Below are 133,253 nucleotides of genomic sequence, written 5' to 3'. Positions count from 1 at the left end.
ACTCTTCTTCCAGGGAGAGGATAGTGGTTAAAGCTCGAGCTGGATGGATGGGTATGGGGAGAGGGGCAGGATCCACAGCCCTGGGACTTTTCCAAATCCTCCCTGTCTTTCTCTGCATCTTCCCTTCAGGTAAGGAACAGCCTCTTGTTTTGAAGATTTTTTTTCCCCCTGTATTYCTCGCAGCCGCTGGATAGCAGTCTGTTACCCCTGTCTGTGGGCCTCTTTCTCTCTCCCTCTCTTTGCAGCAGCTTGCCACATGTTTAAAATAAGCAAGGGGGACTCCGTTTTGGTGTTCCCCCCCTTTCCCTCGCTTTTCCCCAAGCAGTTGCGGCGGGGGGCGGAGGGGGGGGTGCCTTGACCTCATATTCTTTGTCTCCCCGGTGCGCACGAAAGGTGGAAAGAACAGCAATCCCCGCTTATAGGGCGGGCTGAGGCTCGCTACTGACAGCAGCCGTCAGGCAGGTTCCGTCGTCCTCCCTTTCCCGAGGACGAAATGCCCCACAGATGCCCACGGGGACGCCCGGGGGCCGCGCTGCCGCGGGGCGGTGTCGCGCGTGGGGGCCGCGGCTCTGCCCGGGGGCTCGGGGGGGGCCGCGGCCGCCGCCGGCTTTCGCTGCGTTTTCTTTTTTTCTTTTCTTTTCTTTTTTCCTTTTTTTTTTTCCCCACCGTCTGCTTTGCACCATTGTTTAGTTGGAAAACTTGCACGAGCCGGGCTGGGAGATGTTCTGCTGTCAGAGGGTGTAAGCAAATGGCTAGATGGCAACCAAATGGTCCTGCGAGCATCTGATCCCCCGGCCAAAACCCCTCGCCGCCCGGCCCCCCTTCCCCTTCCCCTTCCCCGCACACACACACACACACGGCCGCTTGCACCGATTGCTAATCTTTCTGCCCGATAACATTTCTGGGCCGGCCCCCCTGGCCGTCTCCCCCCCCCGCCGTCGTGTGCCCGGTTTGTTTGTATTGTGTCAGAAAAGGAGAGAATTTCAGAATTACAGCTGAAAACGCCATCTGTTTCCAATGAATCCCCCATAGTTTTTCACAATGTTTTTGGCAGATCTCTGCCTGCAAATTCCTTCAAGCCCTGAGTGCTTGTTTTTGTTGGGGGAGGGGAAACCAAGTCCACAGAGGCGGATTTGTTCCTTCCAAAACTCTCCAGTTTCTTTACCTCCTTTTTTTTTTTCATTTGCAAGGGGGAAAAAAAAAAAGAGAAAAAGAGGGAGAAAGCAGGAGGGAGAAAGAAAAGCCCTAACAGTTAAGATCCCGATTTATCCTTTTATTTCAGTAAAGCATGCCTTTCCTTTTTTTTTTTTTTTAAATTGCCTCTGCATTTCTTTTGCATAACCGTAGGTGAAGCAGTCTTGCACACACATGCAATAAATAAATAAATAAATAAATGCCTTACGCCCTTCCTCCCCCTTCACCCAAACGCAGTAAAGGGAGCCTTTTCGGTGCTGTTCAGGACTAAGGTGTCCCTCCAGCTCTCCCTGCGCAGCGGTGATTTCTCAGCGCCCAGGCAGGCTGGATGCAGAGAAACCCATTTGTGTTTGTTTTTCCCTTGTTCTGGGAACTTTTGATCCGATCCAGTAYATGTTGCTTAACTCCCTTTATGGAGCGTTTGAGTTGAAGCATTGAGGCTTTGAGATTTACGGTGCAAGAAAGAACTTGATACAGGATCCGGTTGGCTGGTTTGTCTGACTCTGCCTTCAGCAGTCAAATAAGGTGCAAAGAACTGGCAAAACGAGGTGATCCGGAGCCAGCGGGAGCGGGGCGCCGGCGGAGCCCGGGCTCCCCGTGGGGGCGGCTTGGCTCACGGACCTGCGCCTCGCCGAGCCCTGCCCTGCGTACTGATGGGCTCAACCCCTCCGCGCGCCCGCCCCGGCGCCGGCTCCCTCTCGCGCCGCTGTCACGCGACGGGGCTTCGGCCCCGGGACGGACCCGGCCTTCGACGCCTTCGAGGCCGCGGCCGGCGCTGCCCCCGGCGCGCTCGCGGGACTGTGTCCGGCGGCACGGCGAAGGCCCTGGGACGGTCCCCGGGCTGTGCTGAATTATCCTGAAAATCCTTTTGTATCCAACCAGCAGTGGAAAATCCTTGGTGTTTTCCGCAAGATTTCGGGCGCTGCCCCCCTCCCCGCGCACACTGGCGTGCTCTGGCTCTCCCGGCTCGCGAGCCCTTTGCCGCCTCAGCCCTGCCACGCTTCTGCCCCCAAAGAGCRGCATTTTCTGCCCCGATCCGTGCAGGCAGTGTGGTTTATTCCGGAGAAGGATCCAGCCCTATTGGAGGTGTATGGGATTGGTTGGGGAATGGCTTCTCTCTCAGCGGCAGGGAGGGATGCGAGCCCAGCGTTGAGCCGAAACTGGGAAGAGGGGCTTGGAGGCTGTTCAAGCACCTTCCGGACACTTAAAACGGCAGCCCGGGGAGCGCTTCCAGTGCTGGGGGGACGCAGGGCAAGGTGGCGGCAGGGGGGACTCGCTCCAGCGCGGGGTGTTGTTCGGGCAGGGAAGGAGGCAGGGATTCAAACGTAAACCTGGAAATATTTTGGCTGCCCTGTTTTGTTGCTCGCTTGAAGCTGGGCTCCGGCTTGGAAGAGGGACTCCTCTGCCGCTGCCAGCAGGACCGTGCGGGGCTGAGAGGAGGCGCCTTTTCCAACGCGGCTGGGGCGGATGTGTTGCTTGCTTTCCTCCAGAATTGCCTTCTGCAGATTCCAGGCCCTTGGTTACTAGGAATGGGGGGGGGGGGGATATTGAGGGCGACGGAGGGTTTATAATGCCGGCGGCTGAGGTGTCCTTCTCGGTGGCCTGCGCGGCTGCACCCCGCCAGCCGGGCGCAGGAAAGCGCTCACGGAGCGGTGCGGCCCGAACAGCTTCCTAACCTGGGGGCTTTGCTCGGTTTCCGCACCAACCTGCTGTTTCCGGAGACCCGGCTGCAGCGCCGGCTCAGGCCACAGCGGCAATGAGTTTTGCGGTCTCTCTTCCGGCTCCCTAACGGGCATAGCCCAGAAACCACCGCAGGCTTTGGCAGGGATGCGCGGGGGGAAGGGGGCTTAGGAGCAGCGGAGGGGGGATGCTCAGAGATGCAGCGGTGAGGAAGGAGCTTGGCCTTTTTCTGTGCATCCCGGCAAATCCGGTCGCGATGCTGCAGGTCGTGCGGGCAGAGCCCTGCCTGGCTGCGCGCAGTACCAGGAGGGCACTTCTAAGGGCAGCGCTCCTGAAGGCCTTCAGAAAGCTTGGTAGCCTGCAGTTGGCAACGACCGGCATTAAAAGAAGAGCTCCCATCACGGGGATATTTATTTCCTCGTCCCTGAGCTCTAAGAATAACCGGGCGTTCGATTGCAGCCCGCAGATTGCTTTGCACTCAAGTGCAGCCCGGCTTACTAAATCACTGCTCCGCCAGCTGAAATTCCTGCAGCGAGGGGCAGAATTGAATTATGTCCACCGGCAAAACCAGATGCCACCCCCTTGATGAAGTCACTGGGCTCTCGCTGCAGCAGCACGAGCCGGCTGCTACGCGCACGCAGCCCTTGCGCGCGCCCGCTGCGCGGCTGTCTCGCGGCCCGGCCGGGGCCGTGCTTGGGCAGGCGAAGGCTGCCTTCCCTGCGGATGCGGGAACAGCAAGTCCTTCTGGGCGGGTCGTCAGAAGGGTTGTTGAGTCCCATTTTGCACCCTATGAGAGCGGAGGGGAGTTTTGGCATTTAATTCCAGGCAAGGAAAACTCTCCCTGCGTATTATGGGGGGGTTTCAGGGGTCAGACAGAGCCCAAGCTTCCCTTGAGTCCCAGGTGTTTCCTCGGTCCTCGGTTTCCTGCCCTTTCTGCACAGCTGTTGACTTGGGTCCCCAAAGCCCCTAATGATGCTCAAGGGCGTTCTGGTTTTCTTGCTAGCTGCCTCTTTTCTGGCCATGTGACGCACTCCAGCCAGCCCCTTCTGAGGTGACAAGGACACGTGGTGGGATGTCCCCGGGGCAGACCCTGCCTCTGCGCTTTGCTGCCCGCGGGGCCTGGAGAGCGCCGCCTTCGCCCACCTTGAGGGCCCAAGGCAACGCGCGCCTCCTCGCCGGGATGGATGAGGCCGGGTGGGCCGCGGGGCGCAGCGGGAGACGCCAGGCTTGGGCGTCTTTCAGTCAGCAAGTGACTTAGTCTCTTAAAATTAAAACCTGAGCCCGGGGGCCCTAGCAATGAGATACATTTAAAAATAAATAAACTTGTGGCTTTGAAGGAGGGACAGGTACTGTCTTCTGCTCCCACGGGAGCTCAAGCCGTGGGGAGCGAGTTTGGTGTCTGCTGGGTGTGTGCGTGCGGTACAAGGGTCTGTGTCGGGTGCGCGCGAGGGACAGGGTTGCTCTCCATAATCGACGTAAGCGGTTTGGTCCCCGAATCCAGGACAGGCCAGGAAGACGTGAGGTTGTGCACGCATTTGTGCGAGCTGTCCATAGGTTGCGTGGGGCTGAAGGACATCTGTGAAAGTCGAGCGGCCGCCGCTCCCCCCCCACCCCGCGCTCAAATCAACGCCTCCGATTGAGATGCCGCAATTTTTTTGGCAGGCGTTTAATTGTATAAATTTGCCTCATCCAGATTTATGTGCTCCGGGCTTTTCTCCATCTCCTCATTTTGTGTCTCATTTAGCTCAGCGTTTGAAGGGCTGCAATTTCACAAGAGCACGGTTGGGATGGTTATTCCTAGAGGGAATACACACCTGTAAGCATAAAGCACTTTTCCCTCCCCAGCCTCTGCCGCCTGCCTGGGCCCGGCGAGGAGGAGGAGGGGGTGGAGGAGGAGGAGGGAGAAGGACCCRCTGCCACACCTGGAGGGGCCCCAGGGTGGTGCCTTCAAACGCTTCGCAGAGGCAGTCTGGGGAAAAGACTCCGGTGCGGAAAGCGTGATGCCTCTGCTGGAAACCCAAAGCGCTGGGATCCAGGGCTGCCGATCCCAAAGCCTCGCTCGAGGCTGCCCTGGCCGGTGACTGCAGGATCCTTGTACATCATCGGAGATGTTGGCTGGGGCGCAGGCCGAGTGCAATGCGTCGCGCCGGGCACGAGGAGGGAGAAAAGCCACCGCCGCTTTGCTCTGCTTGTGGGTAAATGCCGTCACCGCTCCACGACGCTCGCGGCGGCAGGGACCCGGCTGGCTTCCCTCGCTCCTCTTCCTCAGCTCTCGCAGCGTACCCATGGCATGATGGGGAGCACATCCCGTGTCCTCCCAGCCCTCCACCAGCGCCGGCGAGGTCGGGCTGCTCCCGTGGAGCAGGTAAATGCACCGGCAGTTGTTGCAAAAGCGACATCGAACCCTGAATGCCAGGATTCAGTTTTAAGAGCAAAGAAGGGGTCAATCAGTAATTCCTGTTGCTGCTTTGGGTGTAAATGCCTTGTTCCGCCTTTGAGCCTGTCTCGCTTTCGTTCCAGACTTCCCAAGCGCTGACTGCAGCTCTCAGAGCAGCATCTTCAGCGGTTCAGGGCCTCCGGCTGAGAGCCGAGTGACGCGTGGTCGTCGCTCGCCCTGCGAGTACCAGCCCTCCCCTCTCCCGGCAAGGGTATGGCTAGGTGAGCCCGGAGCAGCGATCCCGGCCCGGCTCGCCTAGGACGGCGGGGGGGCTGCGGAGAGACGCGGTCGCCTCTGCAAAGCATGCCGGGGCCGCGGTGAGCTGATCCGCAGAGCCGAAAGAGCTGACTAAGTGACACGGGCAATCAAGGGCTCTCTTGCAGCATCCGCCGGCTCGTGCCCTAGCCGCCAAGACACTGACTCCGCTTTTTTTCCTGCCCGTGCTTGCCCCGTGTTTCCGTGACACCGGGCAAGGAGAGATGGGGGGGCCACAAACTCCGCGCTGAGGACAAAGGGGAGGCGTCCGTGGCGGGTCCCCCGGACGCTTTAGTGGTTGGCGCAGGTTGAAATGAGAACGCTCCCTCTGTGTCCCTCTTTTGACATAAAGAAACTGGAGAAAGCCTTTCCCCGGCATCCTCTCGAGCAGGACAAGGACTGGGTTAAAAGAGAGAGGCTGCCTGGATTGAAGTGTGCTCTCAGATACGCCGCCGTGCATCTAGCGTAACTCTATCGGCCTGCCCTTCGCCCGGACTTAATGCATCTGCTGCTTTTGCCAGCAGAAGAGAGTGCAAAATCCAGCCCAGGGGACGGAGGGTGGCCCCTTCGGAGTGAACCTCTCCATGCACACCCTTGCAAAATATGAGCTCCAGCGCTTTAAGAGCGTCAGGTTTATTTTTCCCCTTCGGTTCCCTCCTCCTGGTCCTCCTCCCCCCACTTCAGTGCAACTGAAACCTGATCTAATCCCTTTGCACATGGGTAATTTATTGGTCTATTGGGCTTTTCTTGATGGCAAATTGCATTGTCTTTCTTCCTGGGTTGAGGCTTTGGAGCAGTTTGCTGCATTCCTGCAGCTCTTTTCTCAGGGCTGATCTTTCACACCCCCTCTGAGCCCAGTCAAATCAGTTTTATTGGGCCTCTTTGTTATGCAAACAAGGCAATAATAATCAGGCTATTATTCTGCAAGATTGTGCTTGATTAACAGTTCAAAGGAGGTCGCTGGAGGAGCCCAGCGCTTGCCATGGTGCACAAATCCTTTCACGCTGCCTGGGTCAGATGGCCACTGGGCTCTTCCTCGCTGCGTGGTTCCCTCGGCCTCCTCCTGCCGAAACGTAGCCGGCCGCCGCTCGGGAGACACCATCCATCAGCGTTGGTGGCACTGCGGGGGCTGCTTTCTCACCCCGCGCCACAGAACGGGCAGTTACGGGTTTAATTTCTCTCCGCAGCATGCCAAGACGCCAGCTGACCCGTGCAAAACTCACACCCGACCTAGGCACCAAAGCGTGCATCTGCCGGAGCCCTGCTCCAGGGGCACCCGCAGCGCGCACCCGGCACGCGCCCTGCAGCCTGCGCCGCGCTCACGGGGCGCCGGGGCCTGCCAGCGCCGTCACAGCGTGAATGCATTATATCGGGTGTTAAAGCAGTGCATTATTTATGTGTTGCTATGTATTTCAGCCAGCTCTTCCCTCCTAGGTTAAGCGTGCGTGTGCGCACACGCAAATTGTTCCTCCCCCTCCTGCCACTTTCCTACCACTAACGCTGCTTTTCTCGTTTAAACTTCCCTGCTGCGATGGGGGCTCGCTGCAGAACGGCAGCGCTGGAGGTTGATGCAAAGGTTGATGTAATTAATCCACTCTATTTTTACTTTGGACTCCTGAAAATCTTGGTGGAATGGATGCCATCGGGGAATTTTTCAGGGAGCAGTATGATTTTTAACTCTTTTCCGGTCATTCTTGCACTAGTGGTGACTGCTGTCCACCCAGGAGCTGAGCAGCCCACATTTCCTTGAAGCTGGTTGAAGTTGTTGGTATTTAGCACCTCGGAGAATTGTGCCTTTCCTATTGAGGTGTCAGCATAAATATGTTTATTTAGATTACTTAAATAAATATGTGTTTAGGAGCCTAAGTCTAGGTGCTCAGATCTGAGGCCAAAGGTAATTACATTTTACTGGGTTCTCAAAAAAAGTTTTTTACTGCGTGTGTAAGACTTGCACATCTATACTTCAGTCCATATATTTGGAAAGACGCAGGATGATGTATTTGCATCACATGTGGGTGATGAAATACTTTCCAGCCCGTTAGTAACCAAGAGGATATTAAACAACATCTTTTAGTAGTGAACATGTTAAAATTAGCAAGTCTGGTTAACATGCACCCAAGAGTTAAAAAAATTGGCTGAGGGGATCTTTGGCTCACTGAAACTAATTTCCAGTAATTCTTATTACTGGAGAAATTACAGAGGAACAGAAGAATCGTTGATTCTATGCTAGTTTGCTGAAAGAACATGATTTAGGTAAAAGTAATCCAGGTAACCTGACACCAGTCCAGAGGAAAATAGGGTGCACTGATAAGGAATTAAAAGGCTAGTAGTATATAATTAAAAGCAATCAACATAGCTGAAAAGTAAGTCTTGTCACACAGACTTGATTTCATTATTTGAGGTTAGCCTTTTGGCTGTTAAAGTTCGACGCACTCATGTAATACGTCTGAACGTTCAGTTTAACGGTGCGTAATAAAAAAAGTGTCGGAATATCAGGGATCTGAACGCACAAAATGGTCAAAGGGTTAAGAAGGTTGTGACTGACCGATCGCAAAAAGTGACTGTCCGGCGGGGATGTTTTAAGTGAGGTTTCACGGGGAATGGAAGTAAACTTAATGCACTTAGTCGCGTGGTGAAATCAGTGCTGATAAAACGCACAGCTAACGCGCGAGCTGGTGGGTCGGCGCGGGCTGCCGATGACGAGGGCAGAGCCGGGAGACCCAGGTCCGCTGTATGCCCCAAGCGTGGCTTTAATGTGGCCAAGTGCGAACTGATGCGTGGAGGCAGGAGGCATGCAGCCCCCGGGAGGTCGGTTGGATGGAGGAATGCTCTTCTGGAGATCGGGAACTCTTGAAAAGGTTGTTGCAGGAAAAACCAGCTTGGTGCAAGCGCTCCGGTGCCACGCCGCAACGAAAGGTGTGATCTCCAAGGGTGTAAAACAGGCGGGCAGTGAGCACGGCGCGGCGACCAGCGCTGGCAGGGCCCAGGGAGACTGTGGCCGCCCGTCCGGGTACGGGATTTTGCAAGGGAGGCTGAAAAACTGAAGCGGGGGGAAGGGAGGCAGCAGCATTGATTGCAGGGCTGGGCAAACACCTTCCAGTGAGAACTTAAAAGTGCAAACCGTTTAGCTTATCTAAAGGATTGACAAGTGACTTGATTGCAGTGTGTAAATATCTTTGAGGGAAACGTACTGGTCACTAACAGACTTTTTACTGCTTTGGAGAAAATCACTGGTTCTTTTTATGCCCTTGTGATGAAGTCAGATAAAATCCAGGCAGAATCAAGACACACGTTTTGCAAAGGTGATAAGCCCTCCAAACAGTCTACCGAAGGAAGTGGTGACTTTTCAGTGCGTACGCAGCTTGGGCTCGAGATGTCCTATTGGGATATGCACTTAAACCAACACAGGTCACTAGGTTAAATGCTGGGGTGACTGTCCGCCGGCCAGGCAAATTAATGCTTTCTTCTGGCCTTAAACTTTCCGAAACCGTTGGTCTCGAGAAAGCAGTGCGGGCAGTTGAAGTGCAGGACGGCAGCTGCGGGCCGGGTGCAGGTTCGCTCTCTGTCCCAGCCTGTCCCTCTCTTAGGTCTGTCCACACTGTGACAGGACCCGAGGTGGCTTGAAAGCGGAAGGTGAAGACAAGGAGGAGGCTGGGAGTGGCAGGACTAGCCGGAGGTGAAGCCACCAGCGTGAGATACGGGTTTGTCCCCAGGGCAAGGGGCCGTTTGCTACAGACAAGGGTGATGGTGGCACCCAGGGCCAAGGTGGTTGCCCAGCTCCTGGGAGACACTTGCTGGCTTTGCGTTGGAGAGGGGTTTGTTGCCGTGCTAGGTCATCTGTGGTTGAAAACCAGATCCACTGTGAGTAGATGGAAAATAGATTACGTGGAATTGAATAAACATAGTCCCCTGGCACGGGTACAAACGAGCGTGTGCTGCAGTGCCACAGCTGCTGCCAGAGGGGACGAGAGGAGAAGGCGAGGAGCGCTGGCGGGGTGGGGGGAGAGGGTCCTGCGTGTGCCCTTCCCGGCTCGGAGCGCTTCCCGGCTCCTCCGGGCCCGGCAGAGCCGTTGCGCCGTGCAGGTTCCCGCCGGGGCCACGTGGCTCGTGAGTCACGCAGGTGTTCGCGGGAGCCCGGCCGTCGCACAATCGCCGCATTGAGCGGCTTGGCGCGGCCGGCACCCGAAGAGCCGGCCCGTGCCAGCAGATTAAAGGAGCGAGGGCACGCGGAGCCCTGCCGGCAAAACCCACGGGTATTTCGTCCCCCGGGAGATGGGGCTGACCTCGGCGCCTGCCTCGGCGAGGGGGAGGTTAGGAGGCGACGGCACCTCTTGYGAGCGCAGAGCAAGGTGTCGGCGTTTTTCCGAACCCGTTGGAAAACGGTGGGGAAGGCAAAGGCGAGTGGCCGGGAAGCGGCACGTGCACGCGCGCACCCGCGCGCGCTCCCGCTCCCGCTCGCGCACAGCCGCTGTGCGTGCTGCAACTTCGGCACCTGGCTTTTGAAATCTGGCCTTATATGGGGCCGTGGGCGAAACGGCACAAGGGGACGCGTGCCAAAACTGGAGCCATAACGTCTTTAAGAAGAACGCTCCCCCTTCAGGCCTAGGAGGGAAGGAGATGGGCTTTCCTGCCTTCGTTTTTTTAAGTTAGTACCTTATAAAGTCATGAGTTACCCACTGGCCGTGCGGCCGCGCGCTACGCTCAGCAGTGGGCTGCGTTCAGCGTTGAGCGCTAGCGATCGGTTTTGCAGAAGCAGCAGCCTGGAGGCTCGCTGCCCGCTGCGTCCCCGTGTCCTTGCCTTTCTCCATGGTCGTTCCGCAAAGACGCATAGTTTGATGTCGCACCAGGAATGCTGTCGCTCGGAGGCAGCAGGAAAATCTTCCTCCCCAGCAGCTTGAAACAGAGCCCGCTCTGTCCGGAGCGAACGCTGCCCCAGCCCATGGCGTACGTCTCCTGATCCAAACGAATGAAGCGTGCCCTTAAAGAGCAACATGCTACAGCTTTTTTCCTCCTCAAAACTCAAATCCTACAACACAGCCGTCAGGGCATGCAACCCCAGAGCACCCTCGAGCTTTGTTTTAGGCATAAGTACTAAGAGAGCAAGGATCCTGTTGCCTGATATCACGGTCATAGGGGATAGCCGGCAATAGTGGCATTTGGGTTGCTTTTGCATGCTTCCTTGACTTCTTTCCTCCACCAGGAGGGTTTTGGAGAGTTCACAGAGTTGTGCTTATGCAGTTTGTCATCAGCGGGCGTGAGATGGCATTTCCTTATTTTCCACCCCGGTGAACCCACACCCACACCTCGAGCGTCTCGCCCTGAAACGCTGCCTGCCTGCCTGCCCCGTGCCAGCAAACGCGCTTGCTCCTATCGCTCCAACGGTGTTATCGATACTGGGGCAGGTGTGCGATAGCCTGATGCGACCGTTTCTCAGAAGAGCTGGCTCGAGTAGCACCTTGCCTTCACCCTCTCCGAGTTCTGGCACTGCTCTAGCTGCAGCGTATCGGGACAGCTCCCTCTGAGCGTGTATGATCCTCCCGGAGCAAGGGGGTGAACGTCAGGGAGCCAGGCTTTTCTGTTTGTCGCTAACAGGACATTCACAGTGGTATCGCTCGTGCGGGAGAAACACGGAGCAATGCCCTGCCATTGCAAATCCGCTGCCTGCGATGGGAAGCCCACTGTTAAGCRAAGTGTCTTTGGCAGAAATCCACCATCTTGGGGCTGAAAAGGGAGGCAGAAGACGTAACAAGTATTGTAAACCTGACCCGCAAATGTAGAAGGCCTAGCAGATATCAGAGCCCAGGTACCAGGTCAACAACTGTTATCCAGTTACCTCTGGCTAACGACCAGTTAAAGAACACGAAGGCTTTCCACAGAGTTTCTTGCAGGTTTAGTTTGGACGCTGCCGGGACAAAACAAGCCCTGTGCTCTCTGTGCTGTTGCTAGCATCTGAGTTTCTTAAACATGAAATTTCAAACCGTGAAGAACCTGTCACCGTTTCCTATTTGCACTTCACTCCTTTTGGAAAGAGTGGAGACAGGCTGTTTCTTGAAGCAGAACTGCGTAGTGTTTTATAGTCTCGTTCCCCCTTCCTGGTTTTCCAGCACCGGCTATGTTTAGGTTTCCAGCACTACAAGGGAATGTTTAAAACTAAAACATACTGTTGTCCCTGAAACAATACTGGGGTTTGTAACTTTCTTTTTAAACAAATCCGAAATGATTTTGGCACAAACGCATTGCCAGCCTCCTGCTAAACAAACCCCGAGACAGGAATAATACGTGTCCGCCTGCGAGAGGCACCGCAAAAGCATCTGGAAATGGTGGGGCTTTTTTTGCTCTTGTCACGTTTGGTGTCTGATCCCATCCAGTTTCCAAGCACTCTGAGGGGGTTGATTAAGAGGAGAGGAAGGAAAACACCATGAATTTTAAGTGGTGTGAGCCTGGGTTCACCCAGCAGGGCTCCAAATTGGCAGAGGCAGAGCCGCGGCTGCGTGATGCTCAATGAAGGCCATGTGCTTTCGCACAGCTGCTTTCAAGTCTGCTCCGGGGAAGCCACACTGCCCTGGGGAATAGGCATTGGGGAAGGGAAAAAAAAATAAAGGATCCAAAATTTTCTTTGCCTTCCTCCGGCTTGCCAGCACGCCACAGGGCCCCCGCCGAGTCGAGGCTGAGCGTGGTAGAAGCCCTGCCGGCTCTGCCTGCCGCCTCCGCCGGGAGCGCGCGCGGGTGGGCAAGGCGGCGCGGCGGCTGCAGGCACGGGYCCTGGCAAGGGACATCCCCTGCCCGAGCAGCGCCTGGCTCCGGTGCCGGCTCCCCTGCTCCCAACCGAGGTCGCTGCGGAGGGCAGAGGCACCCGCTCCCATCCAGCCCCCCAGACCGCGGCAGTTGCCGCTGTTTCCGTGGGCAGATCGCCTGCCTGCTCCCGGGGCTGGGCGAAGCGCGCGGCAGGCAAAGCAAGAGCTTCGCAGATCCGGCCTCTTCCTCCGCCCTTGGCCCTGCTGGTGCCCTGAGCACTTGCAGGAYGCAGCCGTAGTGCTGGGGTGCATCTTTGGGGAGACGCATGCAGAGCCATAAGCAGTCTGGCAAACCGGTTTGTGAAAGCTTCCCGGCTGGGCAGCAAACCCTTCGGTGCAATAGCCCCTGGGGAGCCCCGGAAAACTACTGACCTGCCCAGCAGGCTCTGTGAAAAAGCAGTATTTTTCCAAGCTCTCAGGATCGCTCCTGCCCTTTCAGTCTGGCATTTAAGCTGCAAGAGACATTTAAGCCCTTCGCAGGAGCATCAGCACGTCAGAGCTGCCCTGCACAGTGTCTTGCCCTTGTAAGTCCCAGCACGCTGGGAGTCTTCTCCTTGCTGATTTAGGCATCTCCAGCTTGCAGCTGATCTGTCACCTACACAGCTGAGGCTGGGGGCTGATTAGGGTTTTGCCTGTTTCTTTTCACACATTTCCCTTTGATACCCGTATCTCCACCCAGCTTTCCAAAGTGCGGAGGTGAGGGCACGGAGGCTGCCGTTRGGCACGCACCGTTCCTGGCGCTAATGAGGCTGCAGGAGCACCCGCTGTGTCAAGGTGCTTGGCGCAGATCGGGTGCCCGATAGCTCTCRGGGAAGACTCCTTTGTCCTGTGTCTGTCCTTCCATGTGCTGTGCTTCCCACCCGGCTCTYGGCCGCGCATTGGAAGTGGCTGACCTTGATGGCAACTGCAGCACTTGAAGGAGGGTTTTGTCCTGGGGCTTTGCAAGGGGGAGTCAGGGCAGAGGTGTCTTGAGCCAGTAGTGAGAGAAGAAGGGTTTGTACGAGGGGGAACAAACAGCTATAGGAGAGAAATGGGGTCAAGCTCATGACCTGGAGTCCTTATTCATCAAGCTGAGGGTGGCACCTTCTTTGGGATTTGTTGGACCAGCATGGGGCTGCCTTGGTGGCGTCAGATCTACCAGATTGGGTGCTTTCCAGCACCTGCAAAAAGCTCTCAGCTGTGCGTGTGCAAGGCACTGGTGCTGGCACAGAGCCTGCTCGAACATATGCTGTAGCTCTGTGCATCACGGTGTGCCTGGAGCATGGCGGCAGTGCCAGGGTTGGGCTTCCCCATGCTTGTGGATGGATAAAAGGGAGGGCACACACATTTTTGCCATGGTAGAAGTCAGTCTGAACACAGTGCACAGTAGTTCACGCAGGGTTTTTTTGGGCAACATAGCGTTATGAATGTCAAGCCTGCAAAAGGCATTAAAAACCCCAATTCATCTCCCCCCACATTAATGATCCTGCCTTATGCCAGCTAATGAATACATCCCATTCTTCCCCATCCTGGTTTTCCCTCAGGAGGATTCATCTAAAGGCTGGATGCTCTTTCCCTTCTTGGCTTAAAGTGGGGCAGGTCTTGCCGATTTCTTTAGCTTTGATGCATGAGAGTTGGGTCATGTGAGTGGGTCACATCTGGTGACTGAGGCCCCATCACGTGGTGGAGTCAATGTCATAAGCTTGGATCGAGGGAGGAAGACATGGCTTTTGCTGAGCCTAGAGCTGGATCCCCTATGTGCAGGGGGATACTAGCCAGGAGCAGGGATCCGAGTATTGATCACCTTGTGTTTTCTCTTCCCTCCTCCTCTCCCTTCCCTCAGTGACGTCTCCATGCAAGATCCTCAAGTGCAACTCTGAGTTCTTGGCAGCCACATCTGGCTCTCACCCCCCGGGCACGGAGGAGGCGCCCGAGTTCTGCACGGCGCTGCGCGCCTACGCGCACTGCACCCGCCGCACAGCCCGCACCTGCAGGGGTGACCTGGCCTACCACTCCGCCGTTCATGGCATAGACGATCTCATGGTGCAGCACAACTGCTCTAAGGATGGCCCCACTTCCCAGCCCCGGCTCCGGACGTTGCCCCCTGGGGATAGCCAGGAGCGCTCCGACAGCCCCGAAATCTGCCACTATGAGAAGAGCTTTCACAAACACTCGGCCACTCCGAACTATACTCACTGTGGGCTCTTTGGGGACCCCCACCTCAGGACTTTCACAGACAGCTTCCAGACCTGCAAGGTGCAAGGGGCTTGGCCGCTCATAGACAATAACTACCTGAACGTCCAAGTCACCAACACGCCGGTGCTGCCTGGCTCCACAGCCACCGCGACGAGCAAGGTGAGGGTCTGTGAGCAGAGGTGATCAGGGGAGGAGGCGCTTTTGAATGGCCTTGCCTTCCACCATCTTTCTCTTCCACGGTTTGTACATCTCCTTGAGGAAGATAAGACGGGGTGGGAGCCCCTCTGAATTCGTGAGTGGCCCTAAGTCTCAGATGCCTGCCCTGACTCTCTCCCCTTCCTCCGCTCCCAGCTTTGTTCTTCCTTTAAATGACCCATGCTTTCTTCCTGAGGCCTCTTCATGGTTAGCAGGCTGAGATGGTGCAGTTCAGAGGACGGTCATGGCCAAAGGGGTGGAGGGCTCCCATCTGGGGGACTCTAGGTAGCTGTGAACAGATAGACCAGGAATGAGGGCAGCAACTTCTGGGGGACAAACCCCAGTCTCGCTTCTCGTATCCCTTTCTTTCCATGCAGGGGCCAAAAGGGGACCTTCCCTGCACTTGTTGTCTCCCACTATCACCCGATCTCACTGTCCCTGTCCCTTACTGTCTCTGTTGTGCCACCCCTCTGCTGGGTGGTGGGTGCTGCCCTCCGAGCCCTTCAAAGCAGGAGAGCCCCATCTGGGAGCAAAGTGGGCGAGAGAGTGCAACAGGCCAACGCAAGGAACAGGTTGTAGCCTGCTGCAGGTTGCTGGTGGTTTAAAAGAGGTGTGGCTGCACCTTGGCTTTGGAGAGCAACATTTGGGGAGAAAAGCTTCAGCTCCCACACAAGCAGATACAGTCATTGCCAGCACAGGGACAGTGGTGGCTGTTGGCAGCCTTGGCCCATTGCCTAACATCTCCCACAGGCCCAACACTGCTCTGTGGTACCGTTACAGCTGTAACCAGTACTACACCCCTCAGATGTGCCGTTAATAAGCCCAGGGTGCCAGGATTTGKCTTCAGGGCATGCACATCAGCTGGGGCAGTGTGAGATGCTGGGCTTCCCTGCCAGGCCCCTCTTCTGATAGAGTTTTGCATCTTACCTAGAAATGCTGTGAAACAGGGAGCCCCAAAATATCCTGGCAACCGTGAGGTCCGGGGACGAATTCAAAGCAACTCTTTTCAGTTCTAGGTGTGACCTTCTCAGCGCAAGGTGGGAATAGCATTTTGGTTTTGATCTGTCCCTAATAAACCTCCTTAAGGAATACTTAATGTAGCTCTCAACATCTTTTCAGCTTCCAAATGGCATTAAAACCTGCTGAAGCCTTGCAAAGAAGTCTAGCTTGAGGGGGGGGGGGGGCTGAGGATCCCAGGGACCAGGGATTTCTACGTTAGATCCCAGGATGACCACTATCTTATGTGAATCTCTTTCCTCCTTATCTGCCTCATGGCTTGTGGTGAGGAGGGATGCAGCATGAGCTATGTAAAAAATTACTGGGTAATTCTTTGGCCAGAGGACCATGTGCTGTTGGAAAGGACAAGAGCCTCTTGGTCCATGGGGCTCCTTGTGGTTTTGCACGGCAGCCTCTGATCTACCCTTTTAATTTCCAGCAAGACACAGGGCTGTACATCAGAGGAAGTAGCAGAAGGACAGTTCAAGTGACAGGTCAAGTGACAGTGCAGCCTGAAAGCCAGGGAAAATTGGTGTCTCAGGAAATGGCTGAGGTGGGGATATGAGGGCTGCTGCAGGGTTGGGAGCATCTGGGACCTTGGGAGAAGAGTGCATGGGAGAGTGACATCTCCACGGCCCTGCACACAGCTGCTCTGGGCCCCTTGCGAGGGCATTGGGAGCAGAGGTTGTGGGAGCAACCAGCATGTTCAGCCCAGTCCTAGGGGAGTCTCATTTTTTCACTTCATATCCAGCCTTTGGGCATATCTGCCATGTGGCTGTTGGACTGTGGAGCTCACGGCTTACGTGTGGATATTGGAGTCATCTCTTTTCTGGCCCTGCCCCTTCCACAGAGCTCCAGCTGGTCTCATTCTGCCCCTTCTTGTGAGTCCACATGCAGGGAGGGGGCTCCCTTTTTTAACTTCTCCCTCAGGGAAAGAGGTGCAAGAGGAAGAACAAACTTGCTTTCCCCTCCAAGCAAACTCTGGTCTTCCTCTTCTTCATCAAGCCTCCCCCCAGCACAGCCTGCAGGAGCCAAGTAAGTGAGGGAGGAACAAGTGCAGTGAGGTCCCCCACTCCTGGAAGCAACCCAAGTTTGAGCCTAGGTTGCGGGTGGGGAATTGTCTTGGGCTCAGCCTTTGCTAGCGTCCCTCCACAGGGAGGCATCCGCACTTGAGCGTGAGGAATGCATGCATGTCTGCGTGGTTAAGATGGAGCATGGCATCTCCTCAGATCTAGAGGAACAGACCCTGTTTGTCTGCAAGTGGGCTGGGGAAGGGAGGAGGCCAGGCCCTTCAGGTCTAAATGCCATGAGAGCCAATGGATAATCTTCACCACCTCCAGGAGAGTCAGGACTCGTCTTCCCCTGCCAGCTGCCAAGCCCTGGAGGCGAGACGATCATATGTGCACAGGCATGCCATGACAAGCTTGTAATTCATGATACTCCACACAAGCCCCAGCTACAAGAGAGCTCTTGTGCTAGGCCAGGAGATAAGAGCTCAGATTCAGACTGTAGGTTTAGGTTCAATCCCACCTCTGGTTCTTGCCTCTATGCAACTTGCCTGCATGGTGTCCTTGCTTCTGTGCTGAGGCAGGATGACCTTGTTTGGGGGCCTAAAAGTGGGGGCACATCTTAGGAGGAGCTCCCTGCCATCTGCTGAAACCCCTGCTCCTGAAGAGTCTGAGCAGGCTGATTCTCCACTCCCGTACTCCTTCCTGTGGTGGCTGTATATTCCTTGGGTTGTCGGCACTGGTTGTAACGCTGTTCCTTTCTTTCCTCCTCCCCAGCTCACCATCATTTTCAAGAGCTTCCAGGAATGCGTGGACCAGAAAGTGTACCAGGCAGAGATGGATGAGCTGCCTGCTGCCTTTGCCGACGGCTCCAAGAATGGCGGAGACAAACATGGAGCCAACAGCCTGAAGATCACTGAGAAGGTCTCGGGCCAGCACATTGAGATCCAGGCGAAGTACATTGGCACCACCATCGTGGTGAGGCAGGTGGGCCGGTACCTCACCTTCGCCGTGCGCATGCCGGAGGAGGTGGTGAATGCTGTGGAGGATAGGGACAATCAGGGCCTGTACCTGTGTCTCCGCGGTTGCCCGCTCAACCAACAGATTGACTTCCAGACCTTCCGCTCCGCTCAGGCCACAGAGGGCCGCACTCGTAGGAAGGGGCCCAGCCTCCCCGCCTCCCCCGAGGCCTTCACGTACGAAACAGCCACGGCCAAGTGCAGGGAAAAGCTGCCCGTAGAGGACCTCTACTTCCAGTCCTGCGTCTTCGACCTCCTCACCACGGGGGATGTCAACTTCATGCTGGCTGCTTATTACGCCTTTGAGGACGTGAAGGTGCTTCACTCCAACAAGGACAAACTGCACCTCTATGAAAGGACACGGGACCTAGCCCCTGGCAACGCAGCTCCCTCAGGGCGTCCTCGGGCCCTCGCTGCCCTCTGGGCAGCACTGCTGTGTTTGAGTTGGTGTTGGTCAGTGTCGTTGTAGATGTTTACTCCCACGTGCCACATAGAGTGGGGAAAGGGGAGCAGGAAGGGATGACGCGACGGCGGTGCTGGACAATGAGAGGTTGGATAGCGGATCCAGCTGGGAGCTAAAGGATCGTCCTCAAATCTCAGCCCCTCTCTTCAGTGCTAGCCCTTCCCCTTCCCAGGTCTTGCCTGGGAGGAACGTGCTGCCCCCGGGACCGGTTAGGAGTTTTTGCTGGACCATACCTCACGTGGCGCTTCCTCACCTCCCCCTCTCCTCCTCCTCCTCCTCCTCCCAGTAGTATGGATGTCGGGGAGCCCCTGCCTCCTCTTAGTGCTCCCTCGTGGTACTGAAAATGCTCGTGGTGACTGTGATGTTGGCGTTTGTGACCGTGGCTTTGTGTTAGGGGAGCCGTGCCCACGAGGAGGCAGGACGGGGCTGGGCTTTCCACTCGCCGGGTGCTGCGCTCCAGTTTTCCTGCTGCGCTGTTAAAGCGCTCAGCCCCTTCCGCGGCCCATTTTGCACGCCCGTCTCTCGACGTAACATTGCTCCTTTGCAAGCACCGTTACGAAGCGGCAGATAGGGGCAGGGACAGCAGGCAGCAGAGAGAAACGGCACGGCGCTTTGCCAGTGCTGGGCTGTCCTGCTCTGGTGGCTGGTGGGCGCAAGGCAGCTTCTGGGTGCGGGGGGGGGGGACGTGCTCCTCAAGTCCTGGCTGGTGTTTGCTGTGGTTCGAAGGGCATCTCCTGTTTTAGCCTGTTCACTTGGCTGATTCGCTCAGTAGGTTTTATTCCTGGCTGCCTGGTGTCTGTGCCCAGACCCGCTGAGGACTCTTGATTGCAACAGGAGAAACCTGGCCAGTATTCAAGTAGCTTCTTTAACTTTTGCCCAGCACTGGAGGAGTTCCTTGTGCTGTTTGCTCTTCGCTCCCCTAAAATGGGCAGCAGGGAGGCTGGTCAGCGGGGAGACCCGATCTGCCCGTCTCCCAAGCCCCATGCCAACGGTGGGGCCTGCACCCCCTCCCGAGCGCTCGCAAGGGAAGCCCACGAGCCAGCCGGGCCCCGGGAGCGGAGTGGGAGCTTCGCTCCCTGTTTGTTTGCTGCTAGGTCTCTGCTCCTCTCCTAGTCCTGGGGCCTGACTTGCTACCCCATTTCAGACCAGTTGCACCTTAAGCCCTGCTGGGCTTGAATCTGAAATGGGGCAATGTTAGAAATCCAGCCAGGAGATGGGATGCAGCAGAGGACCCCCCCCCTCAAAAGCCCCTAAATGTCCATTCCCTGGCTCGAAACCATCAGTAATCTCCTTCCCCCCGCAGTGTAGGCTGCCCGTCTCTTCTTCTCATGCTCCTCCGTGGTTCACCTCAACACTCACTGAACAAATGGCGAGACCACCGTTGGTCTGCATCTTGGAGACCTCTTTATGGATTTTCCCTCCTTTCCTCAGTGGGAAATTCCCAGAAATCAGGCCCAAACCAAGCATCACTCACGGGGGCAGCACCTGTTCTCAAGGGTGGTCTCTGGGCATGATGAGACAAGCTATCACCAAAAGAGGGGGGGACAGGCTACACGCTTGGCAGTCTGAACTGGTGCCAAGAGGCAGCCTGATGTACATACTCAAAGTGACTATTCAGTGTGTCCTAACAGCTCTAGAGCTCCATTTGTAAAGCAGCAGAGAAATGCAAAATTGTGTCAATGGATGTAATTTATATTGTCTCTTTAATATATAGAGCCCTGGCATTGATCTCGTGTGACTGTACAGATGAAGAGATGTAATTGGTTTTTAAATGTTTAAGGAAAGAAAAGAAACAAAAAGATGTGTTTACTACTTTGCTCCTTGCTTTGTTTGCTGATGCCCCAGGTAGTCTGTTTAGGGAGATTTTAAAATAAGGATATCACAGTTTGGAGGCACTGAGGAGACCAACCACTGGACCGTGGCACTGGACGGTTTAATGCCGCACTGGGCAGCAGCTTCCCAATGCACTAACTGCTTGGCTGAGGCCAGGCCTTTTTGTTTCCTTTCCTAAATAAAGAGTCAAGTTTTTATCTCCCCTGGAAATTGAAGATGCAAGTTTTGAAAGCCAAAATTTGTCACTGGATAAAAGGAGACATTTGCTTCTCGACCTGTTACCCCATAAATGACCCCGCTAGGCAAAGCATCCCTCTGAGGAGACCTCCTCAAAGCAGGCTGAGCCGGGCAGCAGCATACTAATGGGTCAGTACTTCCCGTACGACCTCTGATTCCTAAAAAGCGGTCATGCTAAGGCGTGTTGCGCTGTGGTTTGGGGCTAATTTCCAGCCCAGAAAAGTCTATCATTATCTCATGGCCCAGTGCCCCTCTCCAGGTGAGCGCTCCAGTGGTGGCTGGCTGTAGTACAGCAGCTGGGGTATCCCTATTTTAGAAGCAAACAGTGAAGCACTTTATTTTGGTTGTGTTTGACCCGGTTCTGGTTAAAGGTGAAGTGTGGCCAACAAAGACCCGATACTTGGAAACAAAAAAAAATACGTAGGCAAGGGGGAGGGGGGGTGTTACGAGAAGAAGGTTCCCCACCTCCTCCCTGTGTTCAGACCCACGGGAGTGTCACCGCCTGTATATACTGTAAATTATTTATTGAGAGAAATGCAAGTAAAGTTTGAGTTTTTTTGACAATAAATTAGTGGGTCTCTTTTGTTCCCTGTGTGTTGCATTGTGCTGTCTGTCACCGAGGAGGTGAATGCTACTATCACCTTTTCTGCGTTCTCTCTAAAGCGGCTTTCTACAGTCTGCGACCCATGGACCCTCGGCTGCTCGTCTAAGCCCTAAAGTCTCATCATGAGAACTGCGGTCTGGGGTTTCATTTATCTACAGCCAAATGAGGAAAATAAAAAGGTGTGTGTGGGGGGAGGAGGCGAAGGTAACTAATGAGCCCTCAGAACTGAGCTTAGAAAGAGAGCACACTTGCAGCAACACTGCACAAGGCGGTCAGGTCTCCCTCCCCTCCTCACCCCAGAGGTCGAGAAGTGCAGATCCTGGCTGCCTTGGGCACCGCTCTCCAGAGCTGTCTCGCTCCCGCCGACTTCCGTCCCCGGCAGCACGGGCTCCTGGGACTGAGCACCTTCGGTCCCAACTCAGCTCTTGGCCCAAATTGGGTCTGTTACTGCCCTCTAAAGAGGGAAACCAAAACTACTTTTCTTTTTGTCTTGGCGCGCAATTTCCTTTTTAAAAAAAGCTCAAGGACTCCCAGCAGCGGGGGCCAGGAGGCTGTTACGGCCAAACAAGACATCGGTACGGCCAGAAGACACGCTGTTTTGACAAATTCAGGCAGAGATGTATGAAAGCGAAGCCCTGCCCGGGGCTCAGCCACCGTGCAGCGCCCCGACGCTGTGCCCAGGCTGCTCCCCGAGCAGGCCTGTAACGGGGACCTCTATTTCRGCAGAGCACGGGCTGGCCGCAGCTCTGCACTGCCGGCAGGCAGAGCTGGGGTGGGCAGAAGCCCTGACGTGGTGCYTGCGCACCATCCCCGTGCTGCACCCGCCGGGAGCACCCCGCTGCCGAGGGCCCCGCGCTCCCCTCGAAGGGGGCCGCCAGCCCTTCCTCGCGGGACAGAGCAGCTCAGGGCCTCCCGGCAGCTCCGCGATGGAGAAACCCTCCCGGCCCCTAGCAATAAGCTCGGCAAGGAGGAGAGAGCGAGCGCCGGCCCCTCGGCACTGGCGCGTTGCTTGCTTGCAGCCCGAATCACCCCAGCCTCCCTGCCGCTCGGCTCCAGAGACGCGGGACAGAAATGCAGCCCGCTGCGCTTCGGCAGCCCCGGACAGCGCAGTTTACGTTTCGGCAGGAGGTCAGCAGGTTTCAGAAAGAGCATTCAGCTTCGGAGAGAGCGTTAGAGCGCGGAGGAGCAGAGCACGGAGCCAACCCCCATCTCTGCCGTCGCCTCCTCCCCACAGCTCTGCTCTCTATCCCTTGGCACCCCCTTCCCGTTAGCGCCCCGCTAGTCCCTGCCGGCCTCTGCGCCCCCCCCCCGGCAGGCACTGCCGGCCCTCTCCCTTGCCGCTCGCAGGCCGCGGGGCCGGGGCCGTGGGGCTGGCCAGGGAGCAGCGCTGCGGTCCGACACCCGCTCGCAAGAGCCAAAGCTGCGAAGTCCCGTGAAAGCCGCAAGGCCGGCAGAGGGGCCTGGGGTTTGCCTCCCCCTGCTCGCCCGCAGGAGGTTGCCAGCGGCCTSCCGCCTGCTCCCTGGTGCCCGGGGTGACGAGCGGAGGCGGGAGCACACCTGCGCTTCCCGGCAAGGCCGGGTCTTGAGCCCAGCCGGGTGCACTGAGCCCAGGGCAGGGTGCACGGAGCTGGCCGCGGCCGCTCACCTGCTGTCGGGAGACGCTTGGTGCCGTTGCAAGGGGATGCTGAACCTCCTGGGCGAGCGGACGCTACCGTCTTAGCTAGCGCAGAGGGCCTCGCAGCTGCCCCGGGAAGCCGCCCCATGGCTGGGCCACCAGCCCTCGGGCAGCTGCTGGCAGGGAGCGTGCAGGAGCTCCGCGTGGGACCGCAGGCAGCTCCGGTCGAGCAGGGACGGCCAGGGCTGCCAGCCGGCTGCGGTGGCTCTTCGCACCCAGGTGTCTGGGACTGGGCAGGACTGCGGGCTACGGTTCACCCAAAAACGGCTTTTTGCTGGGAACTGGCTGCCCTCTAGAGGGTCAGCTCTGGCATGGCGTCAACTGAAGAGCGGGGTCTTCTCGGCCACCCCGTTGCCTGCAAGAGGCAGAGCTGGAGGGCTCCTGTCCTCGGTGGCTTTGCCCTCACCTCGGGGGCGACGGGACCCCTCGCTGTGCATCTGCCCCCTCGTTGCATCCAGCCAACGGCAGCGAGCTGGACGGGGCTCGGAGGGCTCCAGCGTGTGCTACRACGCACAGCGCCGATGCAGCCTCAACGTGGCCGCTGGCCACCCTGGCGCTCGGGACGGCTACCGCGCTGTGAGCCGCCTGTCCTTGCGGAGGGGATGTGCTCACCCGGTGCAGAGCGGGACCTCCTGGACCTGCTCGCCTGGAGGATGCGGCAGGTTACTTCAGGCCAAGGGATAATTTTTCCCCATGGGGTCCCTGCAGGAGCTCAGGGTTTAATTTGACCGGTTCCACCATGTCCGGCTGGTGTTTCTCCAGCTGTCCCATGGGTAGCAGATGATGTCCACACTGCATTAGAGAGATCACCTGCCTCAGGTGGACCCATAAAGCCGCGTGCCCTGGGCACGGCCGCCTCGGCCAGCTCTCCCGAGCCTCCGCGGTCAGGCGGGGCTGAGCTGGGCGAGCGTGCGGTCGCCCTGGAAATGCACAGAAACAGCCACGCTGCTGCCCGTAATTAATAGGAGCGCGCTCGGTGCCAGGGTGGCGGGACCTCGGCCCGGCAGGCTGGGCAGGTTGCTTCCAGTAAAAGGCACGGCCCGCTCCTGCCGCCAACTTGGAGAGGTCGCCACTACTGTAAATCATCAACACTCAGTTATTGCAGCACTTGCTCTTAAAATAAAATCCCCTCGAGCGGCCCTGGCTGTTTGGGGACATGAGGGCTGTCGGCCACGCTCGCCTCGCGGGGCGCAAACACCGGGAAGAGGCTGGAGCACCCCAGGTCACCCCGCAAACAGCTCCTGTTCCACGYGTTAAATCTCAGAGCAGGGTTTTTTCCCCTTCCTCTCCCAAGTTTGCCTGGGAAAGACCCCCCGAGCATCGCCAGACACCCTGACGGTGGGAGAGCCGGTGCTGGCCGGGCAGTCCCAGCACCATCCGCCGGGGCTGACTCGGAGGCGTAAAAAGCAACGGGTGCTCCCGCGGCAGGGGAACGCAGAGCCCCACGCGACAGCCTCCCCTCCGCGGGGACACGCGCGGCCGGGCGCTCGGCTYGGCTCGGCTCGCYCCCCRCGCCGCCCGCCTGGGCCTCTCGCGAGCGGAGACGCCGCTCCCTGCCAAAGCGCTGGAGCGAGCGGCTGGGTCAGTCTTTCCATTAGGAAATCCATTTGTCAGGGGCACATAACTCAGCTGCGAAATCTCACTCCTGGCTGAAACTTGGCTCCGCTCAGAAGCAGGGGAGGTTGGAAAGGCCTGAATCCAGTGGCTACAGGTGTGAAAAGTAAAAGCCCTTTTTACAAAGAGCTCTTATAACTTAGGAGGAACAGCTTCAATCCCTGCACCGGGTCCTGGCRGGGCCCAGGCTGCATGTGTCTCAGATTAAACAGGAGGACGAAGCTGCTGGAGACCAAAGCGAAGCAGCTCGCAGGCTGCTGTGCTGGGCACGTAGGATGCGTTCGCTCCTCGTCTAACAGCCCGCGAAGCTCCGAGMTGATGTGCTGCTCTTGCCCAGGCGCAGGGAGAGAGGAGAGAGGCATACCCTGCCCCAAAGAGGCTGGGGACCGTGCAGAGAATTCCACTGATACGTGGGGAACGCCAGTCCTCGCAGAGAAGAGGGAATTCTCTGAAGAAAGTGTCAAAAAGTTTAAGCAACCCCAGGGATCCAGAAGATGGGTGTTGGATAAACATATTATAAAAGTCAGTCCCATCCTGGTGAAATCTTGGTTGCAATCAAGGAGGAAACGCATGGCTTCTCCCACTCAGGTGAAAATTCTTCTCTGAAGCAGTTCTCAAGTCTGTATTAGCCCTTTATCACTGTAGGCTGTGTAATTATATAAAACAGCTGAGAAGAACTTGAGTTGAGACCTTGAACTGCAYGGTGAAAATACCCATCCTCGGTGGGTATATATACTCATCCTACGGAGATGGGTCCTGAGATCCCATGACATCTCCAGTTTTAAGCACTCACTCTGTGGTTACAATACATGCACCGAGTTTCCAACCTGGCTGCAGCTTATCAAAGGGCTATAGGACACCACCAGGCACATCAAGCTGGCGAGGTTCTGAAAATCTCAGTAACACTTTTTAATATACAAGAATCAAAAGTACAGCAGTTTTACAATGTAGGAAAATTTAATACATACTATATAAACAACATATTTACATCAGAAATCACTAGGACAGTGGCATTTTTTCACAAATATAAATTAATATTAATTACTGTTTTTAGTCAACAGGTTTAAAAGTCCACAATTTTACAGTAAGAGTCCTTCTCTCCCCGGTGGGGAGGTGGAGGTCAGGAGGAAATGGGTGAAAGCAGAATAGTACTTTTGTGTGGATCACTTAAACTGTTCATAAGGACTTCAAAGAGCTGTTAAGCATCCACTTCAATTGGGCATCACATCGCCTGTCTGCAGCAGCTTTTAGTCTGCAGGACTTCCATCATGTGAATTCATAACTTTACACCATTTCCAAAAGGGCTAAGCTGAAAAAAAAATTTTTTTAAACAAAACAAAACAAAMMMMCCCCCAGAAAGTTGCTACTTGCAACTTTTCCTGCAAAGAGGCTAGAGGAATCCTGCAGCTGGTTTGGAAAGAACAGCTGTACCAGATGTTGCCACAAACACTGTAGTGAAGGTTATAGCTGTGGATCTGTTCCCTCCAATCCCATTCACATCCAAGTGACTACATCTGGTTATGGTCCCTATTTTGAGGGGACATAAAACACAGGTGTGTGCTTGGGAAGGACTCTTTCTCCCCTGTCTAGTTTTCCAGGTTAAGGCCAAACCCAGTGAAGATCCGCTCACCATGAGAGAACAGAACTATGTGACTGGTTAGTATCAAGCTAACGTGACAGCAGGGGCAGCTCTTCACCGGATATGGATAAAGCTTTTGGTGTTGCCCTGGTTTCTAGAAGGAAGCCCCAAACAATTTCATGCCTGGAACCCAGGATAAGTAGAACCCCTCAAATCTAGACATAGAAAATACCTCTTGCTGGGGTTCAARGTCTTCCTGCACCAACCATAACACTGGTCTGGCCAGTATTGCCTTTTGCTGCAACTGTATGGCACAAACTTTCCATCACGATAGCACCGCTTTGTGAATGTGAATGAAAAGAGCAATTCCTCTTTGCCCCTCTGGGTGAGGAGGTTTCTTCCATGTTCACATTAAAAGCTAATACCGCTGAAAAGAAAGGACCTCTTTGTTGAACACCGCAGCAGGTGTGCCTGTCAACACACCTTAGTGAAAAACACAGCGGAAACTCATTATCTCAACTCCTCCTATCACCCTTCAACTCCAGTGGAGACCATGGAAGACTTGCCTTCTCCTACTACTGCACAAATGCATGTATAACACTTTTTCAGGGCAGTGCACTGCTGCCTGCATGCTTTCACCTCTACAGAAGCAAAACTGCCCTGCTTCTGGTAAGTTTGGTGGAAAGCTCAGAAAAGAAGAAAAAAAAAGAAAAAAAAGGGAGCAGAACACTTCCTTGCCTCCCAGAGCCATGATTTGATGTCTCTCTACATCTACCTTGAGATTGGCCCCAAGAGGCCTCCTGCTTGTCAAAATTCTCATTGATGGGACATATGAGTATCACAGCAGGGGGTTAAGCAAACCCCAGCTAGAGAGAGCAAAATGCAAACATGCAGCCAGGCGTAGGTCTTCTTGTGGCACAATGATGGGCAATCGTGCAACTGCTCCGTTGTGCAGCAAATCATGGATGCTCTCTTGAAGGGTTTAATGGGACATGTGCCCAGTTAAACCAGTCGGCTCAGAATGGAGTGAGCATACCATGATCACAAGGGATTTCAAGGAACGTAACTCCTTCAGCACCAAGCAGATGGGAGACGCAGGGGTTATTAGTGTTGATTTGTGTGCGGCCTTCCAAAGTACTAGCTGCAGTAGGCACAACAGCTGCAAGACAGGCAAGCCAGCCCTGAACACCCATCTCCTCTCTGTCTTTCAGGGAAAGGACATCACAGCTTATTAGGGTCATATACTGGCATCTTTGAAGGAGGCCCAACATTTGCCCCCTACCAAAAGGAGCAGTGTGGAACCAGCCTGATCTTTAATACTGAGCTCCAGGAGATGAGACGCATCCCCAGACACCATGCTCTGAGCAGCCCGGCTGCTTTTTAGTCTCCAGGGATATGACTTTATTAATGAAGAGCTACAGCCTAAAAAATCACCCAGTCTACTTCTGGACAGCAATCGGTGCTGTAACCACTATCACCGTATTACAGTCTCTAGGCTGGACATTATTCTTCATAATATACTGTGATTCTAATACTTGGATGAATATTTGCTCTGAAGTCCATTCAGCTGGACTGCAAACCATTCTTCTCCCTCTGCCTGTACTGGGTTCCTAAGACATTTGCTCCAGGAATTTTTAAGTACCAAGAGTCCTGAACTCCTCCCTCTCCCTCTCTTCACTTAGGTGTTAGGCCCTCAGGCACATTTCCAGTTTAGAGAGTCAGATCTTTCAGTGCAGCTACCTTTACCAACTCAGAGTTACTGCTGCTTGCTGAAACGGTGGCAGGGAGGTAACCATTCACTGGACAGTGATCAGTCCACTGGATTCCTATTTAACTCTGCTCTACCCTCCCTTAGGTTGCAGTAAAGGTTTGTGATCACTGTTTTGTGAAGTACAGAGAGAAATGGCTTGCACAAAGACTGGGGCATTTCAGTGGCAGGGAGGTTAGGAGCATCAGGATCCCCAAATGCCTAGAGCCATCTTTTGCCCTGGTACCTTGCTGCTTCCAGCCAGCATGGTCTGTATTAGTTCCTGGACCATCCAAGCTGCCAGTGTCAGGAGAGGAGTTTTGTTATGAATTCCTGAGCCTTATCCACTGGGAAATACTGTTCTCACCCCAGTTCCTTTCCTACTGCTTAGAAGTGAGCTAAGCCTTGACTAAGGAAGCCTGTCTCTTCTTCACCTATCTCAAGCCCCCTGGAGCCAAGATTCACCCAGTTCCAGCCCTGGAGGTGGGTGGAGGACTCCCTGCACCTCTTCTGTTGCAGGGGACGCAATGGCACTCAAAGCAGAGCCAGTTTCTTGAAATGGATAAAGACATGAGAAATGCTAATGTGGCCAGGAAAGCAATGGATTGTCACCAGCATGGGTCCAACTCCTTTGGAGTCACTCTGCAGAGATGTTGAGCCCCCCTTTCAGCCAAACCCTGTAACAGGAAAAGCTTGTCTCTTGAAGGACTCTCCTGTCTCTCCTTGGAAATATCCTCCCATTGCCCTGTGCTGGTTACATGCAAAGCCCAGCCCAACCAGTTTATCCCCAATTCCAAAGCAGCATCTGTCACGTAACATCAAGTCAGAGCAGGCATACAGCCATCTGCACAATCTAAGCAGCATCAATCCGCCTTCTTTGTTCTGGGGAAACTCTGCGGCTGGGAAAAATTCACTCGGGTCCATCAGACCAGGGAAAACAAAACCAAAGCAAAGGATGTCACCCGTTCCTCCCAGCAGGCAGCAAGCCTGGTTCCAACGTTCAACTGGAGAAGGGGGGAAATGAAACCGGAATCCAGACCAGAACTGAGAGCTAGGGAGAACCCTCCTCCACCTGCTCCCCCAAAATCCTCCTTGACCCGCCAAGATGATAGCAGCATGTTCAGAGTTTCTGATTACTGGTTTGAGAAACCAGTCGCTGTTGCATCAGACCAAATATTTCGGACGTACACTTCCCCCTCTTGGTCACTTTATGTTTTCCGTACATTCCAGTTATAATCTGGATTATTTTTCTGTTCTAACGACCTATCCAGGGGTGACCGGTGATCGAGGGGTGACTTGGAATCRTGAGGGGATTTCTGAGATGGGGGCGAGCGAGGGTCCGACACTGCAGGGTGAGGTGGAGGGAGAGGCTGTTTATAGTCTCCCGATTTGTCTGTGTGGAAGGACCGGTAATGGTCCGAAGGTCCTTGGCCATGGTATCCCATGGGTGGCCTGTGATCAGACATCCGTCGGAAATCCGGCTGGTGGTAATTCTGAGGCCTGAACTCATCGGATCGTCGACGCTTGGAATCATGATGGTGCCTGGAGAGAGAAAATGAACGAATGGAGATCGGTTCCCCGTAGTGCTCATATAGTCCTTCCCGTTCCGAGGGAGCAAAGGATGGCTATTTCTGTCCCTGGACAATGCAGTTAAGCAAGTTCATAGCCTTAGAAAAGGCTGACAAACTACTAGTAAACCAAACCTCCCTGTTTACCTCTCTATCAGGCTAATCTAGCTGCTTGCATACCACTTTATCCATTGCTGGGTGGCATGCATAAGTGCCTTCCAGCAGAGTAGCTGGCATACAGCACAAAGGAGGGAACACGAAGTCATGGTGCCTGGCTGGGACTGCAAGGAAAGGAGAACATCATCACCTAGCTGAGATCTACCAGAAGGACATGGGATCTTGCTGCAGCCCAAGCCTGAAACAATGAGATGCTACAGCAAAATGAAAGCCTTGCCCAGTGACAGTCAATGACAGCCCAAAAGAACAAACTCAGCTCAGCAAGCAAACTCAGCTGACCTTGCCTTTAATGGCAAGCCCAAATGGTACCGTTACTACCAATAATCCTACGTATCACTGAACTGCTACTCACAAGGGTCAAAGGGTCTAAGATCAGGCAGGCCACTAGCCTAACATGGCTAAGACAGGCCAGTTCCTGCACCCCTGGGCTGCTTATGTTGGCCTCACACAACAAATGAACTTTTGTTTTTCGCTGTGTGACTCTGGGCTGAGACTCAAACTCCCAATGCTGAATCCACAGCCTATCTCCCTCTGCCACCTGCCTGCCCCAAGGAAAGCCTGTCCACTGTGGCTGGGGGCATTGCTGCAAACTCCTCCCAGGCTTTTTGAGATAAACGAAGAATTACCTGTCATAATAATCTCGGTGGCCTCTGTGGTCTCGGTCACTGTTGTACTGTTCATAGGGCCTCTTGCGGGAGAGGTTATTTGGTCTGTAGTTCCCAGAGCTTCGATGGGGCTCTCCGCGAGATCGCCGATCCCCATAGTGGTGGTCTTTGTACCAGTGCTGTTCATACTGGTGATGCCGCTCCCCACCCCACACCTGGTTGCTGTTGCCGCCATAGTTGAACTTTCGATCCCTCTGCCAGTCTCCTCGGTCTGCAATGAGGAAAGCAGATGACAGTCTTTTGTACTTCATTTAAGTCCGTTACTTCTTTGCTGAACTCTCAAAGAAATAAGAGCAGTTTACCATCTYCCTGTCTGCAGCACCTTTTACAAATTTCACGACTATTACTGCGTCCCTTTAGCTTTCTCCTCCCTTAACTATGTGGACCCAATTTTATTCTTTCAATTTCTTTATCATTATTCTAGCCAATCTTTTTCTGTCCTGTTCTTATACTCTTTCATCGCTGCATCATCATGTTTTCCAGTCCAGCAATAAGTAAAGTGAAAATACATGTTCTGTCCCATTATCTTGTTATACTCCATCCTCTCCAACAAGAGACCTATGTTTTTAAACCTGACCAGACCCAAGTCCTGGAAGATTTGTGTCCAGAAGCAAACAGCCATTAGGTTAGGAGGGATAGTTTTCTCCAGTTTCCCAGTGCAGGACTCACCTGTGTTGCTGAAATGTCTCTTGTTGGGATGGCCGTAGTTGTCACGCGGGTGCCCGTGCATTTGCTGCTGGGCATGGGAAGGGGGCATGTGGAGCTTCTGGGAATGAGGATTGTGAGGCACGTGAGACTGAGACATCACAGAATCGCGGCTGGAGCCTGATGGCTCTGGGCGGAASGGCTTCTTCATGCCAGACATGTCCTCCTTCTTCTTCTGCTCCTGCTAGGYGCAAGGGAGAGGGTTACAGCTCGACCGCTTTTCCAGCAAAAGATTCAGACTATGTGAGCAATGGCCTYGTCTCTCAGGCTCTGGATTTGTCTGGACATTCCCTGCACTGTGGGCCACCTGCTTCTTCATGAAAGTTTTGTGAATTAACTCTGCCCAAGTGTGAAACCAATGGCCATGGTGCAAGTGTGTAGGGGAGGACAAGCAGAATTTTGCCCCCACAGGTCTACCTCTATATCCTATCTCTACAGGGCAGCACCCCCAGCCTTTTCACTCTCGTGGTCARCTCAACATGATGTGTCACACCAAGCAATGCTTTTTCTTGGTCAAAATAGCCAGGGCAAARTAACAAAGGTGACCAGTGTCTTTAGGTGAGAGAGGAGAAATTCCACRTAAAAGAAGAGGTAAAAACAACCAGGGTTGTTTGGATTTTAAGACAATTACAGTGTGCCAATGACAATAAAGAAAACCCATGATAAAGAGACGGTAGGTATTGACATTTCAAGTGTAACAAGTTTTAAAGAGAGCATTAAAATCTGCCCTGCAAAGCATAGGGTCAGAGCAGTGCTAATGAACTTTTCAGGGGAAAATAGGTCTTTACAAGTAGGTTGTCAAATTCACAGAGTCCTTTTGGGACCAGAGCAAGGAGCAACTGCAATAACACAGATCCCACCAGCAAAGATAGGGCAGAGAAGAGCAGAAAAAACTCTGCTGTTCATGATTTCTACCTCACTAAGGGAACATGCATCACATCTCACCTCCTCTTCCTGCGATCTTTTCTTATGAGCCATCTTGTAGAGTTTGTGCAGTTTTCTGGCATCAAATTCTGTGAACTTTGACACAAATATCCATAGGTTCCTGGAAGGACATTAACATTTTCTGTTAATTGCTAAATGAGCATTTTAACTGCCATCTTCCTCACTGGTCTTCTAAAAACARTTGGTAAAGTTCCTCCAGCAGATGACCTAGCTGTACCTACCCAAACCACTGTGTTGCCACTCCTTGGGCGGAAGCAGAACTTCCCATGGTTAGATTCCTACCCAGAGGTCCCTCCCATTCCAACACAGAGCACAAGAGAGTCCCAGCCCTGAAATGCTCAGACCATACAGATAAGACCAAGGAYGGGAAAAAGGAAATTATCCCCTATACTTTACTGACTGGAACCAACGGAYAGAAACAGTACATAAGGTCTCACAGTCAGTCTCTGACCGAGCTGAGAATCAAGCCCAGGACTCTTATGTACAGTTTGGCAGCTCAACTAGAAAGTTGCCTTTTCTCTAAAACATTCTGAGGCTTTACACTATGACGACTCCTAAGTGCTTGCAAAACAGTAGGGGCTGTAAAGAGGAGAGTGGAGGAGATGGACCCCCTTCATCCCATATGGGAAACTGTCAAGATAAAAAAACAACAGCATGCTAAAGAGAAAGGGCCTGCAGCTAACTCAACCTTTGATTGTTACACTGGGAAGACTTAAAATCCAATAGCCTCTTCACCACTGACACGTTTTCTTACTTTGTCTAATCACTAAGCAGGGCAGCTTTCAGCTTCCCATCTCCGCTTGCTYTCCCGCACGATGTGCAGGATCATGCCAATGGCTAGTCCATGGTTCAGAGATCTCTTCCCAGCTCTGAACACGCAGAAGTGCCCAGTACTTTGTCTACACAGGGGCTGAACCATTTAAAGGCCTGCTTTCCAACCAACATCAAATCAGTTCTACCCTCAGTGGAAAACTTTCTCCTTCCAGTTCAGGAGAGGATGTTCCAGGATCTTTTGAACCGAGCTTATCAGAGTAAAATAAAGGGTTTTGCGCTGGTTRAACTAAACTAATTGAAATGAATTTAAGCGAAATCAGCACAACATGCTGATGCAGACAAAGCCCTTGTCTGAGACTGGTCAAGGATTGAGTGGGCTAGGGAGTGCAACACTACTTGCACAAGAACATGTTAATAAGAGCAAAATAGSACACTTACCACATAAAACCCAGCAGCCTTTGAGTACAATTTTAAAATATCACAAACCAGTCAAAGAAAACAAAATAATCCCTCACCTTCTCCATAGCTTGATATGATCCTGGTCAGTGTAAGCTTTAAGGCACTCAGAGATGCGGTCCCCAATTTTTAGGAGGCAGTTGCGTGTGTGCTCCAGCTGTTCTTGAACCGTCAGTCCCTTATCAGGCTTATCTAGTTGCTTCAATGCTTTCTTCACCGGTCTCATCCTTTCCTTGCACTTGAACAAGCAACAGAGAGCAGAAGGTGATTCATYTGGCAAAGGGCTCTACACTCTGTTCTCTTATTAACCAGACAGAGCTTGAAAAAGCTCATTAGCACGAGGTATTAGCTTTATCTGACTGCTAGGCAAGGAGAAATCAGCTGTGAAAACAGCAATTTGTTAGACATGGTACATAAAACTCAGAAGAGATGAGAGTCTCCCCATCTCCCCTGCCCTCTTTTTAGAGGTGAATGATTTGCTTCACAAATAGTAAACGCACACAGCCTGCTTGCCATAGCAGGCAGGGAAGCGTAACTGAGCATTTACATGCTGAACAGCCCCAGCTGAATGAGTGGTCACTCAATAACCTCCCTGTCCATCCAAACCTGTGTTTGTTTTAATCTACTGCTTTTACTGAAACTGGGAGACATGAGATGAAAGCACCATCTTTTTCTATGTGCATCAACACTTCACACAGACAGTAAATCAGACGTGTCTACTGCCTGACTAGGTCTTTCATACGCCCCAGAGGGAAAATTAAAGAAAAAAAGCAGACAGAGATAACACAGAACATGTAGGTCCTAAATTTCAAATTACAGTACTGTTTTTTAAAACTGACGAGATTGAGCCTTCTGTCCTTCCCTCTGCAAGTCAGGCTGAGAAGAGTCTATCGTGACAACTTCTACTAAAAGGCTATTTTCACAACAAGCCGTGCAGAAATGTTTGTTGCAGGAGCATTTACACAGCTAGGGAAGTTCTTACAACTCCATAACAACTACAGCCATACAAGGTCACCCTCAGGAATCCTCCTGTGTTCCCTTGCCTAGCATGGTCCCAGTAGCTCCATGGCTGCTGTGGGAGAGAGACTCCCACAAAAGGGTACAGGGTCATCTTTAACACAGGGTTGTCAAATGAGCAGTAGGAAATTATCAGCTCAAGGCAGAGAGCCCTTCAGCATGTTGTGTTGGCATGCTGCCCTCCCCTGCATCCCYGGCAGAGGGAGGGGATGAATGTGTGCTCTAACGCAAGGCAAAATTTTGAAGAGAGTTATTCAAACCCTTTAACAGTGCAATTGATTTGTGAAATTAGGGGCTGGAAGAGCTTTGATATTTTTTCCAGTTGAGGTGCCATTGACAGTAGCCAGCTGGTTGACACAGAGGAGTCTGGTGAGCAACTCTTGTGTAGGGTTTTTTTGTGATGATCTTTGACTGGCCAGAGGGAATCACAGCAGGGCACTAGGAAGGGCTCTCTCCCTGCCAGAAGGGGATGCATGGATTAGTGCTGTGCACTTACACATGGCCTCGAATAATGTGCAAGTAAACTCTGGCTACCTTGCTGGGGTTCTCTGCTACTATCTCCCTGCCTCCCCAGGGAAATACTCACTATGCTGAATGTTTCTTGGTCCAGATCATCATCCTCATCTTCTCCAATGGGGATCGGTTCACTCCCTGCTGTAATGTGGACGGGACCTTGAGATCTCTTCCCTTTACTTCCAGATTTGGTTTCACCACCTTTAGGCTTTAAAAGGACAAATTATACGCATCACAGGATGAGCCAGACTACAGGATACCAAGTGATCCAATAACCTTCACACTATTGTTACTGGCAGTTGTTAAATCCTGGGCACTGCTTCTGCAGCTTTCCTCCCAAGATCTCAAACTGTTTTGCTGTAATGCCTCTGTTTAGCTTTATGTCATCCCCGAGGGAACACAGAGAAGTCAGAGCCAACATTTTGGACATTAATATGATTCTTGTACTTACACAGAGAAAAAACAACTTTGAGGACTTGGAAGAGGATTTAGGCTAAAGAATATATGTCCCTTGCAAAGGACAGCACTCAGAGCACCTGCAACTGCATGTGACATCACTAGTCTTCAGACCCTCTGGAAAGCAACCTCAAATCATGGCCTGATAAGTGTAAATTTTGACCTATATGACTTATCTATGGTCAAAGTCCTTTAGAGTCAGGGCAAAAATCATTGGAAAGCAATCTTTCCCCTACATATGAAATAAAGCTTGGTTTGTACTTCTGACCTCAATGTCAAAAYGCACTGGGCATACAGTATATACCTGTTCTTTGGACAGGTACTTCAGGTAATTATTATAGAGCCTTCTGCCTCTCTCCCAGTTTGAACCCAGCCTAAGGGCAACTGTACCCAAAATTCAAGGGGCATTTTAGTCCATAACATAGTACTGGTGTTGAAACATTCATTCTGCTGAGTCCTCAATGGCCACAATGACAACTCATAGTCCGAATAGTTTAGGTAGTTGGGTTATTCTAGGTGAATTTAAATTAGAGGGGAACACAGACAAGCAGCTGCCAACTCCATAATGAATCACAGCTGAACATCACTTTGAACTGAGCACTCCAGGCTCTTCTCCCTTTCTTCCTTAATATCAGCTATTCTGTCATATTACTGCCACAGGGACAGCTGTATTTTAAAGGCAGTCTGATAAATCTCCTAATCCTCTCTTCTCTCATTCCACAAGCTTTAAGACACATTGCCTTTTCTTCACACTAAGAAATTCTAGAGACCTGGAAAAGGGATAATACCTCACCCCATAGTGCTTCACTGCTGCCTCTTCTCACAGGGCCTTTAATAAATCACAAGTCTCCTGGCTTGCCCCTCTGATCAGAGACTTTCCTATGTCTCAGACTACTTATGAGAATATCACATACCTTTTCTTTCTTGTCTTTTGTCTTCTTTTTCTCTTTATCACTTTCCTTTTCTTTCTTAGTGGTTGTCTGTTTTTCCTTGTTCTCTTTGTTCTCTTTCTTCTTCTGTTTCTTTTTCACTGGGCTCTTTTCCAAGCCATCCTCCTAGAAAAGCAGTCACAGCACAAAGTTGGAGTCTCTCTCCTCACATACACCTTCTCCCATAAAACTTGCATCCATGAAAAGCAGATGATTTTTGAGGTCCATCCAAATTTGTCTGCACACCTATTGATCAGACAGCAAGCCCATCCACCCAACCCTTAACAGAAGGGCATAAAAATTAGAGCAGCCCCAATCCRTAACTAACTGGCAAACTCCAGATAAGCACTGCTTTCCTATTCCAGCTGCACTGGAGAATGCTCAGTAACTACCCGTAAGGTAGATACTGATCAGAGCATGAACAAAAAGCCTTAGTCTATAAGCCAAACCACTCAGAGAGAGAAGCTTTTCTAAGCAACAGCATGACCTTGGTAAACTCCAGCTTCACCACTGGCYGACGTACTGAAAAGGAGAGGGAAACAATTCTTTCTCTCCTTTATAAGGCCAAAAGACTTTACCCTAAGACAATCTTTTCTCCAAGCCAATATACAGATGTGTGTGGCTATTCTAGGATCCACCAAAAACATTTAAGGCGCTAACTCAAAAGAGTGGGTGAAGAAGGTCCCTCTCAGCCCAACAGCTGAATATATGCTCCTGTGAGTTTGCCRAGCTCTTGTGGGAATGTACTCTGTAGCTCCTCCTGAATCTGCAGGGCATTTGCAACAGATGCTTTTCAAGCTGAGTTTCTGTAGCAACAACGTAGCCCAAAGAAACCCCCCAAAGTCGCTATCCACCAAGTCTACTCACCTTGACTTCACCCTCTTCTGACTGGTTGTCTGAATGCCGAGGAGAGGAGAGTTCGTTCCCATGCTCATCTTTGACTTTGGGAGCCTTGTTCTCTTTCTTTACCCGTGGTTTCCTCTTCTTCAGCTTGCCCTGAAGAAAACACAGAACAAGTCAGAGCAAGCAAAGAGCTGTAGCTGCTTCCTGGAGATGTACCCCATCTCATCAACACTTCATGAACAGCTGCAGGTCCTGCAGGGTGGCAGGAAGCCTGAAGAGCCCCAGGGAAGCCTAGTGGGTCACACATGAAATTAGATTATCAAATTTCAGCCAGAAAGAGGACCTGCCTGTGAGATATGAGGGGCCAAGGGAATATCCCAAACATTTACAAACTGGTGCATACAAAATGACGACACTGAGGTGACAGGGCAGAAAGCTACCYGATTCCCACTGTCACCAGGTATTTCATGGATATTTAACAGAACRCATAATGGGGCAACTTCCAAGTGGGAGAAACAGAAGATAGAATATATTCAAAAATACATTCCAGGTCAAGTTATGCCCTGTCTCTAGAGCTCGAAGTKCCCCTTGTTGGGGATTGAGAGAGTAGTCAGCACCCAGCTTTGTTTATTCCATCATTTTTTAAAACCTTTTTAAAATTGCGGTGGTAGCCACTGCTCAAAAATAGCTTGATAAACAGGCACGACCATCCCCTGTTTTCCCGCAGTGGTTTGTACATAAAGCACACTGAGCTCGCACAGTCTTAGTTTCTGAGTGTCAAAGCAGAAAATTTAATTTAAGATTAGAGAGTAACGCTGAATTCCATCAATTAGTGTAGTGATTATCTGTCCTCTACCAATTATCAMTTCAGTATCACAGTGTGATCAGACAACAGACAAATCCATAGTCTTTCATGCAGAAGTTATTCAATGAGCTGCGAATACAGCCTGTCCCACCTYCCACCATCAACCAACCACTCATCCTGAAATCCCCAGAATCAAGTAGCCATGTCCTCACCTCTTCCCCATCTTTCATGTTTTCTTTCTTGTCCAGATCTTTCTTCAGCAGTTTCAGTAGATAATCAACCCGGGTCTGGAGCTGCTTTCCCTGAGGTTTCTTATCTGTCTCAACAGGTAGGATCTTTGATAAAGAAAAAAAAAAAATACACCTACATGCACCTATCAAACCTCAACAGGAGGAGATACACATTAACAGCAGTCCTTCCAGGCCAGCAAAGGGCTGGAGATGCTGCACCTTCTGGGGAAACAGGAAGGCTTAAGCATTTCTTCCAGGCCTGAGGAGATCCCACAGAGACTCTGCTTGTCTTAGCCATAAGGAAAGCTCCTAGCAACTGCAAGGATCCCTACCCTTGGGCTTTTGTAGAAGTGAAAGGACCCCATGGCTTCTAGTAAGCATGCAAAAAGAAAAAAAAAATTGCTAAATATTGGGAGCTYGCATTGCAAAACTGAGTTCACTCTCCATCTTGACATACCAGATTTGTTTGACAGCCTTGTCACAGCAGGCTGGTCTCCTCTGGTAGTCTGAGACATTGCTACAGTAATGATACAGCCAGAGAACGTTTATCGGAAAACAAGGCTGCAAGGCTGCCATTCTGTGAAGGGTTTCTCAGCTTGTCACCTACGGGTACCTTCATACTTTATTGGAAACTTGGTGGTGTGTCTCAGGCAACTGTTTCCATTGTAAAAGGCCTTTCTGAATTTCATGTCGGAAGGCTCTCAGCCACAGTCCGATCTTTTCTAAAAACACTAGAGGGGATGTCATGGGAATGCAGTGTGTCGGCAGCAAAGCTGATTTTTAAAGAGCCACGATGTTCCCCAACCTATGCTGCAAGTCCACTGTCCTTCCACTGTGCTGACACAACAGCTGGTAGCTTATTTTTAACCTGGATCACTTCAACATGGCCCCCATAAACAGTTCTTATGGGAACGGCTGAGGGACAGAGGAACTAAATGGAGGCTTTCCAGCTGGCTTTGCTGCCCTAGCCAAACATTCATGTAACTATACCCTCAGAGTTAACACAGACCAATCGTGACATAAGCAGTGTCAAATCTGTGAAAAATTCTTTTCACACAGAGATTCAAACTCAAGTTCTTGTGAGATGCTCAAGGAAACATCAAGTCATGATTATGCCATGCACCCTCTGTACTGTGCACGTAACCACATATGTCAGCATTACCATTTTCCTCCTGTATCATTTCAGCGTGGTTCATATGGTACTATTCAGAGAAAATTTACTGCCAATCAAATAACATAACTCTGCTTTCCATCAAGCATGCAGCATTCCACAGAGGTCACTGTTTTCCTCGTTACTATTTATTATTATTTTTGGAGTATTACAAACATAAACATCTGGTTCTGGGACAAATGAAACATGTTCTCTATGAACACTGTCATGGACCCAATGCAAGCAACATGCAAAGCAACCTACCTTATCAGATAACTTCAATTCCGGATCTGTTTTAATTAGCTCCCAGTTTCCATAACCATGCTCGTAAATTCCCACTAACAAGCGAGAATCCTCCTCCACTCCCCAGTCTACATCAAAATGGGCAGCTTTGACACGGCACGTCAGGCGGTACCTGAAGGCATTTCAAACATGAGCTACTTTTAATGCTCCGGGGGGTAAAGCAAATCCACATATCTAGGCTAGTCCCTTTCCACCACAAAATCCAGATTCCCTGAGCCTCTTTCTGCATTGCCTGCTTAGCCATGCAAACTCACTTCTTCCTTTCCTCTGGGTCTGTGGGGATGGATTTATGAAGCATTTCAAACTCCTCTTCGTGCTGGATGATGGATTTCACATTGACTTGGACACCAGAAATCTTGATAGTAGGACCTCTTCTTTTCCCAGGTCCTTTCCCTGTTCAACAACAAGCATGCCAACTTAGAGCACTCTTACAGAACGAAGGGTCTCTGGGAAAAAGTCTAGAGATGCAGAGATCAACACCTTGCCCATAATCTCTTATCTCTTATGTAAATATAAGCCTGTCTGCTAAGGTGGGTCCAAAAAGTGAGTTATCTTTCACTAAGTTGTTTAGTTCTGCAGTCTGAACACTCCCAGGATCATTTTCATAAAAATACATCTAAGTACACTGGAGCTGTTGCTTCAGTAATTTTGTTCAGCTACAACAGGCAGAGACGCAGCTGGAAATCCAGTGCAGACCTCTACATCTCCAAACCATGCTGCTTCCTAGAAACCTACAGCACAAAGCAGTCGTATATAGAGTAGCTGACAACAACAGCTCAGAGGACTGTTAATTGTGGACCCTGCTCTACCACGGAGTACAGAGCACCTGTTTGATTCCCAGTCCCAGAAGCAGTTAAAATATGTTCTGGTTGCCTTGTGGCATTAAACAAGCTGGTGGCTTCAGCCTCTCCCCTAGAAAACTCATGTTTGGCAGACACTAATGCACCGAGATGGCACTCTCCCGTTTGAGCAGAAGACTTGAGGGTTTCTCTCTGTTGGTGATAGCTATCTGGCAGAGAGGGGATGGTTTAAGCGTGTGCTTGTTCTTTGGCTTTAAGTTGCCATGTGGCATGTCACCCCGTCCAGCACGCGAATGGTCTCACCAGCTCTATGGAACACTCCCAGAAGCATTATAACAGCAGCACACAACTCTTGCTTACCTTCACCTGGATTTTCTTTCAGCTGCTCCTCGTATTCTTGCATTGCTGACACACAGCTGTTGTGGATGAGTTCCCCTAACCGTTTCAAATCAGCTACAGACTTATCCACCAACTCGGCATCCCGGGCAATACATTCCAGCCTGGGCCAGGGGAAAAAAGAATTGGAAGTTTTGTACTTGATATACCACATCTCTGCCCAGACACTCCCTGAGCAATCATTTCATAGCTTTTAATAATCAGTTCTGCACTGCACACTGCATACTGTGCTGAACCACAGCTCTCCACCTCATTGCCTGCTGTGGGCAGAATTCACTCGCACCCAAACTCCCCGGGTACCTACTCTGCATGGATACAAGACCATGCTCAAGTGCGGACTCCAAGACTGCAGGTAAAGAAAACCTGGGACAGCACAGCCTCTTAATACAGGGCAAAGTGTGCACTTCTTGCGCAGTGGACAGGCAGACACTGTGTTCCACCTCCTTTTACAGCACTGCTGCGTGGCTTTGCAGTGCTTCTCAGAAAGCCCCAGCATTGCCTGTCACAGACTTGCAGGGATGTGTAAGCCCCAGCTGCACTTTTACTGCACTCAGCCACCAGCCTGAGCTGCGGACATGCAGTATACGTACGAACGTAAGAAGCCTGCGTGACTGGAGTGAGGGCAGGAAACAAGACAGTTTTAGTTTGTTCTGTGGCCTAACAACTGCAGTACAGTGTAGGGGTAGCACAACAGATCCAACCCTTTGGATTTTCTGCTGTTAAAGCAAAGGTGTAAACTGTCTGTCTTGGGAGCAAGTGGCTCTCGCTCCAACTGCCCAGTGTTCCTTTATGCCTTCCCAGTTCTGTATTAACTCCATTTAATAATGGTCAAAAGCTAACATCCGCTGTCCTTCTAGCTTGACTGAAACTAGTCATGCCAAAGCCCATGCCCAAGCCTTGTGTTCCCTAACAGAAGAGCACAACCAGCTGAGAAAACAAGGTCATTTCTCAGACCACCTACGCAGGGACTGCAGCCTCAGCTCGGAGACCTCAGTAAGGGCTACCGCTTTCCAGCCCCGCCTGGGCATTACTTGTGTTTTCAGGGCAGAGGTCCTTTCACTGACTGTACGATAGAAAACAGCTTTGTGCTGTTTGGGGAGTTTGCATCAAACACCCACAGCAGTGTGTGCACTGCAGTGCTTTGAAACACAACATCCCCTGTGATAACCCTCCGGAGCCACGTTGGGACTTACCGTTCAAGAGGCAGTCCAAACTTCTTATAAGCCTTGATAAACCTAAGTGAAAAACAAAAACAAAAACCAAAGCAACGGCTGTAAAAAAGTGGGTTCAGTATCACAAACACACTTGAACATATTAATTACAGCCTGCCCTGTTATCAACCTGGCATTACAGACTGATTAGCTAAGAATCACTCAGGACTGGAAAGCTTAATTCATTAACCCCCACAAAGAGTTTTGTGACTTCTGCTGGAGAAGAACACAATATTATTGTGAATGTTGGAGGTCTGTCAGGTGAGAAAAGAGAGTCATATTTTTAGTGTAAAAAAATGAAAGAAAGTCTTGGCTCACACCATATTGGTAACTATTAACTTCATTTTTCCAAGGAGAAAAGTAGTATTAAATCAATGTCATTAGTAATTTTAACACTCAGGCTGTAAGTCTAACAGCCCATCACAGAAGAGCCAAACACAGAGCAATCTGTCACAGAGGTTTGCAGGCAAGGAGTGGTATTTATTTTTAAGTCTTATTTTTTATTGTGAAAATCACTGCCATGGCTAAAACACAGCTTTAGGGCAAGAGTCAGACACCTTTGTTGCAACTGAACAATGTCTTACATTGGGAGTAGACCAAATGGCTTCAACTACAGATTATTTTTAATCAAGTATTAATTCTTCCCCTTCTTTTTTTCATCTTGTGCTATTTCAGCCTCCTTCTGCTAGTGTACAATAACCTACATGTTTGTTATAGTTCACAGTGCAACATCTTCCTTCCCTATGGTTTAAGGGCTGGATATGGGGCAGCCACCACAATGTGAGAAGTCTGACAATCTTCTATTTAAAAATACATCAGCTCAAAGATGAAGAGAGAATCAAGGAAAACTCACACAGCCCCCTTTCCCATCCTTGGCTGAACCTCTGGGCAGAGMCGTAAGACAAAGACCTTTGGGAAAGGCTCAGGGATTAGAAGATATGAGAAGAAAACAATGCTGCCCCCCAACTGACTTGAGGGACACAGTGCAGAAGAGGATACATTACTATTCTATCAACTGGACCACTTCTTCTCATGGGGTTATATTGCCAGATAGAGCCTGCCTTTCACTTAAGTTRAATCAACAGGACTATTGCCAGAAAAATATCAGGCAGGCCAAACTCCTTGGCTTCTCCAGCTCTGTATCTCATGGCAGCTCAGATCTCTCATGTATAATATGGAATTAGCTCAACCCACTCAGCCCAGTAAGGGTAGTTACAGCACGGATTAATTTTAGGAAGGAACCAGTCTCACTGCAGCCTGACTAAAGACAATCCAGTTCATTTTGCACAGACCTGAATGTCAAGGTCATCAGCTGGTAGCAAAATGAATTATACAGATGTGCAGAAGAAACATTACCTCTCCTCCCCCTCTGTTTAGAAATGGTCTCAACAACACCTGCAAGATTCACTGAGCAATTCACCAAGAAAAAATGCTTTGGGAGAAAATGGCCCCAAGCAGTTAACTCTGAACAAGAGAAGCTGTCCCAGTGAACCAGCTTCACCAAAGCCACTGATGTGTTTATAGTTGAACACCTCCTAGATTAATCTGAGGTTTTCTCCACCTGCATGGGACTTCTAAATTTGTTTTCTGAACAGTCTCCTGCACTTGGCACTCACCTCCTGATTTCAGCATCAGTAAATCCTTCCACAGTATCCTTCCTAACACTTCGTGGGCGCCCCCTGCGCTTTGGCCTCTTCTCATCATCGGTATCGTCAGTCTCGCTTTCTGATCCAGATGATCTCTGAAGCCTTCTCTTAGTTTCTGCATCTGATTCGCTGTCATTTGTCTGAGCCTATATGTACCAGAAAGACAGCAGTAAGTAACGAGTGCTAATCTGCCAGCACTTTCCATYCCTCCCATGCACTGGTACTATTTGATGTTAAGACTCTGTAAAACACCTTGGCATCTCTTCCTGAAGATGCAGAGGCCCATGTCACCCACCCAGAGAGGCTGGAGACATTTGCAGTTTCTGGCCAACTAAGGCTCCAGTGCAGTTGGCCATCCTCCCTTTACAGCCTTCCAGCCAGCAGTTTCACAATCGTGTTTTGCTTTACTAAGGTATAAGACACATCAAAACACACTGATTTTCCATGGTTTTGTTCCACATTTGCTTAAGCTCCTTGATATCTGGGATGTCTGAAAACCAGAAGTGAATCTGGAATGATSAGATATGAAATATCCTCCTTCTCTCTAGTTTTCACTTTAATGTTTTTTCATAGCTTATCACAAACAGGGAACTGCCCTTCAAAGTCCCATGTTTCGGCAGTTTCCTTGCACATTCTGATTTCTGTTGGATTTAGGTAGATGATATCAGTTAAAAAATGAACTTGGAAAGACATTCTCTCTTTTGCCTGCAAGAGCCAGGTTTAGGCAAAAACAGCCCAGGGAGCCACAGAGTCAAAGGAGAGAAACAGCCATAAGAGAGCACAAACTGCAGTAAGATCTGCATTATGCAGTTGGGTATTTGGTCCTGTGCTCACTACAGGTTCTCTTTATTTTGTCTGTTAACACAAGATGAGTTGTGCCAAATCCAACATGTGCCCTTATGCTGCATTACAGACCACAGGCCAATGTACGATGCCAGTAAGAGACCAACATGCTACCTCTGTGCTTTATTCYGAACCAATTTTGGAGGAGGGAAAGCAGCACTTAGATGGCAAGAATGCTTCCCTCGAGTACTGCCTTTGCCAGCTCTCACCTCCTGCCTGTCAGCTCCTCAAAACGGGCTCTACCTTTTTAGTCGAGCTCCGGATCCTAGGCAGCATGTAGATTTCCTCCAATTCTTTCTGCCTTTCTTCTTCCTCCACCTTCTTCCTCTGCTCCTCTGGAATGATATCATCCCAGTCCTTCTGGGACCTCTCATCCAGCTCTGTCTCTTCCTCCTCCATGGTTGCAAAGTTGGCCACCTTTTATAAGTAAAAAGAACACTTTTAGAAATTCTCTTCCCTGGCAGGAATACCCCAGAGCTGTCAGCTAAGCCTCAGCTTCTTCCCCACAGGAATTTTGCCAACATTTCCATAATTACTTTATAATTGAACTCTGTGTCAATCCATTCCTGGTTCCTTGCCATGTCTTTGGGCTAACAGCTCCTGAGGAAGTACGTGCAGTTTAAGAAGTACTGCTAAGCCCTTCTAAGTTACTGTTTTTGTTTCCAAATTTGGTAAGGCCCATATTTTATTCACAGCTTTCAAGACCACTTACAATCAAACGAATATCTACCAAAAGGACATAACTCCTCAAAAAGCTGCTTTGTGCAGATCACCTCTTATCTGGCCTGATTTGCCCTGTCYGTCACCAACCATACCTCTGTGGCAAGATGTGGGGAGTGCTCTGGACTGCCACGTTCCCACACCCCACTATGGACCAAGGCTCTGTACCTTGAACTGTGAGAGGAGCTCATCGGTGGCACTGGTGGACACCTCATTCTCTCGTGTTTCAGCCAGACGCAAAATCTCATCAATGTCCATCTCCTAACAGTCAGAAAGAAAGAATGATAAAGCCGGAGGGCGCCAAGTGCAGGAAGAAATAGGAGGTTTCAAGAAAGGACTTGTGGGGCATGATAGCTAAATATGCATTACACTGATATAAGCTAAGTAAAGGAGCGCAAATATCTGCAGAGTGTCATCACCAAGGCAGGGATGAACTATCTCAAGTGGTACAAGAGGGTATAAATAAGGGTGATAGGTTACAAGAAAAGGAACATCACGGCTGAGCAGCAGGAATAATTTCCAGACAGTGAGATGTATTAACTGCGTATTGTTTCCCTCAGGGGAAGCTCTGCTACTTGGGCCGTTAAGAGAGTTCATTCAAAGCACTCAATAATAAACCATCAAGCAACACTGCACTGAGGCAGGAGACAGTGACCTATTCAACTTCAACTGTGCTGACTCCTGCATCTCYAGGAGAACAACCAAAAAAAGGGATGATGAAGCAGTGTTCAGAGGAGGCAGGGAGAAGAGCTTTCAACTGGCCATGCTATAACTAGCTAATGAATCCTAGAGGGATCAGTTCAAGGGACTCTCTTGGTGACATTTACTATTTAACCTGCAGCAAGAGGGCTCTTCTCAATGCCTGCCCCCTCCCCCCCAAAGCCCACAGCTCTCTTCCTTCAGCTTCTCTGGGCTCACACGTGTCCTATTCACTGACCTGCTCTTTCATACACAGGGCAAGTACAAAGAGGGAGCAAACACAGACAATCCCCCATGCAGACCTGCTGAGGACTACAAACAGCCATGTTATTTCAGTTTCAAACTACCTGAGGCTCTGACTCTTCCCCTTCAAGCTCCTTGAAGAGATCTTCAGCTCCAAACTTCAGAATAGCTGTCAGCTCCTCTTTGTTGAAAGGATTTGAGCTGCAAGAAGAAGGGATCATGCAAATAAGTTTGGAGCTGTTAAGCCAGCTTTGCTACAGCACAAAACCAAAGTTTTTTCCTAATTAAAACAAGGAGTAAGTTTTTTACCTAGCACTAAAAGAGAGTTTTCACTCAGTCCCTCATCTTTTTCCTGCTTGAGCACAGACAACTACTGTAAAGGCAATAACCTCCATCTTTTGATGGGAAATGGGGAGAGTCTGAGGTCACTGCGAAACTGCAGCTATTCAGTGACATCACTGACAGGATGGTCTCTGGGAGGAAATGGAGTGAAAATAGATAATGCATCAGGAGTAGTTCTCATTTTCTGGCTAACGCTAGTCTGTGTGTCCAAATGAACAGTTGCATGAGCCCAATTAGTGGAAGCTCCCATTATTTTTTAGCCTTGTACTCCAACAATTGAATAAATATTGGGAGATACCAGAAGGATGATGCTGGCTTTGCCACCTGCTGTATCTGACACTTCTGCCTTCTGCTGCAGTCACTTACTTGGATCGCCCAGAGTTGTTGTCCAGAACAGTTCGGCCAGTGGTGTCCATACGCTGGATTACCAAGTGATCCAGGACCATTTTCTTCTTGGCCCTCTCAATGATCTCCTCCTCTACTGTTCCCTTTGTGACCAACCGGTAAATATTCACCTGAAGGGCAAGAAAAGAACAGAGCTATTTCCTGGACTTGAACATGCTCTGCTGACACAACGATACATCACCGAGTTGTTTTCCAGGAGACTGATCTCCTGACATGGTTTCTTCATGCACAGATGTGTCTTTTTAGAATAAAAACAAGCACATGCTTTATATCTCAGAGGAACCAGTTAAAGACAGACTGGTTAACACTGAACTTGTAGTATGTGTAAGGATAGAGTAAAAATCTTCTGAAACAATCACTCTACATCCAAACTAGCACCAAACTTTTCACTGATATAATAAAATCCCAGTAAAGATGGTTGTTCTACTTTCTAATTTTTTCAGGGCAAGAAAGAACTGCGATTCCTCTGGCTGGCTTCTTGGTTTGGAACAATTCCAGGACCAAAAGCCAACAAAAAGCCCTCGCATCTGGCAATTTTGGGCTCATTTTTTGCCTCTTGGCTTTTAAATGAATTTCCCTTGAGTGGGGGATACTCTCTGGAGTCAAGACTGGAGGTAAAAAGACCATGTTTACAGAAGCTCTGGTGAGGTGGCAGCCTTCACACTGGCTAAGCTAAATGTACGTGCTAAAGACATAGAGAAAAAGCCCTAGGTAACTCTTCTCACCTGCTTCTTTTGTCCGATCCGGTGAGCCCGGGCCTGAGCCTGAAGATCATTTTGGGGGTTCCAGTCCGAGTCAAAGATAACAACAGTATCAGCAGAGGCCAGATTAATACCCAGCCCTCCGGCTCGCGTTGACAGCAAGAAACAGAAGTCCTGGAAAAAACACAGGATAACCAGCTTATAACTATGGACATAAAATAGCAACGGTGGCCTCAAAGGTATGCAAGGAAACGGATGGAAGCTACGTTGTACTTGTACTTCTTTACAATGCAGAAAAAAGGAGTTTCTTCCCACACACTCTGTTCATTTAGGCAGGCCTAGTACCACTGGTCTTTAAGCCAAGGCACAAGGTGAGGCGGTGCTGGCAGGCGGGAGCTGGTGACAGGGATGAAAGGTGTGCTATTCCTGGTGCGCATGGCTCTGGGCAGGGGAACGCAAACAGGGCAAGGGCACCTTGGAGTCACTTCTGAAGGTCAGACCACGCTGCACACCACCTACAACGGCGGGAGCCAAACACGTGCTCTTTTTGTTGTCTGAAGACTGCTGGGGGCGAGACCAGCTCCAAACACAGGCTGTTGGAGTCACGGCCCAAGGGAACAGGAGAGAGCCAGGACTTCTAAGACCTCATGGAAGCCTCCAGGAGAGGAGAAAGGGCTGTTTCTATGGACAGTCCTGCATACCTGCCCCTTTCTCTGCCACCTGCACCGCTGCCTCTTTTTCACTTTTATTTGTTACCCTTCCTGCTGCCATGAAGCACCCAGCTGTGTCTCCTTCTGTGTCCCCCCCGGTCCAGACTTTTGGAGTAAGGCCGGATATTTATCATGATTGGGCTGACTGTGGTGTAAAGCAAGTGCCCTGCACCAGTCACTGTGAGTCAGCAAGCAAGTGCAGATGAGAGGCTTTCTATGCCCTCTCCTATTTGTCCTCTAGACTTTCCAACACCGGATTCCACTGCCTGCCCACACTTAAAATTTCCCTTTTGCCTCTGCCATTTCAGATCCAAAAMCGGCCTCAAGCCGGAGGAGTCTTTAAGCAACTGTCTCATTCCCCAGATTAAGAGGAGAGAATTGCTTAATTCTGACTCTTCCCAGGCTCTTTGGGGCTTTCTGGAGATCTGACTTTCAGCCCTGTCCTTTGGATGTGGGAGATTTTAAATAAGCAATATGGATAGTTGCAAAACCCGCTACGTCTGTATCTTTAAAAGTATCTGGGGTCCTGTAAAAAGAAATGGACTGAACTAATCCCCTTTTGGCAGTCACAGTCTGCAGCTCAGCTATAAACGCCCACTGCTTGGGCATCCCACCCAGACCCCCGGCGAGGCAGGCGCTGCCCACACACAGGAAAGCCCCAGCTGCTGTACCTCAGAGCCGTCGGCGTTGAAGTGGTCCAGCGCCTGCTTTCGGATCTCCCCTTTGATTGAGCCGTCCAAGCGCTGGAAAAATCAACAATAATGATAAAAGAGAGAAGGTAAAGGAGCCCTGAGGAACTGTTGCACCCAACCTCTGGGAGCCCCACAGCCTCCTGCCTTGCCTGTAGCCTGGAACATTTAATCATTAAAAATAACCGCCAATTAAAAATAACTGCACTGCTTTAACCTGCTGTGTTGCAAGGGCAGGAGGGGAGGTATGTTCAGGCGATAGTCACACAGTGGGTGACACTGCAGCTCTCATTACGGGCTCCCAGCCAGGATCTCTGTATTTGCTATCCTCTCCTCAGGGTTTATCAACAGACCAAGGCCAAAGCAGGTGCCTGTTGGAGGAAGGGTTTTGCAGAGATGAGGCTTCCCTGACTGAGCTCTTGGTTGCTGGAAATGCAACCCTCACAGCAACCTTCAGGCACTAGCATCAAGTAAAGAAACAGCAAGAAAGCTGGCAAGGCAGCATAAGTCAGATGGAAACAAGCTGCACAGTACCCATTAGCCACCCCAACCAGAGGAGATGCAGATATCAGCATGCCCTGAAGAGTGTCGGGGAGCCAACAAGGGGAAGCCAGTTCCAGTGCTGAGAGCTCTCTGCACAAACCAGCCTGCTCTTAGAAGCAGAGATGTTTGCGCCCAAAGGCCTTTAGCATGTGTGTATCAGTTATCTCAGCTACACAGCTCATGGGCACAAGGTGTTTCTAGTAGGCGGGATCCAAACCACAAGGTGCTTTAGTAATTAATACCCACCAATAAACATTTAAACCCATGGTACAGGATTCTCCTCCTCCTTTAGACTCTCACTTTATCAACAGCAGTACTCAAGCTGTTATAAAAGCAGTCTTCATCTATAACTCTTAAAGGACATATTATCCCCATTTTACATAAGGAGAAACATCTGCAAAGAGACAAGTGCTGTGCCCAAGAGGCAGCATCACACACAGAACGAGGGGTCTCACGTTTTCATCTGGTTTCTGCCTCTCATACATTCCCTTCCTTGAGTGCCACACTGAAATGAAGGAACTTCCCAGTTCCCACCAGTGTATTTCAGTAAGTGCCACCTGCAATCCCAGCCATCAGCCTCTGGGAAACCAAGTGACTCCCATTATCCAGGCTCCCACTACATTTTCTTGAACTTGCAAGTCAACCACACAGTTTTCCCCATTGGCATTTCTCACCTGAAAAGGGTAGTGTTTGATAGTCAGGTATTCTGCCAAGATGTCCAGCATCCTCACCATCTGGGAGAAGATCAACACTCTGTTGCCCCTCTCACGCAGCCTGGTCAGCAGTTTGTCCAAGAGAATTAGCTTTCCACTGCTCCTGATCAGAGACTGAAGAAGTAACAGTCATTCCAGCTGATGCTTTCCAACCTTACCCATATGCACACTACATAGAAACCTTGCAGAGATCCAGTTCTTTTGGGATCATGCTTCTCCCATACCTCTCTAATCAAATCATCTGGATTTACACAGCAGAAGCCACACGTAAAATAAATCATCCAAGATAGATCTTACACTGCATGCACCTCCTATTCTAGATGGCCACAACRTACTGCCTGTGGTGGAAAGGGAGGGCAGGAGGTTCAGTGGCTCAGCTGTGAGGACTATTTCCAGTGGACAGAAGCAGCAGAAGCTAAGCTTTGCCAGATCTTATTTTGGTGGGAGGACAGCAAGAAGGGGAAAGTTAAGGAAAAAAGTGGTAATCAAAGGCATTGCCCACCTGGAGGGTCTCAAGGCCATTTTCTCTCTCATTTTCCTCAGGAGGTTTGATAAGGTAGCAGTGGTTGCAGCACTTTTTCAACTCCATCACGATGTTAAGGAAACCAGATGTGCTGCCCCTTGTTCCCTTTGAAAGAGCCTTGTAGTTTCTTGTCAAAATCCACCTGTAGGCAGGAAAATAAAAAGCTCAAATCACTTCACAGTGCAGAGTGGGCAGGCTGAAGCCTGGGAGGAAAAAACCTTCAGGAACATCTTGTTCAGGCATCAATCCCCATCCCGCCACCTCTGCCTCCCTTCATTTCTTATATATGGTACTGCTTTCTTCTCCTTGCTAAAAACAACCCTGATCTTACTTTTCCTCTTGATATTATTACTTCTTAACATTAATCAGCACCACTAGTTGTGAGGAACTTTACTCCCCCAAGAAATATACAGCCCCCATCCTGCAGAGCTGGCCAGATAAATTGTATCACTCTTAAAAAGAACAAGCCCAGTGACCTGGAGATGGGCAGCACAAGGGGAAGATGCCATACAACCTTAAATTCCTACTGGGAAGTCCCTGATACTAAAGGAGATGGCTGTCATGCTGCATTTGGAAGGACACAGGATACTGAACCATATTCCCAACAGAAAGATGTGCCCATTTCTACCAGCACTGCCATGAACTTAATAAAGAACTCACTTGTAATACTGCTTCTGCAAGGCAGACATTTCCACGCGGAGGATCTGCTCCACTTTGGCTGGTAAAGATTTCTCCACATCCTTCTTCACTCTGCGTAGGAGAAATGGCTCCAGGACTTTGTGAAGGCTCTGGTAACCATTCTCTCTACCTTTCCCGTGATCCTCTTCAAAATCCTCCCAGAACTCAAACCTAGCAACAGAAATGAGGAGCAGAGAGGGATCAGAGTATCTCCGGGCTTACTGCACTAAAYAGGATCTGGCAGATCAGCTCACACTGCACAACAAGGTAAGAGATCATCAATTTGTGGGAGATAATACAGGGGATAAAAGGTTCCCTCTACTCTGGCTAATCAAACACACTCATGGCAAAGCAGAAACTCTCTGGTTTAGGTACCTTCCAAGTATCTTATTTTTGAGCTCCACTGCTCCACACTGAGTCCTAGGACTGAAAATCACAGGTTATCCAGCACCCTGCTTTGCTCTCTCCAGCCAGTGTTTATACAGCAGCAGTTTCTGAATTTTCCACAGACCCTCCTCGAGGCAGAATTCTGACAACTAGATTTTGTTTTACACTGCTCTGAAGGCTCCTTCATTTTGGAACTGCTGTTTTTTCTAACAGCCCCTTTGGAATGTCAAAATCTGCTTTTCTCCTCTGCTCAGCAGAATGTCAATCTTTCCTTCCTTCCTTTCACAATCCAACAGAAAAAATTGGGTGGGGAAGGGGATTTTTTTTTTTGCAGTCAAACATCATTTTAGTGAGTCTTGGGGCATGCTTATCTTAGTCTGAGCAATGGATATAGTCCATTTTGTTTTAAAGAAAACAAAACATTTGTTTTAATGTCGACACACAATCAGCTAGACAGCGCTATCCTTGAGCAATACTCCCAGAGACTGCCATAAAATGGCTGGTGAGGATAGCTGAACCGCAATGTACTGGAAACCTCAGAAATGGTTGAGATGATTGCTTAAAACAAAAGTTTAGCACTTTGGAGATGGCTCTAAGACAGTAGACAGGCTTGAAAGACATGATTTGGGTTTCCCCATTCAATTTGCTGCCAGAAATATGCCTTGTATTAGTCACTTAATCTCTGTTTTTTTTCACACCACTGTGTGTTCCTCCTTATATTGCTCTAATTCCACTGAGTTTAATTCAGGAATTTAACTCAGGGATTTCTGCCCTTCTGAACTCCCTCAGGTCTATTTGATGGACAAGAACGGACACACAGAGATATTTTCTGAAGGACCCGAAAGGAGACTTACTTCTCTGGCATGATGAAGTGCAGCAGGGACCAAAGCTCCTTGAGGGAATTTTGAAGCGGGGTGCCCGTGATCAGCAGCCTGTGGTTGGACTTGAAATCAATCAAAGTTTTGTACAGCAAAGAGTCATCATTTTTCAACCGATGGGCTTCATCCACACCTAGAAAGGCCCAGTTAATGCTTCCCAAAACAGCCTGGAGGAAAAAGAAGAAACAAAACAGGTCCCAAGGAGACGCTGGGTCAGATGAGCCTCACCCCACTGCATATGATCTCTCTTTGTGGCCAGAAAGCATTGCAAGGTGCAAGCTCCAGGGCGTTCTGCTCCAACCCCAGTGCTGGACCCACCACCAAAGAAGCTGGACTCACAAGAGTTTCTTGCTAACAAACTTTTAGGACCAGGATGCCCACATCAGTTTTGTCTCCCCCTGAAGGAAAGGTGAAAATTAGCCATGCTGTATAATGCTCCTGGCATATCTGAATGGCCTTTCAGCAAGAACACCTATTTTAATGCACCTTTTCTTTCTCCAGAAAGTACAGACCCAGCCCACAGGGTCCTGCTATGTGCCTAGCCTCACCGAGGTGGTGGGAGCAGCAGCACTAGCAGAGCAGAGCAGATGAACAAGCCTATAAAGTTAAGGCAACCTGGGAGTTGTGACTTTTTTTTTTGTAAGCCCACCGTTTTCACCTAGGACTCAGTGATGCACTGACAGGGCCAATGAGCATCTCCTAAGCAGACAGATTTCTCCTGTCCAAGTGTAAAAATACAGATTCACCCTGTTCACCCTGTGGCCAGTAGTTCAGTGTTTGTTCTTTTCACTAGCCCAAATTAAACAAGGTAAAATCCAGCTACTGCTCTGCCTGGTGTCTTGTAAGCATACAGAATAACACAACTGTCATGGTATCACAATGAAAACACTACAAGGGGTGTCCTGCATTCCCTCAACACCACTGTCAAGCAAAAGCAAATAGGAGCTATATGTTCTCCATCAGCACAGAGGAAACACAGGTGAACCCCCCCCCCCCCCCAACTGGAGGCTGGCTTCCCCCTTTGCAAGCCAGACTTCCAGGGAAGTCTAAACAAAACATCCTTGACCATTACTCACCTTATCCTTGAGGAGGATCTCGTATGTTGTGATAAGTGCATTGAATTTCAACCTTTTAGACTGGGAGTGGATCCACTCATATTCACGTATCTGTGAGAGGAGACAAACGTTAACTTCAACCAACATTATTCCAGGGAAAGAGTTAACTATCATTATTTCAGTAAAGTTGTAGCTAGAGACTCCAACCAAGATCAAACCCTGCTGTTCAGTGTGCTGTATGATGAAATCAGTGTGCCCAAGGAGCAGCTCACTTTAGTGCATACATGGGTCAACTGCCCTTACGCAAGTAATAAAATAAGTTCAAACAACTCCTTGTAGTGACACTGACCATCATCTGTCAAACRAATGCATCATCTCAGTACTGACACCATTAGAATCACAACATTTGTGTACCTCGTTGTTTGAGTAAGCAGAACAAAGAAATGAGGCAAACACTTTTGCACTGTTGCAATCTTTACTGCAGACCAGTGCAGCAGTGGATTTCCAGACTCTCTGAGGGAAGCCAGTATTCCTGTGCTGCCTCTAAGGGGCAAGCTAAAACAGAGAAGACCCTGCAGTAGTGAGTTAAATCCAAGCGCTCAGTTATACCAGCTTGACCTGCCCACAGTGCTATCAGTTGGCCTCTCTAGTAGACGGTACATTACATACACTGCCTATTACACAGAAGTTGCCGCTTTGCACCCAGCTGCTCTACCAAACCCCACACACTTTGCTTCTGGATTATGTACCATGTTCCTGCTCATAAGGTCTCCGATGTAAACGACGACGTTTATCTCAGGTGCCCACACTTCAAACTCTCTCTGCCATGAGGTCAGAGTCGACAAGGGCACCACCACCAGGAAAGGGCCATACAGCTGATGCTGATGGAAGAGGTACGACAGGAAGGATATTGTCTGAATAGTCTTTCCCAGGCCCATTTCATCAGCCAGGATCACGCTGTTGTTCCTGAGAAGGAAGATAAAAACCATAAATTCTGTTTGTGTACGAGTTTGTGCCACTACTGATTTACTGTGCACCAGCATGAATAACAACCAATGACACAGACATAATGGCAGCAACGCAAAAAAATTCATCCAAACACGGCTGAGCAGATCCCAGAAACATCCAGACTGTATCTGGCAAAACAGCTTGGACTGCTAACAGACTATGAACGCTCCAAACTGGCAACCAAAGGCAAAAGGAGTGGGGAGTCGTCGGTCTAATTTACAAGGACATTTCTCAAAGACTTCAAGGAGCGTGTAGCATGTTGAGACAGAAGCACGCCTTTTTGTTCAGTTAGGGCAGTCAAGATCAGGACTGATACATCCTCGGCCTACACAACAGCCCATTACAAAATGCAACCAGACCAAGATGGGAAAAATGCTTTTTGTTTTCACACAGGATTTCTTAAGTTCACGCTCTAGACAGTTTCTGCTTGCCAGGTCTGCAATGCAACTGCACCTGATAACATTCAAAATTCTTCAAGCTGCAGAAGCAGGCGAGGTAAAGACCTCACTGGGGAACAAGAGGGCCAGACCTTACTGGGACAAAACCAGGAGACACAAAACGAACGTGGCCTGTTCATACTGCTGACCAGAGCATCACAGAGCATCCGTACATACTTGCACCATGAATGAGCGAGCCAGTTGAGGCCCTCCAGCTGGTAATCTCGCAGCTCCAGGTTCTCACCACCAATGTAAGAAGGCTGTTTCTTCAAGGCAACAAACCTAGGTCTCTGCTTCAATACCTGAAAAAGATGACTTCTTAAGTCCATTGAAGACAAAAACAAGGTAAGACTGAAAACTTAACAATGAAAAAAACATGCAAATCTTTTTATCAATTAATGTCCATCCACATTTTTCTGGTCAGCGCTTGTGTCTGTATTTTAGGCAACCATTCAGCAGCGCTCCAGTCCACCCTCATCAGCAACGGCAGATTGCAGACATGTTTTGTCTGCTTGCCCCCAGCTCTGACGATCAGGGCTGTGAGTCCCCCCAAGAGTGCAGTAAGCTGTACGTWACACACATTAGATAGAACAGCCCTCACTTTCTTTTTGCCTGTGTTTTTTCTCTCATTTTCTCCATCCCTCTCCTGCACTGTATCAGCATCTTGTAGGTTTCTTCTTTACCCAGGTGTGCTGTTTTTTCATTCAACTAATATTAAAACTTTGCATTTCTGCAGCACCTCCTGCTGAGGACCATGAAGCACTCTGAAAGGATTAATTAAGCCTCCCACTCCCCAGGGAACATAATGTTCTCATCGTAGACAGTGTAAATAAAACTGAAAGGGGTTCACATCTCTACCTAAAGCACTGTACAATAACAGTGGTTGGGAAGGATGAGCAAGATGTTCTCTGAAATTTATCCTGACAAAATTTCAGATTCCCACAATCTGTATCATCATTACCCAGCCTGAAGAAACTTGGCAACAAGAGAGAAGTGAGCAAACCTTGCAATCCCGGGTTGGAATAGTTTTGGAGTTGTTACGATTGTTGAAGCTGTCAATGCAGTGCTGAAATTTCTTGCTTATCAGAGCCTCGTCTTCCCAGCTGCATTCTGCATAGGGCAGCCCCATCCACTTACAGAGGTATTCGGGGTCATTTGAGGATGTTTTGCGACTGTTCGCTGCAAAGTATGCAAAAAAGCCCAACACTGAGCAACTGTGGTTCTGTGGCTGAACCACACATGTGGTTCACAAGGGCAGTCTGCACCACCCGTACAACCACAAGACAGGTCTCAGCTAACAGGAAAAGTTCAGAGGGGCCAAAAAAAGGCTCCTTTACCTGGGAACTCAGAATGTCCCGTTGCAGACTTGTTGGTCTTCACAGCTGTATTTAGAGACAGGAGGGAAGAAAGGGTTTAGTGTGCTGGCAGCCAGCAGGGGGAGCAGAGCGGACAGTCTGTCATCTCCACACACCACATACATTTTTGATAAAAATTTTATGGAAATGGGTTAAACAATTTTCCAAGCCCAATTCCCAAAGCAACTGGATGCTAACACCTCTGACTGACATTACTGTGATATTACTAGTGTGCTCACTAAGTCCCATTTTTATTTTTAATAAGTAATCATGAATTCTAACCCCTGAGCGGCCCTGTAGCCTAACCACATCCTTAACCACAACATCACAGAAAGTGGTCGTCACAGCAGCCAGGTCTGTACTTCTGCTCATCTTCCATCCAAAGGACTGAAGTCAAAGAACTTCAGCAGCAGCTACAAGTTCAATGTCCCCTTGGATGTATTATCCCATACTGCAGGTGGGATCACCAAGGAAGGAGAGGGTAAGTGATTAATACTGCTTGCAGATGCARATCTGTAAACCCAGATTTCTGTCCCTAAATTTCACACATTACAATATGTGACATCAGTTTCATTCCCCAGGGATATTGGGGGACAAGGAAGAAGAGGAAGCCATACACCCATTCTGCTGTGGTCAGAGATTAAAACTCCCAAATTTTACTTTACCCATTTGGAAAAGTGTTCTGTTCACTTACCAATTACTCTCTCCACTATTTGATACTGTTTGTTCAACTCTGAAGCTAGTTCTTGCTGGCAATTGAAATATTCCACATCTTCAGGTGATACCTTGGCCAGCCTTGATGCAAAAAAACCCCCAAAAAACAAAAAAAACACATATAATTCTGTAATGGCATACAATGCTCACTGAGACCACATAYTGAAATTCTACTTTGCTATACAGTTCTGTGAGTCAGTCAAGTCTCTGGAGCAGTCTACTGCTTATCTGACATATTTCTCGAAGCTTCTATAAATTGGTCCCATTGCTGGGAAGCAAACGTCAAAGATGCACATATTCTCTCCCTGTTAGATGGCTCTTTATTCTGCTTCAAGAATCAGTCTCAAAATCAGAATCAAGCAATCAGGGATAGAAGCTGCTACTCTAAATTCATCAGTTTGGAAACACACTGTAACTCCCTTTATAGTTGTTGGGGAGGTCAAAAATAAACTGATACAAAAACTTGCATGTAGAATAGCCCATAATTCCTTTTAGCAAGGCTGCCTTGACGCAGCCTGCAAAGCAAAATTCAACAGCCTGCCCTGCGATGAGCCCCTTTTCCGACACAGCTGCCTAGTCCAGCATGCAAGGTTTCACTGCTGCCTGAGAGCCTTCATGCCACCTCCTGGGCAAGGTGAATCTATGCATCATTTATTTGTTGTCAGCTACTCCAATTATTAAGCCTGGGAACTGGCAATATTCTGGATTTCTGCCTCTTATCTGTCTTTCAGCAATATCATGGCCACAGATATCATTTCTATAAGGGGGATGTTCATCAGCAGACAAAGAGATACAGGTCTTGTGCACTGAAAACAGTTGCCTGGGATGAAATATGGTGTGCAAGAAGAAATCAAATGGTTTCAGTCCTGACTATGCAAAGCTCTGGCTAAAAGAGATTCTCCCAAGGCCAAATCGCTGGCTGAAGTGAAGCATACCATTGCTTGATCTCCTCCTCTTTTTTCTTGAAGTTTTCTAGTTTTTTCAGGCCCTTCACCTTCTGCTGCTGCAGGGACTCTTCACTTTCCCATGTGCTATGGATGTATGACCAGCCCTTCCATTTGATCAGGTACTGAACTTCTCCCTCATCCTTTTCAGGGTCAAAGTCAGCACTTGGATTGCCATTGGCTTCAGTTGCATACACTGTGGTGGAAGCACCAGTGGCTGCAAAAGAAATCAGGCTGCAGTTGGTACCTTTGTTAACAAGCACTGGACATGAACTGCGTTAGAGCAGAGTTATTTTCCAATATATCCTTTGTGGTAGCACAAAGAATATCCTATAGATTCTTCGACTCCAAGACAGGCACACAAAAGTTTTCCATACAACAGAATCTTTTAAAATCTATCATAAATGCCTTTTCTTTAAATATCGCTCAAAGGTCTCTTGAAAATGTTCGAGACCATTCAGTTTTACAAAAACACTTTTGTAAGGGTATGAGAACAAAACATCTACTTTATTTCCATTATTGCTTTGTCAATGGAGCTATAAAAACTGACTCTATTGGAAGATTTATTTCATCTTTCAAAGAGAAGAAAAGCAAGAAGTCACAGAACAATGAATGCAGCTTTAAAATGCGTGCATGCTAAAAGAAAGCTGCCAAGCACAAAAGCTTGACGTTTAAGCTTTTCAATGCTAGATTTTACAAAAGCTTCTAGAAAACATAAATAAGAGGCAAAGAGTAAAGAGTGAAGAGCACTGAAATAACCCTGAGCCCCACCGGAGTATTCCAAGTTGCAAAAGCATTGCACCAGCTCAAGAGAAACAGAGCGTGCATGACTGCAATCAGAAATAAAGGCTTTTTCCAGAACTACGCACCTCCTTTCTTTCCAAGCCTGATGTCCAAGACTTTCTCAATAGTTTCACTGTTGTCCTGTTGTTCATCAGCTCCTTCCCCAGTCATCTCTATCAGGTCATCAGAATCCGTCTCAAAATCATCATCTTCTTTGTAACTGAGCAAGATCAAAACCAAACTGATAAAAAGCTCTTGACTTCTCCTAGCCCAGAAATACACAGAATGGCATGGGATGGAGCATTTATCCYAGGGTGCAGTGCATGTTCAGCACATGAATTTCTTAAGTTCACCATTCAGTCTTTGTCCCCAAGACACACAGATAGCTACACCGTATCAGACTAATATTCCATCTACTTCATATACTGCCTCTGAACATGGCCAACACCAGATGCTTCATGAGGAGGTGGAACAATCCCTGCAGCAGAAGCAATATAAGACCATCAACAGAGAAAGTCTCTTCTGTCCAGTGAAAGATTACTTTATGTTTAACAGTGAAGGTTGCAGAGCACTGAAAGACTGCATAGGTGCCTACACTGCCCTAGGAACTGTGTCTCACCTTTGATGAACACGTAGCCACAAAAAAATATCCTTTAAGTGGCTCTGTGCAAGTCCCTTATTAGGTGACTGCCAAAAGATGGGAAGGTGTATTAGCAAATGGATAATGCTTTACTTCTACCATGTCTCAATACCCTGTCCCAAGGCATCACTTATCAGCCACTCTCAGATGTTTGGTCCAGTCTGGCACAGCTGCTCTTTCTCACTCATTTCCATCTAAAAGTTTACAGTCCTTAACTTCATTTTTAGAGTGCTTCAGAAACACTAAGCAAACCTCCTCACACTTCTCTAAGAGAGACTGGTAAATATTCCCTGCCTTACAGATGGCAGAACAAGGTATAGAGAAGTCAGATGTTTGTAGTGTGAATCTGTCAAAAGAACCACATCTCAGCCTGTGGGTATTTACAGGACAGAGGAGGGTCTCTCTGAGGGGTCACACGGGGCATCAGCGAGTTCGGCAAGGAATTCAGTGAGCGCCCTCTTCCCCAGACCACCAGTGCTCATCAGCACGCAACCCCAAACTTCTTGATACCTGACATTTTTGGCTGCTCTTCGTCGAGTTTGTCTCTTGGGAGTCTCATCATCTTCATCGTCGTCGTCATCTTCAGATGAGTCTTGTTTCTTCCTCTTCTTCCCACGTTGGGGTTTGTGAGGCTTTTTAACACTGGTTTTGGCCACTGTTCTAAAATAATATTAATAAAAAGCTGTAATAGAGTGTATTTTACATAAAGGTACATTTTAACAAGTCTTCAAGAAAGCATGAATCTCAAATATTAGGTTCGTAGAGATTTAGTCTCCTCTAACTACCATGGAAACCACTGCATCACTCACTGGAGCATGAAATGGGTAAACGAGAGAGCAATGAGGTCCACTGATTCATAATCAAGAGTCAGATCAAAGAAAAGGCAAATTTACAGGCAAATAGAGATTGCCTTTCCACCCCAACACAGGTAGAAAAGACATACGCAGTAAAAGACAGATTGAACCAACTACTCCTTACCTCCTTTGGGTGGGTCTTCTTGCTTTAACTTTCTTCGGTTCAGGCTCACTCTCTGCACTGGTGCCTTGCTCCCCTCCATCTTCATCCTCTTCTTCACCAGAAACCTCTCTTTTCCATTTATTTCTATGGTCAGAAATAGGCAATCATACTTCAACACAGATGCTTGGCTAAGTAGATATCCAAGCTAAGTTAATGCTAGCAGGCCATAAACATGGGAAGAAGTTCAACACTGCAGTCTACTTGTTCAGGGTAACGCATTAGGGATTTTATGTTGTGATTCTCTGCTTTTAGGAGTACGCCTCCATCACCTAGGTTTTAGTTAGCACAGCTGCATTATTTCTTGAGTGAGCGCGGTTCTTAAAACAGTATATGTGGCAGAGCTGTACTTCTTACAACTAGATGGGCAAGTGCTCCGGTTTATTTATTTTTCTTTTCCACTTATGCATTTCTGAGATGAGCTGGAAAAAACTTAAGGGTGGTTTCTACATAAACAGACAATATTTATGGAAAGTGCTAAGCTTTCACTTGGGGAGGACAAGTCATAACACGCACACTTATATGATTGCCTTGTAACACTGAAAACAGAGCAGGAAGCTTCATGCCATCTATCTTTATGCAATTAAAGTTTCAAGGTTCAAAGCCAAATCACACTTTATCATCAATGGAAGGAAGCAGGTTCCCCGTGTGCAATCCAGAGCAAAGCTTCAGCTCCCAAATGCCCTTTGAAGGAGCCCTTTCTCTCTCCAAGGGGTATGGGGGGAATCCACAGTGATTATTCCCCTTGCCTAGAAGGGGTCAGTACTACCATGGCCCTCACTGCCCTTTACCTTCCTTGTTTTGCACTAGTATACACAACTGAATGAAAAATCAAATGACAAGAAACAGGAGAAAGGGAGCTGGACCACGTGGCATGTTGCTGTGTTTAAGTTTTCTCCAGCAGGCAGCTTGAAGCTCTCTGTAGTTCACTTCAGTGCTTAGAAAAACTAAAATGTACTTAGTAGATGGAAAAGGCAGTAAAATGTGACTGTGAGTGAACAGAGTTATGGCAAATAAACGTTCAAAATATCCTTTATGGAGGTCTTTTATTTTATCAGAGAATTAGATAAAAAAAGATAATAATTTGTCATTCTAACCTCCATTAATCAGAAAAGGTGGGTAGGGAGGAGAACTGGGAATTAAATTATTTTAAGCATCTCTGAAGGAGGATAAATAACCTGATGGGGAAGTGGAAGAGTGACAACAAAAAGTGAATCTGACTTGTCTGAACTCCCCATCACAAGCAGAGTGGAAAATAATAAGCAACAGAAAAGTTGGGAAATTATATCCATCTGTAGATCTACATTCATACTTCAGTTTTAATCATCAAAAATATTACTGAAAACATTAAATAATTTATTTTACAAGCTTTCCACGTTGACAATGCCCCTCAAACAACGGGAAACTACTTTTCTGCAAGATAAAATAAAACAAAGGGACACCACTCAAAACCCTCTCCCTAGAAACTTACGTTTTTTTCATTTGTTTCTGGCCTCTTCTTTTTGGGCTCTCATTTTCAGATTCACTACTTGCCTTCAATTGAAAAGAAAGAAAAAAAAAATCAGCTTGTAGGCATCACTCTGGATTGTCTCCTCAAGGAAGCGGCTGCAACGCATGCACACGGTCTGAGCTCGGGAACAGCCCGGCGGCTCTTTCCCTGCAATGCTGGAACGATGCTTTAGTGCAACCAAGCCGCGAGAGCGGCCAGCGAGCGGCTGCAGGGCTAATGCGACTGCTCTCTAGCGTGAAAAAAGGTAACTCAACAGAAAGGCTGAAAAGCTCTTGTACGACATCTGTACTGGAGTCACTGAGCTTGGCTATGACCCACATATCTCAGCACCGACCTCTGGTAGCAGGCAGATGCCGCCGCAGTGGTGGCACCGGCCAGGCAGGCATTTTGCCCTCTCTCCAGTGCRTGCAATGCCCCAGGGATTACAAAACCACAGGGTGAATTTGACCCACCAAACCTTGCACACTCGGGTCCTGGGGCTCAGCCGCTCCTAACTCGCCCTGCGATGTAGGCTGAGTATTATTTCTGCATTACCCTTGAGAATAAGGCAGCGTGACTTTGTGCTTTTTGGATATTCAGTACTTTCACACTTTCTGGAACTACTGTAAGGCTAAGGCTCAGCTATGTTACAAGGCTTTTAACTGAAAGTGCAGGGGCAGAATGCATTTTCATGAATACCCATACTTGCCATTTCAATATGATTCCTGCAATATTTGGGGGTTTTTTTAGGCTTGGTTCCTGTGATTGCAGAAGGCCTAGCTTCTGCAGTCACACAAATGCATTGTAATCTCTGTTTTCATTAGAGAAACTTCTCATAAGGAAGGGAATTTTTATAAAAAGACATTACTCTTTTCACAAGAGTGTCCTTGCTTTTCTGTTTTCTCCTCCCCCAGCAAAAATAACTGATGAATTCGTTTAGAACTGTGTTCTGCTGTTTTCGCTCCTGTTAATCCTCCAACCTCCATAAATCAAGTCCCTCTGGCTAAATATATCTAGAGATATTTGAACTACTTGCTGTAGTATTTTAAATGTAGGTGTCATTAACTCCTAGAGGTTGAGATAGCTAAAAAATCTTGGAGACAATCTCTTTTTTATAAAAACTAGTCAGTCATGAAAACAGGTCATCACAGATATAACACTCCTACACGAACAGATGATTTCTGATATACTTGCCATAGAAAACACAGATCAGCAGGAAGAAAGCCAAAGAAGCCAACATGAGATTTCTAAAATAGCATTAGAATGATAGAAGTAGCCCCAAAGACTGCTTGCTCTATGCATCTTGCTCATTTGAAATCTTCTGTTTAATATGGCTTCTTGCTGAAGTATTCAGAAAGCCACCAAAAGTGACCCTAGCTTTAGCTCTGAGACTGTGTCCATCATTCACACACTGGTACTTCGGTTTGCGCCTCCGGCACATCCACCCATCTTCCTCAAAACACCTAACAAAACTTACAGCCTAGAGCTGTTAATACAAGAATTTAGTGTAATGGTGTAAGCTGCAGTGTTAACGAGAAAAACCCAGGCACTGGAGAGAGAGCCCCTACACTTTATTTTTTCCTGTATCCTTTATTTCCATTTCCCAGCTTCCCTTTCACCAATGGAAATTCCCTTCTTGCTTCTGTCAGTGTTTCCATTAAAATAAGTTGAAGTATTGGATGCCATGTTAGACCAAAATCTTTGCTGAATCTCACTGTGTTTCGGTGTCAGATTTACAYGTGGCACAATAGCACCTTTTGTACTGTACCTTATTGTGAATGTGTGTTCATGTACCTATTTTTCTGCATTCTTAGACCAAGTGTCCAGGAAGCAAACGCCTGGCTAAAAATTTTGAGAGTCCCACCTTTACATCATAAGAGAAGCCTCCCATAGATTTCAGTTTTAAATAGCAACATTTAACAGCCTTCAATTTTCTTTTCATCTTTTAATCTCTTATCCACTTTCTGTAGCATGCTGCTTTGCCACTCAAATTTTGGAATATTTTTCAAGAGCTGTTCCTCAATACTCATTTACTTTTAGCTGTCTTTTGGCAAATCATGAGTAATGAGAGATGGATTTTTCTTCTGCTCTGCATCAGAGAAGATCAGATTCGGAGAAAACCAAATATGACCTTTGGTACTTCCTGAAACTCTGACATCACCTCTTTGCCAAAATCCTGCTTTCTGGGATTCTAGTGTTCACMTTCCTGACCCATCTTACTCTTCTTGCTCAGTCACTGTTTCTGCATAGCTGATGTTCATCTTTTAATGTCTAATCATCTTTTCCTCGTTCTTTCTGCCTTGAAAAAATTAACTTGTGATTCCATCTCAGCTGCCTTCAGTTGTGTTTTTCAAAGACACCRTTGTGTCTTTTGGCCGCATGTCAAGCCCAGCTCTATCTCCTCTGACACAGCCAGTCCCCGGCTTGAGTCATCTGCCTGCCTTGTGCTCCCACATCCTCCTGCCTGGATGCCGGGAATGCTGCAGCTGCGGCGTTGCGCATATGAGCCTGGTGACTCAGCCTCTGTCCTCGCCTACCGCGCACTCGCTTCTCCTCACTGACTCCTTCTGGCATCCTGACCTCGGGCTGCCAGGCTCCAGCCCCGGGTGAAAAGCTGCTTCCTACCATTTTACACAAAAATAATAATTAAAAAAAAAAAAAAAGGCATAAGCACATATTAGCAACCTCTTAATTCTGCTTAAGTCCACATTTCAGGACGCAGCTGCAGAACGCTCCGCTGACTTGCTCAAATCAGCCCCAGGGTGGTATTTGCACCTCCACCCTTGCGGAGCTTGTGCTTTTAACACCCCTTTATCAGCATAAACCCACAAGCTCTGGCTGATGGTGAATTCCTCAGTTAAGGAAATAATGATGATAACCAGAGGCTGAGAGCATGCCAGGTCCAGAGCTGCTGCAAGCAGGCGAGGCCCTACCACAGGTCTGGTCTACCCTGCAGCCTGCCACGGTCATGAGGAAGCACTCTGGCTGGGACAGCACGTGCACCTTATATTTTAATAGTGTCATCTCACCGCATGAYATGAACTGAGCTGACAAAAACTGTCTCCAGTCTCCACCCAGGGGTTTTGCCAGCTCAGTGACAAGAGGTCAGCTGAACATTTTCCACTCTTGGAGCCTGTACAACAACGCTGGCAAAACTGCAGCACAGAGCAGGGCTCGGACRGCACCTCTGGGGGTGCTTCAGCTGCCTGAACAGCCAAGAGAGAGATGACTTTCCTTCCGCAGTTCCCACTTCCCCTACTAAACCTCCTGGGCTGCGCCCGTTAAGAGGTGCACCACAAGTATGCCCARCTTATCCCTGCGCCACTCTTCCGGCTAGACTAGGAACTGGCCTTTCATGATTCATTTCCCACACCTTCAGCTGAAGGGATGTCTTCCCCTCCCTGTCTGATTCCTTCTGCCATCTAATTTATTCTTTCTCTCTCCTAGCATTTAAAGAGGACACACTTTTACTAGATTAATTATGATGTATTTTGCCATGGACCAACGCCATACAAAACATAACAATGCTGTGTATGTAGCAGCCGGCTGAGAAACACAGAGCATCAGCTTTAAAACTCTGGTCCTACAGCTTGTCCAAAGGTGTTCTCCCTGCCAGCCCAGGGCAGGGGAACGGAGACTCAGGCAGCGTGGCATGGTCCAGATGGGCCTCTTGCACTCACACTGCATGCTAGGAGAGAGAAAAACTCGCTAAAACAGAGCCGAGACTGTATTTCAGACTAAGGACAAAATAAGGATTTGTTCATTTCAGGCTTAACAGAGGCCAAAGTCTAATGTCAGCACCGAGAAATAGTGAACGTCCCTGAATTGTTTTCCTGTTTCTTTAGCTCTGAGAGCCCTCTGGTTTTGGTGAGGGTGCTGTTTTGAATTGTTCCAGAAATGCTGGAGAATCTTAGCTCACCRGGTTAGTTTTCTTATGTCTTCTCTCCCCTGGTGATACTGAAAGTGACTGAACTTTCAGCAAAGATGTGAGAAAGAGCATTAATAAAAATGCAAATGTGCAGAACTTTTTTTTTTGCCCATAATAAACCCAAATGTGTTCTGTGAGCACCTCTGGCACTTGACACGTGGCCTTTCTTTCATAGAAGAGATGCACTTTGCAATTTCTTACTTATTCCAACCACAAACCATTCTTTTTATGGCAAAAAGATTACGTCTGCTTTGTGCACATTTATTTCTTGACTGCGTCAGAATATTCTGAAAGGCACCTGCTCTGAATATCTCACTTCCCCTTACTAAAACCTGAAGCTGATTAACTAACTGCAAAGAGAAGGCAAGGGCAAGTACTGTTTTTACTGAAAACTCRCATGTGTTCCAGTTCCTGGAGACAGCTCTGGTCTTCTGAAAAACTCTTTACCCGTATGCAAAACTGCACTTTCACTTCCCCATCTCCTAGCCCACACCTCAGCATTGATTAGAAATTTTCACAGTCTCTGATTACTGTTCAGAGACTTACACAACACACCCGATGGCCTCAGTGCAGTTCCCAGAAGGCAATCATTTCCAACACAAATACAACCCTGCCTAAACCAGAGGTCTCAACAGACTCCCCAAAAACAAACCACCACCGCCTACACACACACAGACGATCTCCCCTGATCAGAGCAAGTCAGAGGGCAGCACGTGGGGAGGTTTGAAATGCTGCAACCTGGGTAACTCTCGCTCCGAGGCTGCAACGCCGCCTGAGCAATGTTTTTCACTAATACCGCAGGGAAGGGAATTATTAGGGAAGAAGGCAGTTAAAAGCTCCTAGACACTGTGCTGGAAGTCCCAAACGGCAAGCGACAAGAGCACGCCACTGAGCCACTGATGGCAGGCTTAACTCTGAAAGGTAAAAAGCCCTCTTAGGAGTGCCCAGCACCATGAATTCCTGCCAACTTCAGYAGGCACAAGGAGCGCTCAGCACCACGCAGAATCGAGCTATGCTAATTCCTCCCCTGAGCATTTAGGTCTTCTAAAATCAAGACTTTCCGTCTCCTGCTCTTTGTGAGGCCCCAGCACTGTGCTCCTGACACGTCACACCCTCCACCAGACTCTGCTGCAGATGGGAGTTGCCCTACAGGGATCGGTCAGTGCTGCRTTGGGGGCAAAGAGGGAAAGGGGACCAATTTTGTCAGAGACGTTATTTTTGGCTTTGCTTTACATGATGGTGGAATTGGGTTTGTTCAAAGGATTTTTTTTTTGTTTTTTACAATATTTTGTGGTATAGCAAAGTTTTTACATCTCGGATTTTTTTTTTTTTTTTTTTTACTTTATCGTACCTTAAGTAGTAGGAAATGAAGATATTGAAAAAGAAAACAACATTTGCAAAACCACGTAATATTGTAAAACAAAAAAAGACGGGACTTACCTGAGCCCCTACAGGGCACTCGGGTCTGCAGCGGAGGTCTGTGGTGGGTGTGACATCGCCAGCACAGTGCATGCTGGGGCATCGCACAGAGAGGCGGCCAGCGAGTCTGGGCTTTGCCGAACTTGAAAAGGAAAACAAAAGCTAAGTCAATGATGTGCTACAAGCCCCTTCCTAACCTGCTGCTATGCGGGACATCCAGCACAGGAGTCTGGGACGGGGGACCTGGGTGGTGGCGCTGCAGGTGACGCAAGTCTAAGCGATAAAGCACCGGAGCCAGGAGCCGGAAACTGGGATTCTGCTCCTGGATTTGCCGCGTGACTCTGACCAAGTCAGGTCCAGATTTACAAACCTGTGTGCGCAACTGTCAGACATCCAAACGCGTGTTTCAGCACCAAAGAACAAATAGCCGGATCTTCAGGGAGCACCACTGGGCTCCAGCTCCTCTGAAAATCTGGCTACTTATTTTCAGATTCCCAGCTGCACATTTTTGTGCCTACCTTTAAATCCCAAGCTGCAAAAACTAAGCCCCTCTCTAGTTTATTTCCCCTCCTCTACAACTATTTAACCTTCCTGAAGGTCTGCAGATGAAAAGTTTTATGCACAAAGTCTGTAAGATGTAAATGAAGGTAGCTAATCCCTAAACTTTCAGAAAAAAGTTCTGATAAATAGAATAATTTAAAGGTTTATCTGCCAGGTTCTAACAACTGTCACATTCAATTGAAGCATAAAATACTCCCAATATTCAACCAAAGAAAAGTGACGGTTCATAAAGCTGAACGCACAGGCAAATGCATTTATCACTGTGATCCATTCTGGGATGGACAGCAATGACTGTTTTATTGTTGTGAGGTGTTTCTGGGAAGTTTCCTTTATTCCTGGTTGGATTCATGTTGGTGTTTTTACACAGACTCGTTCTCTCCAGTAGGTGTTTCTACAGCAGAGCATGACTTGCATTAAGCCCCATTCCAGCAATCAGATCAGTGCATGCAGATCTTATAGCCCACGCAGGGTCCCACTGACTCCAGAGGTCTCAGCCAAGTGGATCCAGCTGCGGGACTGGGACCTTAATTGTGAGCTCCAACATCTGTGAACCAGGCTAGAACTCAGCATTTACAAGGAGATGCAGATGACAACTGCCTTTGTTCTTTTGGGTGCTTTTGTTTGTTTTTATATGTTCAGTAATCCCTCATCCTTTTTTTTTTTTCTTACCTCATCTTTTATATTAAATCGCGATGGTTCTTGTCTGCTTCGGTTTGACCTCCTAACCCCATAAACATCAGGATATTCTTCCCACATCTGCAAAATAAACAGACCATCAGAAGGCCTGCTTCACCCCAATTATTTCTGTCATTTTAGAGAGGTTTGATGGTGAGTTTCTGAAAAATCAATGTAGAACCATTACAGACTTTTGGTAACAGTGACCAGTAGGTGGACACTTAAGAAACCTGACTGAGAAGGATTATGATTATTTTGGACTATTTGGTAATGCTTTAAAGCAGCATGTTTCATCTCAGCATTRTCTTTATACTAGTCCATCTTTTTCCCAAGCTACGAAATACTTTCCAGCTCATTTAGGCTGAAGGACAGGGTATTGAAATACCCAATCTCTGCAGGCAACAGTTAAGTGCAGAAGTTAAGGAGGCAACACGCTGCACATGGAAAGAACGGACCCACCAACACGAAAGGACGATCCACTGTCATCAACAGCTTCCACCCTGATCTCTTTCCTTAGGGAAAACTCCACCAGCCACCCAAAGAGCGCAGTGACATATAGTCACTAACAGCAATTTCAAAAGTGCTAAAGTTCAGGCAAGTCTGTACCCCAGCTTGAATGATAAATGGGCCCAGGGGGCAAAGGCAGGAGCCAGGAATTCCCTACAGCCTGTGATCATGGGGGCAGCTGGATTTCTGATTGCCTGGGGGAAGGAAGGGAACTCCGTTACCCTCACGCTGCAGCGCAGCACTTGCGATACAGCCTCTCCTGCAACCCACTCCACAGCTTTAATTTGGCTCCCCAGCGCCAGTCCCTTTTTTGCAATATCCTGTGGACACAGGGCACCTTGCACATCACTGCCCCACTGATGCCTCCTGCCACCCCAGGCACCCTGTATTCCGGCGAGGCAAGGCGGCGTGGCTGCCGGTTCTTCTCCTGAATGCACTGATGCGAATGCGGTTTGGCAGCGCAGTACACGTGGACGTGCAGAGCCGGTTACTGGGAACGGTTGTGCTCTGAGAACCATGTTTGCTGTAACCAGGCCTATAATAGTTTAATACAACAGGTACAAAAACATGCATCTGTTCTCTCTGGATGGACAGGAGGAGAAGGAGGAGACAAGAACTGATGACCTGAGGGATATGAATGCAGAGCTGTGTTGGTGGCACAGGACATCAGCAGCTCTACAGGGCAAATATGAACCACTGACATGTCTCTCGGACATCCACATCGACAATCCCTCTGCTTCGTCCCTCCGGAGAGTTTATCCTCTACAGATTTCTAAACCTATTCATTCCCCTTCTGCTTCCCCCTCCCTCCAGTCCCCAAGTGTCTCTGCAAACCACTGGCAGGAAAAGGAAATCAAAACACACTGCACATATAGCAGTGATTTGAGGTTGAAAGCATGATGAATGCAAGGCTGCAGTCTACATTTTTTCTGCTACCTTTAAAGGTGTAATGAGATAACATTACAATGGACAGATTCCTGAAGCGTATATCTGTTGGGCATGCGAGTACAGACAAATAAATTCAGAGCTTGTTTATACCCCACCCCATCAAAGAAAACAAACCTAAATGTTCTCCAAACCATTTGAAGGACTTTTTTCATCTTTTAAATGGCATGGGTTTTGGATGAGGGACTGACTCCCCTGACAAATCTGAATAGCACCTAACACAAATTAACCTCATCTTTATGGGTGTATCTGGACAGAAATATAATATAAACAATATAATAATTAATTGCATTGGTTATTCAAGAGGAGCAGGTATCGACATGCCTAAGTGGTTAGACCTTGTTAAGGAAAACACCTAATAACAGGGAAATTAAGGGAGAGAGAGGCTTTCTTATTAGAGGGTGTGCTGACCTTTCCGTGCTCCATTCAYGCTAATTATCATCCTGTGTATGGATGCATTCCCTCACGGGATGACTTTAATCTTTGTTGTCAGGGACGTGCTCTTAGAAGCCCACAGAGGAAGAGACAACTTCCTTCAATCCCCACTTACTAACAATAAAACAGAAATTTGAATGTTGCATTACCAMAACTCCCTGACAAATGCATCTTTCCTTGCTGGCCTGAACATGGGAGATTTAGCATGATCTGAGCAGGCAGCCTGAAGATTTCTACGGGGGAGAACTATAGTTGCTAGTAACAAAACCCTTCGTTTTGCCTTGCAGATATCTGCGGAACCTAGGCTTAAACCACTGCTCTTCTCAGTCTTAACATATATAGCAACATTCTCAAAAAACCCACTCATGAACAAGCTGCAAACCACAGCTAAGACAACCAGGATTGTTACACACCACAAACAAAACATAACTGACCTAACCTGATTTTCCCCCCTCCACCTAAATTCAGTTCACCAAGTTCCTATCTACAGATGGGCATTTGGGCTCTTCTTTCTCGCTCTGCGCTGCACTGTGTCACTCAGGTGCCTCCATCCCTCGAGCAAAGCAGGTAACCAAGGCTCAGCTTCTGCTCTGGGAGGTGCAACACCAAACGAGAGGACACCACACATATCCGACAGCTACAATCCTTTTTCCTCCCATAACAATATGCRGAGGGCGAACCAAGCTATGTGGGAGAGGGGCTGCTAAAGGGTGACTAGGGGAAAAAAAAACACAACTAAGAATCACTGTTCTGGATATTAATAATAAAAGTTAAATCACTTTTTCTTCTTTTGGAAGCAACGGGCAGTGATGGAAACAAACCAAACTGACCTGATTCCTAGACATGCATTTTCTTGATTATATTCCATGAGGAAGCTTTACTACTCCAAAGGGAGAGGACAGACAGGAGAGACAAGTGGAAAGACGGAAGGAGAGGGTGAGGGTGAAATGACAAGGCCATTTACTGGTGACAGAGAGGCACCTGCCTCTCAATCACACCAGCTGGCCACATCACTACCTATCTAGCACTCAAAGGGCTGTCAGGTCAGCAAACACACACGAGCTCCTGCTCGCAAAATCACACCAACAGGGCACTGCACTCACGGACCAAAGGGCCAAGGAGCAACTCAGGGAAGCCAGAGCGGGAGGCTCTTGGTCCGTGTGCATTCACAAGGCCAGCAAAATGGTAACGAAGTCGAAAATGGTTTTATTAACTTTTTTTTTTCCTCCTTCTGTTAACCTGCCTTTTCTTGTGGGCAGAGGGGTAAGTAGCACACGGCTATGCAGAGCAGCAGGGGCAATACCTTTTTAACATCTGCTATCCTTTCCTTCTTAGAGGCCGGTTTTTCTTTGGTTTCAGGAGGGGTCTGCTGGGATTTGGAACCCGTTGATTCACTTTCGGATTCAGACTGACTTTCGGAGGACTCCGAGCTGCTGTTTGACTCGCTGCCCTGCTCGCTGCCCTGCTCACTTTCAGACTGGCTCGCAGAGTCAGAGCCAGAGGCTTCTTCGGATGCCGAGTGACTGATGGTAGAGAGAGAAGAGATTACATTTTAACTGTACTGCCACAGCTTTGACATATGCAGCGAGCAAACCTGAGTCGCACTCAAGCTACAATGGTAGGCTTGGAATAATCTACATGGAAGCGTTAACCACACGGCCCAACGCAGATACCCTGCACTGTCGTATCGAAGCAGATGCAATTCCCTCCCAGGACAGGACAAGTGTTTACTGCACAGGAGAGAGCACAGGCTCCACATCTGCTTCTCCTGCTCATCAACCAGAACAAAAGGAGGGCTGGTACCATAAAGAGCAGTATTAACAGCACCACCAGCACAGGTCCTCCTGGGAGGAGCTGTCTTGCTTAATGCAAGAATGAACAACATACGTTGGGGCTGAAGYGCCCAGAGACTCTCCCCGTCACAGTAAGGGCGAGCAGTCGCTCCGGTGCAGCTGTCCACTACCTGGAGAGGACTATAGCCAGTGGTTCAAAAAAATCCAGCAYCCCATTTTGGAAAGAGGCCAGCACCAAATACCGTATGTATAATGGTACATATTGGTAAACATCACATTTCTTGCAGAAGGAGTGAATTCAGCAGCAGAACAGCAGAAAGGAGCTTTTACAGGTACACAGCTGAGGGAGTTTCTGTTTAAAGAATTACACCAATGCTGTGAAGACTGCATTTCTTACAGTGTGCAGTAACAGGAGAGTTGAACGTCAAATAGGTATATTTTTCTTATTGTTGATGTTCATTGTATTTACATTAAAATAGGTTAATACACAGAATATTTACATACTCAAAATGCAAGCTTCTCAGCAAAACAAAGGGAAGCCAAACTGTTTTAGAAATGAACTATTCTCTTAGGTGGCCAGAATACTCCAGTTACCTTTAACCAGCCTCTCCAACAGCATATACTCTTTTTCCATTTAAAATCCAATTAAAATGGAAAACTCATTACAACATACAACCTACATGCTAGTAAGGAAAATGGAAGGTAGCATTACAAATCCCAGTGTCACATAAACTAAAGAGGAGTGCAGCAATAATGAGACTGTAAACGTCTTGAACAAGGAGCATTTCTTTTCAAGTGAGATCTTGATCTGCAGCTAGATGCTTTCATATTAAGCATATCTTCCAAATATAACATGAAAAGAAGAGTCAGAAAAACTTCACAGAAGGAAAGCAGATTTTTAATATTTTGCCTTTTATACAACCACAAGAGTAACAAAATGCAAAGGCTCTACTCAGATTTCACACTTCAAAAAAAAAATACAAAGAAAAAAGTAAAAGCATGAATATAATTACATAAAGAAAAAATGCAGCAATCACTGTATGTAATGTAGGCATCTCTGGTACAGTCAAGTAGTATGTGTAAATACACCCACGTGCAAATAGGACTAATGTACGCTCCCAGATAAAAATTCTTAAGTTCCTTTAAAATCTAAAAGGGCTTTCCTGCAGCAGCAAATGCCCCGGGAGGGAGGGCCTCAGCGGAGCCGGTCCCTGCCTTCCCGCAGAGCCGCGGGAGGGAGCGCGCGGCTGCGCTTTCCCACGGAGCGGGCAGAGGGCAGCAGCCGAGCGCGGGAGCCTGATCCAGAAATCCCTGAGCGCGGGGCTCGCAGCCAAGCTCCCAGCCGCCATTTCACAGCAACCTCTCTTCCACCATCTTACGGCTCCATTGCTGTGGAGGCTGCTGCTGTGTGTGTTTGCAAGTCCTAAAATGGAAGAGCTTAGTATTTGCAGGGAGGGGGAGAACAGCCGTGAGTTAAAATTTCAAAACCTGAAGCAACAGAAGCGATGCCTTTTCAGTAAAGAGTTGAGGATGAGTTGTCACTGATGCTTGCTGTTTTTCATTGCCCCGGTTTGTTTTCAAAAGACACAGAGGTATCATATTGCTCTCTCCTAGGAGAACTGGAAAATCAGGTTAAACTACCATTGTTCCAGGCCTTCTGGTATCTGATGTTTGATCCACTCTTAACCRTATAAGCCGAAGACACAGTCCAGTGCACGGCGCTGCATCCCGTCACTCCAGCCGCGCCGCACCCTCTTYCAGGCTTCCACTTCCTCTCCATTTGCTATCATTCGAGCTCCCACTCCTCGTGCTTGTCCACCAAGGCCCTTCGCAGACTTACTCTGCTCTCTACTCACTACCAGCTTTGCTATGCTTTCTGCCAGCATCAGCAGTGTTTCGTCCACCTCTCCCACAGAGAGGCCTCTCTTGATGCTTCCTCATTGAATATCCACGAATCTGCTGACATTTGCTCTCAAAGTGCCACTCAACCACATCATTTTGCAACYGAGTCTACTTAAAATAAGTGTTGAAACTTCTTTGTCGGGGAATTTTCAAACTTCTCTGGGTTTTTGAAGAACACTGAAGGATTTTTATTAGGAAACATTGCCACAACATTCAAGGAAACTATACTTCCATAGCTCTTGGGGACCCCATTTCCACAGAAAGCAGGACAGCTTCCACACCATGCCMTGGAGGCTCCCCTAAACCACCTGCCTTCCCATGGCATATCAGGATGAGGACCTGACCTTCATGAAAGTATGGGAACCGGAGACATCCAGCCTTCTACTATCACGATGCAAAGTGGCAACATCAGGCTTTGGTTGAATTACGTTGGTGTCTCATGTTCCAAAAGCTGAAGTTCTCCACCAGGGACACGCAAAAGAAGAAAATACTTTTTCTTCAAGCAGCTTTATTAGCAATAGCTGGAAGAAATCATAACAACACAGGCTAGACTGAGGCCAGACAGTATTGGCAGTATTTGTTTAAAGGCTGAACAGTAATTATTGGTCTCTGCCCACTCTGGAGCTCTTTGTTTCTCACAGCCCTAAGCTTTATTACAGTCTTTCTACACATGAATATCCATTATTCATAGGTATTATTCACAGCCTATCTGGGTACCACCATTACTCTTTTTCCTAGACGTGAATTATGTCATCTGAAAATAAGATGATTCCTCTAGTGACAGATCACACATACATCTGCATGTACAGGTATATATGCGCTTGCCCTGTTAGGGAAGGAAACACAGATAGGAAATGGTATGTCCTTTTGAAGGCTGTTACAAATTCCTTTTGTTAAAACCTTAGAAATCCTGTTATCAAGACAAAAACGTATGTACTTGCCTTTAATTCTGTATTGAAATGCAGAATGAAAAAAAGAATTAAAAAGCATAATTCCACAAAAGGTCCTTTCTAAATATCACTAAGACAATCAGTAAGTCTTTCTACCTACCAGTAAGGTAGAAAGGATTAGCAATGTTATACACCAAATCAATCCTTACCATTGTATGTAACCAGAGATTTAATCCCTTTCTAAGCCTATTTTTGAAATATGCCCTGCTTTAATGACCCTAAGTTAATATCTAAAAAAGACCTACTTTCAACTAAGCTTTAAGCTAGCATGTCTCAAAATCACTGTTCAACCAACCCAACACCCTCCAGATTCAGTAGAGAAAAACACCTACGAACATCAACAAGACTACAGTCGGACCTTTGGTAACTCCCTTATTAAAGTGAGAAACTCCTATAAAAATTCAGATCCACTAAGACTCAGCAAAACATGTTCCCATTGTTTCTAAGACGTACTTCAGGCTATAATTCTGTTTTAATTAAGAAGCAGCTCCTGACTTGAGGGGAAAAAAAGAAATTACCAAGAAGGAAACATTCCTTCCAAGAAATAACTAGCTGAATCGCAGTGATAAGACCCTTTACAATCAGGCATCTAAGTTTACAAGGCAATTACAGCATGCCTGAAGCCTCTTGCATTAGCATTTAATATTTCACATCTGAGTAGTATGATTTCATTTTAGAAGGGATCTTCCACGCTAACATTAACAAAACATTTTATAAGCTCTTAACAAGCAAGCACAAACAGTAGTTATGTTTTCAGGAGACGCCAGAGAAGCTGGAGTCCCTCAGAAAATGACCAGAAATACGTTTCTGGAATTAAGAGCTGACAAAGGAATGGCTCTTACTGAGAGCGTTCTGCTTGAAACTTGACAAGTTTGGCTTTTGATGGCCAGATCTTGATTTCGGCCAGAATAGAATAAGGGAGGATTAATGGCCCAAGATCTTCCTACAAGCCAAGCCCAATCCAGCTTTAAAAACCATTACTAATGCGCCACACCATTTTGAATCCAAGCAGCAATGTTCTGCTGGGCTTTGCAACCTTAGCTTGAATTCCCCATCGTTGGAACAACCCCCAGGGCGGACTCAAAATGGTCTTTGGTGTAGACTCCTAGAGCTGGACAGTATCTGAATCCAAGTTTACTGTTCCCCTCAGGCAAATATACACTTAACCTTTAGGCATGGCAGACAAAGCTTCACATATCCTGCAGAAAACTGATGCCCAGCTGTCCAACTGCATCTCAGCTTGCTGCCACCAAAAGGCAAAAAGCAGGTACCTGGCAGGCACCTGGGCCTGCTCTCAACCATCCTGCCTCCACAACCCATGTTCGCAGTACACACCTTCTGCTGGCTCCAGCACTCTCCGGACTCCTCCACAAGCCACTTTAACTTACTAATACATCAGCAGAAAAGCCCAGAAAAACTGCAGAACTGCTGTCACTGACAGGGTCAAAAAACCTGCTGCAGACTGAGGAGCCTTTCCTGCTGCGTGGCAACCTTTGGCAGAAGCACAGGGACACCTGCTAGCCGCAATAACGTTTTAAAATTGCAGGTAAATCCACCAGATTTACTACTCATTTGTAATTACGATTTCATTACTGACCAAGAGTGCAGCAGTGGGCAGCTGAGTTGACACTGCCTGAAGTGAAAAGGACAGTTCATTTTATCCAGAAATAAGTGTTTCAGACCAGACATATCTGCCAGAGCCAGCTCTAGCAGTAAAAGAGGTTTCTCATCCCCCACAGCTCTCCAGCAAGGGCTACCAGCCTCACCCATCCGCCAGCGGCACCATTCACGGAAGTGGCCCTAGATTTACTTCAAAGCAAGGATCAGCTAAGCCAGTGCAGAGCACCAATTTAAAACTATTCAATCAGATTTATGTTCCCAAAGTAACCTACACATGAACTGTTCTGCAAGTAAAGGGGCAGTGAGGAACCAGAGGATGCTAACCCAGTGACCCAGCTGGATCCCATGCAGCTTTAACATTTCATTTGAAGTAAGTCTGGTGTATCTATAAATGTGGTGTTTCCTATTACATACAAATACATATGCAATGTATTTACTGAAAATAAACAAACATCATCAGTTAACGCTGACACATGCAGTTAAGACATACAGTAGCAATGAAAAACCTCCAAACCATGAAAACCTCACCTCTAAGCTAAACAAGCAACTGAAAGGAACAGTAGACTCATTCTGACTACAGATCATTCGATGAAAAAGGGGTAATACACAGACAACACAGGAATGAGAACTTCATGGGAGCTTCTGAGCTTGTATGAGAGCTAAGTGAATGGTACAAACCGTGATATTGAAGACAATTTCATTCCCAGTTTTCAGAGCTTCCTACTTTATACTGAAAGTCTATTAGAAAGAGTAATTGGTGCTTGCCAGTTTCCTAAGGCAAATATTTTCTTGCTGGTAAGAGCTGAGAAGGTAAGTTAACAAAAGAGCTTTCCCTAGCTTATTTCTTGTAAGCAAAATGGAAATGGAGGAAGGGAGAGGAGTAAAAAAAGTTCCTGCTCTTCTACCCAGCAGTACCTTTACACTCTATGCGTTTCTAGCTCTGCATCAATGAGCTGGCTCARAATAGGAATTTAAGAAACTAGAACATGCTAGACGCTGACAGACTCTTCATGCAGTTTAGAAGCAAGTCTCAAACTCTGAATATGCAGAGCATCATTTGGCCAAATGCGGGCTGGCTGACAAGGGGCACAAACGGTCCCCAAGATTACAAGGTCGCTCCTACCAGATATCCAACATGCCCTTCAAAGGACAGAGATTAAAAGGGGGAGGCATAGGTAGAAAAATATTTCCCCAACCTCATTTTCTGTGATAGGTAACTTTTTTCCCCTGAAATCGGCAGATGAAGAGAGAGTTACCATGGAGAACATACGTGTTTTCCACCTAAGATTGCAAACCCTGCTTGCAAATTGTGTGTGTTAATTACATTTATACAGCAATAGAAACAGTAGGGCCATGGTGCTACTGTAACAACTAAGGGATTAGGCACTCAGCAGGTATCCTATCTAAATAACCATCTGAACTGGTCTGTGCCAGCCCCAAGYCAAACTCAAAGGACTGGGAGGGGAGGAGGTAGAGAGAAATTTTCACATATATTCTGGCCAACACCACTACTGTCTCCAGCACAGAATTCCTAAATTCCAAAGGCAGAGCAATTCCTGAGCACATAGTGAGCTAAATATATCCTTCACCGCTCTGCTGCAGCTCTGTCAGTGTAAAGCAACACTGGACTATCTTGAATGACAAGCATTTTCCAAGTTTTTTTTTTCCACTACAAAGACACCACACTACACTTGCATAATAAAGCAAAACTAGCAGTTCATTCAAGATTGGGAGAGCGGGCTCTCTCGCTCTCTGATCTTTGAGCCAGAGGCTGAAAATGCCTGGGATATTTAGTGGGAGAAGAAGAAGAAGAAAAAAAAATCCTGCACAGTGACAAAAGGAGTCAAAACCTGTCTGCTTGATTAAGGAGTGCCATTGAGAAGCTCCAAAGGCAGCATCCTTTCCCTTCCCTCCCAGTGAAAGGAAAGCACAATTGCAGTTCTCAGGACTTTGAAAAGGACACATCTCTCTCTCCCCAGGAATGCGGCCATGTGTTACAACACTTTACATTCACCAACCGCTGCAGGACGATCAGGCTTGCTCCTGCGGCTGTTCCCACTCAGGCAGCACCCACTGCTGAGAACATCCTAATAACCGCATAAAGAAAGGAGCATGTCCGCACTTTGGAGCGGAATAGCATGCACATTTCCGTAAGGCTGAGATAACGGGGCAGGGATTAATTCACCATGCCCCTCATTCATTCTAACTACAGCCCCTGCTTTGTCAGATGGGAGGACAGCCAGGCTACAGCTCAATGGCCAGCACAAAGGGAACTCTGTACACAGTCAGCACCAGATTTTTTTTGTAACGAACAAGTAGATGCTTCGGGCGGGACTGGATTGCACTCATGAGCTAGGTTTAGATTAGTAAGGAAAGAGTTTTTCCCCCTCTTTTAATGTTTGCAAACTTCCTTTGAGACTTAACGGTTTAACTAAAGAAACGTGGTAACACAAAAATTTGAGACCTACAATCATTAACAAAACATGAAGATGAAGAAATTCCTTCCTGCTTCCAAATTACCTGAAGTTCAGAAGAAGGCAAATTGACCTGGCCAGAGGATTTTATGCCAAGCGACTGTTAAAACCTGTTTTTAAACAATAGATCTAAGACTGATCATTAAGCCTTCATTCTACAGACATCACATTGCATTCAAAGCTCTGCAGCTGGCATCAGCTCTGTAGTTCCTCCCCAGGAAAGAGTCTAAATGGTTTCTGTAATTAATATATTAGCAATTATATTAAGCCATCTATACCTAGCAATAAAACCTGTGAGAAACCCAAATAATTACAGCTTAACATTCTTTAAGGAGCTAGGTGAGCTGGAATGAGCATATTCTTCACATTACAACAGACCTGTTTATGGCTGGGGTAAAGGTTCATGAGCAATGAAGTGCTCAGTATCACTGCAATGAAGTATTCAGCACTTGGCAAAAATACTTCACAGAAGCCCTGCCAAGATGAAACCCCATGTGAGAAGTTACCAGCACAACACCAGAAGGGAATTGGAGATTTTTTTTTTTTTTAACCTTAGAAGCAAAGACCAGAACACACATGCTATAATGTGGATGATCTCAACCCACAGGTAAGTATTAAAGTAAGTCATATATTGAAAATTATAATTTAGCAGCAGCACTGCACAAGCAGCGATGTAATAAAAGCTACTGCACACTTGGAAAGACTCAGCCACATTTTGCTGATTATAGCTAGATCCTAAAGGCACTCCCTGCTCCAAGAAAAGGGGACTTTAACAGCATGACAGATTTACAAAAGCTTCCCTGAAAGTCACTAAAGACATGAGTTTTTCATCTAGTCTTTTTTGGTGTCAACTCAAGGATCCTTTAGAGAATTTAAAGGCAGACTTTACAAGTACACCACCACCTGTGGAAAGAGTATCTTCAAATGGCATTTCAGCACACATCTTTTAATGAAAACAGCAGAAAAGCCTCGGACAGACACCATGTCAGCAGGCCAGTACATCCTTTGCTAGAAGGCTGCTTATACCTAATCATGTCCCTAATCCGAGCTATTCTCCCCTCCCCCAGTTGCTGTTCTGCTTGTGTTTATTCTCCTTGAAGGAAAAAATAATACAGCAGAGACTCTTTCTTCATCCATTATTACCACTTTCCTGAGCTGGATTTCAGCTACTGGCAACAGGAGATTTGGAAGTGTTCCTTGATCTCCAAAACTTGACAGCCTAATTCAACAGCGCAATTCCTATCAGGACTGCTTTGTCTACAACGAAGTGGAACACTAAAGTATAGTGGGTATATACACATCTCCAGATGTATCAGAAGATGCAGCAATAGCCTAGGTTGCCATATTCTCCCAGACTACATTTGCTTTAGCTGTCTCAATTTCAAGAGAAGCAAGGCCATAGCATCAGGAGCTTCAGTTCAGACACTGCAAGCCAGTTCTTAATCCCAGGTGCTTAATCACATGGCTAGTTACACTGCATCTGCTATCAGCACCCTAATCTGCTCCTTAAAACTAGCAGTAATAGGCCTGCATAAACAGACACGCTGTTGCAAAAATCCCTCCTAAACAGACTCACGATTTAGTAAACTCTTAACCATATGAATAGCCTTCAGAGAGCAGAAGAGAAACACGGAAGCAACAGGGTTGGGACCTACTTTTTCCCCTATACTGAGCTTGAAAGATCAGCATTTAGCATCCAGTACCTTCCTTGCCCTCCCCCCAAGCACTCTCAAAGCTCACTTCAGCTTGAAGTTAATAGTAGAGATGTTTGCTTTAATGCAAGTTTCTTGGACCTATGTGGTTATTCTAGACCAAATGCTGAAAGCCACACTGCTCCAAAGACTCACATATGTGAGGCCCAGTGCTCTCCCAAGTGCTGTGCTCTACATCCTGCTAAAATCAGCTAGGATACGACCTCTGTCTCAGTGCAACACCAAACTCTCTCCCGGAACTGCAGGAGGATTTGGCTTCAGCTCATATAGGAAATGGGGGAAGGCTCCGATAAGGACAACTGTTGCCCTCACTGTACAGCAGGTGAAACAGCAACCCAACAGAAAGCGGAACGCCAGCTCTAATCTACAATCTCAGCCACGTCAATTTGTCTTGGCTGAAGGCAGTAATAAATTTAGGCAAGAGTGCTGTGGGAGTATGCGTGCACGCATGCGTACAGAAGTACAACAATATCCAGGCAAAAGCATACTTTCAGCCACCGTGATAAACAGAAGCATTTTTGCTGGGTTACAGAATTACCCAGGTGAGCTCTTTATTCCCATTTTCCCATTTTTATTCAGTAAAACACAGTCACGCGTTTACAGAACACAAAGAACTTGATTAATTAGCATAAAATTTAATTAAAAAGACAGTCCAGCAGAGTTTAAAAGCCTCAGCAAATCTAGCTTCTTGAGGTTGGTTAGCTCCCGTTTCCCCCCCCCCTTTTTTTTATAGTATTGTATACATTGCATACATTTCTGGCAGCAATCGCAAAACAGGAAACAGAAGTTTGAAGTCTCAGAATTGTGTATTTGTAATTAGACATGACATTTCCTTAGAAAGGGTAATGTGAAACAGCAATAACAAAGCAAAACAAGAAAAGTCTCCTTTGTGTTCCATGCAGATGACATCATGATTCACCGAATTCCTTGCACATTACTCCTTTTGTGCTGCGCTGAACAAGAATCTTCCCTTTTCAAAAAAGCCTCAGGGCAATTAAATAAAGGGTTAAAACTTAAAAAGAAAAAAACTCTTTAGAGACACCGCTGGTGTAAATGAAACCGCAAAACGTGATACATACACGATAGCCACAATAGTTTAAAAAAAAAAAAAAAAAGGCAGACTGCCAGCTTGGAGGATGAAAAGGTGAAATCGGTGGCTAGAAACATTTTAATGATCATGTTCAACATTTCCATTCAGCTCAAATAAAATCAGCCGCAAAAAGTATAAAGTGTTTTCCATTAAAAGAGTGAGTTTAACTGATTGAATGATACTGAAAACCATAATGCTATAAAACTGGCCAGTTGTTGCAGGCACACTAGGATACTCTGTGATTTCTTATAAAGTTAAAAATAATAATAGTAATAAAGCTTTCTCAGGGGAAGAAAAAAAAAAGCAGCACCAAAAATAACCCTGATCACTTGCAAGTTGCCGCCTTGCTTCTGAAAATAGCCAGCACTCTATGGAAAAAAAAAAAAAAAAAAAGAAAAAAAAATAGAATAGAGGAGGAATAGAGCAAGAAGCACCCGAGAAGCGGCGAGGGAGGCTGGCGGCGGCTCGCCGGGCGGCTGCGTGTCCGCGGCGCAGCGGCGGCAGCAGTGGGAGGCCGCGCGTGTGCTGACATCACGCGCAGGCAGGGCTCTGCCTCCGCCGCCGCCGGCCCCGCTGCTGCCAAGCGAGTGCGCAGCCAATCGCCGGCCCCGCGAGCGCGAGGTGGCCTTTGAACTCCCCACCAGCAACTTCCTGCTGTTTTTAGAGTGCACACAGTGCAATGCAGTATGTCTGTCAGCTATGCGGCACAAAGGAACAGCCATTTTGTGACTGCACTGGACCCGCACCAAAATGCCAGGCGCTGCGGCGCTTTTCCCCTCCTTTCGGGGGGGAATAGCTGCTTTCCGAGCGCTGCCAACAGCGAGAGGAGATGCCCTCTGCTTTCATCAGCAGCCGGAGACGGCAGGTTTTGTTTTAACGCCGTGGTTTCCCCCCTGCACACACGCGCAAAATCCTCTTTCGCGTGTAACTGCGTCTCCATAAAATGGCTGCCACATAAAACGAGCGTGCTCTGCTCTGCGACRGCTGCAGCACCCGCTGCGGAGCCGCCCGGCAGGCTGCGGCGGCTGCCCAGAGCAAAAACACTGCTTCGGACCTCAAACCTCCAGCTCCCTTAACAGAAACCGCCCGAAATCTGTTCCATCAGCGCTCTTTTCCCCAAACGCTGTTTCAGTGCTGCAGAGGCTGACAGCTGCACATAAACACAGTGGTTTGCTCAGCTCTGCGCCTTTTGTAACAGATTTGGAGTCGTAGGAGAGCAACTGCAACAAATGACCCTCAGTGGACCCCAGCAGAAGTTACATCAATGTATCCACCTTGTGTTACTTATTATGCTGTGCAAAAGCTCTACTCCTGGGCTTATAGGAGTGTTATCTTAACCTGCATTTCTGAAGTTTACACCAGGGTTGGGTTGCACTAAGAATGTATTAAATGCTCTTTGTATCATCTGCCTTTTAAAAATGCAACAGAGAAGATGCTAGAAAATACCAGGATTTTGTTCAATTATTTAATGCAAGTCCCACATACACAGGTGGTGGTTATTAGTAATTGCACCATCCCAACTTTTATTCTAGGTGGTGGTTACACAAAATCAGCAGGTTTTAAGTTTGTGAAGACTCACTGCTTTGGGTACTACCAATATAGCAAAGGACAGGTRTTGCTGTTCATCTGAAAAGGCCATAATACAACCCTCTACACTTACTGTAAAGAGTTAACATCATTTTTCCCCCAAGAATAATGTCTGTTTCAAGACAATTCTCAAAGGTGTTTTGTTTATTTAGCATGTGGGGTTTTTTTGCTTTCTTAGGCCTGGAAATGTAAGAGTCACAATTCCAAGCATATTCCCCAGTCAGTGTACTTATGTACTATACAGATGTGCTATTTCTTCAGCTTTAACACATTTTTTCAGTCCTGTATCTTTTGCTTCTCCAGCTCAGATAAATGGTACCACTCATATGTACCTTATCCACCCATTTCCATCACTCAAGCCTCCAATCAAAGATTATGTAAGGTGACTTCATATATTTACAAGTATCCTGAGCTAGTCCCACAACTGCGGAGCAAACTGGCCAGGAGCAGGTTACGTGCAGACATCAAGACATTTCAGGGCTACAGTAAAGCAAACTGGTGGCTTTACTTCCTAGAAATCATTTCCCCTACAACTTAAAGTCAACCTCAGGAAGTAAAGCACATTTTACGACATTCAGCTGACTCACAACTCAGAAATAAGCTCGACAGGGTTCACTTATAAATATCCTGTGTTCAATTGTTCCCACACTTCAGGTGAGTGGATGTTACCCGCAGCAAGTTTATTTTGAGAAAAAATCGTGAAGGGAGGGGGGGAAAAAGGGTAACATTTCACCTCACACAACAGGTGTTATACATAAATGATCAATTATGCTAAAAACCTTTCAATGAAAACAGTAAAACTACACATGTGAGACTATGCAAATATAATACCCCTAGGACAGAAAAAAAAAATCAAAGGTCTTTTCTGTGGCAATATTGCTAGATGTCTCCAATTTCATCTCATATTTAGCATAATGTTTCTAACACCAATAAACTACCTTAATTCAGATTTCCTTAACAAATTGTACCTCTTGTTGCTTTTTGCTGATAATCCACATTTTATAGAAGCATAAAGACTTAAATAAGCCAAACAATGTTGAATAAAAAGGTTTTGAACTTTTTTGCAGCTATTATATTGCTGAAAGTAATGCACCTTAAAAACTAGCAAGGTTTGAAAATTTGATGCATTTTTTTAAACTGCATTATACAAGCTCTGTGTAYGTTCTGTATATAATGTTTCGACAGTCCCTGGAGCTAATTTAGTTAATAAACATTTCACATTTAACAAACTTACCCACGTCCACTTTAAGATTTTAAATTTTACTGCAGTTTTAATATATCCACAATATCGTACAAGTTTATTTTAGAAGGTTTCAGTGATTTGATAATATATTAATACATATATTCCCACAGTATTTAAAGTTTGTGTGTTTAAGAAAGGTTAAATATTGGTGGACATCAAGAATACTATTCAAACACCTGCAAACCTCACATAGTGCACATCTGATACAGACAGTTTAGAATTCTTTTTATTCATATTACTTAGAAATAACTGAAGAAAACACCAGAGAAAAAAGAAACAGGCCATGATTTAATTAAAATTAACAAAATGAGAAACTCAGTATGTTTACAAACTATAGAATAATTTTAGCATATTTTAGATTTCCAATTTTTGAATAAAGCAATCCATTAAATACAAAACGAGCAATTTAGTAATTATACTTCTGCATTCCTAACAAACAAACATTTTCAGTATTTCACACTTTTCCCATATCAAGATTAAGTTTATAAAAATCTGTAAAGAATCCCATCACTTGACAAAAGTAAATAAAAACACTCTGAGCAAAAATATATTAAATAAGCAGGCAAAGCATTTCAAGCCTCTCATTAACAATCCCAGTTTATGTTTTATAATATGAAATACTATCACCAGCAAGGGAAAGTCTGGTTAAATTGTATCAAAATATTCTAAAATACCAAAACAGTATCAAAGTTCTACAAGCCCAAATAAAATTTGAAGTATGGGGTATCAGACAGACAGGCACTTTCCAGTTTATATTTCAAAATGAGCTTTTTTTCATTCATGTAACTTTTTCTTGTGTCTATTTACTATAATTTACTACTACACCAGGCTTCTGTATGGCCCTCAGTTAAAGTTTAGACTTCTGAGATTCTTCAAAGAAAAATTTGCCTTGTATGTAAAATGGTGCAATGCAGCAATGGCTAAACCGACAAGGTCATTTTTCACAGCACAAAAAACCTAAAACCTGAAATTCAAAAGCTGGAAAAACATAATACAGAGAAAAGGGCTCTCCCGAATAAAGGTACATTACCTTTTGACTATGACATGGGCCCTTAAGTCACAACACAACTTTCAGAAATTGCTACCAAAAAAATTAGGGTGTGGCATGCTAACAATCTCAAGGTCATTCCTTAAAAAGGAAGCAAAATCAGTAAAATGGTTTGTATTAAGCACTGACAGTAACCCAAGGCTGTCAAAGTAAACAGGGTATTCACAGGTTTTACAAAAAAAAAAAAAGWAAGTTGATAGATCATACCTCGATGCATTGCTGTGGACTGAACCCTCCTCTCCTTGGCTTTTGTCCTTATTTCTCATCATCTTTTTATTCTTAAATATTAAGAGGGGGCCAGGGGTGTCTGTTTGCTTTGAAGTCCTGTGCCCAGGTATTTACTGTCAAAAGTTGAAAGAAAGGTAAGGTCCCAGTTCGTTTCACTGGCTTTCATTATCAGGAACAAAGTCCTGACGCTGCAATGATATTGTTATAACAATACACAACACTGATCAACACGGCAAAACGGAGATTTAAAACAAATAATCGTTTTTAAAAGAAAAATCGGAGAATAAACACGGTAGAGGAGCATCGTGCAAACTTTCCCAAAGTAACACTGGATGCAAATAATCTCTGTATCTTATTGCGTCATCCCAATACAGCTCAAATCGGTCGAAAATCAAAGTACTCAAAACGGCAGAAATCTAAAAATTATTAATATTAATTGTCCACCTACCTGATCCATGCACCGCCACCAGGACCAAGTCGATATTAGTTTCGGGTAGTGGAAAAACATTAGATCCAAAATATTTAGACTCAGAATGATAAAATACGAATTTCAGATAATGGAAAAAAATATATATTCTAATTCCAAAAATACGCTGCCGATAAAGCAAAAGAAGCGATAATTAGTACAAAAATGTCCGGGGGAAAAAGCTCATTAGGAGAGCGCACAAAAATGGAGGTACGCCATGGCTTCTAAGCTGGAAAAACAACGACCTGGGCTCTCTCCACGGCTTCTTCTTTCCAGCAAGGCACGAAAAGGGAGCCCTCAAAAGCTGCTTTTCTGCCCGAAAAAGGTCCGCTCGGCCCCCGATTAGTGCCTAGGAGAGGCAAGGGGCTGTGGGGGCCCCCTGAGGCTGCCCGAAAGTTAGGGAAAGTTGCGTAAAGTGTTGGGGAAGGCACGGAGCTGAGCGCGCTCTCTCTAAGGCACAGCCGCCATCTAGAGCTCCTTCCCAGCTCTGAGCTCTGCCTTTGATTGACACTCTCTACATTTACCCCACAACTCAGGTGATGTACCATAGACCCACCCCTTCATTTCTACCAAAAAAAGAGATAGCCTCCACCTAAAGGGTGCCTGCTACCCCCCACAGCCCTGGCTTCTTCCAACTACCCCAGCTGAGGGGGCACCTTAACCCCATGTGGCTCAGGCACCCTTTTGAAACCAGAAAGAAATGCAATTTGCTCTTTTTGTTTTAAAGATTTGCTAAATATTTCAGGGCTTGGGCTAAAATTACTTCCTCCCTGGACAGGAAGTGGTGCTGTTACAAGCCATTTTGAAAGAATGGAAGTGGAACTAATCGCCATGCAGTCAGTAACAACCCACCTTGGGTGTCAACCCCACCCAAGGGGTAGCTTTTTTTTAATTAAGTGATAGTATCACCAGACAATAGCTCTTCCATTTGTCACCCAATACTCATACCTAAAGCTTGAAACAAGAGTGTCACACACACCTAAGAAAACCCCACATTTGCTAATAACCCTTTTCAACTCGACAGCGCCTCCCTAGTGGTTTTGTTTGAGAACAAAAATCCAAAAGCTGCACAATTCTAATCAGTTAAGAGAAGGCACTACCATAAAATAAATCTGATGCCATTAAGGCTTATTTCTAATTCCCATTCTTAACCCATTAATGTTAGTTAACAGATTTTAACATGACAAATTACTTTTTAAAGCCACATAATAGCCAAGATCCAGAATTAGAAACCAAGCAATTTCTCGCATACAACATCCAARCATTGAGAAGACATATCATGGAGAAAATGGAGGAGATCCAAACATCCCCATACCTCTTGCATCCTGACTACTATTTGTCTTCCCACAAGCAACAAAATACTTAAAAGTACAAGGACATCTTGCATATTGGTAAGCATCACAAGAAGACAGTGGAAGCAGTCAGTGGAGGCTGGGGGAGGAAGGGGGTAACATGCTAGTTTGGACTTCTACAGGGACCATCAATGGCACAGTGTCCCAACAACTTGGAAACATTGGCTGCTACCAGTAGAACCAAGATATTCCCTTTCAACTCCTACTCCACATGCTTGCCATCCATACCCTCCAACAACCTACCACCTTTCCAAATTAAAAGAGGTTTAAGTAGGTATGCTATGTTGTCATAGTCTATTTTAAAGAATTTCAGTTTATTGATTACTTATAGAAGACCCCTTGCACCTAAACTACAAAAATTGAAAACACAATGTAAGACAATTCCAAACAACTTTGTACAACACTAAGGAAATTCACTCATTTGGAATGTGGAACCCTTTAGGCTGGTCCCAGTAATCAATTCCACCATATAACACGTGGCAAAAACAAGCTTGGGTAGGCAAGTGTGTATAATCAGAATAGCTGGATTAAACAGTTATGAACAATTAATTATGGTAAAACTGAGTATTTACAAAATTGTCTGAGCAAGCCAAATGGTTAAACACACACAACATTTACTTTTTTTTTTTTTTTTAAAGGAAACCTCTGAGATCTAGATTATCTCAGCACCAGGTTTGTCTTCTTGGCCTTCTAGCATAAGACAAAGAGGACAGACTATGAATGCCAGGTGAAACTGGCATATGAAGGCCTACACTTTAACTATTTGATCCACAGAATTTGACCCACAAAAAAACTGAAAGCAATTTTTGAACATTAAAACCATTTAAATATTCATTTGTAAAGGTTAACATGTTATCTGTAGTAATATCAAAAATGACTCCACTTTTCTCGTCAAACACATGGTACAGTATCACGCAGCTAAGTCAAACGGCTGTGAAGTATACTGGACACTTGTAGAGAACAAGTTTAGAATAGAGCAGGCTGTTTAGGAAGTATGTTGTCCAGGAAATCTATTGAAAGTTTATGTACACATACACAACCGAATGAACATACCTTAAAGTTACAAAAAATGGTTAAGAAAACCTCTGTTGTACCAAGAGTAATTAAGGCAAATTTCCCCAGAAGACCTTGAACATGCATTTTTATTGTCATATTTGCCCACCCTTCATTTGGTATCAATTCCATCTTAAAGCACCTTCAGAAAGTTTAGCAGAAGTACCCTGACAACAGAGCAAACTCTGAAGAAAAAAACAAAACAAAACCACCAAAACCAAAAACTAACATTGAGCACCATAAAGAACCATCCAGAGCATAAAAATTCATTGGAAGTTGTAGCAAAGTGAAGATAATTTTTAAAGAAAAACCACAGCATTTTAAATCAAATATTTCATAAAGTTTACCTTGCCTTTAGAGCTTATCAGCTAAAACACTTCTCACTTTAATAGCATCCAAGAAGGTAACACACTCCAATATCAAAACAATTTAAAAAATTCAGCCAGAAAGGACAAACACAAAGTGTAAAAGAAACCAAAACCTTTTATTAAGTAACTTTTTTTAAAAAAAAAAGAACATTACATTTTCTCCAAAGGGATAGCAACATGTCTTATCAATTTAATTTCCCTGTTATGCATACATCACCTTAGAGCAAAGTTTTGCCACCCAACCCTCAAACAGATCCATCACTGGATAGTCACCAATACAGTCCCCTGATTATTTCAAGTGCAAAGTCCATTTTGATAGGATGATCAGAACCCAGATCTTCTCTGGTTTAATAACACGGGAGTCCATGTTTTAACGTCCTTTTCTTGGACAGTTATATCACAGCACTCATGCATTAGTCCAGTTCCTCAACCTCTCAATCAACAGTGGAACTGCCATCTTGATCTCTCATTCGTAGACTCCTTTTGACACTCTTCATCTGACTGGATTCTTTATGGAAAATTAAAAGAAAAATGCTGTTGGAATACAGATAATCTTATCCTTAAACTCAGACATTCAACTACTGTACCTTGAAGATGTATTGTAAGCATATAACTGATGCTTCATTCAGTATTACACATCCCAGAACACCTACTTTTATCACAAACTAACAAGGTCAGCAGTACAAGAGTCAAAAAACACAAACTTTAATCAAAACTCTAAGGAAGTAGGGGAGGAATGATCGAAAGTTCAAGAACACTTTCAGGCTCCATAAACTCAATTTTGAAATTCTTCATAGTGAAAGAACACCAGAGAAATCAATAGCGGGAAATATGAGCTATTTGCTCTGGATCTTTATTGGACTGACCCATTTACTAAAGCTGACACTTCACTTCTTGATGGAAAATCAAGTTTATTATAATTAAGCCAAAGTTTTTAACTACTGTCGATGCTCTGCTTCAACCACAGAAATACATTAAAACCAATGCAAAGGCATGAAAACTGGTTTCCTGTATGAAGATGGTAACTGGAGACAAGAGATTCCTACCATCTTAACCCAGGTTTCTACCTCATGAAAGACACAGTGTGATAGCAAGCACATATTTATAAACAAATTGACTAACTTAGTTACCGGTGGGAAAAGACATGTCAGATGTTAGTTGAAAATGGTAACAAGTTACACTAGCTGCCTTTAGCAAGGCCACCATAATACTGATCACACAGTCCAACTATACTCTTCATATAGCAGCAACCAAGCCCATAAGTGAGTGACAAAACCAGAAGTGATCAAATGACTTCCATATGGGGAAATACAAATTGTATGTCCCCATCTTCACATTTTCTTCCAAGAATTAAAAATTCCAAAGTTAAGCTCATGTATTTCTAAGAATACAAACAAAATACTATTCCTCCTAACATGCAAAAATCAAGTACAGTAAGTTACTGAAGGGTAAGAAAGTCATTTTAAAGACAATACTAACTGTAAGAGAAGAGACTGATATACAAAGGAAGGCTTTAAAATATTTCTTCATGATTTTGGGTATCTGCTCTAACTTATGATTTATTCTTTTGAATTTGTATAAGCTTCAACCTCATTTTAGTCTTACTGCCAACTCCACCACTATTTCTTTCCCATGATAATCTGGGCTTATTCTCACAGTAAGTGATACAGAAACTACCCACAGCACAGGAAAAATGAGTGGAGCCATCTAGTGGTCTCTCTCTCATCATTCAAGTTTACCCATTCTCATTTCAAAATAACCAGTCACATAAAGGAGAACAGCAATCGAACTTGTGCAAAAAGCCTCAGTCTACCTTTCATAACTGCCATATATGTCATGTTTTATACTCCTCTACAGACACATTTCTTCCTTGTTTTAAGTACATTGGAAAAGTAGTACACCACATAAGTGGTATGCAGGATCTGGTAGTTCATTTTGTTTTTACACTGCGCAACATGTGAAGCAGTAGGAGTAATCAATCACAGGATCTTTCCATTTTCAAAACCAGAAACAGAACATTCAAGTTTGCAGGGATTTTTTGTTTCAATCATTCAACTCATCTTCAGATAGGAATTAAATATTTTGAACTCCCCCCATACGCACTAAACTGAAGAAACGATTTTTAGTTCTTACTGGATACACTGGCCTAATTTTAAACCCATTACAGCATTTGGAGATAAATTAACACTTGAGGGTTTTTTTAATGCTAAGGTCTTGACTGAGGTACCAAAACTTGAGTAATAAACCACCACAAAGTTGTCCATTATTGTCACAATCAAACATTCAGAAGTACTGGCAAGGGTGCAGCAGAAACCCCTACATAATACTTTTAAAGATAATTTTTATAGCTATTTTAAGAAATAAGGAAATTAATTATTGGCTTGAACCCTCCCCAGCTGTCAAAAAATGTAATTTAGTTATTTGTTAGTCCACCTTCAAAGGCCCATTTCTCTTGGGTTAGCCTTCTGCCTTAGACACTAATGAGATCTGCTAAAAAACAATTTAGGGCAAGTTTCTCTACCAGGTTCACCTATTTTTGGTTGTACCAAAAACTTTACAAATAACTCTGTTGCATTCATTTTAAACTCTTCTCTTGACCTTGTAAAATAATTAGCAGTAAACAATACCTATGATGTATTATAATTGAGAACATGCTACCACAGCCCTTGTTACAGAAGTGTTTCATACATCAAAAAGATGTCACAGTAATGGTCAAAGTATTAACAGCAATCAGTAAACTTTTTCCACGTGAAATCTACATTTGCATTAAAAGATTTCACAGAACTTGTTTACTTATGAATTGCATTTAAGACACATTTCATCAGAAGTTTCAAAATATGTTGGTAAAAACATACCCCTTCTCCACTAAGACATATGCAATGATTCTACATCTAAGCAATGACATTGAACATCCCTCTTTTTGCTAGATGACATGAATATTTAATTCCTTCTGTAAAAATCGGTTAAGCATCACCCCATTCCTCAAGCTTCTATTATCTACCCTTTACTGTATTTGTTTCCAAACATTATTTTGGCCATGATAAATAAGGGACCTGGGTAGTCAATGGAGTACTTCGCAAGTTTCCTTCCAAACACYGTTAACATATCAACAATCTGTATCTACAACAGAAGCCATTCACTACCATGACTAAAGGCTTAAGACAACAGTTTCGAAACATACRAGTTTACAAAGTTTTTGCTTCAGGTTTCTGTATTACTTATTTGTTTCTCTAACTATTAAGAAGTCACAGAAACAAGAGACATCTCTTATGGCCCAAAACACGGCCTCAGTAATCTTGTATCTATTGAAACCCCGTATTTCYTAAGTATGAGGCTGAAGGTCAATCACAACACATAAAACAACTACGCATCAGTACAAGCGTGTAAGACACCACTACATTTACAGTGGTTTCCAGAGTGAAGCCTCTCATGCTTTGAAGCTTGAACTTGGGGGGAGGGGGGGGGGCAAAAAAATCAAGATTACATACTGCTAGTTAAGGGAAACTACTTCAAAAGAATTCCAACAGAGGGAGCTGACTGGACAGAATGAGGTTCTGAAGTATATAACTTCAGGTTTTGTTTGCCCAAATTTTATTAAAGTGAGATTTTACTTTCAAAGAGAGATCTCTAATAACTTAAACTAGAGGAAAAAGCAGATATGTTCTTCATTGATGTCAAAACTCAGTAATGAGGTTTTGCTTAGTACTTTTAAAAAACTGGACAAGTATTCTGGGCAATCATAAACCCACTTTCACTGCTATTAGGTGTTCACTAAGCTCAGCAAAGACGAGACAACAGCTCATGTAAGATCAGGTGTTCTTAGCTAAGCCAGGGCATTCAGCAGGTTCCGTAGATTTAGAAATTAATTTCAGGTAAGGTATGACCAAGGACTTTATTCACAGATGAACTCTTTTCTGGACAGAGTTTTAAAAAACACAAACAAGTAGGTCTGAATCCTAAAGATCTGGGCTCAAAACTAAGATATCCCCATGYAAATTTCATCACATCAAGTAAATACACCAACTTCAAAAAAGTTCCTGGTGATTTCAAGTCTTTCCTTCTTCTCATCTCAAAAGTTCATAGTTAAAAAGCACTACTTCAACTAAACATGATCTGTGCTGTTAACCAGAGAAGTCAATACTAGAATCTTTCACAGCCCATACATTTGGATGTTCTTTTACAAATGCATTTTGGAGTCAGACGTTTTGAAGACAACTACTCTCTAAGAGATTTCAGAGTTTCACATTCACCCCATCTCTTAGGTAAAGATCATAAAACAGAACAGTATGGAAGAATTACTGAATGTGTAAATAAAAAGTCATCAATTCCTGCTCAAGAAAATTGAATCTGACACAGCTAATCTACAATCCAATGAGAGAAAAGAGAAAAAAGCACACACAAAGATGTAGGAAACAGAGATAAAGATAATACAAGAATGGAACATATTAGTCAGTCATACGAGTTCCTATTGTTCAGAGATTATAGCAGGGGATTAGGGAAGAAAGGCAACACAATGGCCTACAATGGATAGCATAGCAAGAGTTTTGGGGAATAGTTTGAAGGAGTAAAGGTTACTTGTAACATAATAAGAAGTATGCTGTTCCACACTGCACTGGAAAAAATACCTTAAGACCTCTGAAGGAGCACAGTAAGAAAGCTTCCAGAACACAAGAGAAAAGATGAGACACATTGATCAAAGATCGCCAAATCTGAGAACACGTATGCATAATAAGAACTTCATTCCTGAAAGTTCATAATTTCCAGTTTTGCTTGAAGACCAGATACTCATACACTAATTCAAAATGGAAAGCAACAAAAAGCAGTACAGGGCTATGACAGCATGTTCTAGCACAGTTGGCACCTTATCTACACGCACTCCTTTATCCTTTTTAAAAGAGCACTACATTAATCTTGACATTGTGTGTGTGAATCAGAAGAAAGTAAGGGACTTTGGAACACAAACAGGGAGCAGCTGCTTTTCTAGCACCTGAGGCAGCATAGAAGGCATTTTGTACTACAAGTTAAGCATGTTTGCTGGAGATCTCTACTAACATAATAGTCGTAAAACAGTTAAAATCACTAACTTCTATCCATTGAAATGATGGAACACTTGAATCTTGGACCAACCTTTTTTCAAGCTGTCTGCAGTCTAAGGAAGGCATTACTCAATCAGGTAGCATATCAAACTGAAAGGATTGTCTAAGAAACTGTCTTTTTTAAAGAAAAACATATTTTGAAGCACAGTTCTACAGGAATACAGAGCTTTCACTGAAAAAAGTCACTTCATATATACAAAATGCAATGGATGCCCTAATTAAAGGTGCAGGATCAAGGAGTCTGAATTTTAAACAGATAAGAAGACAAGAAAACTTGAGACTTTCCAGAGACAACTCCCAAGAGAGTCACAGAATGTGCTAGAGGCAGCAAAAGGTTATCAAAACTGAATTACTTCTAGAAAAGGAAACTCAAGACAATCCTATCTCCATATTCATCCAGTATAGTAGAACTGAATGAATTTTTCCACTCAAGCCTGCCTACTTTGCATTTTGACTATATGGGGAATGATTCCTAAACGAGATATATAAGCTAGGAATTTAGTAAGGCAAACTATCAGTGTTATATACCATCTTCTGCAAAGTTAAAACACTCTGAATCAAGACAAACTGAAATATCAGAGGTCACAGAAGAAAGTTCTATGAAGACAGGTTACTATCTGCTCAAAGACCCTCTCTGATGCTGATAGAAGCATAAAAAGACAACACAAGATGCTTGTGAAACAAATTCATGCTAAGGGACTTTCCACACCATTTGCTATCTAAATTGTGTGTACTACTTCTCTGTAGTGACAGATATTTGCATATCAAACCCTTCTGAACAAGCAATATATATGATTTAGTAGTTCTCCTGAAGTATAGAATCATGTCACAGAAGCAGAAGACCAGAGTACTACAGCTAGATATGAAAGCTGTTCTCAAGCAAGACAGGTTAAGAGTACTATCCAAGTGTAACTTTTGTTTCCTAAGAGCCCAGCAAAAACACTGCTGTGGTCCTTCAAAGCGAGCCTTTTAAAAACACACACGTGCACACACAGACTTTAAGGAACTTCAGGATGTATTTGGCCAAAAACTTCAGCAAGTTAAACATTATAGCCATATTTTTTTTTTAAAAAAGCTATGAAGTAAATGTTATTAGGAGTAACAACTTACCAGTGCTTCAACCAACAGCAGTTATTTTGTTTATACTGAGTAAATCAACTCCTCAACACATCTGCAGGGAAAACGATACATTAAAACACTTGAATTAAAATAAAATTAAAAAAAACTTAAGTATCTAGAAAACCAGCACACTAGCCTGAGTTTAGCACAAAACCTTTACCCTCCAATGAAAACATTCTCAACAGATCACAGCATATGGTATGGAACACACTTTTACCAAAAACTTGAACATGAAATATCACTCAACAACTTATCGAAGAACCTGTGCAAACCCCACAAAAATCCAAACCCAGCCCTGCACACGAATCCCTTGGGAAACCAAATAACAAAAAAGCAGATGAAAAGAGCACCCAGGCATCTAGTACAAGAAGTATGCTAAAAATAAATCATATGAACTCCACAAAAAAAAAAATTAAATACTCATTTTGCTTAGAGATTACATCAGTTAGACACAATGGAATTGCTTATCACATTGCCATATAATAAGTCATTTATTCTAAAATCTGTAATTATAAATATATGGTCAAGCTCCAAATTTGAAAATTCAACTTGGAAAATGTTTATTGGTGACTCACATCAACAAACATTTAATCAAAGTCACCTTAAGCAGAGGTAATAGAAGATTAAAATAAGACCTAGAACAACTCACCAAAACCCCTTCCTTTTCTGACTGTAAATTTCATCTGCATTAAATAATCCACTATCATGAGCCATACAAGTTATCCTCCTAACATATAAGCAAGCTGCTTCTCCTGCAATCTCTCAGAAACTGATGTACAGAAATATAGCCTCAAATATGTAAAAATTAACATATTCAGTGATAGTATACTGTGCATAATTTTCTAAACTCATTTTTAATTTGATAGCTACTCAGATGTGCAGAAACAAAGCTGTGAAAAGAATTGTAATTACTTTGTTGATATTAACTTATAGGAAATAATTAGTATGGAAAAAGCTGCCTTTAGAAAGGCAAAATAAAAGTTTACAGTAGTAAACTGGCCTGAATATGTTAGTTATCCAAAAGAACAGGAAATTCACAGGTTTAAAATATGCATTTAAAATGCAATCCAACAACAGTTATTAAATGGAAGCAAGAAAAGTGATGTACTTTAAAATGGTGGTTGGGCATTTTGTATTGAAAGTACAACATGATTGCTGGACTTTGATCATTCAGGAGCCATCTACCAGTCATACATTTAGAATACATACAAAGCTTGAGACATGAACCATGTAAAGAGGTTTACTCATGCCCTTTAGATCCCCTTCTCTCCTACATGTACCACTTTACTCAAAAGAAAAAACAAACAACTAGAAACTACAGTATATGATGGCTAGGTGAAGCTAATGGATGAAAGGTTTTCAACACACAGTTCTCAGCCACTTCGAGTATTTTAAAGCACAGCTGGGCATACCTGAGCTAGATTCAAGTCTGTTCCTGTTTTTGTTAATTTAGACTTAGTATCCAGGTATCATAACTTCACAGAAACTTTAATGAGAATACCTAATATATTATTACATCATCACAGAGGAACAGCTTCCTCCACCAAGACAGGTTGTTCAGATGACCAGTGAGCATTCCTCTCAACTCAGCAAAATTTTGGAAAAGGAATCTAATGGTTGTCAGAATGATATTGCTAACAGGTAGTAAAACTTCTCTACTCTGGAGTGAATGGATGAACCAAAAAATGAACTTTGTTAAAGTAGCACAAAGATGGCAATAACCTGTTACATTTCATGCCTATAAACACCAGCTATCATTTTTCCACCATGTTCAAACATGCCATTGCATTTTTAGTGTCCAAGTTGAAATAGTATTGACAAAGTAATAAAATGATAATACCAAAACCACATTTATCTATTACTGAACTATAAAATGCATCACAAATGCTGAACCTTATGCCAAAAGCCACAAACAAGGAGCTAGTAAATGCTAGTTTCAGCTGACCAATTTTAGCTTTTCAGGTTAACATCTAAACTTCCAGTTTAACATTTGATTTATTTTATAGGTCAAATTAAAATCTTTTAATCAGACTACTTGCAGTAATTTTTGTAGCTATGCGATTAAAAAAAGCTACCCCATATTTAAAAATAAATATGGATTTTGCAAGTAATCTTAGAGGTGGGTCTTACATTTATGACATCTCATTCTCCAATTTAGAAATGAGTACAGTACAGTCTATTCCACAGAAAATATGCCTTGCATCATGGCTCCATGACTCCTTCACTTAGAAGTTGGCACCACTAGTTCTAAGAATCAGAAAAGCATATCTCCTTTTATAGCAAAAGGTGAGGCCAGCTGCTCTAAAGCTATTTACTTGACAGTGAATTCTTTCTCAGGATAAATTATTTGGGCAAAGATGACATAAAGCATCACCACCCCAACGATTTTCCACATAGGTTATCAGTCCTACAGATTTTATGCCACATTAATATGTGGTAGGGTGGTCAGAAAGTTAAACCTTTGAGTCCCCATTAATGTGCACCTAGTCCACCAAGGTCTACATAACCTGAAGAGCAAGCTGCCATTTAGCAGATGAAAAGATGTTCTTCCTACAAGAAAAGGCTCTAAAAAGCACACAAAAGGAACAAAGGACATTTAAAACTGCTTTTATTATAGTATCTGTTCAGCACAAACAGCGTCATGAGGATATAGGAAGTAGGTAAGACCATTAAGATCAAAGTGCTCTATTTCATATGCATCATAAAATACTTAGGTCAGTCAAGATGACTCAGCTCATGAGCACCATATATATATACATATTATATATTTTATATATATACATATATACACACTTTTTTTTTTAATGAGGTCAATTAAAATCGGTAATTTCAGAACTTCAAGGACTTAACATTAGGAATACAAAACTTGAATTTCACAAATTTAGTCCCATCATTACTATCAGGGTTTGAGTATATGCTTTTCTTTGAATTAGTCTACTCTTGGCTTTATCATAACAGACTTCGTAATACGTCTGGTGATTCTGACCCTCTAAACTGAAGGATCATATGGGATCTCAAATACATTCTGTATCAAATGTATTCTCTATCAAATCATTTCTAATATGGAATTCTAATTCTCAAATTTCACATCAGACAATTACATAATGAAGTTCCAAAACATACGTAACAGCCTCATTCGTTCATCGTTGGCTGCATTTTGTTGCAGGACATCCATGTTATATGCTACATGTCTACTATCTATAAATATTATTTGCTTTGTATCTTGCATTCTAACAGTAACTCACTGCAGATAAAGGCTTGTTACAATCCAATGAGGCATTCTTAAAAAGCGTAATCAAAATAGGTCTATGACTTTTCTGACAGGAAGAGGTGAAGTTAACATCCAAGCCAAACACAATATCTGCACTCAGGTAGAGAGGATCATAAGTTCTGTGTTTTTTGTTTTGTTTTTTTTAAGTTATGATAAACTAAATAAATTATGAAAGAAAGTTATCAAGAGTATTCTTGAGAATCCTGATACTCATGTCTCCATCAAGATGCCTTAAGCTTTCATGTCCTGAATTTATTTTGAAGTACATTAGCATGGTAACCTGTGAAAAGGAACCAGTTAAGACAGACAGACAAGATTTCCAACTTTTAATTACATGGTGATGAAAGTATGACTCAAATGTAACCTGTAAGTCTGTTTAAATACAGAACATTAAAGTAAGCCTTGAGGGAAAAAAAAAAAAGACAAAAAAAAGACAGCAGAAAGCTGATTTGTTTGTATTACAAGGAAGACAGCAAGATATTTCATACTGACTGGGTGCGGGGTTTGAGGGTTTTTTTTAAGAGTAAAATTTAGGTAGAAAAGAGTTTCCAGTTTAACGTAAAAATACAAAGGAAAAGCTTATGGAAGTCACTTGGTAAATATCTTGAAACAATGACTTCAATTGAGGGAAATTTATTTCTAACATTTGATTAGACTGTACCTGCTTAGTAGGGATGGCAATCCTAACACACACAGCTTTATTTTTACACTGTGTACTAGGGTTATTTCAGATCCTTAAAAAGATATGTTTTACTTATGAGCGACCAATCGTAAGAAATGTGTAAAGGCACACTAGCATTACTGTATTTAGTACATACCAAAAGTTTTCAAATACACTAAGGCTTAAAGAAAATTCAACAAGGTAAAAAAAAATTGTAGCTTAAATGTTCAATGTTTACTTTGCTCAAAAATGCCTCCTAGGATAACAAAATCTAAATAAACATACCTGATACGCACAGCACAGAATTCTGATCATGGTCTTTTACTCGATCAGCCATCTGATTCTTCAGAAGTAACTTATCAACAACATCCAGTACCAGCCTTTAAAGAAAAAAAGTTTCAGAGAACAAAGATATATAGAGATTCTACCTACAATTCTACTGTTCTTGACTAAAATAAACTTTTTTGAAAACATGTAAGGTGTCTTATGATTGATAAAAATCTTACCTACAGTACAAATGAAAGTAATGCCTTATTTGCCAAGTATTAGCGTTCAGGTCTCCAAAAGGAGAAAAAGGCCCCAAAAAGCTTCTTATGTATATATATCTGGAGTCTAGAGTTTTATTGTCACGTATAAACTCTACAATATGCCCTAGTGTTAACACTAAAAATTCACTAAGTACAAAATATAAACATAAGTTCAATGCATGTTTTCATTTGTGAAAAGGAGGCAAATGAAACATTTTGGTTTATATGAATGTACGACAATTTCCCACCAAATGCAATGCAAATGTGCATACATTAATCCACTTTTTAAATAACCTTAGAAAAGTAAAATTGATACAAAAGTAGCAGTCCAAACGTCACATTAATTTTTAAGAGTCTATGCCTGTAAAAAAAATACAAATGGCTTTTTTTTAAAAAAAGAGGTAATTTTATAAAATGTGTCCCTTCCAATTTAAAATTGTTAAGTTTTTTTTCTGTCTGCACAGCAGCAAAAAAGCAAACCCCAAGATCAAAAAATAACACGGACATACTGCCACAAGTTATAATAACCACTCTTACCTAAGAAAACAAGGTATGTACGATTCTTCTGGTACGATTCGTCGTGAAGCCAGTCAGGAAATAAGGTATTATTCACAGAATTCTACCTAAAAAAAAAAAAAAAGTATGCACATTTTCAGCATTTAGTTTTAAAACAACAGAGTAAGTCAGATGCTTGAATTTTATTCATCTTTAGGTAATTATTAAGTTAGGAAAAACTCAGGACAGCAGTAACCATATCTTTGGTACTCAGCTCTAAAAATAAAAGTATAAATGGTTGTACATATTTGGCTGAAGAAAAACACTGGAGATGAAGAGTGACTGACATACAACATGCATGATCTGTATTTTTGTATGTATAGCTATGATCTGCTTTTCCGTCTCCCATTACTTTAATTTTGAATGACCACAAGATCAAGTATCTAGCCAATTTGTTTTCAAGTGTAACTTCTTTATCACACAATACCCCTTAGTCCTTGTACTTTTTTCACATTAAAGTCTTTGGAAGTAGGCTATGCAAAATTAAATAATACCTCCAGTGACAGCAAAGTACTTTTAAAATGGCTTCTGTCATCGGCTTCTGTGAATTTTAAGTCACAAGTTACTTGATCTCCCCAAATATCTTTTTTGCCCTTTAGAACGCAGTTTTAGAACCTTTGGCATCTTTGACCTTTAATCAGATCCTAAACTATGCTCTTTAACACAAGGAATAGCATATTTGCATTACCTTTAGCCAACTTTTTTTTGCTCTTTGTGAAAAGGCTTAACATTTAATTTTGCAGCAGTTGTGACTACCACCACGATTTCATACTCCAGAAGTATGAAATCATTCTATAAATAGGGAGATATTTTTAAAACTATTTTTATATTAAAAGCTATCTCAATATAAATTAAAATTCCAGTACATACTAACATATATATAAATGCAGAACCTTTAAATAAAATACATTCAGAATCACGAGCAATTTATTTTCAGCGACATTTAATTGGTGTTTTAGTTTCAGGAGCTGAAACAAGCCAAGGCTATTTAAAAAATTACTCCTTAATATACTTAAAAAAAAAAACAAAAAACGAAAAACAACAGACATCCACCTAGAGCTAGAACTTTCTTTCAGCAAACTATGTATGTCAGAACCTGCTCTACACTGCAGAACTATTGCTCGGGTTATAATACCATTTTAATTCAAATCTAAAATGAAGATGCCGAACACTTTGCATAAAGGTGATAGAACTACAACGGTTGCTCAAACTTACACTTAATATATTTTTAAAAAAGCCAACTTTCACTGTTGTAATAATCGATTTGTATTTACAAAGGGAGTAATGAAAAATGTAGATTTACCTCCAATTCTGATATTTAAAACCTGCACGGAGTTTTATAATTTGGTATGAGTCTATACCAGAAAAACGCAACAAATACAGCTATACATAATCTCCAATTAAATATGAAAGTTTATTACTTTATATTTACCTCCTGATATGCTACAGTGACTTTTTGAATAAATATTTGGAATTTACATTTTTACCCCTAAACTGATAATTGTTGAATGCGAGCCAATGCAAAACAAACATTAGGCATTCCATTTAAACTTTCATTTTTAGAAAGTCTTCCAATATGTGTTGTACAACTTCTAAATTATTAACCAGCAAAACAATGATAAAAATGCTATATAAATAGAAATGACTGCAAGCTCCCTGAAAAATGCATAAACTGAATACTAAAATCAGAACTGACACCCAACAAATGCTTTTTAAAAGGCTTTAATATGTCACACACAAATCCATTAGTTTCCATATCATGTAATTCATATTTAAGTAAGTATCTTTTCTTCTTGTAGTATAGTCTAAATGACAACTGTAGTATTTTGCTAACTTTAAACTGTAGACTTGGCATGAGCGAGTTTGGTTTTTTTTTTTTTTAATACTTGCAAGTTCTTGTATTGCCATTTTAATCGCAAAATCATATTGTACTTTATTCTCAGAGTTCTCTTTAAAGTTCTACTCTTGAACTACTGTTTTTCAAGTGAAGTAAATTTTTTATCTATTATTTAGGTAAAGTATTGAGCTGTCGCATCTGCAGCCTGTTTTTTCTTACTGGTTTGGAAAGAGTTAAAAGCCAACACCCCACAAAAAAACACCAAGTTTTATTTTTAAGAGAAAAGGACATGGCGTCTTTGTTCTTACAAACTACGAAAACATATCCCCATCTGAGCAGCAATGGGCAACAAATGCTCTTTAAACAGATACGGGCTTAGAGCTAAACATTTAACTGATGATGTAGTACAGTCTTCAACACCACCACCACCACCCCCCCCCCTTTACTGCTGCATTGGAGTTATAAGCTGTTTTGCAGATGCCCCCCTTCCACGCTGCACTGGAGGGGAGCAGGTCCGCAGCTCCCCCCCTCCTCACTGCTGCATTGGGGAGCCCACCTGCAGCTGCCCCCGTCCTCCGTGCTGCATTGGGGGAGCAGGGCGCGCGGAGCCCCCTCGGTGCTGCATGAGCCGGGGCGGGGGGGGGGGGGAAGCGCTCTGCGGACCGAGCGCGGCTCGGTGTCAGCGGGGAGGTCGCCGAGCCGGGCTCCCTCCGCGGCTCCCCTCCGCCGACCTCTCCCTCCCCGAGCAGCGCGGCGCCCCCCGCACCCGAGAGGGGTCACGGCGACGAACGGGGGCCCCGCAGGCTCCCCGCGGGGAGCGGAGGGGGGCGAGGGAGAGGCAGGCGCCCCCTCCCCCTCCCGGCTCCAAGGACATTTTGTTTTTCCTCCCAAGGACAAAGGACAATGAGAAGCGAGGAGACTCAGGCACTTACCCGGCAAAGAGCAGCCCGCCGACAGGCAACGGGGGCCCCGAGAGCGGGGCGCTGCTCCCCTCCTCGCCCTGCCGCGGCGGAGGACGGCTCCGCGCCCGCCTGGCGCGGGAGCGGCGCGGGCAGCGCTCCGCAGCCCGGCGCCATTGCCCTTCGCCCGTCGGCAGCCCCGCGCGGCAGCCCGGCTCGCCGCACTCTGTCGCCCCAGAGCCCCCAGAGTGCTGGGCCCGACGTGGCCCCCGAGCCCGGCACCCGGGGCGCTCCCCGGACCTCCCCGCTCCGAGCGGCGGAGAGAGTGCCCGAGAGCCCGGCTGCGGCTGCTTCCCCGGCCATCTTGTGCCGTGTGTGTGAGAGAGTCTCTCCCGTCTCCTCTCAACTCCTTCCTCCCCTCCCCCCCGCACAACATGGCCGCCCGCTCAGTACTCACTGCGGCGGGGAAGGGGCCGGGCCTGCGCCCCTGCCCCCTGCCTGCCGCGCACGGCGCCCCCTCCCCCCCGCGCCTCCCTGCTCTGCGCGCGCGCCGCGCGCCGCTCCCCATTGGCCGCGCGGCGCCCTCCCCTCCGGGCCCGAGCGCGCGCGCCGCTGCCATTGGCCGCGCCGCACCCTCCTTCGACCTCCCCACCCCGGGCCCGCGCGCACCGCGGCCGCGGCCTCCCATTGGCCGCGCTCCTCGCCGCTCCCCCTCCCCGCCCGCACCAACGGTCGCCACCGAGTATTGGCGAGCGGCGCCGGCCGCTGCCGATTGGCTCCTTTCCTCCTCCCGGCTGCCCCGCCCCGCCCCCCGCGCCGCGGCGGGCTCGCGCCGCGTCCGCGCCAGCCTCCCCTCAGGGGCAGGGGGGTGGCCTCGCTGCTGAACTCCTGCCCCACCGACTTCCCCAGGCCCTGGGCTTCCCCAGCCCCCCTAGCCCCACCTGCCCGGGGCATCTCCAGCTCCACCCAGCCTCACCCCGGCCACACAACCAGTTTGATCTCAGCCTTGACCTGGCTTACCAAGTGCCACAGATGGAGGGTGACCTGCCAGTTTGGCCCATCTTCCCGCTTGCCTGCACAGTATCTTGCCTGCCAGTTCAAACTGGTACTGCCAGCGTGCATCAGAGGCCACCCCACATGTTGTTTTGCATAAGCATTCACTCTGGTCCTAGCCAGGACCACAAAAACAATCTCACACACAGACCAGATCTGAACACTCCTTCCTGTCAGTGGCACATTACACTTTGGGTGGCTGCCTCACACGAAAATTGCCACCCAAATTAGCATAACAGAAACCACAAGCCACTTGGTCTAAGTACTGCCTTCTGGTTTAGCCCATGCTTCAAAAATCCCTTCATGCTTTAGCCAGCTCAAGGCATCCCTTGCTAACCTGCACTAAAACTTTATACAGTGATTTACAGTGAGACTAATCCACCCTAATCTGGCCTGTAAGGAAAAAAAAAAAAAAAAAAAGCCCTCACCTAACAGTCAAATGTGGCATCGTGCCCTGCACTGCCAGAAAGCATACCTGTTCTCAGTAGACCCAGCTATATGCCAGCCTGACCGAGGCACTGTCACAGCCCATCCTCCAGCCTCCACTGGCCCCACCTCATCGAGTACCACAGAAACTAGCTCGAAAATACACCTAACTGCATCCATGTCACAAAAACATTTGCTCTCTTGACCTCATTTTAGCCAATGACCTTGGACTTTCTCCGTTTTCTACACCTTCAACACGCTCATAATCTCCATCTACAGATAAAGCCACAAAAAACATTTCACCAGCTCGAGGCATCAGTTCATCCTGATTAGTGCCTCATAAAAGCACCACAAATACCCAAGTAAATCAAAGTACCATGCTTTTTTTAGCCAATACCATAGAAACTGGCTTGTATGCCAACCTCACCAGGACGCTGTCTCCTGTTTTGACTACTGCCATGGAAACCATTTCAGATACCAGCACAATCAGGGCATCCTCCACATTCTTGGTCAGTGTCATAAATATTTGTCCCCAGCCAGTCGGTTATGATGTTCCACTCTGAGAGGCACACCCAGCAAGCATAACAGAATGACATAATGAATATTTATATACTTCAGCAGCCACTTCRAATGATACCCATGCCTTGCTCCTTTTCATTTTTCATGTGCACAGCACGCTCCATTAAAAGCTGTGATACTAAAAACAGAGAGAAAGATGGCTCTTTCTTTCTTCTTTTATACAATAATATGGGTAGTTATGGCAGCAATAAAACCAACAATGCTTAATAAGAATATTATGGAAGGTCTCAGGAGCTAGTCTAACACTCAAAATTGGGCAGTTGGACTTCAGCTGGAGTTTCCCGAACTGGGGTCCTGTAAGCCTAGAGGCCAGAAGAATCTGGTCAGCTGGAAAGAATCATTCACTCATGTCCTTGAGGATAAAAGATTTTGAACTGAGAGAGATGTATTTCTTTGGAATTACAGAGAAAAGCAGACCCCTCCATATCAGACAAAGGGACAGCAAGGACAGTGGTAGTAGGGTCCCTATAGTAATAAAAGAAGTGATATTGGGGGCCTGCATAGTGATAAAGGTACGACAATATGGGATCCTCCAGCCAAGGGAATTAATGGTGGGACAGAGAAGCAGATAAGTGTTTCTCCCTGGAAGAGGGTAGCAAAAGGCCTCCTTCCCAAGAAGAACTGAAGTTCTGTTCTGAGGACAATATGGAGAGCAGGATGTGTTTTGCAACTTTATTCCAAGTTCAGGTTCTTGCATATACTAATCCTCTTGCTCTCTGTGGAACTATTCAGCATAACTATGCAAAGGTGTTTGCATGGACAGAACCCAGATGTTGGGCTCCCTGGAAAAATACCAACAATGAAGAAAGGGGAAAGGCAACCGAGGATGAGGCAAGAACTAGATAAAAGTAGGGCACAGCAACGCATTTCTACTTACATAGGTATTTTCACCTGACATTGAAAGATGCAACTTCACAGCAAGGAGAAACAATTTCACAGCAAGGATAAAGACAAGAATTCCAACGTGCAATTTCCAGACTTCCTATTGTTTGTTCCCAGAATACAGGTACATTTCTAGGGGGGAAAAAAAAAAGAAAGAAAGAAAGTACGATGGCTTCCAATAAGCAGATGAAGGGGAGAAAAAAGATAAAGCACTCAGAAACTATATTTGAACATTGTAAGAACAGTCTTGTTTTAGCCATGATTAAAACTCAACAAGACCTAAACTGTATGCTCAAACTCTTACCAGTTTTTTCTCCAACTATAGCAGATTGTCTAAAAAAATAGATTATTCCTGTTTACAAACTTTTATTCATGTACATTTACAGACAAAAATGTTTTTAAAAGTCACTTACTGCATTGCTGTTATGTGCAACCAAAAAATTAGTGGAAGTCTAATATCATGTAATATATTTAATGCTGTTCTATTGCTTGCTGGTCACCAAGCCTAAAGCAGCTCCTTAGAAGCTTATACAAGTATTCATTACCTCTCCTATTTCTTGTTTTCAAGTGAAATATGTATGTGTAAGTAAACACAGTCACTCTCTCCAGAATCATGTCACTCATCAAAAAACTTTGTTGTTTAAGTACCGATAATACTATATCTGTTTGCATTCTTTTTTCCTAATGAAGTAGTAAAACAATGCTAGCTTCCCTTTTTTCACATTTTTATCTCCTGTGGTCAGCTCTGTATAAACACAAGATTCTTGTTCCTACTGCCTCTGTGGTTATACCAGTTTTTTCTCTCTAAATTCAACATTTCTGGGCATCTGCGAGATGCCCAGGAAATTCCTCCATAAAGTTTATTTCTCCCATACAGTTTATTTCTTCTGTTTTAGATGACACTTTCTTGCTTTGTGTATCATTAGGCTGAATACTTCAACCATGCTTTTTGAACCACATGTCGATAATAATTAGACAACTTAATGTTTCCATCGCTAAATTGGGAAATATTTTTGGAGACTGCCTCTGTGGCTAGTATTCCAGATATAGGCACACAACCTTGCTTTCTAGTACTCATCCAAATTATTTTTCTACAACCTGTGTTCCTTCCCTCCCGACTTCCAGAAAAACTGCTATTATTCCTTAGAGACAATATGCAAAAGCATACTGTAATTTCACAGGTCAAGGTCCCCTCCTTGCTCTGCCCCAACATGCTCTCTGTGCCAGAGGACACCAAATGATTGGCAAAAAGTCTGAAGAACCAGAGTTCTTTGAGATATAACGGGTGAAGACATAGCATACAGGCCTTTCGAGCCACATACGTAATGGAAAGGCCAGAGATTTGACACTAATATTTGACAAAATGATTAAGTATTGTACCTGCCTTTTGAAGTAGAAAACAAGAGTGTAAACAAGATTGAGAGATGTGCAATATCACCAAACTTTTGATCAACCAAAACTCTATCGCTTTTCAGGAAAAAAAATCAATAACAATTTTCTAGGCCCTAAGCAAACACAGTAGTTTGAAATGTTTTATTAGAGACCATGTAAGCAAGAACAACAGATGCTCTTTGAACATAGCAAGCTATTTGGTGGTAGACATTTAAAATCCTCCAAATGGGGTGTTTGCAGAAATTATTACTTTGGCCTGAATAAAGTATAATCATATTTTCTATTTTTGTTTATAGCATGTAATATATTACTAAAGCAAACAAATAAACAAGATCTGCTTTTTTTCCTTCTGTTTTCTTCCTCAGTAATTCACTACTAAAATCACAGTAACTGTCCAGGCAAATACAAATTACCTTGTATTCTAGGCAAATCTACTTTTTATCTTACTTTTGAAAAAATGAGATTTTGGAATAAGCTGAACGAAGACACTGTAAAAATATAGCTACATCAATACTGCTTTCATTGGTGGACTTATAGTGGCTAATATTGATTTGACTAAAAGCGACAGAGTAACATCAATAGAGACAACCGTAAATAAAGACAAAGTTCTAAGCACAGAACCAACTCGCCTAGGTGACTGATAATGACTATTTTGGTATACTGATCCTAGCTAAAGCTTTTTGGTACCCTCACAAGACAAGCAATAATAACGATGCTAGCAACCAGTTCATGCTATTAAGCTCAAACTAGAATTCACATCCAGGCTTTTGTTTCAGCCTGTATTGAGTAATTGCAAACACATCTATGCACACACGCACACTCAGAACTTTTAAATATGCCCTTTTTGTTTCTATGATTTAACGCTGAAAACTAAGATTATGCTAATATGGTGGCTTTGCTAGCACTTTTATGGTGCTCATATTTAGAATGATGAACCTTCTGAGCAGAAAGGAAAAGATTTATTACTAGGAATAATTAGAAACAGTCTCATCAGTGTCATAAACATATGGTAAAGAAAAAAAATCTTTCAGTCTGCTAAGCCAAACTCCAGTGCTTTTTCAGTTTATTCAAAATGAAGCTCTTTTAACCAAGATTCAGCTCTGACTTCTTATTCCTGTTTTCAAAGGGGAAAAAGTTACCAATAAAAGCATAAAGATGTAAGAGAAGTGAGAAATGGGACCAATGTATCCTGTGGGATTTAATCTTCTTTCCTAAGCAAATTTTATCTTGTTGGTTATAAGATATCAAAGAATTGGTATTGTTTCTGTGATCTAGAGGCTTGAACTCAGTTTTTAGATCCAAGACCTACAGAAAAACCCACCCACCTCACTATTTCAGGTTTGCATGAAATTCAATAAGGCAAAAAGACCGGTTACTCTTATCTAGTAAGAGGATTAATTATTGTGCTTTGTATTAGTTTGACTAAAGGATGTACTGTATKTTTCTTGAGGAATCAAGTCCAGTTTTTTTAAGGAGCTTTGAAATATGAAGGGTTTTTTTATTATTAAATATAACCATTTTCAAATTAGTTCTTGCTGCCAACTCAATCATAGGAAATAATCATCTCAGTCAAGGTTCTTACGCTATATTTCATCCAGACTTAACATATAGCGATTGCCTTAAATGTCAGTCTTAGAGGTGTAAGCAAACTGGGAAAGGTACAGTAACCCTTATTTCTTATGAAGCAGTTTTAAACTCAAGACTGATTCAAACTTTAAAAATTTGGATGATTGTTTAATAATATGTTTACATTACTTAAAATAAACAACCGTCGCTTGAAACAACAAATCTGTTTCTTTATCCCCTTTTTTACCACTTACTTTTACAGAATGATCTGGTTTGTCAGGATCAGGTAACTATTTAGGTAGCAATTAATCTACTGTGCTGGCTTGGCAAACTTTTATAAAAGGACTGGGACACAGCAGAACAAATACTAGTTGACCATTCTGCCCGTACCTAGTTAGACACTAGTATTTAAACAAGTGATAACAAGCTATTGCATTTCTCCTTACATGAAAAAGAATGATGCAACTTTGCTTATTAGTGAAATCACCTTTGAAAGTAAATACAAGAAACTAATGTGCACCTTCCCAGGAACTTTAACACCCGTAGCTACAGCATGCAAAGGCAGGTTCTATGACTTGAGTTACATGCTTTAATTTCTCTGCACTGATGAAGTTTGCTGTTTCAGAAACTTGCAGGACGAGAAACACGTGAGAATTGGACATATTAGTAGGGCTTTAAAGACATTTAAAAAGATGCAAACTTTTTTTTTGTCATACCATTCTAGCTGTAAAGTCTGCAGAGTCATACAAGTGTTCTGCTGAGCTGGGAAATATTCATCATTTTATCAAAAGTCTGAAGAAAAAGAAAAAAAAAAAAGCCTTGGAAAGATTAGAGAGCCATGCCCAATCTTGTGTTTCAAAACAAAACTATTCTCCAAGATATCACACTGTTCTTAGGTGAAGAGTTAGAAAGAAGAGAACATGCTATAATTTTTAAGCAAAATCTTTGGAATATTCGGATTATAAATCTACTGGGGAAAATATATTTTTAGGAGTTCTAGATAATGAGACTAATAATGTTTTTTAATCCAATCATTTGCAATTCTAGCATGCTTACTACTTGTGCAGATTTTAAATTAATTTTTCAAACACACTTATCTGTCCAACCTTGAAATTTATTTTCTATAAACATGAGCCAGTAAAGCTTGATTGCTTAAATGTTTGTAGAATATGATAAAAAAGGGAGAACAGATTTCACACATATGTATGTTTACACATATTTGTGGAAAAATCAAAATCAAGGACTCAAAGAAAACAGCTATTTTTATTTTCTAGTAAATGTCAGTTTGACTTCCGGTGCAGACTAGAAAGTTTAGATGACTAAGATAACAAAAAGTAGGTGCGCTTTCTTGATAAGTCTCTCCGGAGTTTCACAGGCACAAGATCTTCATACTAGCTTTGCAAAAGAGATGAATTTCACTCAGACTGAACTGGATGAATTACAACTACTACTAGGTTGAAAAGAAAAACAACCCTTGCCTGTAAAAACGCAAGTATAGAATTGAGATTTTTATTTCAAGCAAGTCAAACAGTTTAGTAAGAATCTGTTTCCATAACAATCTTCATTCTTGCCTCTTGTGTACAGGTAGCACCGTAGGGCATTTTCTTGATTGCCATATAACAGTTGACAAAATGATATATTATTCAGCAAATTGCCACATACAGTGAAAAGGAACTGTGCTTTTCTCTGAAATCTTACAACAAGCATGTACTTTTTTATTTTAGAGACATTTAGTGTGATGAAGTGCTGAATCACCCTGTTGCAGTGTGTTGTATACAAACTAGAGAAGAACCCTTACATTTGTGGTTCAAAACAGAACTTCTTTATATTTGTTAATTCTTATTTAGATGTGGAGTCAAACCAATTTTTGATGCAGTGATATTATGTCAGAGACACACTTATCCAGCTAGGAGTGCTCATCAGACTAGGGACTAGAACAGTTTTGTGCAAACGTTGTCCATCCAAACTTGGGAATCAGCAGCTCTAACACTTGCAGGCAACCGTTCTGCATGCCAAAACATACTCTTTCTCTCTCTGAACAAGCCGTCAACTGTGACAGTCCTGTCTCAGCTTGAAATCACTAATAGTGTATTTTTTGTATTTAGTCAAAATTAGTATTAGAAGGTGAGTTGGTGAGAAAACATAAACAGCCTGAGAAAACACTGTTGGTACAGTCCTGCTGCAAAATGAGGTCAATGGCTTTTGGTATAATTAAAGCGTTAGRACGAATGCAAAGAAGATATCTTGGGTTAGATATCCACAGCGCTTGGTCACTGTCTGAAAATTTTGATTGCAGCTTACATTGCAGTTGCAGGGGAAGATCTGAAAAAGGTTCTGTGAGCTCAAAATTTGACCTCTTTTCTTCAACATATAATAGTGGATCTAACAAAGTTATTCTCTCTACAAATGTGCCTTGTTTCAAGGTCTAGAAACATTTAATTTAATATYGAAAGTTGAGATTTTGATCTCTTCTTGTTATTCCAGACACATGGGCCTTAAATTATGTGTCTGTGCCTTTAATTCTGCTCTGAGTAATTATATTTAGGTCAATGGAATCCCTCCAGAATTTTCTTGGTGTATTTAAGTGGAATATTGTCCTAAGGATTTGGAAGCATACGAAGTGAATTTAGGTATGAATATGTACATCAGTACTTCGGAAATGCAAGTGGCATGAACTAACCTAGTCCATAGAAAGGAAAGAGGTACAATTGTGTCATTACTCTTTGTATGTTCCCCAACATTTATTTTCCTCGTTTATTAATAAGGGCAAGAGGAATAATATATAAATTAAATCCTGCTAAGTTCTTCATCCTTCAGTATACCTTTAAAACYTTTCCATAAAGCACAGTATTGATTATCAAGAGACCAAAGGTCAGGTTTTTAAGTAGGAGCAAATAGTTTTCCAACTTTGCCCTATCTAGAATTTTCTTGTAATACAAACCACACATTTTAACAGTATTAAACAGTACATTTGAGCACTCTGACCTAGTATGTAAGATAATGAAGACTACAGAAGCTTTGCTGGTGGTGAGGGAAATGCATGCTCAATGTGAGTTTACATGTGTAGGAGATAAGGTCAAATATTTGAGTTGTTTAGAATCGTAACATGAACAAGAGAGAGATACTAGGACTTTAATAACTACTGGAATTTAAGAAAATCATCAATTAAAATATTGTACTGCTCGCCAGCTTATCAGGTGTTGATAATGAGTATTTGGGAAAGCATTTTTTCCTGTATAAAACTCTTCTATTCAAAAGATTAAAGAAGGATTATCTTTGTACATATATATATGCACACACACATATGTACACTTAATGTAATGAAAATTGGAACCAAAAAAGAAAACAAAAATTACTTAAATGCAAAAGACTACTCAAGTGATATTAATAAAATAGAATTAAGCTTAGGATAATAATCTAATTAAGAGGTTCAGAAAGGCACATTAGTATATGCTGGCAAAGTAATTTATATATATAAAGCATAAAATAATTTAATATTATYGTTATATGCACAGTCTCACAAGAACAAACCAAAGATGCACACAAAGTTCATAGAAAAGCCCTGTACTCGTATTCTGATTGCTGGTGAATACCAGTGCATTTTGCATTCGTGTAGATCAAAGTTGCATTTGACCTGTGGATTTAAAGCAACCTTAACAGAGTAAAAAAGGACAGTCAAGAAGATAATGATCTCGAGATGGCAAAAATGGTTCTTTACATTGTTTTTCTGCGGTGSAGGAATCACTGTCTCGGAGAATTCTTTTCAAAAGGAAACACTCTTTTCTGACCATCAGAGAGAGCGGATCAAACACCTTGCAAAATCAAACTGCAGCTAATGAGGTGGCAGTAACGAAGCAGAACCTGACCTACCTAGCTGTCTCTGTACACGGAGGAATGTGACCTACTCGTGGTATTGGTTGTGACTAATATTTTTTTGAAATCCTATTTTGGATTTGAATATCATGCTTGGAAGTTAATATGTGTTTTGCGAGCGACTGAAATAACAAGGCCCAGCTTCCTAATAGGTGGCAGCCTACATACTCGGTTAGCGCCCTTCCTTACTCCCCACCCAGAGGCTCCCCGGTGTCCTCCCTGTGACAGTCGCAGGAACTTTMCTCTTGCCTGGGAGCCCCCGCTCTCCACCCTGACTTCAGGCCACCGAATTGGGGGACCGTGGCATAGGCAGGGACGTTTCCGATCTACACATTGCTGACTGGTCTGCCGGTGCACAGATGGCGATTGCCTGATCAGCAAGCAAAGCAAAGGAGATAACCTTTGAATTCATGTTGTCTTATTTTAGTGGAAGCGCTAATTTGTGTCTCTGTAACCAGCAGCTTCTCCAAAAGTGCAGAAACTCTACAACTCGGATTTATTTGAAACTGAATATCACATGCAAAGTTGCTGGGAAGCCTCTAACAGCACAATTTTACGAGTCCTGCCTCCTTAAGAAGCCAGGATGAAAATATAGCTACATGAAAAATAAATGAGCAGCATTTCCCAACTCTGAAACCAGARAAAAAAAAAAAAAGCAAAACCAAAATCCTGTACTCCCAAACACCAGCATTAATGCTCCCTCTCCCATTTCTCAGAGACTTGTTAAATAAATGAGCCTTATAATGTACTTTGAAAGCAAAAGAGCCAAAAGAGTGGAGAAAGTACATTCCAGCACTGAAGACMCTTAACAAAAATGCCCAGTAACTTGCTCTAAGAACTTTATGCTAAAGGAGATTCAGTGCGACTTCTGCTCCTAACAATCCGCGTGTTCTCATTTGATCAAATGACCAGTTCTGTGGTACTAGAGAAATCTATCAGAGATCTTAGATCAAAACTAATACCTTAAATTCCACCTGGAAGTCAAGTCAGCCAGTGCAAACCAAAAAACACTGGTATTTTGTGTGCCTGGATCGGTCAGCCACTTTCTTCTACTAGAACCAAATACTCTGCTTAAAAACATACCTAATCCTCAACTGAAAAACTACATTTTCTGTGAACATCTCAGCTATGGTTTTGCCTACATTACACTGGGTGCGCAGCCATGTTAAAACTCTGTTTGGTTATCTTAACTATGGACTTGGGGATATTTCTGGAGCCAAGTTACACCTTAAAAATTTTCCAAGTCTCCGGGAGACAGACTTGATTTTGACCTCCCTGGGAGARCTTAGCCCCTTTTCCTCGTTTTCTTTCTTGTCCTTGTTGCTGCTTTACTTTAAGATTAAAATAAAAGCCTTTGGACTGAAAGAGGGTRAAGGAGGAGCAACCTCTCGATTAAAACTAAAAGGAAACACTTAAAATAGAAACTTCTGTGACTACAACATGTCTCTTTGCTGCGTTATTTCTGTTTCACAAAATGGCGACTGCCTCTACAGACAGCTGCCTAAACGCACGCATCCCGGGGGAAAGCAGAAACGCACCTTTTCTTTTTTTTCCCCCCATTCCCTTTGCCTTCATTTTTCTCTCTTTGCATCCAGCCCCTCAGGGGCTCTCGACAGAGAGCCCTCTCCAAGCTGTAACCTGATAAACACAGCAATGGCCAGGAGCACACAGCGCTCTCCCTCTCGCACCCTGTCCAGCCTTTCACGCCTGCCTAAGAGGCTGCAGCTTTTGGAAGACACCCCAAATTCTTCCACACCCAGTAATTTTTAAGTCCTGCGGAGCGTGGTGACTGGGTGTGCGCAGCGCAGCGCCAGCGCACAAGGGCGGGCAGGGCTCACGCTCAAACGCCATGTACAGGGATCGCTCGGAAAATAAATCTGCTGATTCAGTCGGTATCGTTGCGATCTTGCGCTCTAGAATTTTCTCCCTCGAGGTCCCAAATATAAAGGGACTTTTGTGCTAAATCCTGAGCTGCAGTACTGATGGGATCTGTATAGTGCACCATGTGGTATTCGGTTTCTTGCTACAGTACATGTTTTTATAATGATGGGGGAAGGGAAGGGAAGCTGCTCTTAAACAGCATGCCAATAATCTGTTGCAAAGGACTGGAGCTCTCAGAGCCAATTAGTCCTGAAGTTAACCACTTAATTGCTGGAACACTCGAGTCACAGGCACAGACTCGGTAAGAATAGGGACAGAAAAGGCCGGTTATCTAGTGCATCTCGCTGTCAGTGCAGATTTGTTCATTGCAGATTTGTTCAGATATGTTTTTCTACACTTTTGTAGAAAGTATTTTTAGTTAATGCTTTCAACATTAAAACTGACCACTGGAAGTCTTTTGATAAATTAACTTGGGTCAGTGTGCAAAGGCAGGACAGCTATATTCAGAATGAATGCACACTTTCAACAAAGGCTGGATGTATTTTAGGATCTGTCCCAGCTTGTGGTAGAACCTGTGACAGCCATCTGCAGGAGAAATTTCCAGTAAGAAGTTTGGGTGGGTACAAGTCAATGCCAAGCTCCCTTTTCCTGGGAATGAGATGCTGGTGCAGGCCACCACGGGGGTGGGAACAGGCAGGGTGCTGCCATGGCAGAGGGAACTGGGAACCAGGCTGGGGCTGCTTTACTCTGTCCTGCCTGCAGCTGCTCCTGGCAGGGCTGCTACGGTGTCTCTGTTATCAGGTAAAAATGCGCATGGTAAACCCTAAGAGAGTGATGGCATGGTCTGTCTCCCTCTAAACATGTACATCTTCATAATCCTTCGACCGTGCCCAGGCACAAAGGCATACTTCAAACCTTCCTACACCATTTTTTATTTTTTGACCTTTTAAAAAAAAAAAAAAAAAAAAAAAAAAAAAAAGTAGTTCTTTCCTATAATCTACAGTTTAATTCATCATAAACCTTTAAGGCCTGAAGCAGACCAGATCATGGCTCGTTGTGCACTGCTGAACAAGCCAGGGAAGACGATGCACAGGGAATTCCCCATCTTCAGTCTTTTTTTTTTTTTTTTTTTTTTTAAAGTACAGGGACCAGTCTTGACACAGTCTGGGAGTACAGACAAATGGGGTCCTAAAGCAGAGCAACAGGAGCAGGCTCTCACTCGACACAGCGGGCTGGAAAGCCCATTTTTGTATTCCATGACGTACGAGAGGATGTTGAATCACACTCTCAGGGAAGCCAGCAAGATCAGCAGAGTGTTTATATGGCATGATGAAGTGCTCTAACAAACCCAGAGCAGGCTCTCCACCCAGGCTCATCACCCCCAGCAAGAAGCAGAGTGTGTTAGCTTGGGGGAAAGACCATACTAGTGCTGCAGGGCTACTTCCAGCCCTGAGCAAGTACTAGAACATACAAGAAGGACACATTCCTACAACACTAGCTTCTCTCATGGATGAAAATGAGATCAGATCTCCCTCCTTGCCATGGATAAGGTACAGCACTTGTGGAAGGCATATGCTGCTTCCTTTGAAGGGTGGCAGGACTGGCACCGTAACACATCTCATTTCTAAGCTCAGGGAAGAATTCTGGCTATATCAAACTGTAAGTTTACATTCAAAAAAAATAAAAATAAAACTGTAGAGGGGGAAAGTGTATTGCCAAGAAAATAGCAGATTATTTAGGTTTGTGAGCCGTCAGAACTCTGGCAGTACAAGAGCTCTCTTGTTCCTGTTGCCTCCCACAGCTGCATTCACTAAATATATCCTGTGCAGAGAGCTGCATTTCTCCACCTCTTTCTCAGGCCAATCAGGCTTTCACAAACATCATCAGGGTCCCTTGGGACATGCAGTCAGAGAGCAGCAATGCCCTAGTTACAGACATCATGAAGAAAGGAAGCAACTAAAGAGATGTCTCCAGCAGAATAACCTGTTATGGCCACAGGTTATTCCAAGAGGCAATGTGTGCAGCTGATTGATACTTAACTGTTAAAAAACAGGGTGGTTTGCTCTTGGTAAGGATATGCGCCATTTGTGAATCAGTTACTAGAGGTCATTCCCCTCAGACAATTTTCAATAGTTTATGGAAAGAGAATTGGTGATCTCAGAGCAATTTCAAGCAGAAAGAGAATTATCAGCTCTTTAAAAAACAGCCACTGACAGATTCACCAGAGATGAGTGGCAGTCTTAAGTGCTTCAGGGACTCTGGCCCACAGAGAGGAATTCCAATTTTACCTTCCTTCAAGGCAAGGCTTTGTGGCATATTGTTTCATGACACGACACGAGGGAAGCAAGCACAGAGGTGCGTGCTGTACTGTGTACTACCTGTTTGGGACACAAATCAAATTCTGCAAACTAGAGGGATATCAATTTGACACCTTTCAAAAGTGTTATATTTGCATACAAAAAGTAAAAATACTTTCTTTAAGTTTATGAGCCCAGTGCTACCCTCTGCTGCATGGAGTGGAGGGAAACATGCAAACATTAGCCAAACGTAGATAACAGCAAAGGGTGGGTGAGAAAAGTGCACGATACTCTATTCCACTCCTACTGCTTCCTTTCTCTCTACAGCAATAGACAAGCATGTATCTACACCCAATTCCTCATGCAGAAGGATATAACCAGTAGGTTAGGGGGCTGGCAGGACTGACAGCAGCATTCTGTGTAGGACACAAGATGATATTGCAGATACTGTTCTCATAACTCCTTGAGATATTTCTTCATTGTTTCCAAATAATTCTCCATCCCCAGCATCCAGCCACAGAGCAACTGTTAAAGGTTTCAGACAGCCAGGCTAGTGAGGCTGCCAGGATAGAAGGGGGAGCTTCGTAAAATATATAGTCCCAGGGAAAAACATTATGTCTGGATTTCCATAAGGCAGAAGTGCTTCCCCCATCATCTCCATTCTGTTCTCCAAATTTCCTATACCTTCACATTGCATCTTTTACTTATGAGGACACAGGTTCTTCGGCTCACCTGGCACAATGGAGCCTCAGTCCCGACAGCGACTCCGAAACACTGCCACAATCTCAGTAATAAAGAAGAGGAAGAACTGCCCACTCTGATTTAGTTAATTCTATAGCGGATCAAATTCTGGAAGAAAGAAGGAGTCTTAGTGATTTTCCCCTCTTTCAAGCTGCCAGCCAGCAGGGATTTTGACCCTCCTGATCCCTGCCTCTTCCTTTCTTCACAGTTTCCTATTTCTTCAGCACCTCCAGCTCCTCTAGCCGTGAAGTGAATCTGACAGAATATGGTCTATTTTTCAAGCTATCCTATTTTAAAAAGTCAGTGGGAGCTGAATATATGTTGCAATCAAGCCTTGCAGGAGGGAGAATTAAATATCTCATGCATGACCTTAATCCTTAGGATTTTGCAGATAGTTTTTCTTGTAATCTCAATGCTCAGAGCTTATCATGCATTCAAATCAGATCTGTAGCCCCAGAACATTTTGCAACAAAAGAAACCCAAATTTGTTTGGATATAATTACATAGTCACATGAGTCATATCTTTGCTGTGGAATAAATAATGAATATTTGGAAGTAACTGGTAGACTTGTATCACAAAACGTAAAAGAAACAAAATGAAAAAAAAACCTACAGCTGAGAATGGAGCCTAGCCATTGCAGAAAGAAAAGAAAAAAAAAAGGTCATTTTTAGATGTCAAGCTGCAGTAAAGGAAAATGGCACAGGTTATGTATGAAAGGAATGTTTTCTCACCTTTTTTCAATTGGGGAAACATAAAAGTAGGGACCTAAATTCATATTTAAGCATTTGCATAAAATAAGAACCTCGTTTTCAAAAGCAGAAAAAACATTTGGGATATTTAAAACCTCTGAAATCAGATAATTCATTCAGATGGCTGCAAAATGACCACAGGTCCCTAAGTTTAATAACAGTTGAAAGCTAAAAGAGTTTGAAAATTGTGCTGTGTTTTGCTGTGTGTCTTTCCCACACATTCTCTCCTTCTCTGGTTTTCTTGCCTTCCTGAAATAAATTGCTGTCAAAGACTAGTCTAATTTTGTATTTGGAAATTGCTGCTATTTTAATTAGTGACATTGCTGTAGAAGAACTGCACCCTGAACAACTTCTGCAGCACTGGTTGTGCAGGAGAACCTTGATTCCCAAGGACAGAAGTTAACAGGACCGATATCATCCAGACTCTGCTTCAGAGAATGATAGGCAAGAACTGGGATTGTATCTGGAAATACACGATAAGCAGATCCAAGTGGTTTTGCCTACTTTGAACTTACAAGATCTGCTAGAACGTGTGCTAAGAAATGCACAGGATAAAAGATGTATTCTCATTTATACATTTTTAAAAATAAGGACATACAAAATATGAATCCGGATGTTAAGACTGAGGCATAGAAAAGCCACTGGAGTGCAAGTTACCTTTAAAAACACAACAGTTTATAAAAGCAAACAAAATCTTAAGAAACACAGATCTAAGGTTTCGTTCCTCAAACAAGGCAGTGACTCACCCACATTCCTAACTGCTCAAACAACGGAGGCAAACCCTCATCCTGGCAGAGCTGAACCTCTGCATTTTATTACCCGAACAAATTCCAAGAAAAGTCAAGCTGGGCCAGAACTGCTTCACTGAGGGACTCTCCTTCACAAACCTGTGATATTGGCTTTTGTTCTTAAAAAACCTCAGGAGTTCAGAAGCTCTGCTTTTCATGTCTAAAAATACAATGAAAAGTAAAAGGGCCACTACTAACAATTGCTTTTTAACAGCCAAACTCTATCCTCTTATGTACTGAGAGTTCCTAAAATTGCTGAGAGGCAGTAATTGACRTTACAATCTAAGGACAGATAGGTCAAGTCAAAAATTTAGCTGCACGAAGGGAACCAAGCRATGTGTAGTGTGAATAAGGTGCTGTTGTAAACAGTCCAGTAATTAACATGGAGGGGAGGGGAGGGGGGAATCAACCTAGGCATATGCAAACTCACTGTCCTCAACATCTGCTCAATCATTCCCAACATATAGAGCAGACTTCACTGATGAAGGACAAGCGTATCCCAGGTGAGAGATAGCATGTAGCCAAGCAGATAAACATGCCCAGCCCCAGCCTTTCTGTAATGCTCTCCAGGGCTTGGGCAGCGCTGTGCAGATACCCAACTGGCAGGGAGAATCAGCTGAGCKTCTGGGTGGCCTCGGCACCAGCAGCAGAGCCATTGGCAGCAGGGACAAGGTAGAAGCGGTGGAAAGGCTGGAAGCAAGGAGATGGGACCGAAGAGAAGGGGAGCACAGAAAGCTGGGCTCAGTATGGCAGAAAACATTGCTGATTTTCCTTAAGAGAAACTCCAGGAACCCATATCTTTAAATTAGAAACCTCAAAGAAGCTGCAGTTACAAGGCAAGCACTACTGGGTGACAGGGCTACAGGGAGGGCTTCAGAGAGGGCTACACCAGCRCCCAGGGAGAGACATCTCAGAAAGCTGGAGCCCCTCAAGGCCTGGGCAGGTGCTCCTCCTACGCAGCGGTGCTGGGGCTCTGCTGGGTCAGGTTCATTAGCCTGTGCAATGTAGGATTGCGCTACGAGCATTAAATTCCCTTCTGGCTTCATATTCTCTGAAGTAAAGTTATAAGGACACCCAATTTGTTCCGTCTATACTAAGATTGTTTCAGTTCTCAGCTTTCCAGTGTTAGATGGACGCCCTGAAAGTACACGTTCTCCCCTACTGCGGGCCAGCTCTCAGGAGGGCCTGGAGGTGCTGCAGAGCAGAAATGGCAGAGTTACCTGATGGGGAGGGCTTGGCTGCTTTACGGGTATCGCTGGGTGCTGCGGGTTTGGCTGCGGGTGTAGGCGGAGCCCTTGACAACAGGCTGCTAACRGAGGAGTACAAAGCTGCGTTATTAGTGGAGGCCTCCGGCCTCTTGCAAATAAGTTATCCCTGAACTGAAGCCATGTCTGACACRTCAAGAAAGTGCCAGTCATGCTAATGCTACGTGCTGTACTTTGAGCCCAGCCTCAGGGAGCAGAGAAAGCATGTGAACCTGGATCCTCCGGCCTCCTACAGATTTCACCGGTAGCATTTCAAGTATTTCGGACTACCCTACACAGACTGCAGCAGAGACTCGCTCATCAGGACCCCAAAGGTTATGTAACGTAATCTGTTTATCGACTTAGGAACAACAAACATCAGTCCAGTTTATTAGGAAACGACAGAACTGGGGAGACGTTTGGGAGATTTTGCTGGCATGATTTCTCAGTGATTCGAAACACTGCCTCGAAAAAGCGGCTTTTGTGATTGGTATAATAGCAAACAAACAATAGGACCTCCTTATAATCGGCTATTTCCTTGCACGGAGGCAGAAAATTCATCACAGGAGACGGACTCGAAACGCATTATTATCACTACCGAGTACTTTGAGAGGCTCGTGATATTTCGAAACCCCAATTCTGCAGCGCAGCTTCGGAAAGGCATCGTTTGTCCTCTGCCTTCAGCACRAAAACAGAATTCAAATGCCTTCTTGGAAACAAAGGTGCTTCCCAGGAGCCTGGCGCGCCGCCTGCATACCAAGCGCCGTAGCCAGGCAACAGCAGCCGGAGCAGGGCTCGCGCCTCACCCGTGATGCTCCAGCCTCCACAAACAATTCTTGCCACGTAGGCAAGACTGTGCAGGGTAATGGAAAATTACTGCAGGCTTTTTCTTAAAGGGCGAGAGTCTCGTTCGGTGGAGAAAGCCGGCCCGCATCTCGCTTCCTAGCACGCCCCTCGGTAATTTTTGTTTCCTGCGAGAAAGTCTGCAGTGCGTCACTAGCGCGCTGGGGCGCTAATAAAGGCRGATATCATTTGCATGATATCTCGACTGACTGCGGCGATAAAAATGTAGAGCGGAGAGCTAAACAGCAGCGGGGGAGAGCTGAGCAACCAGCAGCAGGAGGCGAACAAGTTGGCTGCTGCCTTCATAAAACGGCTTTCAACACCGCCTCAAACATGGCGACCTTAACACGATGCAGTTAATATTAGTTGAGAGCTGAAGCCAAAATAGTTCTCTTGCTCTTGGCAGGCTTGATGTTTTAACAACTGCCTAGGAAATCTCTGTCTGCTAAGGCTACAGGAAGAAGAGATGCCTTTAAAGAAAGAGCAGACTTACTTTGYCAGACTATAAGGGGCAAGAGCTACTTTTAAAAAGTGTGGCCATGTTTATCTCCAGTTTCAAGTGAAAAAGAGAGTTGTTTCTTAAGACACCACTGCACCCACCTATCTTAAAACACAAATCTAAAGAGCCCCACAAATAACTGTAATAGTACTAAACACCCCATTCAAGCCAGTACATTTTTGCTGTGTGAAAACCAGGCTTTAGAGACTTGCAGACTTACCACTTGGACAGGGTCTCTTCTGCCTAACAGACGCTCTGACACAGGAATTGCCCAACAAGGAGGTCACAGTGCCTTTACACAAACAGTTTTTACACTTCGGAATTAGCTCCTATATCCATTACGCTTCTCACCTCACCTCAAAGAACAAGCCAAACTGCCTGTTCCTCAGGGGCACCTACAGGGAACCAACTGTGCCTAGCCCACAAGGAAACGAGTGAGAAACCCTGCCCCTCGTGCTGCAATCTCATTTTTCTTATTGCATGCAGCTGTTGCTCATGCTGGGCTCGGTGGGTTTTAATGATGCAGCTGTGCTTTCTGCCCTCTCTGGAGCTGCCTGCATTTTGGGTGTTGCTTGCCAGACTGGTTCTAGGTCAGGTCCTGTAGCAATATGCCTTCTAGTCTTCTGCCATTCCCTCATCTTTATGTCTTCATTTGTCCTCCCCAGGCCTATCTGTTCTGCCCGGATCACCACTGGTTAAAATCTCAAGCCAAACCTTTGCATTTTGTTGTAGCCAGCAAATGAAAGTGAAGCCACTGCACTGAGTTGGGGACTTCTTTGTTACAGAGACTTTCCCCCCCGCCCCCCAAATGGAAACCTTTGTTTTGAAGCTGCTTTCATTATAAACTCCACAGGGAAAAGTCTTTACATTTAATAGAGCTTGACCTCATTTTGTAGTCCTTGATATTAAAGCTTATAAGGAGGGAACAGAATTAGAAGCGATGACTTCTAAGCAAAGATATACAGTACTTGCAGTTGCTACCTCCTTCTTACCCAGGGTTCATTTAGCATGGCTTAGAAAGAGTTACCTGAAACAGCTTCCGGCCGATAAGCAAACTCAAACAAAATGCAAAGGTTTCTAGTTTCCAAGAAGCCTTTTACAAGCTGTACAGAGAAATAAAATCCTTCAAAAATACTCCAGGTTTCCTACAAAGCATCTCTAGAAGAACTGTCAACATGTTTCCAGCTGAAAGCTGATCTCAGATGGAGCCTGGAGTTACGTGAAGTTACGGTGAAGAGAGTTGGTGGCCAAGTGCAGACCTGCCCACGTGGCAGTGCCTGTGTGGGGAGAAACCAGCTGGAGGGAATTGCTGGAAGTTTCTACTGCAGTTCCAAGGTCATGTGCAGAGAAAAAGAAAGCAAAAGGGCTTGAATTCAGTAAACATGCACAAGAGAGTTGAAAACAAAGATGTCACAGCTTTATTAGCTTTGTAACTTTACTAATGCAATCTGGGTTTCCACATAGTGGATGGACACTGTTATCACAAGGAAATGAGTAAACACAGCCACGACCATCTGTTGAGCCCTGTATCTTGAGATGTGTGGTAGATGCTGCCATAGCTACCCCAATATAGCCTTTCTCTGGAGATTATTGTCCAGGGAACAGAGCAGTGAATTAAATATATCCTCCAAAATGAGGCTATCCATTGCTAAAAGAGATGTGCCATACTATGCTAGCTCCTTCAGTCAGTTGGGCATGCCTACATGGGGGCTTTTCACCCTAATGTTTTTTGAGTTTAAAACATCTCATGTTCAAACAATATCCTATTTTTCAAGTAATGCATGCACCTTTTCCAAACTATATAGAAATGTATATATTGAATTTATTTTTCCAGCTCTGGTGATGCTTCCATTGCTCTCCCATGTGGCTCTGCCTCACATATGCAGAATCCTGAGTATCTGTTGAATTTCCAGTGCTCTGGGTCCTGCTGACTAGGTGTTACCTCCGTGTTTAAACAGTGGTGCATTGCTAAGAGAAACTTTCATTATGTAGAAATAACTAATTCTTGTTACAAGCCCCAGGCTTAAACTTCCCTTTAGATTTTGCGGTTTGAACAAGGACTTCTGCTTAAATGAGGCTCAGAACTTCCTGATTTTTGCACAGTTCTTCCAGCTACAAACAACTAAGTTCAGGTTTGTTCAAAGGTCAAATTGGACTTGGTTTCCTTAAAAATCAAGATAATGACATCCACAGTTGAAGTGCTTTCGTATGTTGTTAAGTATAAAATTATTTTCCACAGTAACATCTCTTCTGGATCGTACCCTGCAGACGCCAGGCACACTTCACCAAGTCGAACGGTTGCTGCCTACACCTGCAGTCGGTTTGCTCTGCTGATTGTTCACCATGTGGTTTGTGGCACAACGTGTGTTTCAATGGGAAAACAGAGAAAGGCAGCTCCCTTAAAATATGTAATCAGAAACTCCCTGAAGACCACGGCATCGTTGCTTAAAACATCCAGCCTTTGTTCCTCCTCCCTGTGAACAGTTTTTCGCTCCACATGAGCTAAAGGGATCACAGGCATGAAAAACATGAAAGGAAACCCTGAGTGTGACCACACAAGCCAGATGCAGCCCCAGAGGGGCTCAGGTACTCGCTTCAGGGGAACATTTGGCAGCTCTCCTCCGAAATTACACAGGGACAGCAGGGCACTGCATCAATAAGGCATGTTTAGTCTAGTGCTCTCTTCACCTCCACCTTCAGCAAAGCAGGGCTATTCCAGCTTAACTAGTTTTTCCTCTCTCTTTCAGGTACCTCATATATCAGATAAAAAGTGTTAATAAATCACACCCAACAATTCCAGCCACACCTCAAGTAATTAACCCCGTCCCGTGACAGCGTTGTCTGGAGAAACCTTGGACTTTGGCCTGGGACTCCAATAAAGCCAAGAGCAGTTTTGCCACCCAGTAGTTAGCCTTTTTGTGTTTATTTTTGGAACAATAAGTTATTTTTGAAGAGCCTTCTTGTCAAGTCAGCCCAGAGTCCTGTGTAAACTACCAAGTCATCTCCCCAGATCTGTGTATATCTTTAGCAAGGTTGCCATGCGGGTGAAGTTATGTCAGCATTTCCATTACAACACCTTTCTACCAACTCCAGTGCTGTAATAAATGGCACATAAAACTTCAGTTCTGGCAGAAACATACAAGATCCGATATGGAAAACAATCACCAGCTTAACTGATCCTTGCTAAAATTCATATGGGTGGGTAGAGAAAGTGGGGATTTAAAATATATCTTATCCCTCCCACACACTAATTTTTAAAATGCTGCTGTACTGCGTTCAACAAAAAGTTCTGGTTTGGATTTTTTTTTTTTAAGGTATTGGTGGTAAATGAAAAAGTGATCCCATCCCTCCTCCACCTCTTCTGCAAGCCAAATACTTGATTAAAAGTTGCCATTGTCAATCCTACTAATGAAGGGCACAGTTACTTAGTCATTTAATCGGGCGCAACTCCATGCTACGTTGAAAGGGGGAGATGTCTGTCCTCCTCCCCGTGCCCTGTCACATGTTTTTTGGGGCTCCCCTCTCTCCTGGGCTGGCACCCCAGCTCATGCGGCCACACAGCGTGCTGGAGCAGGGAACTAATTTAGCTGAAAAACAACCAAGAGCTTTCAGCCAGTTCGGTTCTCAGTCCAGCTCACTGCATGACTGCACAAACCACCGCATCAGCATGAGGTGGGGGCGGTGTCGTGTTAGGAAACAGCGGCCGGCAGCGGGGAAGGCAGGTCTGCTCTTGGCACCAGTGCTTGTGCCAGTGAAGTGCTTGTCTAGCTTCAGCCTCAGGCTGTTCTCTTGTAACTGGCTTGTATGGGTCTACATATCAGCTGCTGCTCAAAAAGAAAGTGGCCCCTTCTCCCACGCAGATGCTTGCTATCAAGTGGTCATGTAGTCAGCCAGACCAGGGAATGGATCCAGCCTCAAACCAGCTCTTTTCCTTTTTTTCTCTACTTTTCATCTGGATCAGTTCCCTGAGCCAGTTTAACACGGCCCCAAAACCACATGGGCCAGGGCAAAGGCGTGCAAGATGCCTCATCTCAGCAGCACCAAGGACTCGGGTTGGCTTACACTGACCATGAAACAACCCCTGTAGTGCTACAGCTCAAGGCTCATCTGGTTCCTCTCTCCTCAGCCAGCACCCACCAAGTGCACTGTGAAATCAGCCTGGGAGAAGAAGGAGCCTATTGCTTGCTCTGGATTTTCTTCATGCCAGAGTAAACCATGACCACCTAAAAGGTCAGGCAGATATACGGGAACTGGAAGGATCCTACCAGCTCTTTCACTCACACAAAGAGGTTTCACCACTTCTGGTTTCAATATTTATACATTTTCTAATTGTAGCCTGTATTTATGTGTCATCCCAGAAAGGGCAAAATTTGGAAATGGCTCCAGCCTTCACCCAAAAAGAGCTTGTTCCGATGTGGTAACATTTGTAACTTCAGACATGTTGAAGAGGTTTAGGAGATGCAGAAGGTAGAGTTTTTATTGAATCACAAAAACCAGTTCAGTTCAGGTCAGCATTGTCGTCCTGGTTTCCTATGGAAACACACAGTGTTGCATCTGCCAGTGCCTCCTTACAACATTTTGAGCTCCTTTGCTGATTCCAACTACATTTGAAAGACAGCTAGAAGAACTAAAGAAAAGTTTCTGCATGTCTCCTGAAAACCCCTTCCCCCTCCATCCTCCAAATGCTCGTGCTCTGGGTAGGAAGGCTCAGAGCTCAGCCATCTGCCATTCTCTTTGGTGGCAGCTGCCCGGCCAGGCTGCACGTGCATTTTAGCCTGCCAATTAGTGTGAACATAATCACAGCACATATTCTGTGCCTAGCGTGGGTGTGAGGGGAGACATGGGGAGGGAGCAGGGATTACTGCAGTGGAGCCTGTAGTAACGTAGGATGCAAATCTGCAGGAAGCTACGTTTTAYTTGTTCTGTTGCTCATGAAGAAACCTGTCCTAATTGTCTGCTTTATGGTGTTAAGTCTGGAGGAGTATGTTAGAGAAAGCTTTTTCCATTCCAGGATACACATAATTCCTATCTAGCACCCCTGACAGCACTTGAAAGGGGAAAACTGCTATTTTGGCTAATGCCCTCCATTCTAAGGGCATTAGAAGATGCGGACAGTCCTTCAAGTGCCTAGATCAAACATTGCCCTCTCAGCCTTATCCCTGCTTCCTTCTGTCAGCATGACTGTGCTGCTAAAGAACTGTAGCAGTGGCACCAGGGCTTGCATCTCCTCAACAAAACTGGTCCACCGAGGACCTGGAGTTTTCCCTGTTTCTTCAACTACAGCACACTAGGTCATTCGGCTGATCAGGAAATGGCAGTGCACTGCCATGACTTGCACTTGGGCTAAAATCTGAGCTGCACTGAGAAGATGACTGTCACATTACGTGGGTAAACAAAAACCTTTGAGGGAGAAATGAATGTAAATACCAAAAGTAGGCTAGAGCCTAAAGCACTGCTCTGAGGACACAGAGTTTCTTGGGGACCCTGATTTCACGTCTAGTGCTGTGGTTTTTGGCTCAGCACTAGAATTTCTTCCTGTTAAATATGTACCTAATGAGAGCACTGACCTGGTGGGAGAGCTGCATCAATTTTAATCCCTGCTGTTCCAACTTCAGCTAAAGCTACCATTAAAAAGAAAGGCACTCACTCAGTGAGGTGTTACCTGACATGTTTGGAGCCTGGCCTCTGATCTGAACATCTGTGGTGTCTCTTGCCATCTCCCCTGTGTGTATAAATGCAGGTTTTGCACATGCACCTTTGGAAACTGGAACTGGAGGGGTTGTACTGACCTCTCTTGAGAGTGGTTTGCCAGGAGTTGGCTAATATCTGCTACCCTGGCCCCACTTCCTTCTTCAAGGTGGACCGGGGGCTGCTCTGTTCTAGCTCCTAAACCTCTGATACCAGCTGAGGGAGATTTGCAGAGGCAGGTCCACGTCTCAGTCCTGTTGTCACTGTGAAATGCTCAGGACTTCCATGTGCCTCATGGGCATAACTATGACATACACAGAGATAAAATCAATCAATCAGCCCTGAACTGCCATTACTTTGATAGGAATTTGGGACCAAAGCTGAGAGGTGAATATGGCTCTCCTAGGCTAAGAAACAAAAGTAAACTTATAGGCTGTTTTCCTCCATCTGTTTATAAGATTGAAGCATAAGTCATGGCTTTAAGGGTATGTATCAGAGTCTTTCGTGTTGTCCAGACACAGAGATATTCTGTCACTGAATAAAACTATTTCAACAGGCAGGCATAAGCTGCTTCCAAAGGTTGTTGAAATTATGAGTTGTTGCAATTATGAGTCAAATAAATAATCATGTTGGTTGTGTAATTTCCTAGTGCTTGAGAATACCCCAACAGAGAAGAAACAAAAAAGAAATAATGAAAAATGTTCCGTATTCTTAATCAGATTAATACCAGCAGACTTAAATCCCTCCTTTTCCGAGGTGAGGATATGGCCCTTGCAAAAGCAAAAAAAAAGAACTTTGGCTTGTCTGGCTATACTTTCTCTCCTGCATCAATCACAATAGCACCTAAGCATCTAATACATATACAGAGGTCACAACTGCAATCTAACCAAAAACAATACAGTGTGCAAAAAGGAAACATGTCTTTGCCATGCACTGCTTTGCCCATTGCTGTAAATYGGAAGGTAATTCTTACTCATGAGTTAAGAAATTTCCATTGCAAAGAAAAAAGTAGTAATTAAAAAATCAAATGAAAGGGCTGTTAGTCTGTCATACTTGCTCAGTGTGTTAACAGCCAGGAGAATTGAACTACATCTGATATTTGAATGGACAGAAGGAAATGAGGCACAAAATATGAGAGAAAATAAAACTGAATTCCCACAGATTCATTTACGGATCACAGAGAACAGAGGTGGGAGAGAGCTACTTTATCACCCAGCAGGAACAGCTAGGAGTCCTTAAACCCAGAGCGTGATAAATCAAACAATAAACCACCCTAATACACTGCCCGTTGTTCATAATACTGCATTTAACAGTGAAGCTGACAGTGGTCTCTCCTGCATCATCCCGCTGCCTTTTACTGTGCTCTCCGCTGTTGCTCCCCAGATCTTGCCCCATTCGCAGGATGGGCCTTACACGGGATATTGAGGTCGGGGCGGGGAGGAGTGATGAAAAAGCATCTTTAACAAAGTTCCTCTCCCAGTACCCCACTGCTGCTTTGACGGGCACCAGGACCCCTGGCCCTAGAAACCCCAGTGGGGTGGCTCCAGCCCCACGGCAGGAGGAGAGGTCCTGATGGAAATGGACTGCTGCCATCTAGTGGCATGAGACCCCCCCCCCCCGGCTCCTTCTGTCCCCTCTCAGCACACACACTCCCGGGGAAAGGGGAGCTTTCCCTGCTGAAGCACTCTGGGAGATCAGTGAAAAATAATAATTAAAAAATCTGGGAATTTAGTAAAAACTCACCAAGAAATAAATGATCACTCTGCCTCTCCGAAGCAAACTRGGCCCAAGATAGCATTGCTGGTTGGGTTTCAGTCTGGTTGAAACGACCATCGGTAAACTCTAGCTTTGGTCTGAGATAGATAAAGGACTTACTGACATCTCCCTGCCCATCAAAATGGCAAGTGCAAGGCAGTTCGGGAAGCCGGACCATTTAGACAGTGGAACTGTGCTGTCTGCTTTTTTGGGAAAGTGTGAGTGTATGTCAGCACATATGATCATTTGTGCTCATATGTGTAAGAGAGAGACAAATTGAAAAGTAAGAAACACTATTCTTGAAAGTGAGAAATAAGGGTGTTCCGGAAGGCCCTCCTATGCAATGCTGAGAAAAACTGAGCCAGATCTGGGCCAGAAGCTCTAAGCAAGGAAATGCTGCCGTTTGATTCTTTCTGTACTCAGAAAGCAAGGATTTTGTACATTCCTTGCAAATATATGACACTGAGTCAAAGAAATACATGACTGCTCCAGCACCTTCTCCTCTTTCATCAAGTAACTTGTAAGTCCTCAATTTTTTCTTATCAACTTGAGTCAAAAGGGCAACACTACTTTTATCTAATCTGAGTTTTGTGAAATTTCTTTGATAGGAAATTTCAGATATCTCATTTGGCTGTATCTTGCAGGGCTTTCAGTATTCTACAACATTCTTGAAAGTTTAAGAGAAAGTTTCTCACTTACAGACCTCTAAAGCATGTGACAAAAGTACTCTTCTCTTCCTGTGCTAAACTTCTTCAAAACAACTGGGCTGTTCCAACTAAGCCTGTATTTTATTGTTTCTTCTTGGACCAAATGAAAGGACACTTTGCATGAAAGCTTGTATTACTATTAGATTTATGTAGCATTGTTATATATATAAAACCAAATCTCTGCAATTTAACAGCCTGTATATTTTCCTTATAAACACATGGGAAAACACATGAGGAACAAAATGGTGAGCACATCTTTTCCCCTGATAATTTTTTCTGCCTGGAGCAAGCAGTGTTTTCCTAGCAGTTGGTGCAGAGAGAGCTCCCCCTCCTGTTAAAAATTATCTTTAGCCCCTACCCATCCTTGGGAGACTTATTGCTAACACTCAGCACCTATGAGGATCAGGCCCATAGCAATGTGAGATGCTAGAAATATAAAATTATAAATGGATATAAAAAATACAGCACTGATATTTTACTTTCATTCCCTTTAATATTTTCAGTGGCTTTACAAAACGAAAGCTCATTTTTTGTTTCTTTTCTATTGCAGCAAGATTATCCCTTGTCAATGGAAATCATCCAGCAGGCGAACAATTCCTTTGAGCGTCTGTTACTCCACTAAAAAAGCCCCCAAAACCTAGAATAATTTTACTGTCTGCTGCAAGGGAATGGTAATCTGACAGTTTTTACCAGGGTGAGAGCCACATGTCTGACAGGCAGATGTTCTAGCGCTGTGCTACAGGCAGCATGTTTGCATTGCGCATTGTAGCAGTCAAGGAAGACTTTTCAAAATCATTAGACAAGCAGTGTAGGGAGGCTGCCATATCAAATCTGATCCACAGTTTTCATTATGTAAAAATGTCTCCTATAAATAGGGTAAATGCTCATGTTTTAATAGGTAGCTAAGCCAGCAGGCTTTCTAGAAAAGGTAGCATGTTTGAGAAATAATTGAGCCTGTACTGAATGGCTGTATTATAAAATGTACCAAGCAGCAGAGACTGGCTGCACATTAAATTTCAACTGACTATTCATACTTTCATGAGGACTTTGCTGTTTCCCACTTCTTTTCTTTTAGCTTGATTTGTAAGGAATAGTCTAAGATTTATAAAGCAAAAGTCRTTGAGGTAAGAAATACTTTAAAAAGCTCTATTTTCCAGGTGTCGAAAATCTCTCTGGCTTACAAAAACATGGCAATGAATGTAAACACTATTCTTCACTAGAGAGTCAGAGGAGGAGGAGCTGAGAAGAACAACTTGGGGGCAGCAACAGAGCTGACTGTAACACAAAATTTCCACTGTCTAGGAACTTGAARAAGAGAGACTGACAATAACCGAAAGAGGCTGAAAGCAAAAATGCTTGACATATTTTCTGAACTATATATCTAAGAAGAGGATGCTCCAGAGCAGAATTCTGTGAATGCCCTCTGGCTCTAGACACAGCCCAACACTCCGGTCTGTCAGCTCTACTGCAACATGMAACAGAAAGGAGAGATTTGGGTGCCAGGACCAAAGACTCAGGGTTTACAGGCAATGACAGTCACATTGCTGTAGTGTAGAGAGATATAATCCTCCAGTTCCCACCAGGGCTTGTACACCCGCTCATCTGGAGCTCATCCAAAAGACAAAGCTCTCAGCTTCACCCATAGCCGCTGCCTCACCATTCAATGGCCATTGCCACTTTGCCTTCTGGGGTAAATCCATGCTACAGGAAGTGTTTTCTATGCATTTTACAGATGGGTAAACTGAGGCAGGGAATGACGCGAGTTGCTTGGGGCAGGGGAGGAAATGGAGGTGTGTCTTCCCACTCCTCCATTGTGACCATCAGCTCCATCTCTGTTCTTTGGCACACATTGCCAATCTCCTGTCTGATTCCTATTAGTCTGCAAAGTGCTGCATGATGATGTTTTGGTCTGATACTTGGAGAGCTCTATGGAGATATTTATCTAGACATAATTAATTCCTTTGAGAATAACCTCCTGACAGCACTTTGGAAAGTGGTGGGAAGCTTTTGTCATTCCGACACTTCATAAAAATTGGCATTAGCCATTGCCTAATTTATTTTTAAAAGGACAGTCAAATCACATCATTCCCCAGGTCAAATCATAGTTGTGACTTGTCTGCCAGCTATGCTATCAGAAGATGAGGTGCCAGACCTTCTTGTTAGGAGTCATTTCCCACAGCTGCCAAGGCCTTTACTTGCCATTATTGCCCTGAAAGGCTTCCCTTCTGCTTGAGCTGTCATAGTCTTCTGCCCTCTTTATTTTCTGTCCTTTTTAGCTGCAGCACATTTTCCGTGATGGTTTCATGGTGCTGATCGGACATGACAAGCAAACATCTCTTTGGTGGGCAGCATGTCACTAGTTGGTTTGTGACATTTGAATCTTAGTGATCCCTCACTGTCTGATTGAAATAACTACAGAAAGAAAGGAGATAAATGAGAACAAAACACCCAAGCAGATCGCATGCTGTGCTAGGCGGACACAGGTGTGAACGAAAGCAGCAGGAAGACACACACAGAGGCCATGGCTCACCAGCAGTTTTGCCACCTTCGCAGTGATTGTGGTCTCTGATGATCACAAAACAGGCATAGGAAGAAGGGTGAGTATCTTCCTCTTACAGCATTAGTGATGATCCAGCTGATCAACCCTGGAATGTGAGATCCTCCTTACATGCACAATGGGCACCAGAAGGCCAAGGTCTCCCCGTGGCAGCAACCTGCCCACCAGCCTGACTTGGAAGTGTGGGCTGGAGGCCTGCAGTGAGYGCAGCCCAGGTTGTCTCATCAGGAACACGGCTGCTCTGCGCTCTGACCAAAGGGTTTTAGCAACCCACCTTGTTGTGCAGCTGTGGGTGAACGGCTCTGCCCCTCTTCATGTCTGGCTTCTCCTACAATCARACGAGGATATTGGTATTTTTTGTGGGACCATCTGTTGCTAATTGTGCAAACCTCCCACAGATGAGGGCACAGAAGGGCAACATTTTAATATTACTGAATTTTGGGACCCCCAGAGTTCTCTGTTTGTGGTCATACCTGGATCGGAGCAGGGAGGGAAATGGCACAGGCCGTAAGTACTATGCACACTTAAAACCCTGATGGATCCCGATAAACTTCTGCTCTTTTACACTGCAGACAATTATGCCCTGGCTGCTTGGGCCAAATTACATCTTGGAAGAGATCTTTGGGGCCGCTGGCTGGCAGAGGGGCTGTTTGAAACTGTGCAACCTCCTACCATACACCATTTTGTGGACATTCATTTTCTATCTGTTTAAAATAGCTCTCAGTCCTCTTTTTCCTCCCTCAGAGTCTTCCACACACATTGCATGGAGGGCTTCCAGGGGGTTTCTTAGCCTTGACTTTTTTGT

At 45.4% G+C, this 133,253-nt stretch overlaps 2 protein-coding genes and 1 long non-coding RNA gene across 9 annotated transcripts; 1 reads left to right on the top strand and 2 right to left on the bottom strand.

The window, feature by feature from the left end:
- Window positions 1–14,166: 14,166 nt before the first annotated feature.
- RGMA (repulsive guidance molecule BMP co-receptor a) lies at window positions 14,167–18,864 on the top strand (the record flags this gene model as incomplete). Its single annotated transcript, XM_026074385.1, has 2 exons — window positions 14,167–14,694; window positions 17,511–18,864. Coding segments are annotated over 2 exons (1,239 nt in total), but the record flags the coding sequence as incomplete, so codon positions are not given.
- A 6,252-nt stretch (window positions 18,865–25,116) lies between these two features.
- On the bottom strand, window positions 25,117–89,020 carry CHD2 (chromodomain helicase DNA binding protein 2). Of its 7 annotated transcripts, XM_026074518.1 has the most exons (39): window positions 86,172–88,982; window positions 85,703–85,836; window positions 71,380–71,599; window positions 68,184–68,270; window positions 61,589–61,650; window positions 60,082–60,204; window positions 59,614–59,763; window positions 58,550–58,683; window positions 57,672–57,897; window positions 56,717–56,817; window positions 56,005–56,049; window positions 55,671–55,846; window positions 54,845–54,969; window positions 53,972–54,188; window positions 53,244–53,333; window positions 52,144–52,334; window positions 50,885–51,073; window positions 50,204–50,366; window positions 49,663–49,815; window positions 48,428–48,499; window positions 47,071–47,220; window positions 46,307–46,455; window positions 45,703–45,799; window positions 44,825–44,917; window positions 44,180–44,353; window positions 43,064–43,239; window positions 41,430–41,471; window positions 40,201–40,340; window positions 39,295–39,433; window positions 39,002–39,152; window positions 37,570–37,692; window positions 36,577–36,705; window positions 35,695–35,835; window positions 34,398–34,532; window positions 32,854–33,032; window positions 31,565–31,664; window positions 30,584–30,800; window positions 29,876–30,125; window positions 25,117–29,046 (listed from the first exon to the last, which is right to left on the bottom strand). In XM_026074518.1, exons 2-39 carry the CDS (start codon window positions 85,762–85,764, stop codon window positions 28,713–28,715), a joined length of 5,505 nt encoding a protein of 1,834 aa, XP_025930303.1. In that variant the 5' UTR covers window positions 85,765–85,836; window positions 86,172–88,982; the 3' UTR covers window positions 25,117–28,712. The 7 variants fall into 7 exon arrangements, 5 of the variants coding, with proteins under 5 accessions (XP_025930303.1, XP_025930312.1, XP_025930328.1 ...); XM_026074527.1 differs by lacking the exon at window positions 68,184–68,270; XM_026074543.1 differs by lacking the exons at window positions 71,380–71,599; window positions 85,703–85,836; window positions 86,172–88,982 and adding an exon at window positions 69,034–69,420.
- An 8,748-nt stretch (window positions 89,021–97,768) lies between these two features.
- On the bottom strand, window positions 97,769–103,377 carry LOC112970311. Its single transcript, XR_003254949.1, has 4 exons — window positions 102,961–103,377; window positions 100,174–100,259; window positions 99,395–99,489; window positions 97,769–98,728 (listed from the first exon to the last, which is right to left on the bottom strand). It is a non-coding gene; the product is annotated as an uncharacterized LOC112970311 (long non-coding RNA).
- Between the last annotated feature and the right edge of the window lie 29,876 nt (window positions 103,378–133,253).

Source organism: Apteryx rowi, unplaced genomic scaffold (assembly GCF_003343035.1).
Source record: "Apteryx rowi isolate R43461 unplaced genomic scaffold, aptRow1 scaffold_11, whole genome shotgun sequence".
Lineage (NCBI taxonomy): Eukaryota > Metazoa > Chordata > Aves > Apterygiformes > Apterygidae > Apteryx > Apteryx rowi.
This window is presented reverse-complemented; position numbering and strand designations above follow the sequence as displayed.